Below are 142,506 nucleotides of genomic sequence, written 5' to 3'. Positions count from 1 at the left end.
AACTACAGGCATGTACTACCACACCCAGCTAATTTTTTCTATTTTTAGTTGCCTGGCTAATTTCTTTCTATTTTTAGTAGAGCTGGGGGTCTCGCTCTTGCTGAGGCTGGGCTTGAACTCCTGACCTCAAGCAATCCTCCTGCCTCAGCCTCCCTGAGTGCTAAGATTACAGGCATGAGCCACTGTGCTCAGCCCCCAGGCTGAACTTTTAAGTGGAAGCAGCAAGTGACATTCAGCTGAGACCCTTAGACACTGTATACATCCAACCCAAAGCTGAGAGAAGAGGCCTCAGGCCCAGCCCCTGGGGCGTGGGCAGCAATGCCTTCACAAGTTTCACACTGTGTGCCTAAGATTTCTTACAGAAGAGCAATTTGGAAACCTCTGAGCTGATTCCTCTTATTCTGGTTACCTTTATCACGCAGCCGTTGATTAGGCTGGCTCTTCTGTAGTCATAAGGACCTGGGACATTCCACTTTTAGTGACATTTATTTTTTCATTATAAACTAACAAAATTGCATTGTGGTTTATACAGCTGTCTTGTGAGTCTGGCAAGAGTGTCTGCCCCTATAAACAAATTCCATTTGTTCTAGATGTGTTGACAAAATCAGATTTTTGAGACACTAAGGCTGTGGGTTCATTCCTGGACCTTGGAAAAATCACCAAGATAACACTATGTGTTTAGGCCACTAGGAAAATAGTTGGCCAGTCTCCCCTTAGCTCTGGGATATTCTGCACTACTATCTAGAAGAAGGTGACTCTATCTGACTTTCTTTTTTTTTTTTCTTTTTTTCTTTTTTTAGAGATAGAGTCTCACTTTGTTGCCCAGGCTAGAGTGAGTGCCGTGGCATCAGCCTAGCTCACAGCAACCTCAATCTCCTGGGCTCAAGTGATCCTACTGCCTCAGCCTCCCGAGTAGCTGGGACTACAGGCATGTGCCACCATGCCCGGCTAATTTTTTGTATGTATATTTTTAGTTGATCAATTAATTTCTTTCTATTTTTAGTAGAAACGGGGTCTCACTCTTGCTCAGGCTGGTTTCGAACTCCTTAGCAATCTGCCTACCTCAGCCTCCCAGAGTGCTAGGATTACAGGTGTGAGCCACCACGCCTGGCCTCTATCTGACTTTCTATACCCAGATGAGCGTCAAAGAAAAGCCTCCTTGGACCATTAGCTCCTCCAGGCCTGAGGCTACAGATTCTACGTGACACCCAGTCCCCATGTGCTGTAGGAACCAAAGGAACCCCAAACAGTTAGTAAGATTCTTCCCCCTCTCATCTTTAAACCACTGCTGCCCTCCCTACTCAGCCTGTTTTTGAATAAAGATAAAAAACAACTACAAGTTACTGGAGTAAGGATAGACAAGCAGGTCAACAGAGCAGAAAGGAGAACGCAGAAATCAATCCTTACATTTATGGTCAATTGCTTTTCAACAAAGGCACCAAGGCAAACCAATGGAGAAGGGGCAGGCTTTTTGACAAACTGTGGTGTGACAACTGGATATCCACATGCAAAAAAGATTAGACTTTTACCTCATACCACACACAAAAATTAACTTAAAATGGATCATAGACTCAAATGTTGGAGCTAAAACAATAAAACTTTTGGAAAAAAATTGGAGGAAATCTATGAGTTAGGCAAAGATTTCTTAGATATAACACCTAAAGTGCAGTCCCTAAGAGGAAAAATTGACAAATTGGACTTCAGCAAAAGTTAAAAGTTTTATGCTTCAAAGGACACCATATTAAGAAGATGAAAAGATAAACAACAGACTGGGAGAAAACATTAACGAAACATATTTAATACAGAATTTGTACCCAGAATGTACAGCTCAATAAAGACAAACAACCCAATCAAAAAATGGGCAAAAGATCTTAGTGGACATTTCAGCAAATATACAAATGGTTAACAAGCACATGAAAAGATGCTCAACATTACTACTCACTAGGGAAATGCAAACGAAAGCCACAGTGATATACAATTTCACATCCATTATAATGGCATTAATAAAAAACACACATGATAACAAACGTTGGTGAGGACATAGAAAAATGAGAACCATTATACATTGCTGGCAGGAATGTAAATGAAGCCATTTTGGAAAAGTCTGAAAGTTTTCTAAAAAATAAAACATAAATTTACCATAGACCTAGTAATTCCATTCCTCAGTGTCTACCCAAGAGAGATTAAAACATGTCCACATAAAGATTTGTAAGCCGGGCGTGGTGGCTCACGCCTGTAATCCTAGCACTTTGGGAGGCTGAGGCGGGCGGATTGCTCAAGGTCAGGAGTTCAAAACCAGCCTGAGCGAGACCCCGTCTCTACCAAAAATAGAAATAAATTAATTGACCAACTAAAAATATATATACAAAAAATTAGCTGGGCATGGTGGCGCATGCCTGTAGTCCCAGCTACTCGGGAGGCTGAGGCAGTAGGATTGCTGAGCCCCGGAGTTTGAGGTTGCTGTGAGCCAGGCTGACGCCATGGCACTCACTCTAGCCTGGGTAACAAAGTGAGACTCTGTCTCAAAAAAAAAAAAAAAAAAAAAAAAAAGATTTGTATACTAACATTCTTAGCAACATTATTCATAATAGCCAAAAATTAGATCCGTCAATTGGTGAGCGGATAGACAAAAATGTGCTACGTCCATACAGTGGAATACTATTCCGTCATAAAAAGGAACAGGCTACGCACACAAGCTATGACATGGATGGACCTCAAAAGCATTATGCTAGGTGAAACGAGCTGGACACAAGAGGCCCAAGAGGCCACATACTGTATGATTCCAGTGATATGAAATGTCCACAAAAGACAAATCTATTATAGACACAGAAAGTAGACTAGTAGTTGCCCAGGGCAGGGTGTGCAAAGGAGTATTCATAGCAAATGGCCTAATGGATCTTACCGGCGTGACAAAAATGTTCTAAAACTGATTTATAGTGATGGCTGCACAACTTGTTTAATTTACTAAAAAGTGACTGAATTGTACACTTGAAATGGGTGGATTATATGACATGTAAAACATACCTCAATAAAACTATAAAAAAATAAACCACCACAACCACAAATGATATAAACAGCTGGATGTTACAGCACAGGAAAAGCGACAAGGAAAACCCACAGTGACCTCAGAAAGCAAATGAGAACAAGAACTGCCTTTCTGCATCAGTGAAGCTTGGGGAGAAGCCAACAGCTGCTGGGCAATTTCTGGGATGTTTCCAAGTAAGGCAGCCAGGGGACTGGAGGCAGAGGGTCACACAACCAAAAGGACAGTTCCAATAGCAGTTGCCTGTGCCTTTGAGGCTCACTTCATGCTACCTAACAACGCTCTGACTGCAGGAGGAATGGAAGAGGCTGGATCAGGCCAGAGGGCTGCATGCTCTGTCACCTGCCTGACAGGGGACCCACAAACGAATTGCTGGAGGGCACACTATTCCCCATGAGGGAATTCCCCTCCAGTCCAGAAAGGGACAGATAACACTTCCTGCTCCTCTCTCTATTCCTGCTGGGAAGCAGAAAGACTTATCTGAGTGGCAGACTGGCCAGCCTAGCCTCTTGCTCACTCACTATTTTCCTTCCCTGGAACTAGCATGCCTGCGAAAAGACCTCCTCACGGCCACCTCCTCCTCCAAGAGGTGAACTCACCTAAGCGGCTCTAGCTCTGCCCTTGGCTCTGCTCCTGCCCATGGGAAAGGCCTGCAATTCTCTGGGCGAACTCAATTCCTGCAGTAGGTCACGAGAAGCTCTATATGTATGTCATGCCATGGTTGCTAATTCATCTCTGCTTGCATTAAAGTAGATACTGCATTTTAATTCCCACCTTACTCTGAATCTACTTCTTAAGTGGCTGCTCAGATTAGGGGATGGGGGTATGTGAGTCACACGGTCCTAGAACCCCAACCCCCACCACATCAAATTCACTCACCACTGTCCTCTGTGACCTGCCACACCTGCAGATAACAACCTGGAAGGCCACTGGTCACCAGCAAGCTATTCAGGATAGATAAAAAATCTTAGTCCAGACATCTTGTCCCTTCCCCTCTCCAGCCCACTCAGCCTGAGACTCTACTCCCCATATCAGGAAATCTTACTGCAGGATCATCAAGACCAGCGCCCTCATTTAACAGATGACAAGCAGGCTCACTCTGCTTTAGGGACAGGCCACGTGTCACGATGATCACCTAGAGAGGGTACCAGTGTGGAGCCTGAACACACAGCTCTAACCCAGAAACTCTCAGCCTCACCCAACTGAGCTATCATCACTCAACTACCCACCATCAGCTCTCACAGACATTAAGAGCATCCTTCTATCCTCTAGCTGTTCCCTGGAGCAACTCCAGTGAACTGTTGGTTACATTAGTCAAAAGGGCTATGGGGGACTGTGAAGCCACAGCAATGGTTCCTTTGTATTCTAAGCCTGTGTGTGCGTATGCACGAGCATGCACTCACACCAGCCATGTGCTGAGAGGTGGGGATAAACACGCAGGATGCCCCTGGGCATTTCCAGCCATCCCACCCTGAATAGAAGGTCTGGGTCACAGAATCCACCATACCTTGTACCTGGTACGTGCTTCAGATCAAAGACAGACCTGTCTGTAAATCCTCCATGGCGCACTTTGAAATCTCTTTCTGGAAATAAGCCCTAAAATACAGGCGGGTGGCCAATCAGATAGAGCCTGCTCTTCATGGGAACATTTCACATGAACTCCAGGTAAGGAGTCAGATCTTGGCCTGGCAGGAGGCCATGGACATCCCTCAGCTGGTGACAGATTCTTTTCCCTGCAGGGCCTTGATATGCTGCTATTTGGAAATGGTGGTCTCAGCTGCCTACATATACAGCTTCCTTTTGTCTCCTGCACATCCCAAACCCTTCTAGCCTTTCACCATAGTACAAGCATTATACTCCAGGCCTTCTTAGAGGAGTCACAGAGGTTTAATAGCTTCATCCCAGAAAGCAGGTATCTACCAGCCAACGAACACACACCCATCTTCCTGTTTCAGAAGCCAAGTGACCTCTGCCGCAGTATATTTGCCAGCATTGATCTCTGTGCACATTTGCCTCCCCCCATCAGACTATAAGGGCAGGCCCTGCGTCTCTCTTTCTAATATCCAGGACATTACCTGGTAGATAATAGGAACTCCACAAATAAAGCTGACACATGTACTCAGCATTTATATTTCAAATTACCTGGTTTTCCTTCACAGAAAGCCTGAGAGGTAATATCAGATGAAGAATCTCATTTTTTTTCAGGTTTTCATAGCCAGCCACAAAGACTCCTGGAAAAAGAACCAGAAGTAGCTGTAACAAATTGTTAGAAAGATTGTAGACCATGGCTGGGCCTATAGACTCCAACCAAATCCCCCAAAGCAAGGATAAATTCCTTCCGCGTTGGTGTGCAGCCTTGTATCAGTGGATGGAAGAGCTTAGTAAGAAGAGAAATGTAAATGCACACAGCATCAAATTGCTACAAGTGACCAAGACCAGAGAAGAGTGGACTGGGTCCCTCTAGGCTGAGTCCCTGAAACCATGAGGAGTGCAATTCCCTCTCCCTTAGGGCCAGGCAGGGCATATCACCTTTGTCATCAATCCATTCAAGGACTCGAGTGGCTCCTGAGAGGTCAAATGCATAGAAATCCTGATACCTGCACGACAGGGACACAAAATATGTCACATGGCGCACAGCACTTTAGAGCTGTCGAAGAACACCCAGATGGCAGCGCATGTACGGTGGTTAGGGCCCAGGCTCACGAGTCAGGCCGACGTGGGACCGATTTTGTTTCCCATTTTCTTGGGTGTCTGGGACCAACCAGTCACGTAATCTCCCTGAGGTTTGGTGCTCACCTGTGGAGCTCCCAGGGTACCCAGATTTCCTAAGGTTGATGTGAGGAATCAATGAGAGAATCCTGTGCTCAGGCCTCAACTCAGAAGACAGCGCAAAATAACTGGCCACTTACGTTACCTTTCGCAAGCGCCGCTCTTACTAGCGCCTCACACAGCTTGCGCACGCAGGCGGGTGCCCTTCCCAGACGTGGGGCCGAGGCCCAGGCGGAGTCCTCCGCATCCGCCCAGCCCGCGGCCACCGCCGGCCCAGCCCACGCCAGGAGTCCCCGCGTGCCGTGGTCCGCACCCGCCCGCCCGCCCGCAGAGCGAGCTCCAGGCCCAGATCCCGACTCCCAACCCCGTACGACTTACAAGCGCAAGGATTCCACCAGCCAGTCCTCCTCCGCGGATTCCATGGCAACCGTCGCTTCCGGTTCTCCACTTCCGCCGTTGCGGGTCCCGGGAAGGCGCGGGCCTCTCGCGAGGGTGGGCGGGGCCTGATCCGGGGGCGGGGCCGAGGCCGATCTGGGGGCGGGGCCGAGCGGAGTCCGAGCGCCGCTGCACCCGCTCCGGGACGGGGTTCTGGGTTCTCTGCGAAAAAGCTCCGGGAAAAGTGACATAAAATCAGGGCTTCTTCGATGTTCGCTCCGAGCGGGGAGCCCGAGGGACCAAATAATGGTCTCCCGTTTTAAGACCAGGTGTTTGCAGCCCAGAGAAGGGCAGTCGGTGCCCTAAGTCCAGATACATCACAGGACCGCCCGGTAAAGTTCGAATTCAGATAAACAATAATTTTTTCAAATGAGTATGTCTATACAATGTTTAGGACATTTTATACGACGAATCTATTATCTGAAATAAGGATTTCAATGGGTGTCCTGTATTTTTATTTGCTAACTTGGGCAACCGTACTCCCGGCCAGAGAGGAGAGTGAGCGGAGGGCAGATCCCAACTCGGCTCTCCGCCCGGTGTGCGCTGGGCCCTCCCCGCAGTGCTTGGCGTGGGATGACGTGCGACGGTAGGTAGAGCCGGGGAGTGGAGTGTAGGCAACCCCATCTTTTTGGTGAGGACACACGGGAGACGCTCGCCTGGCCAGGAGGTGGCAGAGGCGAGAGTAGAACCCTGCGCCTGGCAGGGGACCCGGCATGGCATACAGCAGGCGCTGACTGCTTGCTGGGTGAGTGGATGAGTAGGAGTCCAGAGGCAAGGCCAGGCTGGTGCCATGGCGTGGAGCCTTCGAGGCTTTTTGGAGCTGGCCCCATCTCACCGAGCACCCTGCCTTACAGCCCTCTTTCCCTCCCATTCTTTCCAAACGTGGCTGCAAGAAGAGGACCAGACATTTTATGTGAAGAGCAGGGTTTTATTCACAACTCCAACAGGGAAGCAAGAAATACAGCAAGAACATAGTTTGCATCTGCCTCGGCGATATTCCTAGCAGCCCAAGCAGAAATCGCAGTAATGGAGTAACAGAGATTCGAGCTCGGGAATACATCAACATGAGGCCACCACCGGGGTCCCATTCAGCACCTTCCAGTGTTGTCATGTCTGCCCCAGTATAGGCATCACTCCTGCAGTATTTGCATCAGCAGCCTCTTGTACTGAAGGGGAACATACAAAAGAATTTACCTGGGGGGGGGGGGAGAAATGATAGGGGTGTCCTGCTGTTCCTAAGTGCTAGGCATCCACAGAGGGGGCAGGGGCAGGCTGTCAGCTGAGGCAGGCCCCCTAGGACCCTGAAGGGCTGGGAGGGGTCAGGGGCAGTAGTTTTCTCAGAATACAGCCCCAATCTCACTGAGTGGTCATGACAGTCAAAACAAGACCGTGGAAGTCAATTCAAGTACAGTGCCTGATGCTGGGCCAGGGTTGGTGTCCTCACTTCCCCAGCCCGGCTCTGCCCCAGACCTCATCTGAAGCTCCACCGCCAGGGCTAGGTATGGCTTCCTCTGACATTCTCTTAGTTGGCCTGCATGTTTCAGGCCTTCAAAACCTAGGTCCTGGCCCGGCGCGGTGACTCAGGCCTGTAATCCTAGCACTCTGGGAGGCTGAGGCAGGCAGGTTGCTCGAGGGCAGGAGTTTGAAACCAGCCTGAGCAAGAGCGAGACCCCGTCTCTACTATAAATAGAAAGAAATTAATTGGCCAACTAATATATATAGAAAAAATTAGCCGCACATGGTGGCGCATGCCTGTAGTCCCAGTTACTCAGGAGGCTGAGGCAGAAAGATTGCTTGAGTGCAGAAGTTTGAGGTTGCTGTGAGCTAGGCTGACACCATGGCACTCACTCTAGCCTGGGCAACAAAGTGAGACTTTTTTTTCTCAAAAAAAAAAAAAAGATAAAACACAAAAAAACCCCTAGGTCCTAGAGGTGACATCATCTCCCTTCAGACTCAGCCAGCCCAGCTCCTAGCCCTTACCTCTGAGGTCCCCAGGGACTGGTGGTTCAGTGCATCAGGAAGTCAGGGATGTTGGCTGGGTCTGGGGTTGGACCTTCTCTGGGGAATGCCCCTCCCTTCTTTCAAATGTCACACTGTATGCTAGGCACAGTGGGGTATACAAAGGTGAGTCAGCAACAGGTGCTGCCAGGGAGCTCACAGACTGCTAAGGGCTCTCATTTACTAAGGGCTTTTTATGCACCAGGCATCATGCTGAGTATGTGACATAAATGGTGTCATTTAATGGAAGATGGCCTATTATTATCTCCATTTTATGGATGAGGAAGATGAGGCTTAGAGAGGTTAAGTGACATTTCTAAGGTCACACAGCTACTCAAGTAGCTAGGTTATAAGCCCAGAACATTGCTGCCAGATCCCACATTCTACCACATCATACTGCCTTATGCACACAGCAACAAGTACCAGAGAGGGTGGTACGCAGTGGGGACAGCACTAGGAGCAGAGAATGGAGGAGCCACCACTAAACTAGGCTAGACATTAAAGCAAGCTTGGTTCCAGCTTTGGAGCCTTAAAATCCACAGGTCATTGGTTTCCAACCAAGAGTGGTTTTGGGCCCTCTCCCCCAGGGGTCATTTGGTGATGTCTGGAGACATTTATGGATGTCACACTTGGGTTGGGAGGAAGGAAGGTGCTACAGCCATCTAGTGGGTAGAGACCAGGGATGTTGCTAACATTCTACAATGCACAGAACAGCCCCCACAACAAAGAATTACCCAGCCCAGACTGTCAAGAGTGTTGAAATCGATAACCCTGCCCCTGGTTACTGAGGCAGATCAGAGTGGAAAGAGCGCTGTTCCAGGTGAGCAAGGTCCGGGCTCTGTCTTGGCTAACTGACTTCTCTTCCCCTCTATGGGCCGCAGGGTCCCAGTCTGGCCACACGCACACACGAGGCACAGCAAAGATGGACTAATGCAGCAGGGAACAGCCAGGGTGAGACCCTGGCTGTGTGTTCTGGAGGAGAAAGGTCCTGCTGCGAGAGGCTGGATGGTCCTCAGCTGAGACTTTAGACGGGGTGATAAGCTAGGGGGAACTTCTTTCCTTAATTCTTGCTCCGTGGTGTCTACTGGGAAGGTCAGCCTCTTTTCTAGAGTGTTCCTCCTTTGAGCCCTGGGTCATAGGGAGAGCCTGGAACCCTGGCTTTCTGGGGTTCCCATCCCCAAGGGTGGGCAGTCACACCCTAAACCCGATGTTGGGTGGTAACTCCTCCCATGCTGGATCCAGGGGTGGCCCTGGCTGAGCCCTCTGGGTTCTGGGGTAGGGGCCTGGCTCACCTGGGTGGGGGGTGCTAGGCCGCTGAGGCTCATGCGCAGAGCTTTCTTTAGCAGGAGGATCCTGAGCAGATCATGACTCAGCTGCAGTCTCTGGTCCCTCAGGGAAGTGTAGGGAGCTGTCCCCAATGGGGATGGGCTGGAGAGTTCCAGACTTTTCTTGCCCATGAAGTGACCTAAAAGGGAGATGCCGAGAGACAAAGAAGTCAGGGAACGAGGATCCTACTCCAGTGGTAAAGTCCCCCATCTCTCCCACATTTCAGTTCTCATGGCAGGTAGATATGAAAGCTTCATCCTCCTCTTCACAAGCAAGCCACAAAGACATCTAGGTGGTGGCAAAGCCTGCTATCTCCGCTTTTCCTGAACAAATGGAGGGGGTGGGGGAGATGGCACAGCAGGAAGGAGGGTGGGAAAGTCCGGGATCAGGGAGAAACGCTGCTAGTTGTGCTGCCTGCGCCGTGGAGGGGCGGGAAGGGGCAGGAAAAAGTGGAGAGGCGCCTGGAAGGCGGGGCTGCAGAGAAGACACACTAGAGGTTAGAAGATTGGGCAAAATCGGGGAAGGGAAGGGGCACCAGCTGGCAGTCAGTTGTAGGATCTAGCCCCAGGTGTGCCTTAAACTGGCTGAGTGATCTTAACCCAGTCACTGACCTGTCTGGGTCTCAAGTTCCCATCTATCAAATTAGGTGAGCCTCAGGGTCCCCACCCACCTGCTCAGACACTAGTGTCTGTGGCTGAGGAGGGGCAGAGGGTTGAGAAGGAAAATGGGGTCCGGGCAGGGTGAGGGGCGCTTGCCTGGGTCCGCGAAGCCTTACCGGTGGCCCAGAGGTTGCCCCGCGGGTGCACTCGGATCTTGCTGGCTCGGCTCCGGGACTCCGGGGGATCCCAGCTGAGCGAGGCGACGCCGGCAGCGAGCAGGACGACGAGCAGGAGACCGCCGAGCAGCTGGGCGCCCCCAGCCCGCCGGGTCATGGCTGTGCCCGCCGCCGCTCCTCCAGCGCGCTCCCGGGCTGCTCCCGCCTCGCCAGCCCGCCTGCCCCGCTTTTAAACCCGCGCCCCGGGGCGGAGCCTGCCCGCACGAGCCGAGCCCGCCCCGCCGCTCCGCCCCGCCCTGCGCGGGACCTCGCCGCCGGGTTCTCGGTCGGGACTCTCACCTCGGAGGCCCCGCACGCGCCCCTGCCCGCACGTGGGCACCGTCTCCGCCTCCGGCCAAGGACCCGGCACCCAACTAGCCGCTTCCCCTGCCCTCCCGCGCCGCTCCCGCCGGCTTTCGCCAACAAGCAGTTACTTCGCCCTTGAGCCTGTTTATGAGGGTAAAAGTCGGGGAGAGGCGCCCTCCCGCCGTGTCGCACGGGCATTTACAGTGCCCAGCCCGTGCCAGGCAGCAGGGGCGCTCCAGAAATGAACCCCCGCACACTCTGGGGAACCTGACTTCGCCTCGCTCTCTGCCTCACGGAGCAGCAGCACACGCCAGGTAATCTGGGCAGCAGGTGCTCGGGATGGGAATGTGGAATGAGGCAGGGTGGAACAAGGAGCCGCCTGGGGAGTGGGCACCCTGCTGGAAGGCCTGGCCTGGGGGCAGGGAACAGAGCTCTGTGTCAGGGCAGTGGCAAGAGCCCTGAACCAGGAGTCTACACACAAGCCCTGTGACTTGGTTGAACCTGACTTTCAACTAAAATAAACTAAAAAAAAAATTTTTTTTGAGACAAGAGTATGGTTCTGTTGCCCCAGTAGAGTTCAATGGCGCCATCGTAGCTCACTGCAACCTCACACTCCTGGGCTTGAGTGATCCTCCTGCCTCAGCCTCCCTAGTAGCCACCATGCCTGGCTAATTTCTAATTTTAGTAGAGACGGTGTCTCATTCTTGCTCAGGCTTGTCTCAAACTCCTGACCTCAAGCGATCTTCCCCCTCAGCCTCCCAGAGCGCTAGAATTCCAGGCGGAAGCCACTGCGCCTGGCCAATAATATGAAATTTTTAGCACAATTATTTTGTGGCAGGAAGTAGCAGTTCTATAGCACCTGCCCTCTTCACACCCAGCACTCTGTCCTCCCAAGGAGCTGTCCAGACTTGTCTTGGAAAGAACTTTTGGATCGGTGGCATCACTTAATGAGCAGAGGAAGACACTGTGCTCCAAAAGAATACATTTGTTTTTGCTTAAACGTTTGCTGAACATCAATGTCCGTAACACTACCAGACACAGGAGGGCAGAGATAACTCCCTGCTCCCATGGAGTTAGCCAGCTCACTGGAGAGAGCACACAGAGGAGTGAAAGATGGAGGAGCGGCGAGGTGCAGACCAAGCTCTGGACTCTGAGTCCCTCCCTGGACCACTGGACAGTGAGTGTGGCTGTGACAGAAGCTACTCCTGACTAGTTCACTAATGGTTCCTGCTACTTTTGCACATACCTATCTGCAAGGCCTGCTGGCTCTGTGGCCCACCATCCCAAAAGGGGAAGCTCATATGAGAAGCCGGCTCATGCCCAGCTGCCAGGAGCATGACACACAGGACAGGACACTCCATTTCTGGCCCTGGCTTTTTTCCCAACTTCCCTGCTTCTCATCCCCCGCCCTGGCATTTACACCTCTCTGCTTTCTTGTCACAGCTTAGCCATGGTGCACAGATATAGCTCTTATCACCTTCCCGCAATAATCATTCCTTTTCGACCCCCTCCCTCTCCTCTGCATCCATCACACCCCAATGCTATCTTCTCTGCTCCATGGATGTAGAAATTAGCGTGAACACACAGCTGGTATTGAGTGCTGCCTCACTTGAATGCTTGAAGGATCCTTTTTGGTAGGTTTCTCTCATTTTACAGGTAGAAAACAGGCTCACTTGCCCAGATAACTCACTAGCATCAGACTCCAGGTCTGTTCAGACCATTGCATCAGGCCCCCTAATCTATACAGGCAGACACGGCTCTGCCTAAATTCACTCCCATTTTACCATCCCAAATTTCACAACCAAGGTGGGTTCAGGTATCTCAGGAGAAAGGGGGAGTGGGCGCTGCATTCCGAGTTTCACCTGTTTTCCACAGGTGACCATAGGACCTTGGATTCTACCCTGATAGGTCAATTCATACTTAAGCCACGCTTCCTCTGACACAGCCTGGGTTCACAGCTCCAAACACAGCTCTGAGACTGGCCCCAAATGCCCTTGGGGCCACTGGATGTGTCAGCCTAGCACAGGGAAAAGGGGCTCCAAGCAGCCCGAGAGAGCCAGCACGCACAGCAGGAAGGGCGGCTGGCCCAAGGGAGTGCTGGGCTCTCAGCTTAGCATGAGGACCCTAACTGCCGACTGCCTGTTCCCTAAGTCCCTTCTGATGGGCAAGGGAAGCCCAAAGGCTGACAGGACAGGATACAAGAAAGCAGACAAGAACTGAAAGGAGAGATGTGGGGGAAAGCTCTTTCGAGCTCACTCTGGACCCTCCCAGGACTCTACAACATTCATGAATAACCACAGAAAATATAAGGAAGGTTCACAGAACAGTCCAAAAGGTGACAAAAGGATAAAAGATACACAGCAAATCCTATTATAACCAACACCAAGAAAACGTTGCAACTGTACCATGTTTTTTAATCCAAAATTGCTTGAATAAAGGACATATATATTAATGTCTTTGCTATATTTTCATCAAATTGGAATTGATTGTAATACCTTTTCACAACTGAATCTTTGTTGTTGTTTTCCAAATGTGCTTATAGGCATGATCCTTTGCCCCTCAACATTGTTTTGATGTAGTAAAGACTGCTATTATGCCCATTTTATAGATGAGTTAACTCAAGTGCAAAGCAAGTTAGTTGCAGAGAAACTAAACAAATGGAGAAAACCAGAGGGTTGTTAAAACACATGAAAGGTACACAGGACAACAGAGAAAGAAAAAAGAAATTAAAATTAGACATAAATGAGTCTAGTGAAAAGAAATGACAACAAACCTACAGCTGCTCACAGCAAGATGGTGTAAAATCTCTCTCCTGGCAAACCTTTCAGCATTGTCTCAACCTAGATGGGTGAGGGGGGAAAAGAGAAACATCCTGGAATATCTCAGGTCCTGCTCTTTAGTTTTAGAGAGGAGAAAGGGCTATAGAGTCAGGAAAACAGCAGAATCTCTAAGGGAGGAAGAAGGGAGAATCAGGGATACAATTTGGAGAAGTCAGAGGGAGCATATAGGGATTAGTTATAAAATCTGAACATAAACTTGATGAAGGAAATCTTTTGGAAACTGAAATTGCCAAAATACAAAATGTTTTCTTAAAGGCAATCTTCAAAAAAAGAGAAAATACTTACATCTAATGAGAACGTGATGGCGAGTCCAGAGGTGGCTGAGAAAGCTAAAGGCTGCTGCCCAGCTGACCGCGTGGTGGTCAGGGAAGCTGTGAAAGCCGTCAGCAGCCCAACACTCTTCATTATTTGCGTATAATATTCATGGATTTCAGGGGATGTTTCCAAAACTGAGATAAATACTCATTTAAACTCTAAAGAGGTTTAAATGCTTGGAAATTGGCCAGAGAATCTCACTATTTCTAGGAAATTTACTAATCTGGGCAAAGCCGGAGGAAAAACCTGGAGCCTGTAAAGAATTCCCAAGGGCTTTGCAATTATTGCAAATGAAAGAATCTCATTAGACTGGGCAGAAGGACTAGGTTATGACACCCAGTACAGTGACACGGCATAAGCAACAGACTTCAAGCTCGGCTTTGCCGGGCGGGCATGGACCAGAAGACCCTGGGAAAATCCTTTCACTTCTCCTGGTTTCTCTTTTGCATAGCGGAGGTCATTTTGAGGTTTATTAAATGAGAGAAAGTCAAAAGTTTGCTAAAACACTTAGCAGAGCACCCGGCACATCCTAAATACTCATTATTAGCTGCATGCTGGGAAGAGCAAAGTCTGCTTTATCTGAAGCTCATTACAGGAAGAGAAAAAGTTCCCTGGATAAACCGCCATGGTGTTGACACAGCAGTGCCTGGCCCTGGCAAAATACCTATTACATCGTGAGTTGTTTGATAAACTGAAATACCAGCACATCTACCTCAGCTCTTGACCAATTCCAGTAAAAGAATTCCATACAGTATTCTCTTTTGGGGAGCTTAAATAAGTTATCAGGCTTAGAGCTTGGATTCAAGCTTGATGCTAGCTGATTTACTTATTTGCCTGACATTGAGTCCTAGTATAAATCCTTCTAACTAGACTCCTTGAATTCAAGCTGGAAGACAGCATACCATCCTAAATAGGCCAATTAAAGTAACAATACCTGAGAAATTATTCCTAATTGAGAGTAGGTGGCATTTCAGAAACTCCTAAGATTGGCAGAACACAGATAACATGCAGTTTGAAAGCCATATTCAATATAATAATATAACTGTATATGAGAAAGGGGTAACTATTGTTTTTATAATACAAACATAAGAAAAAGTAGGCTGGGCACAAAACTTTGGGAGGCTGAGGCAGGAGGATCACTTGAGACCAGGAGTTCAAGGACCAGGCTGGGCAACATAGAGAGACCCTGTCTCTACAAAAAATACAAAAATTAGCTGGACATAGTGGCGTCCACCTGTAGTTCAAGCTGCTTGGGAGGCTGAGGCAGGAGGATTGCCTGAGCCCAGGAGTTTGAAGTTGTAGTGAGCTGTGATGACACTAGTGTACTCTAGCCAGGGTAACAGATTAAGACTCTGTTCCCTATTATCCCCTGCCAAAAAAAGGGCAAGATAAAATACTCGTTTTTTATTTTATTTTATTTTTTTGAGACAGGGTCTCGCTTTGTTGCCCAGGCTAGAGTGAGTGCCGTGACGTCAGCCTAGCTCACAGCAACCTCAAATTTACTGGGCTCAAGCAATCCTCCTGCCTCAGCCTCCCGAGTAGCTGGGACTACAGGCATGTGCTACCATGGGAAGCTAATTTTTTCTATATATATTAGTTGGCCAATTAATTTCTTTCTATTTATAGAAGAGACGGGGCCTCGCTCTTGCTCAGGCTGGAATCAAACTCCTGACCTCGAGCAATCTGCCCACCTCGGCCTCCCAGAGTGCTAGGATTACAGGCGTGAGCTGCAGCGCCCAGCCTAAGATAAAATACTCTTGACTGATGAGGATAAGAGGTTTGACATTATAGACTGGAGTGCGAGGACGTGTTTATCAGAATGAAGATGAGTTATGAAATTTTTATGTTTCCTAAAAGAAGACATGAGTTTTAAAAGATTAGGGAACCCTGTTCTACAGGAAAGTTAAAGATTCCTGGCTGATTATGATGGCTAGTGGGTCTTTTGTGAAATGGCTTTTTGCAGAAGTTACCAAACTGGATCTAGACTGAAGAACATTCTCTGAAATAGCTCTATGAAAATCATGAGGCTAATTAGTACAAGGATTATTGTACAATGTCATACAGTGAGGTCTGAGAAATTTCTTGGTCCTCAGATACCATTACAAGTTTGTTTTTTTAAATTCCATTTTATACCCATTCCATAAAACATAGAAATGACTATTTCCTCTTTGCATTAGCTGCTAAGGAGCTGAGACCCAATGCTATGCATCTCTTCCAGTAGACAACAGAATCTTTTGATATGTCTTATAGGTACTAACCTCACCTCTGATTTCATAGTTTTCTTCTCCCACATTTATTTCAACTCTGAATTCTTCAATTATTTTATCTTTTATCACACAGTGCTAGATGTATCTTTATGGAACAAGGCAGGGTATAAATAAATCCAAAATATGCAAAGCAGCACAAGAGGGGCTAGGGGACATTCAAGGGTGAATCAGAAGCTGACTTTGTTTTAATGCCTTCAAGGCACTAGCCCTCTGGTGGGGGACAGCAACACACAAAAGGCAATGTTAAAGAGTATGAGCAAAGAATACTGCAGTACTTAACAGGAAGCACTATGCACACTTGAAAGCTTAATCAAGAATAAGAACCATCCCTCTTTGGGGCTTCCTGTGCATCTATCATTGCACTTATGATCCTATGTGGAAAAATCAGTTTACACATGTTGCCCCTGTTAGGGCACTGAGCTCCTGGCATAGGGGGAGGGACCTGCCTTATACATCTTTATATCCCCAGGGCCTAACCCAAAATCTGGCACACAACAGATGCTCAATAAATGTCTGCTAAATAAATGAGAAAACTTTAAGCAGGTAGAGAAGTGACCAGACACTCCAGGCAGAGTGACCAGCATAACTGAAGACAGCATATCTACACAGTGGGGCCAATGTCTAGAGTACAATAATGTGCTGTCTGGCAAGGGTAAGGCTGGAAGGGTCCTGAGGGCCTACGGTGATACACGGAAGGCAATGCCTTTGTCATTCTTCTGTAAGCCCTGCACATTCTGGTTTATATAATACTTCTTGGTTACCCAGCACTCTTTCTACATCCAGACTCATCATGGTCGTCAGAGAAGGGTCATGTGTTGTTTTACTTCTAAAAGCCTACCTAGTATTACTTACAGTTCTAGCAAAGAAGGGTAGTGATAAAGATATACCTGGCCATAAAACAGCCTGAACAGGCTGTCCCAACTGAAAGAGCATCTTGAGGGAGGTAGACAAGCCATTTAACCAGCTAGAATCAGACAGATCATCTCTGAAGCTTAATAGTGGTAAATGTCATAGGGAGGATGCCCTCAGATGCTGAGACAGCCCCCACACCATGTTCTGAGGTCTGCTGGACTGGGTAAAACACTTATGCAAATACCAAGAAATGCAGGCAGGATGACAGAGACTTTATTCCAAGTCCTGGCTCATTGAGGCACAGTCTCACTTTGTTACCCAGGCTAGAGTGTCGTGGCATCAGCCTAGTTCACAGCAACCTCAAACTCCTGGGGCTCAAGCAATCCTCCTGCCTCAGCCTCCTGAGTAGCTGGGACTACAGGCATGTGCCACCATACCTGGCTAATTTTTCTATTTTTAGTAGAGACAGGGTGTCACTGTTGCTCAAGCTGTTCTGAAACTCCTGACCTCAAGTGATCCTCCCACCCTGGCCTCCCAGAATGTCAGGGTTACAGGCATGAGCCACTGCACCTGGTCCGGTTTAAATGGAACCATGGGCCGGGCGCAGTGGCTCACGCCTGTAATCCTAGCTCTCTGGGAGGCCGAGGCGGGCGGATTGCTCGAGGTCGGGAGTTCGAAACCAGCCTGAGCAAGAGCGAGACCCCGTCTCTACTATAAATAGAAAGAAACTAATTGGCCAACTAATATATATAGAAAAAATTAGCCGGGCATGGTGGCTCATGCCTGTAGTCCCAGGTACTTGGGAGGCTGAGACAGAAGGATCGCTTGAGCCCAGGAGTTTGAGGTTGCTGTGAGCTAGGCTGACGCCACGGCACTCACTCTAGCCTAGGCAACAAAGCGAGACTCTGTCATTCATACATACATACATACATACATACATACATAAATAAATAAATGGAACCATGGAGGGCTGGGCACAGAGCTCATGCCTATAATTCCAGCACTTTGGGAGGCCAAGGCAGGAGGATAGCTTGAGAGTTTGAGACCAGCCTGGGCAACACGGCATGACCTAAGTGCTACAAAAAATCAAAAACAAAACAAAAAACCAATAAGCTGGTCATGGTGGTCTCTGTCTCTAACAAAAATAAAAAATAAATAAATAACTGCAACTACGGAGAGAGAAAATTTTCAGATTCAAATTTGGCAAGACCAAGAAAATGCACTTACTAAATAACAGGAAAACATAAATCACTTTAATGATTCATGTGCTCTGCCCTAGAATAATAGCTCAGTAACAATGCTAACCTAAGTTACTGCCTCTGGTTCTAATGCACGATGATTGAACAATAATACATGCTGCTACTAGGGAAACAGAGTACAATGTCCGTAAAATGGGGCCCCTACACTATAAGAGTTTACAATCTGGAGACCTTGAGGCCGTATCCACAAACTTAAACAGTACAAGGCTGCAAATACTGAGTGACAGTAGAAGAACAACCACTTGTGAAGACGGTGAGACTCAGACAAGCAGAAACGAGAGCAGGAGATGATATAAGAGAAAACACCCAGGGGTATAGCACAAGGATGCTTAACATTAGCTGAATTCAAAGTTTGAACATCACACGTAGGAAACAGGTAGGGTGAACACAACATTTATGGTTCAAACAAGCATTTCTGAAAGCAAAAAGCACACGAACACTAATTAACAGGCAGTAATGATCTAAAATAGCCACAGACTGGCACGCTGAAGGGAGCCTGGTACACAAGCAACAGGGAGCCACTGAATGCACATTTCTGGATTCAGGTGATGGTGATGAGAATGGAATGACAGGGGTCAATGTAGGACTTAGTAACTAGAAATGGTAGGAAAATGAAAACTCTAGGTTCATACTCCTTCATAGAAACTGAAATTTAGAGGGGAAGTTTGCAGGAATCACTAATGAGCTAAAGTTTAAAGATGGGACAATGAAGTAGAAGTGTCCAGCTGAAACAGAGAAACATGGGACTAGAGCTGAGGACAGGCAACTGGAAATAATATGAAGACATTCATTAGTTGGAGTGATGAGAGTGGATGAATAATAGCCAAAAGAGAATCCCATTATCAAATTCTCATTTTTATTGATTCTCACGCTCCTTTTAATTCCCTTCACTCACAATGGTTGAGCCCTCCCAGCTTCCACTAGGGCTGCCAAATCTCAAAGGGCTTGTAATTCCATTCAGTTGCCAAATTAAACCTCTCTGGCATCTTATGTATTTGAAGATACATTTACTTTAAAAATATCCTGTTTTAAGTCTTACATTTAGCACTAAACTAGATAATATAAAAAACGGGGAACATAATACCCCTCCTCACAATAATCTTTGCATTGGGTTATTAAGTATGAAATGTCCGATTTCCTTAAGTACTAAGTTTGACAGTTGATATCTCTGACACTTCACTTTGATGCTTCTTGTTTTGGTTTTCTTTGTTTGTTTGTTTTGAGACAGAGTCTCACTCTGTTGCCTGGCCAAGTGCCATGGCATCAGCCTAGCTCACAGCAACCTCAGATCCTGGGCTCAAACAATCCTCCTGCCTCAGCCTCCCGAGTAGCGCCACCATGTCCGGCTAATTTTTTTATATATATTTTTTTAGTTGTCCAGCCAAAATTTCTTTCTATTTTTTTTTAGTAGAGATGGGTCTCACTTTTGCTCTGGCAGATCTCCTGAGCTCAAACGATCCACCCACTTCGGTCTCCCAGAGTGCTGGGATTACAGGCGTGAGCCACCACACCCAGCCCAACACTTCTTGTTTTATGTTTATTGTGAAGCCTTTCAAATGCACATTTTGGCTTGTGATTATCTTTCACATTTTTTAGAGCAATTTTTGTGAAACCATGGATAAGGAAAAAATTTGTGTTATTTTCAAATGAGTTCTGTCATGCAATCAATGCAGCACAGATAGCTCAAAATATCAATGAAGTGTTTGGGAAGGATGTGGCTGATGAACATACAGTATGTCAATGGTTGGAGGAGGTCCATTCTGGTGATTTTAATCTTGAAAATGAGCCACGTGGGTGACCTGAGACCAAGGTAGATAATGATGAGCTGAAAGCTGTAGTGGAAGTGAATCCATCTCAACTTCCGCGTGAATTAGCAGCAAGATTTGATGTTACTATTCCAACAATATTAGACCATTTGAAACAAATCGGCAAGGTAAAGAAGCTGGAAAGATGGGTACTGCATGAATTAAACGAGCATCAGAAGAGAAATCGTCTTGAAGCTTGCCTTTCTTTGCTGTCATGACATAAAGGCAAACCATTTCTTTTTTTTTTTTTGAGACAGAGTCTTGCTTTGTTGCCTAGGCTAGAGTGAGTGCCGTGGCATCAGCCTAGCTCACAGCAACCTCAAACTCCTGGGTTCAAGTGATCCTCCTGCCTCAGCCTACCAAGTAGCTGGGACTACAGGCACGCGCCACCATGCCTGGCTGATTTTTTCCATATATATTAGTTGGCCAATTAATTTCTTTCTATTTATAGTAGAGACGGGGTCTCACTCTTGCTCAGGCTGGTTTTGAACTCCTGACCTCAAGCAATCCGCCCGCCTCGGCCTCCCAGAGTGCTAGGATTACAGGCGTGAGCCACCGCGCCCGGCCAAGGCAAACCATTTCTGCACCATTCTTACGTGTGATGAAAATGGATTCTTTTCGACAATCGCAAGCATTCGGCACAATGGTTGGATAAAGATGAAGTGCCAAAACAGTCCAAAACCAAATAGTCATCAAAAAAAGTGAATGGTGTCTGTTTGGTGGTCCAGCACTGGTGTTATCCACTACAGTTTCATGAAACCTGGTCAATCAATTACAGCACATGACTACTGCAATCAATTGGATGCAATGATGAGGATGCTTGTGATTAAGTCAATAGATAATAGGCCAATCCTCCTGCAAGACAATGCTTGACCACATGTCATACAAACAATGCTATTCAAACTATGGCGGCTGGACTTGGAAACTCTCTTATCATCCACTGTATTCACCAGACCTTGCACCACTGACCACCACTTATTCCAGGCTTTGGACCACTTCTCGCAAGGAAAAATATTCAATTCTCAAGAAGCTGTAGAAAACACCTTTTGCCATTTCATTGCCACTCGCTCTCCAGGCTTCTTTGCTGCTGGCATAAACAAGCTACAGTTAAGATGGCAAAACGGTGTCAATAGTTTAGGCGCACACTTTGATTAATTATACTGCTTCTTTTTTTTTTTTTTTTTTTTTTTTTTTGAGACAGAGTCTCGCTTTGTTGCCCAGGCTAGAGTGAGTGCCGTGGCGTCAGCCTAGCTCACAGCAACCTCAAACTCCTGGGCTCGAGTGATCCTTCTGCCTCAGCCTCCCGGGTAGCTGGGACTACAGGCATGCGCCACCATGCCCGGCTAATTTTTTATATATATATCAGTTGGCCAATTAATTTCTTTCTATTTATAGTAGAGACGGGGTCTCGCTCTTGCTCAGGCTGGTTTCGAACTCCTGACCTTGAGCAATCCGCCCGCCTCGGCCTCCCAAGAGCTAGGATTACAGGCGTGAGCCACAGCGCCCGGCCTATACTGCTTCTTTAAACTACCCTTTTGACTTGAGATCGGACGTTTCATATTTAATGGCCTAATATTTTTTTCAGCTATTGGAGTGATTCAAATGTTTTTAAATGCTTTGACTACTTTCTCAGAGAAGTTTAGCTGTTGCTTTCAACTAGAGTGCCCAGCAAAGGGGGAAAAGTAATACTTTTATACAAATGGATATGAAAATATGCAAGTGAGTAAAGTATTAATGTTTTCCTCCTAACAGGTGTATAAGGAAGAGAAATCCAGATAGATAGAGATACAAATATTAATACAAGGATGTTTTACACTCAAGCAAGCTAGGATCAAAGAGAACCCTGGGATCTCAACCGCACTCAGCAAAGCACGCTGCTTTCCCCCAGAGCAGTCCTGGAAAGGTTGGTACAAAAACAGAGCCAGTCCACTGATTAGGCTGAGTTACCCCCATCCTCCACAGGTCATTATGGGAAAAAAATGAAGTAAATAGTAATTTTTCTGCCATTTCACATATGGGGCTGTTTTACAGCCTTTCTTGGCTCATAAGAAAACACAGGTGTGGTGGCCCACAACCTGTAATCCCGACATTTTGGGAGTCTGAGGCAGAAGAAATGCATGAGGCCAGGAGTTTGAGACCAGTCTGAGCAAAATAGTGAGACCCCAGACACCTTCACTACCAAAAAAAAAAAAAAAAAAAAAAAAATCAGCCAGGTGTGTCGGTGCATGTCTGTAGTCCCAGCTATTGAGGAGGCTGAAGCAAGAGGATTGCTTGAAGCCAGGAGTTTGCTGTGAGCTGTGATAAAGCCACTGCACTCTAGCCTGGGCAACAGAGTGAGACCTTGTCTAAAAAAACAAAAACAACAAAACAAAAAAAGAAAACATAAGTACTATATAAGCCCCACAGACAGGTTCAAAAAAGCTTTTGTTAGCAGTGACTTGTCAGGCAGGGTTCATACTCTTTAGAGACAGACCATTAAGAGCCTTTATCTTGGCCGGGCGTGGTGGCTCATGCCTGTAATCCTAGCACTCTGGGAGGTCCAGGCAGGTGGATGGTTTGAGCTCAGGAGTTCAAACCCAGCCTGAGCAAGAGCAAGACCTCATCTCTACTAAAAAAACTGAAATTAGCTGGACAACTAAAAAAAAAATAATAATAAAATAAATAAATAAATATAAATATATATATAAAAATTAGCCGGGCATGGTGGCGAATGCCTGTAGTCCTAGCTAATCAGGCAGCTGAGGCAGGAGGATCGTTTGAGCCCTGAAGTTTGAGGTTGCTGTGAGCTAGGCGGAGCCACGGCACTCTAGCCCAGGCAACAGAGTAAGACTCTGTCTCAAGAAAAAAAAGAGCCTTTATCTGAAGTACGAAGGCTAAAGCCTAGTTAGTGGATTTGGACAGCACTATTCTCTATTGGGGAGGGCTTCAGAAGGCATTGTCCCTATTCTCATTCCCTTAGCATTACAGCATAGACTGATTTCCAGCTTAGTTGAACAAATAGTAGAAACAGTTCATGTAGCCCAATATAGAAAACTTGCTTACTTTGAGATTTCACATTAATACAAGAAGAGAACAGGATAGCACTGAGAGTATTTTGTGCTCAAAACACACTGGCTTACCCCATACTCCCTATTTCCCTGACTGTCTCAATTTTACAGAGAAGAAAACACATAACTGGGCTTTGAATTCATTACGTTAAACTCTGCCTGCCTTAAGTCTGCATTAGAGAAAAGCAAAGCATGGCACTTTAGAAAACAGGTTTAGGCAAATTAGAGTTTAAATAAAGACAAGTAGAATGCCTGCCAGCACCTTCATCGTGCCTCTTCCAAATGCTCACACACACTGCCATCGTGTAGGAAGGGCTGACAATGTCTCAAGTGTAGAATGGGTTATGAGTTTCTACAGCTAAGTGAGATTTTCTGAGCCTCTCAGCAACACCAGCTGAGTTTATACACATTTGAGTCACGCCCTAGTGAAGAATCAATTTTATGACTAAGAGATTTCCTATGAATGTCAATGGCTACTTTTGCTTCACAAAACAAAACAAACAAAAAAACAGTTGTTAGTATTAAGGCAACATTCTTAGCTGAAGAACTGTTCACACTAAAGCCTTTATATCCCTGGTACTAAGAACCAGCCAAGAAAGGCAAATTTCAGAAGCTTTCCCGACAAACACAATTCAGGGATAAGGGGTTCAATGTGCAAAGTCTTTTATTTAAAATTTTGAAAAGTTAAGATTGATGACCACCTCAGTATATGCCATTCCCATTATAAGGAGGTATGACGGTTTCAAGCTCGTGCAGAGCTGCATTTTCATTTACAGAACTCTGTAGGCACTTTAGAAGTGAAGCTTGGCTTCAAAATACAAACACTGGGGGCTTTGGCTCAACCTTTTAATATAAAAAATTTACTGATGTACAAAAATGCGAAAGTGTGACAATGACAACTATGAAATTCTGTGATTGAAAGTCCCCTCGAGTGCACTCCATGGTGCACATGCACCCGCCCACACATATTCTGGCGTGGAAACAGAAACTAATGCAAACCAGAGCTACCAAGAAGTGCCAACGTGTGTGTTCTCCATTCCGCCAATCACAGACCAGTATCTACTCCAAACATTCAGTAACAAAAAGTACGGCGTCTTCCCAGGAACATCAAGGCAGACTTCTTACTCACGATGGACCAGTACAAATAAACCCAGCAAAAAGAGTACTGCATACTAGAAAATAAACACAGAATCACAGTCAGGGAAGCTTTGAAAAGTTCACAAGTCCTCAGAGATAATTAATAAACTGGCCTTTTTGACCATAATAAGTTACTAAACCATCTAATTATTCTTTAATCTTTTAACTATCATTGATTTAATAGCTTTCAAAATTAAGCAAAATATCACACTTTTTTTTTCTTTTTTTTTTTTCTTCTTGCAGTCGCTCTGGGGTATAAATATCACACTTTTAATGAAATATATAGTACAGGCTCTTACCTTAAATTTAGGATAGTCATTCATGAGGATTGTCACAATTCCAATATAAGGAACAAATCTAAAACAAACAAACAAAAAACTGATCACAAAAATTCCTAAGTATTACCATTCACTGAACATTATCAGTATCTTCCATAGAATACTAATTTTCATTTCACAAAGTTCATTTCTATATATTGCCCTATTTGATCCTTTCAACGGCCCATCTTATAGGGAAGTTAGGAATATCACCATTTTAGAGATGAGGAAACAGATGATCACGCCCAAGGTACATGGCTTCTGGGAGGCAGAACCAGCACCAGATCCAAGGTCTTAGATCTCTAGCTGTGACTGTAATACTACATGCCGATACAGTGCTAGGGGCTAGGTTTGTCACTGTAACCTTTAGGGAGTTGTCAATCTAGTTGGGGAGCCAAGGCAAATACAACCAGAACATTACAAGGTACTTCATGCTAAATGGCCAAAAAGTGAGTAGAAGAGGTCTATTATACTACTCTGGATTTCACCACCCTCTCATTTTTTAACTACCTGTAATCTGGGTTTAGCCCTCTTAATCCTGAAACTTTTTTAGAACAGTTTTAATCACCATATACAGCAAACCAGTTTCAGCCCTCATCTTCCTTTACATCTCTGCAGCATTTAACTTTGATGACCATAAGCTTGCTCTTGAAACCCCCCCAATCTTGGTTTATGTAACGTACCACAAATCTGTTTCTTCATCTATCTCTTTGGCTGCTACACCTTTTTTCCGCTAGCTTTCCTTCCTTTTGCCCCTAAAGTTTGTTCCCTCAAGTGAGGCAAAACCACCTTTTAAATAATCCTATAGCACCTGATGTACTTCCTTTGAGGTCTTTATCATAACTATCATAATTTTAATTGAATAATTAGTTGTAAAACTAGCTGTATAGTGTCCATCTCCCCTACCACACTGTAAGCTTTATAAGGGCAACAACGATGCCAATCTTGATCCCCCTGTAGCCTCAAGGCCAACGTGGTGCCTTGTACACAGCAGACATACAGTAAATACTGCCTGATTAAATGTTTGAATGTCCAGGCCTCTTCTTTTTGCCCTCTTTTGAGGAAATCTCATTTTCTCCCAGGGCTTCAATTTTTGCCTCTATGTTAAAAATGCCTCAACATCACAAGAATTCAGGGCAAAAAGAGAAAATTAACAGGCAGAGAAAGGTGGTTAGCAAGGACACAACTTCCTTCTTTCCCCGCCCTCTTCTACTGCTGGACTCCAGAGCGAACTGGGTGATGCTGTACTAAGCTAGAGCCTGTCGTAGAGAAGGGAGGTTGGGCTGAAGTGGAGGCTGACCTTTGCACACTTAAAAATATCCCAGATACTTTTATTCAAGGCACCCACAACCTTTGCACCACGCCAAAGGCAGCACAAACAGAAATCACCTCCCACGTAACACCTCCACCTGTCAAAGCCTTGGGCAAATGAAGAACAGATATTTTGTCTTTGGTACATTTCACTTCCTTTCAAGAACTCCCCTTACTTCCTGTCTCTTGTTCTTACCTCTTCCTGTCCCTCTCCCTTCTGGCAGCATTACCCCAACCTGTCTCTCCCACCCCATCTCCTAACTCCCATTCCATACGCTGGCATTTCTTAAAGCCTAGACCTTCTTTATTAGAATAACTTAGCTTGTTAAAAATGCAGATTCTATCACCCAAGATTACTGACTCAGGGAATCTCTGAAAGGTGGGGCCCAAGTGATGCTCCTACATACTAAAGCAGGGTTCTAGCGTAAGATGCATAGAATACGTGTTTGGTGGCAAATAATATCCCCTCTTAGGGCCTATGCTTTAGTCTCAACCCCTGGGGCCTCCAAGAGCTGAAAAGTAACAGTCATTAAACAATAGCATTGTTAAGCTCTAAGAAGAGTGGATAGAGGTTTTCTATATTTTTAATATACATATTTTTTTCTTTTTTAATGCAGTAACATTTCTTTTGTCTAATTTTTAATACTTTCATAAAAGCTATCACTTTCAGTGAAGGTAAATCAGCTATTTAAAAACATAAAGGTGAATGCCTCATAGTAAAATGCAGATTAAGAGTTAGAAAAGCATCTGTGATTTCTTTTAAAACAACAAGCTGCTAATTCTGATCTGATGATTAATAAGCAGCCGTTCTGACCTGTAGAGACTTTGTTACCTCCATGTAATATATCTATGCCCAAGGAATCACAACCTTTCGCTCCCAGCAACCACTCATAGTCTTATGAGTCATCCATGGAGCCACTGTTCTTAAGGTTAGCTTTTCCTTGCCCACTATGAGTGAAATGAAAGCAACTTGATCTTTAGGAGTAACATAAGCAAGACATAAGGTTGCCAGCATATGACGAGGCAGTCCAAAGTTGAACAAAAGATTTAATTATCTGTGCTACTGCATCCCTCCATGGACAGTGACAGCAAAGAGTTGATAATCAAGTGCATAATGCTGCTATCATCAGTCATCTTAAATTCAACTCAGTTGCACTTTTTCCCTTTTTTGCTCAGATAAATTCATATGCTAAAGCAGAGTTGCTAATAAGCAGAATGAGATTTAAAATAAATAAAATAAATACCACCCAGAAAACCAACTCCAATACCAACCTATACCAAGTTAATATCTAGAAGGTAAAATACATTCCCTGTGTATCTACCTAGAAGGTAAAATATATTCTCTATGGTTAAATAGATTTCCCTGAGAATTTGTGGGATCAAAGGTGCTGCTGAGGAAGTAGCCTCAGCGGAAAGAACTATCTGATAATGTTTTGTGAGAAAATGAACAGAGATCATTAAGCAAAAGGCCAAAAACAGTAAAGAAAAGATGGCACAAAAATTAAGAGACCGGCCGGGCGCGGTGGCTCAAGCCTGTAATCCTAGCACTCTGGGAGGCCGAGGCAGGCGGATTGCTCGAGGTCAGGAGTTCGAAACCAGCCTGAGCAAGAGCAAGACCCCGTCTCTACTATAAATAGAAAGAAATTAATTGGCCAACTAATATATATATATAAAAAATTAGCCGGGCGTGGTGGCGCATGCCTGTAGTCCCAGCTACTCGGGAGGCTGAGGCAGAAGGATTGCTTGAGCCCAGGAGTTTGAGGTTGCTGTGAGCTAGGCTGACGCCACAGCACTCACTCTAACCTGTGCAACAAAGCGAGACTCTGTCTCAAAAAAAAAAAAAAAAAAAAAAAATTAAGAGACCTTAGGACAATTATGTCAGATGTCAAAAAGAGTCTATATCCAGGAAGTTTGGACCCAGTATCCAATTTAAAAAGACAATATGTGGCCAGATGCAGTGGCACATGCCTGTAATCCCAGCACTTTGGGAGGCTAAGATGGTAGGATCACTTGAGGCCAGGAGCTCAGGACCAGCCTGGGCTACATAGCAGACCCTGTCTCCAACAAAAGATAGAAAAATTAGCCAGGTATTATGGTGCATGCCTGTAGTCCCAGCTACTTGAAGGCCAAGGTGGGAAGATCACTTGAGCCCAGAAGTTCAAGGCTTCAGTGAGCTACGATGATGCCACTGTACTTCAGCCTGGGTGACAGAGCAAGACCCTGTCTCAAAACAAAACAAAAACAAAAACATTTCAAAGTGTTATCTACAAAACCAATTTTAGTCAACAGAAAGCCCAATCACTCTACTCCTTTCTTATATTTTTATTCTTCCTTCTATTGTCAATATTTCTACTCCCTAATCTTCTGCAAGTCTTTTGTCCTTTTCTCCTGTTCTCTAATCTTCTTTGATGAACAAATGCTCTTCAGCTTTTCAACTTCTTGAATTTAGAAAAAAAATCACCCCTATTAAATCCTTAATTGGTTCAGTGTTAGTTTCATTTTCTAAAATTTGTTTTTATTACATGCTACAACATGAATAAATCTTAAAAACATTATGCCTAGGTGAAAGAAGCCAGACACAAAAGACCACATATTGTTATGATTCCGTTTATATGAAAAGTCCAGAAGAGGCAACTCCATACAGACAGAAAGTAGATTAGTGGTTGGCAGAGGCTACAGGAAGTAGGGGAAGGGGAATGACTGCTAATGAGTATAGAGTTTTATTTTTGGGGTGATAGAAGTCTTCTGGAATAAGAGGGATGGTTGTACAACCTTGTGAATGTACTAAAACCCACTGAATTGTACACTTTAATATTGAGAATTTTGTAATCTAAAATATATAAATTATATCTCCAGTAAAATTTTTAAAAATTATTTTAATTTAGAGCCTTAGGCCTCAGTGTAAAATTTTTTAGTGTGCAGCTGTTCAAAAAACCCCAAAACTGGCCAGGCGCGGTGGCTCACACCTGTAATCCTAGCACTCTGGGAGGCTGAGGTGGGAGGATTGCTTGAGCTCAGGAGCTTGAGACCAGCCTGAGCAAGAGTGAGACCCCGCCTCTACTAAAAATAGCAAGAAATTAGCCAAACAACTAAAAATAGAAAAAAAATTAGCCGGGCATAGTGGTGCATGCCTGTAGTCCCAGCTACCCGGAAGGCTGAGGCAGGAGAATCCCTTGAGTTCAGGAGTTTGAGGTTGCTGTGAGCTAGGCTGACACCACGGCACTCTAGCCCAGGCAAGAGAGCGAGATTCTCTCAGAAAATAAAAACCTAAAACAAAACATTTTTGAAAATGCATAAAGACATTTGTACCACATTCACAGATCTCCCTGCAGAAAAGCTCTGTTCTGAAAGTTTGGGTACAGCCCGACTTTGAAATATCAACTTAGTGTTTTATAAATACAATTTCCACAAAAGAAGGTGATATGTTTCATTATGTGTCAAGGTAAGTGGTGGTAAAGTCACTGCAAAGTGAATTTGTACAGTGAAGATTCTGTGCTCCTGCTGTTCATGTCACAGATGGTTTTTTATACTTCATGGAAAGTTACTTAATTCACAGAGTACTAGACTATTACATTTTTTTTTTATGAAAAGCCAGAAAAAGGTATATTATATATAGTTTGGGATTTTTCAAAACTTCTTCAGAAAGACAAGTTAGCTACTCTAACCTTTGATAGGATGATGCATCTTTTATGCAACCAAAGGGCCAGAGTGAGCAGACAGAGCTGTAATAAGCATTTAAGAATCAAAACCTAGGCAAAGGGACACTGTTATCCTGGTGGGAGTATAGATAAAACAGTATGGAAAAATTTGTCCAAAGTCTTAAAATATGAATATGTTTCACCCAGTTTCTAGGAATGTTTCTAGGAATTTACTGTGAAGAATGATTGAGCAGAAGCAGTGAGATATATGTAACGAGGATGTCTATCATAACATTGTTCACAATAAAAAAGCTGGAAACAGAGTATCTAATAATAGGAGCTGACTGAATAAAAGTATGGTCTATCCATATAGTGGAATAGCATACAGCTATGAAATGATGATATAAGATAAAATCTATTGATTTGTAAATATACTAGCAATTTTTTTGGGGGGTGGGGAAGGTTATAAAATAGTGTGAGCATTCTCCTTCCATACACAACATGTGTTTATATATGTATAAAGATGCATATATTATTAACATTCGCATCTTTATCTCTATACATAAAGGCTAAAACACATCACAAAGGTAACAGTAAATATTTATAGAGATGGAAAAGAAAGGGATCAGAAATGACTTTGCTTTTTTTTTTTTTTTTTGAGACAGAGTCTCGCTTTGTTGCCCAGGCTAGAGTGAGTGCCGTGGCGTCAGCCTAGCTCACAGCAACCTCAAACTCCTGGGCTCAAGTGATCCTCCTGCCTCAGCCTCCCTAGTAGCTGGGACTACAGGCATGCGCCACCATGCCCGGCTAATTTTCTATATATATTAGTTGGCCAATTAATTTCTTTCTATTTATAGTAGAGACGGGGTCTTGCTCTTGCTCAGGCTGGTTTCAAACTCCTGACCTCGAGCAATCCGCCCGCCTCAGCCTCCCAGAGTGCTAGGATTACAGGCGTGAGCCACCGTGCCCGGCTTGACTTTGCTTTTTGATGACTTATATTTTATGTTTCTGCATGAATCTGTATATTCACAATTAGAGGAAAAACAAAAAGACTCAAAGAGGTCGATGAGTCTGAATAATCATATTGGCAGCATCTTGGGAACCGAGGGATATATAGGGACCATACTTTCTCAGAAGCACTGATGCCCTAATTGGGATTATGAAGGTATTTTTAGCTCCATCATAGGAAACCAAGTTCCTCTGAAGTGGTGGCATACACAAAAAACAGCTCTGCAGGGGACAAACACAACGGTGCTTATTCATATCTGATCTCTTTGGTCCCAAACTAAGCAACTCTCCTGCTATTAACTTCCATTTATCGCCTCACACATCTTTCTCTATAGGATCAGTGTTTCTCAGGCCTGCTCACTGGTGAGATCACTCTCTAACCACAGTCTATCCTAGGTCAAAAGGAGCAGAGGTTCTGACAGTGGCAAGTGTGGCATCCAAATAGTGGGAACCAGCAACTACCCACTGCAGAAATCTTATGCCAGTAGTATCGGTGTGATGATTAAGAGGGTAGGCTACAGAGCCAGCCAGCCACTTATCATCAGTGTGATATTAGGTAAATAACTCCTCTGTGTTTCCTCATCTGTAGAATGGGAATATTAGGGTTGTTTTGAGGTTAAAATGCGGTAATATTTTTGAAGCGTTTAGAGTAAGTATCTGGTACACAGTAAGCCCTAATAAATGGGAGTTATTGTTAATACTATTAATAACATTAAGGTAGCAAAAATCCCATACTTCCTTAATACCAATAACTTACAATTCCTGTCCTCCACTCATCTGTTCTCCTGATAAAATCTGAAACAAACAGGCTTAATATAACTTTTAATGTCATTTGACCTCATCAATTTCAAGACCAGAAATAAAATTGTATGGAATATATTAACATGATAAAATTAATTTAGATGAACACTTTAAATTGCTGACTCAGTAAATTTGTTGTTGTTGAAGAGAGACAGAGTCTTACTCTGTCACCCAGGCTGGAGTGCAGTGGCATCATCATAGCTCACTGAAGCCTCAAATTCCTAGGCTCAGGTGATCCTTCTGCCTCAGCCTCTCAAATAGCTGGGACACTATAGCACAAACTACCATGCCCAGATAATTTTTAAAAATTTTTTTTGTAGAGATTGGGTCTCACTAAGTTGCCCAGGCTGGTCTCAAAACTAGCCTGAAATTATCTTTCCTCCCCAGCCTTCCAAAATGCTGGGATTAAATCCTGAGGCACTGTGCCCAGTATCAGTAAATTCTTTTTTTTTTCCATTTTTTTTTTTTGGAGACAGAGTCTTACTCTATTACCTGGGCTAGAGTGCCATGGCATCAGCCTAGCTTACAGCAACCTCAAACTCCTGAGCTCAAGGGATCCTCCTGCCTCAGTCTCCTGAATAGCTGGGACTACATGTGCGCAATACCACGTCCAGCTAATTTTTAAAATTTTTAGTAGAGATGGGTCTCACTCTTGCTCAGGCTGTCCTCAAACTCCTGAGCTCAAGCCATCCTCCCACCTTAGCCTCCCAGAGTGCGAGGATTACAGATTACAGGCATGAGCCGCTGCACCCGGCCTGTAAAATCTTGAGAAACGTAAGTTTTATGAAGCAGGAACCATACTACTCTGGATCCCCAGAGCCTAGCATAGCAGAGACATTAGAGCACATGGAAGGTGCTCTTAAGTGAACTGAATAAATGAATTTTTTAAACTGTCACATCCAATTCACCATCTCATCACCAATATTCTATTCTTTTATTGTATACTAGTTCCTCCCATCTGGAGTAGTATATCAAAAGATTTAGATGCATTTTAAGAAGCATAGCTTTCAAAGGACAGAATGATGAAACCAGAACCAAATCACTATATCTAATTGTATATGATGAGACAATATGATTAAGAAGCTGAAGATGTTCCCCTCTGTACTTACCCCCTGGCTCTCCCCACAACATCTTTTTTCTCTAGCCAATGTTGTCCTTGTTTATAGAGGCCTCGATCATCAACTGCATTATTATCTCCTTTGGTCAAAAACTTGATATGTCCATTTTGCCTTAAAAGAGTAAGGGAAACTCAAGTCATCAAACACCTTCATGACATTCGAAAGCAAAAAATTTGTTCTTGTTAACCAAAAATTCCTGTGGCACTATGATATCTTATCACCATTCCTAGTATCAAAATAATTCTTTCTTTAGCTAAAAGGATATTCACAGTTGTGTTGTTTATAAAATGGAAAGACTAAAAACCAATTAAAAGTCCAATAGTAAGGCATTGGAATACTATATAATATTAAGAATAATGTTGTAAAAGAATGTTTAATGACACTGGAAAAGTATATGATTTTCAGTAAGTGAAGAAAAGAGTACAAAATACAATGTACAGTATACTCTCATTTTTATGTTAAAACATATACAAACCAACAATTTTCTGGAACTACAAAAAGCAAAGGAACACAGTAACCTACCCCATTAGGTATAATTGGCAAAATACATATTATCAAAAACTACAGAATGAGCCAGTTCTCCAACCAACAAGTTGCAAGGAACAAAGAAACAGCTAAAATAACATAGATCAATGTATAAATAGTGGCTATCTATGGCTTTCTTTAGCTTACCTTTATCTTCTTTTTTTTTTTCTTCAACAAACATGTATTACTTTTATATTAGGGAAAAAAGTTAATGTTTTTTTTTGAGGGGGGAGGGGGGAAGAGGTGAAGAGAAATCAAAAAAGTTAATTTTAAAAGAAAAAGCACCTCAATTCTTCACACATGCCAGGGTTTATAGGAACAGTACCTTGATCAGAAAATTATTAGTTTAATTCTACTAAATAACAATAAGGTTTCTAATAATTTTAAAATTTAATTCGAAGCAAAGTATATTTTACAGCTTAAAATTCAAGTGAATGTGTATTAACCAATGTACTAGAAGAAGAAAATTGGCTTCACATTTCTATTGACTAGTATCCACTTAGATTCTAAGTCAGAAACTGGCTCACTAGACACTAAATTTGCAGAAGAAACTAAATTGGGAGGTGTCGCAAGCACCAAAAACAGTTAAGTGCAAATAGTCACATTAAAAATGAGATTCCAGTTACAAAAAATGCAAATATATACAGAGAAAAATAATCTGTAGCTGACAATTCAGTAAGTGAAAGAAAGTCAGGAAAATCCTGGAGGGTAAAAGAGGACAGGTACCAGGAGAGGCTAGCTGCAAGAGTGAAAATCAAGAGCATCAGGAAGAAAGAATCAATTCAACCATGAAAATAACATTAACCCCTCAGATGCATAAGAGTAAAATCAGATATGAGGAGACAAAAACCAGGAAATGGGAAACTACCCAGAAAAGGGAAGAGATACTACAGGAGATCTCAGTTATTCCCAAAGACTTGATTTATTGGCCAAACAATCACACCCAATTTCCCCTTTCTGGGATATAATCTGGAGAGACGCTGCAGCTTCTCTGAAAAAGCATAGATCACCTTCATCTACTAATGGTGGAACAAATATTTTCTGGTAGCAACCAGCTCTTATTAGACCAATTAAGACCTACTACAGCACTTCACAACTCATAGGCTCAAAATACTGATTGAAGGCACATTTATACGGGATCTTTCCCTTGCTAACACAGGGATCAAATATTTAATATTATCTACCTCTAAGGAGCTCAAAGCGTTTAGATTTTAATTCATTCATCATGATACTATGACATTAGGAAGGAGGAAATCACCACTTTATAGATGAGAAAAATAAGACCCAGAAAGCCAAATGGGTGCAGAATAAGTGCATCTATCTGCAAGGGAAAAAGCAAAGCTAAGGACTAAGTCAATTTAGTGGTGAAATTTCTCTTTCCAAACATTTGATCACTAGCCAGTGTTCAATGTCATATTAACTTACTTAATACATGTATTTTGATTGTTATTTGTCTCCATATTTAACAACAGTGTGCCATAATATACTGAAATAAAAAAAATTAAAAAACGAAAAAGAACAATGTTAATACTATTAAACCAAATGATAATTCCAATCAGGTATGTCAGTCTCACCAAAAAAAAAAAAAAGAAACTAGAAACTTCATAATATTAACTGGGTCTGTTATCTAAACAGCCCAGCAAGTTGAAAACATCTCAAGAGTCTAAAATAAATTACTAACCCCCCCAGATTACCAGTATCATACATCTTAAAATCTTCAGAATTCTCTTAAAAATTATTGTAAAAATGTAAGGAAGCTGGACATGGTGGTATGCACCTGTAGTCCCAGCAACCTGGGAGGTTGAAGCTGGAGGACTGTTTGAGCCCCGGAGTTTGAGGTTGCAGTGAGCTATGATCAGCCACAGCACTCCAGCCTAGGCAGTGGAGTGAGAGCTTGTCTTTAAAAAATAAAAATAAACTAAAAAAATTAAAAATAGGCTGGGTGCAGCGGCTCACGCCTGTAATCCTAGCACTCTGGGAGGCCAAAGTGAGAGGACTGCTTGAGCTCAGGAGTTGGAGACTAGCTTGAGCAACAGCACGAACATGTCTCTACTAAGAATAGAAAACCTACGGGCCAGGAGAGATGGCTCACGCCTGTAATCCCAGCACTCTGGGAGGCCAAAGTGGGAAGATTGCTCAAGGGCTCAAGGTCAGGAGTTCGAAGCCATCCTGAGCAAGAGTGAAACCCTGTCTCTACGAAAAATAGAAAGAAATTAATTGGCTAACTAAAAATATACAGAAAAAAAATTAGCCGGGCATAGGGGCGCGTGCTTGTAGTCCCAGCTATTGGGAGGCTGAGGCAGAAGGATCGCTTGAGCCCATAGTCCCAGCTATTGGGAGGCTGAGGCAGAAGGATCGCTTGAGCCCAGGAGTCTGAGGTTGCTATGAGCTAGGCTGACACCATGGCACTCTAGCCCAGGCAACAAAGTGAGACTCTGTCTCAAAAAAGAAACAAAGGAAAAATTAGCCAGGCGTGGTGGTGCTCATTGGTAGTCCCAGCTACTTGGGAGGCTGAGGCAGGAGGATCAAGCCCAAGCGTTTGAGGTTGCAGTGAGCTATGATAATGCCACTGTACTCTAGCCTGGGTGAAAGAGCAAGACTCTGTCTCAATAAATAAATATTAAAATAAAAAATTAAAAACTTGTAATTAATATATTATCTGTCAATGAATCTGACCTGAAATTGTTTTAAAATGAAGTCTAGGAACTCAATTTCAAAGGACAATACATAAAAATGGAGAGCTTCTGCTCTAGCTGAAGCAGGGCCTGGGCTTAATTTGATTAACTTTAATAAAGTCAAGGGAAAGTTGGTTCTGCTTTGTTCACGCCAGGCATTGCTGAGAATTAAGAAATACACTTTAAAAATCTGGAAAACCTCTACAATTCCGAAATAAATTTCTAAAAATTTAAAATTTATTCCTTCACAGTCAATAATAGAATGTCACTGTATTTTTTTTTTTTTTTTTTGGAGACAAGAGTCTCACTCTGCTGCCTGGGCTAGAGTGCTGTGGTTCACAGCAATCTCAAACTCCTGGGCTCAAGCAATTCTCTTGCCTCAGCCTCCCAAGTAGCTGGGACTACGGGTGCCAGCCACCACGCCAGGTTTTCTAGTTTTAGTAGAGACAGAGTCTCACTCTTGTTCAGGCTGGTCTCAAATTCCTAACCTCAAGTGATCCTCCCACTTCGGCCTCCTAGAGTGCTAGGATTACAGATGTGAGCCACTGCCCCAGCCATGCCATTTTAAATTACAATCTTTCAATATATATACTGAAGTCTGATGATTAAAAAAAACAAAAGAAAGAGAAAGAAAGCAGTGACATCTTTATTTCGTATCAATGAAGAAAGAACTCTTCTAAACTAGTATGTTTACAGGGATTTTCAAAAAGAAATAATTGACAGTTTCTTCTTCTTTAAGTGGAGAAAAAATATTACTTTATAGGATATAGGGTAGTAAAAAATATTTATTGCAGGCTGCTAAATATTCAAGAACCTAAAGCACCCCCACTGTTTCACTTCCCCTTCCCCTCAGCGTGTCCTGCATGATGCCTCCTTATTCTTTCAATTCTTTTTTTCCTTCCCTTCTGAAAGTTTTCCTTGACTAGAAATACCACAGATTTGGGAGGGAGGAATGAGAAATATGTAGTTGGATGGGCACCATAGACATAAAACTCAAAGAGATCTGTTAATTCTCAGAGATTCTTCCTAAACCTCTCTCTGTTACAGATAAGGAAATTGAGACCCAGAGAGGTCAAATTCTCCGCTTATTTTCATGGCCCACCTCCACCCCAAGGTGATTCTAAGGTTTTGGGTATGTCCTTTCCAATTCTAAAACGCAAGACGCTTAGATCAGAAGATTCTACTTAAAAAAATTAGCCAGGCATGGTGGCGCATGCCTATAGTCCCAGCTACCCAGAAGGCTGAGGCAGCAGGACTGATTGCTTGAGCCCAGGAGTTTGAGGTTGCTGTGAGCTAGGCTGACATCACGGCACTTACTCTAGCCTGGGCAACAAAGCAGACTCTGTCTCAAAAAAAGAAGATTCTGCTTAAAATCAATTCTTAGATCATGTTTTTTTTGAGTTACATACAGGATTACTGATTGCTTGGGAAGTAGAAGAGAACTAAGTAAAACCTCTGGAAAAAACTTTTAAGGAAATAAATGAATCAATAAATAACTATTTACAGTTGTCCAAACCTTCATATATTCACAAAAATGGACTGGAAGAAGGGCGGGGGTGGGGGGTGGGGGTGTGTTCCTCACTCTTTCATATTCTTTAAGCTATCAAAACTAAATACTGAAAACACTTAAACAAAAACATTTAAAAACAGAGAAGATACAGTTTACACATACTTTTCATGAATCTTCAAGACTCGGTGAACTATAGGAATCTCTCTTCCTTCTATCCTAAAAACAACAATTTCTCCCACTCGTATGGGATCTTCAACCCGATTTGTTAGGAAGAGAAGATCTCCTCTATGAAACGCAGGTTCCATGCTGCCACTGGGAGGGAAAGAAGAATATGATAGCAAAAAGAGAGTGCGAGATTAAATTTGCTTTCAAAATTAGATATTCCACAAAATTAAAAGTATCACCTTTGGAGTATAGCCAACACCTTAACAACTATAACAACATAAATGTATATTGTTCCCAAAATATGGTTTCCCCAGACTAAAGAGTTACACTAAAAGATTTTTTTAGTTATTAGTCTTCAGTAACTAGTGAAATTAACCATTTTAAGCATTACTATTCAAATGAGCTTAAATTTTGAAAAGAGCAGTGTTACTAATTCCTTAACCTTTTAAAATTTCAAATGACAAATCCGAATATAAAAGAATGAACTTTAAAAACACTGCCCTTATTCTCACTTCATCTGAAAACACTAACATATTCAAATATTCAAATGAGAACTGGATCATCTTCTGCCATTTATAAAGATACAGACCAAGATGACCTTATAGACTGAACCCATTAAGAAGGAAAAACAGCTCATCAAGTCAAATAGTCAGCTACAAAGATAACACTTGTGTTATCAATTTACTTATTTCATATTTATTTTTAAAAGAGAAACAAGAAAGAAAATCAAGGACTAGAGCAGAGATTTTGCCTAAGAATTTCAGAAACCAGGAAAGAATTCAATTCTATGGTAATAAATGAGAGAAACTTCTACAGAGTGTCATCTTACCTTTCACCTGTTCTATCCCACACCAAGTTCTAAAAAGGTCTTAAGATATTTACATTAAAATGAACCCCTTTTTTCTATGAAATAGTAGCCCATCAATATCTTTTCAGGAACTCAAGCTCCAGTTTTCAATAACAATAGCTTAAGAAGAAAACAGACCCAGCATGAAATAAAATTCAATACAGGAATAATGACAAAGTCCAAACATTTTTGTTTAAAGACTCTAGTCCCTCTCTGTAAAAAGGTATGTTATGGCAGTGGTTCCCAAACTTTGCTACACATTAGAATGACTTGGGGAACTTACAAGAAAATCCCAAGCCACCAGGCATGGTGTCTCATACCTATAATTCCATTTGGGGATTACAGGTATGGGAGACTGAGACAGGAAGATTGCTTGAGCCCAGGAGTTTGAGACCACCCTGGGCAACATAGCAAGACCCTACTTCTACCAAAAATGTTTTAAAAATTAGCTAGGCATGGTGGTGCACACTTGTAGTCCTAGCTACTCCGGAGGCTTGAAGCAGGAGAACCACTTGATGCCAGGAGTTTGACACCGTAGTGCACAATGTTCGCACCTGTGAATATCAACTGCACTACAGCCTGGGCAACACAGCAAGACCTCATTTTTTTTTTTAATTTTCTTTAAATAAATAAATACAACAAAAAACTCTGTAAACATGGACACAGGCAAATGATGAGAAAAAGTAGAGAAAAGGATGCACACACAAAATTACCTCAACTGTGAAAAAAATACATACATGAAAAAAGAAACCAAGATGTTAACAGTGATTATATCTTAGAGTTATGGGTGATGTGTTTTCATCTAGTTATTTTTGTGTTTTCGACATTTTGTATAATGAAAATATATTAACTTTCTTCTGATTATAAAAGCATTTCTCTAAAGGTCACTGCAACAGCCCAGGCAGGGAATGACGAGAGCTTGAAATAGAACAGCAGGGAGCACAACTATAAAGGGGTAGAAGAGACAGAGGAAAAATAACAAATCTGGTGGCCAATTGGATATGCCAGAAGGGAGAATCAAGAATGACTCCTGTATTTGTTAAAAGATACAAAATTACAGCTAGCTAGAAAAAATAAGTTCCAGTATTCTATAGCACTGTAGGATGACTACAGTTAATAATATATTATATAGTTTCTTTCTTTTTTTTTTTTTTTTTTTTGAGACAGAGTCTCGCTTTGTTGTCCAGGCTAGAGTGAGTGCCGTGGCGTCAGCCTAGCTCACAGCAACCTCAGACTCCTGGGCTTGAGTGATCCTTCTGCCTCAGCCTCCCAAGTAGCTACAACTACAGGCATGCGCCACCATGCCCGGCTAATTTTTTTATATATATATCAGTTGGCCAATTAATTTCTTTCTATTTATAGTAGAGACGGGGTCTCGCTCTTGCTCAGGCTGGTTTTGAACTCCTGACCTTGAGCAATCCGCCCGCCTCGGCCTCCCAAGAGCTAGGATTACAGGCGTGAGCCACAGCGCCCGGCCATATTATATAGTTTCTAATAGCTAGAATACAATATTCTTTGTGTTGAATGTTCCCAACATAAAGAAGAGATAAATGTTTGAGACGACAGATATGCTAATTACCCTGATGTGATCACTATACATTGTATCTAACAAAACATTACTAGGCACCACATAAATATGTATAATTACTATGTGTCAATTAAATTTTTTTCTTTTTTTTTTTTTGAGACAGAGTCTCACTCTGTTGCTCAGGCTACAGTGCCATGGTGGCAGCCTAGCTCACAACAACCTCAAACTCCTGGGCTCAAGCAATCCTCCTGCCTCAGCCTCCTGAGTAGCTGGTGCTACAGGCATGCGCCACCATGCCCAGCTAATTTTTTTCTATATATTTTTAGTTGACCAATTAATTTATTTCTATTTTTAGTAGAGACAGGGTCTCGCTCTTGCTCAGGCTAGTTTTGAACTCCTGACCTTGAGTGATCTTCCCACCTTTGGCCTTCCAGAGTGCTAGGATTACAGGTGTGAGCCACTGCGCCCAGCCTTAAAAATTTTTTAAAAGAATGATTCCTAGGTTTTAACACTGGCAATTGAGTAGATGGCAATGACAATCACATAAACAGGAGAGAGAGGTTTTGAAAAATCTATTTATTATATAGAGTTTTAAGCTTCTGGTCAATATCTAGATAGAGATATCTGGTATAAGGTGAAAACAAGAGTCTAGACTTTAGGAAAGAAAGCTGGACAAGAAATAAAAAGATTTAGGAATTCAGATATAGCTGGCAATTACAGAAACATAAAAGCATACAGTGAGAGAACTATCAAAGAAATAAACTGGAGGAAACTTTTTTTTTTTTTTTGAGACAGAGTCTTGCTTTGTTGCCCAGGCTAGAGTGAGTGCCATGGCGTCAGCCTAGCTCACAGCAACCTCAAACTCCTGGGCTCAAGTGATCCCTCCTGCCTCAGCCTCCCCAAGTAGCTGGGACTACAGGCATGCGCCACCATGCCCGGCTAATTTTTTCTATATATATTAGTTGGCCAATTAATTTCTTTGTATTTATAATAGAGACGGGGTCTCGCTCTTGCTCAGGCTGGTTTCGAACTCCTGACCTCGAGCAATCCGCCCGCCTCAGCCTCCCAGAGAGCTAGGATTACAGGCGTGAGCCACCACGCCCGGCTGGAGGAAACTTTTTAAACATTAAATAAATTACGAGACAGGAGGATTTGCTTGAGCTCAGGAGTTCAAGACCAGCCTGAGCAAGAGTGAGACCTTATCTCTACAAAAAATAGAAAAGTTAGCCAGCCATGGTGGCATGTGCCTGTAGTCCCAGCTACTAGGGAGGCTGAGGCAAGAGGATTGCTTGAGCCCAGGAGTTTGAGGTTATAGTGAGGTATGATGACATCACTGCACTCTAGACAGAGTGACAGATCAAATTCTGTCTCCAAAAAGAAATAAAAAATAGGACTTTCTCCAACCCTGGAGACTGACCCATTCCACTCTTTCTGGAATGTAATAAATAAATAATAAATAAATTATTAGTAAACTTCTTAACTATTATCAGACTATGCTTTTAATACATCAAACATGATAAATTTTATAAGATACAGAAAATGTTTTAATATTTTTTAAATGACCTCAGCTCCATAAAGGGAAAAAAAAATCAGATTTTTTGTCATTGTTGTTTGAGGTCTTTTCAGTGACAGGGTCTCACTCTATCACCCAGACTAGAGTGCAGTAGCACAATAATACCTTACTGTCAGCTCGAAATCATGGGCATTAGTGATCTTCCTGCTTCAGCTGAGACTACAGGCATGCCACCACAGCAGGCTCATTTTCTTTTATTTTTTGTAGAGGTGGAGTCTCGCTTTGTTGTCCAGACTGGCCTCAAACTCTTGGCCTCAAGCGATCCTCCCACTTCAGCCTCTTAGAGTATGAAGTTTACAGGCATGAAACACCATGCCTAGCCAAAAAATCAGTTTCAAATGTTTCTGAAATGTATAAAATAATTAATGTGAAATAAATAATATTAAAGTGTCTGTCTTTATCCCCAAGGTTTCATAGAAGTCCTAAAAGCAGATTCTCAGTTCGCCTAAACCCTGAGGCATATTCTAGGTAAAAATATATTCCTTGAAGGTACATAAAACCCTAGCCAGATAAAAGCTACCTGGCCACCCAATCACATAAATTACCTTTCTCTAATGAAAGCTCCTTCCAATTTTGACCAGATTCTCCTCTAATATGACCTAAACCTAAAATAATCCCAGAAGAATCTCCAGAAGACTCCCTAATCCCCCTCTCTGTACCTTTTCCCCAGAGTGCCAATTAGTGTGGCTTCTCCTGTTAGTGTTTGAAAACTTCACAAACTGAATTCAAAACTGGGAACTAAGGGCTACATAATTTTCGAACTGGAAAGGTTCTCTGACATCCTCTAGGTCTAGCCTTCATTGTACAGATGAGGAAACTATGGTTCAGTGAACATATGACTTACCAAAGGTTGTAGTTGGACGATGAAAGAACTTGAGATGCAAGTCTCTACACTCCCAGAGCAGTACTTTAAATGCTTTTCCAGCTAATAAAATCCATACATTTCTTTCTTTCTCTTCTTTTTTTTTTTTAAGAGACAGGGACAGGGTCTTGCTCTGTCACCTAAGCTGGAGGGCAGTGGCACAATCATAGCCCACCATAACCTTGAACTCCGGGGCTCAAGTAATCCTTCTGCATCAGCCTCCCGAGTAGCTGGGACTACAGGTATGCACCACCTTGCTCAGCTAATTTTTTATTTTTTGTAGAGACAGGATCTTGCTATGTTGACCAAGCTGGTCTCGAACTCTTAGCCTCAAGCAATCCTCTTGCCTTAACTTTCCAGTTTTGGGATTACAGGCATAAGCCACTGTGCCCAGTCCATACCCATACATTTCCTTGGATCTCTAAAATTACAGGTGCATTTGATTTCTTTTTTCTTTTCTTTCTTTCTTTTTTTTTTTTGAGACAGGGTCTTGCTCTGCCTCCCCAGGTAGAGTACAGTGGCGTTATCATAGCTCACTGCAACCTCAAACTCCTGGGATCAAGCAATCCTCCCACCTTAGTCTCCTGAGTAGCTGGGACTACAGGTGTGTGCCACCATGCATTTGATTATTAATAAAGATAGAATTAAGGTACAAATAAGAGTATCAGTAAAGTATTATATAAGCAAGCAACAAGTGCTTCCAAACACTGGTTGGAGCTGGAAGTATATCAGAATATGACAATTAAAGAGTCAAACTGGCATTACTAAAGAGTGATGTTAAGTGTTCTTATTATAAAAATAAGAGGGAGAAAGGAAATTTTTGAAGGTGATGAATATATTTACAGCACTGATTGTGGTGATGGTGTCAGGGGTATATACTTATCTCCAAACGCATCAAGTGTATACATTAAATATGTACAGCTTTCTGTATATGTCAATCATAATTCAATAAAGTGATTAAAAAAGAGTAATGTACTAATATTTAGACTCTAGATAATGTTAATAATTTGATTTATTTTATATTTGTACTCCATTATCTCCAAATAGGATTTGAGATGGCTTACAAAATTAACTCCAAAATAATACAGAACTATAATGATTTGATTAAATAACCAAGTGGTAATTCCCCAAAAATGAGTTATTAAATTCTTTTTTTTTTTTTTTTTTGAGACAGGGTCTCACTTTGTTGTCCAGGCCAGAGTAAGTGCAGTGGCATCAGCCTCGCTCACAGCAACCTCAAACTCCTGGGCTCAAGCAATCCTGCTGCCTCAGCCTCCCGAGTAGCTGGGACTACAGGCATGTGCCACCATGCCCGGCTGATTTTTTCTATATATATTAGTTGGCCAATTAATTTCTTTCTATTTATAGTAGAGATAGGGTCTCACTCTTGCTCAGGCTGGTTTCAAACTTCTGACCTGGAGTGATCTGCCCGCCTCAGCCTCCCAGAGTGCTAGGATTACAGGCGTTAGCCACCACACCCGGCCTAAATTCATTTTTAAAATCACTAAGAGTATGAGTACAAAGAGAAGGAAGCAGAGTGGGAAAAAAATTCAGTATATTTGTCACCTTAAGAGATAGTATTAATACCTTCAAAATTCCTGCAGTCTAGGTTAGAAGTGATATTTAAAGGTCAGGAAACATGCAAATAATTAGTGATGCTTCTGTACTGATACTGAGAACATGCAACCAAAAAATTCTTAATTTGCTGATATACTATAAAATCTAATGAACTAACAACTAATTAACAGGCCTGATGTATCAAAGTGAGCAGTATAAGAAAAATTTCAGGAAAATGAAGTACAATGAAACACTTTCTTAAGGGATGTGCCAAAAATAAAGCTCACATAGTAACCTTTTCATAAAAAGGCCATGGACCCTTTGGGGTTCTGAATGGAAGTGCAGAACCACAAGGTGAGAATTCCTCACATTTGAGAAGTAGTAACTAATTTTCTTCCAGGCCCTCTTCTGGGAAAGAGTAGTTTTAAGGAACTGATATACCAGTTATTCAATACCTCACTTTTTCTCTCAAGTAATGCCATGTAATTCTATGCCTTGAAAAGAAAAATTAATTGTTACCTGAGCACCACTACAATTGGACTTTCACTTCCAGTTATCACCATTAATCCCTTCCAGATCATTAGCGCTGAAGAGACAATCATTCCAAAATTTAGGACTTGATAATAGAGCTGTAGGAACAAAAGAGAAAGAGATCAGACCCACCATTATCCCCACTCAGGAAAGGAACTGAAAGTAGTATCAATTTAAAAGTTTCAAGTTACACTATTAGGGCAGCTAAATTTCTGAAATGTTCTTTAATATACTGTAATAATCACACCATCAGCATACTAGAACAGTCTTCATTACCTCACCCAAAGAACCCTGCCCTATTTTGTTTGGTAAGACACCAGTTACATTTATACTATAACGTATTACTTTCAGAACCTTTCATATCAGTTATTTCATTTGGGCTTCACAACCATTCTGCTTAAATTTAATCACACCTATGCTACCATGTTACCCAGAAAATAAGACCTACCTATAAAATAAGCCCTAGCAGGATTTCTAAGCATTTGCCCAATATAAGCCCTACCCCAAAAATAAGACCTAGTGACGGGCATGGCTACGCAGCGCATCTGAACAACCCATGCATTTCTTTGTGGAGCAGTAAAGAAGACGAGCAGCCCTTCTCATCTGCCCCATGGGAGCTCTATTGCTCCACATGAGAGATTGGGGCCAATGGTTCTAAATCTAAAGGAAATAAAGTCGAAAGAAATTCAGGATGGAATTCGGGGTTTGGAGAGTTATGATGATGTTCCAGAAGACAATGACTTAACTATATTTGAATAAATGTAGATTGTCGTACCGTACTTAAAAAAATAACACATCCCCTGAAAATCAGGCCTAGGGTGTCTTCTTGAGGAAAAATAAATATAAGACCCTGTCTTATTTTTGGGGAAACACGGTATTTATTAACTGACAGTAATATTAATATATCTCTACTCCTGAACTCCTCTAGTACTCAATATTCTTTCTTTCTCTTTTTCTGTCTCTCTCTTTTTTTTAAGAGACAGAATCTTGTACTGTCATCCAGGATGGAGTGAGGTGGTGCGATCACAGCTCACTGCAACCTTGAACTCTTGGGCTCAAGCAATCCTGCTCTGGCCTCCCAAAGTGCTGAGACTACAGCCGTGAGCTACTGCGTCTAGCCTCTAGTACTTAATTTCCTACAATAAGTATCCCTTGATAATCATGGGACAGTCAGTGACATTTAATTCTACTCTTTCACTTAACAGTTGAGGAAATCTAGTCTCAGAGAGAAGACATATCACCAAAGTCCTGTAGTTTACCAGTCATGTAGTCCAGACTTAACGGTCAGCCTTCTGTCTTACTAAATTTCTAATACCCTACAAATTCTAAAATTCCCTAACTGGAATAAGTAGATAGAACACCAGAAAGACACTTCATATAAGGGAAATAATGTGAACTAATTGTGTTACATCAAGGCTGTAAAATGGGTAAAAGTAGACAGGATGACTAGACACCAAGGCAAGTAGTTCAAGGAATGAAAAACGCTGATGCTAGAAAGATAGGGAGAAATCTGAAAAAGCATATTAAGGTCCAATTATAGAGAACCTTAAAGGCAGGACTGAAAATATGGGCCTGAAAAAACATTCAAAATATACTTTAAAGTGAAAAACCAAAAGTTTCAAAAATATGTGCAGTATAAGCTCATTTTTGTTATTTTAAAAAATATATATGTGGATATCCTACAAGACAACTGTCCTACTCTCTTCAAAAATTCAATGCCATGGGGCCGTGCGCGGTGGCTCACGCCTGTAATCTTAGCACTCTGGGAGGCTGAGGCGGATGGATTGCTCAAGGTCAGGAGTTCAAAACCAGCCTGAGCAAGAACGAGACCCCGTCTCTACTAAAAAATAGAAAGAAATTAATTGACCAACTAAAAATATATAGAATAAATTAGCCAGGCCGGGCGCAGGTACTTTCTTTCAGAAAAGTGTGGAAAAGTAAATACTCCCCAACTTATTCTATTTATTTAGTGAACCAATTTTGGGCCAGTTTTAAGTAGGCTCCACAACAGGTCTAAGCTTCTGTGAAAACTGTTCTATCACTTGGGCCACATGACTCAGAAGATCTTCAGGGTGACTGAAGTGTCTGGGACAGACAAGAATGGTATATGGAGCCTCTGGCAGTCCTTTACAGGTGAATGACAGAGGAGACCTTTTGGACTTAGGTGCAAAGCTATGTTGTCCTTTGAAGAATTATTCTCTTCTTGAATAACAGCTTCTAGCTTGCTACTAAGTTCCAGTAGAGACCAAACACTTGACCATGGGTCACCAAGTTAGCATGTAACCTGGACTCTACAGAACGAACAGAATACTGTCAGATCCACCAAGCCATCAAGTTAGGCATGCACAGCGGTAAGTATTTAATCATCAAGTATAAGTGCTATAATATTAGACTGGGCTCAAACATGTCCCAAAGACACAAATAAATACAAGCAAATGATTCAGATACCGATGGTTCCTAATGATGCTACACTGCTTCCTCTACCATCCTGCACGTACTACCTCAAGGGTAGTTCCCTATGACCAGCTAAGGAAGACTTTGGGCAAGAGTTTTAGATGGTTCCACCTAGCACCAACTGAAAGACAGCTCTGGCATCAAACTCAAGGCTAACCATGGATTGTGATGAAGGGAAATCCTCTCAATGGGTAGAACTTCAAGCAATACAGTTGTTCCTTCTACCTGGAAGGAGAGATGACCACAGGTGTGGACTGACACTAATTCAAGAATGACTAGCAGTTTGGCTGGGTGGTCAGGGACTTGGAAGGGACATCCAACTAGAAAGCTGGAGACAAGAAGTTCGAGGAAGAGGAATGTGGATGGAGCTCTCGAAATAGCTATACAGAATATGACGATAATTCCTATAAATGCTCATCAAAGCCATTATCTCAGCAGAGGATCTTAATGATCAAGTGGAAAAACTGACCTGTCCTATGGATGTTAGTCAGCCTCTTTCCTCAGCCACCTGTCTCATTAGGTTTAACGGTTACACTGAGTTAGAATTTAAGACCCCTACCTGGTCACTCTGGCCTCCTCATGCCAGAGAACCAAAATGCAGGGGGGTTGTTTACTGGCTAGGGTGACTGATCCTTACCATCACAGAGAAACAGGGTTGCTACTACACAATAAGGTAAACGAGTATAACTAGAATACACCGGATTCTCTGAGGCCCCTCTTAGAATTCCCACATAATAGTAAAAACTCCAACAATCCAATGCAGGTAGCACTGCTTATGATAGTACTCCTCCTGTAAAGAAGGTCTGGGTCACCTCACCAGGCAAGAAACCATGACCAATTTACCTTCTCACTGAAGGCAGGGAGAGAAAACAGCTATGACTGTGTGACCAATTAGAGAAACAAAGAATAGTTATAGAATACTATATTAGACAGAAATAAAACTTTGCTTTTATCTTTATTTGAAAGCTGAATATGATTACAACAGGTACGTACAGATGCCAAGTTGACAAAGAGTAGATTACAGCAGTTTTATACTTTGTCAACTTGGCAATGCTAGAACTAGGTTTCCCAAAAGCCCCTTTCCTGTATGGTTCTGCGTTAGAGTTGGCCCAAAAGAGAAATTTGCCCATGATGTGGAAAGTGAAAATGAGGTAACCACAATTAAGCTGAAGGTCACTGTGGTTAGAGGTGTTACAAGACAGACATTAAAAATCCAGCTTGTCCTTGCTCTCCTCTGCTCCACATGCGGCTCTCCTGGCTAACAGAGACTAGATATACATAGGTAACAGCCTTCCACAGACTTCTGCATCTGCTTCCTCTGTGGTCTCATTCTAGCAGCCAGATGGGGAGTCCTGCCCCAAGGCTTGGATTCATTCACCCATACCAGTACTTCAGAAGAGCTGGTTAGTGACATTTCTCTGGTTCTCTAACTCCCATTTATAGATTCTTATCCAGCCTTTCCCACAATTGTGTAAGGTTTTATTACTATAACATAAAATTCATAATAGTTCTCCTTCCCAGACTAAACCCTAACTGATAAATCATGTTTTTCAGACAAAGCTTTCTGTCCCTGCAGATATCTTCTGTGTTTGGATTCTATAATATATCTCACTTGCTTCCTTGAAGTCAGAAAAGATATAATGCTTTTGAAGAGTTATAATCACAATTCCTACTTAAGTGGAGCTCATCTTGTCACAGGCTTGTGCCATCTCCTTGTAGAAATGAATAATCATGCTTGTCTTTATGTCCATGGAGAGAATGTTATGAAAAAAAACTAAAAGATGTGAAGTATCAAGGAATAGTAGCAAGAAAATGACTTCAGTCCTTACCATGGTGCTGTATTCTGGGTTTTGCTCAGTTACATAGGATAGAGAATGATTTCTGGATGCCCCAGAGGAATATATCTGGATGTTAAGTGCAGTCTATAACAAAATTTTATTTGTGATTTCTTTGTGTATGTAATGGAGTCTGATGTTAGTATTTCTAACGCAGAAATTTGGCAATGTTATTAATAAATGTTGACACCCTGTCAGTGATAAAGATTTTCCTAATCATAAACAAGACCAGATTAGTTTTCTATAATCAGAAAAAGTAATGGATTCATCCCCTGTGCTTCTCCAATTTGCTGTACTTTTATTCATATTAGGCCTATGTCTAAGAAAAATCTCTTAAGGGCCAGGTGCAATGACTCATGCCTGTAATCCTAGCACTTTGGGAGGTCAAGGTGGAAGGATCACTTGAGGCCAGGAGTTCCAGACCAGCCTGAGCAAGAAAGTGAGACTCCATCTCTACCAAAAAAAAAAAAAAAAAAATTAGCCAGGCATGGTGGCACAAGCTTATAGTACTAGCTGCTTAGAAGCCTAATGTAGGAGGATGACTTGAGCCCAGGAGTTCAAGACCAGCCTGAACAATAGCGAGACCCCATTACTACAAAAAATAGAAAAATTAGCCAGGTATGGTGGCACACACCTGTAGTTCCAGCTATGTGGGAGTCTAAGGCAGGAGGATTGCTTAAGCCCAGGAGTTTGAGGTTGAAGTGAACAGAGCCAGACCCTATCTCCAAATATGTTTTTTAAATTAGTACAATTTTAAATTATAATTAAAGGCCGGGCGTGGTGGCTCACACCTGTAATCCTAGCACTCCGGGAGGCTGAGGCAGGAGGATTGCTTGAGCTCAGGAATTTGAGTCCAGGAGTTTGAGGTTGCTGTGAGCTAGACTGACACCACAGCACGCTAACCTGGGCAACAGAGTGAGACTCTGTCTCAAAAAAAAAAAAAAAAAAAAAAAAATTATTATTAAAAACAAAGGCAGGCCGGGCGCGGTGGCTCACGCCTGTAATCCTAGCTCTCTGGGAGGCCGAGGCGGGCGGATTGCTCGAGGTCAGGAGTTCGAAACCAGCCTGAGCAAGAGTGAGACCCCGTCTCTACTATAAATAGAAAGAAATTAATTGGCCAAATAATATATATAGAAAAAATTAGCCGGGCATGGTGGCGCATGCCTGTAGTCCCAGCCACTTGGGAGGCTGAGGCAGAAGGATCGCTTGAGCCCAGGAGTTTGAGGTTGCTGTGAGCTAGGCTGATGCCATGGCACTCATTCTAGCCTGGGCAACAAAGCGAGACTCTGTCTCAAAAAAAAAAAAAAACAAAAAAAAAACAAAGGCAATGAATTCATCAGTTCCTAATTATTTTACTACAGTTTACCACTATGTATGTTCTTATGGTTATTTTTATATTTTATCTATAAGGTGGAAATTAGAGTTGTGTGCTACTACATGTGTCTTCCTAATTCTATATTCAGTAATGACATGTTGACAGCATGAAATCAGCCACTCTGGAAGCATTTACGTCACAGAAATAGTCATACTCGGGGGGCGGGTATATACATACATAGTGAGTGAGATGTGCACCATCTGGGGGATGGTCATGATGGAGACTCAGACTTTTGGGGGGAGGGGGGGAAATGGGCATTTATTGAAACCTTAAAATCTGTACCCCCATAATATGCCAAAATAAAAAAAATAATTAAAAAAAAAAAAAAAAAAAGAAATAGTCATACTCTACAAATCAGGGCCTCATGGATTAAGAAAAGCCTCCCCCAAAAAAGGTGATCTGATACTCCTGTAAAGAAGCCATGCTCCAAACAAAGATAATACATGACAGCTAAACAAAATAATACATGACAGCTAAAAGGACCTTAGAGATCAGGGTGGTATAGCACTAGACATCGGCAAGAAATCACCTAACATTCTAAGGCAGTACCCAAAGACTCAGAAAGAATACAAGGGGGCACTGTTAAAAAAATCAATTAAGGCCAGGTGTGGTGGCTCACGCCTGTAATCCTAAGCACTCTGGGAGGCTGAGGCGGGCAGATCGCCCAAGGTCAGGAGTTCAAGACCAGCCTGAGCAAGAGCAAGACCCCGTCTCTACTATAAATGGCCAACTAATATATATAGAAAAAATTAGCCAGGCATGGTGGCACATGCCTGTAGTCCCAGCTACTCGGGAGGCTGAGGCAGCAGGATTGCTTGAGCCCAGGAGTTTGAGGTTGCTGTGAGCTAGGCTGACACCAGGGCACTCACTCTAGCCTGGGCAACAAAGTGAGAGAGACTCTGTCTCAAAAAAGAAAAACATCAATTAATTAAAATAAGATACTGCTACACACCTATCAGAATGGCCATAATCCAGAATACCTACCGACCACACAACATGTTGGCCAGGATGTGGAGCAACAGAAACTCTCGTTGGCTGCTGGTGAGAATTCCAACCCTATAGCCATCTTGAAGGACAGTTTGGCAGCTTCCTACAAAACTAAACATACTCCAACAATCACACTTCTTGGTATTTATCCAGAGGAACTGAAAACTTATGTCCACACAAAAACCTGAACCGATATTTACAGCAGCTTTATTCACAACTGCCAAAACTTGGAAGCAACCAAGATGTCCTTCAGTAGATGAACGGATAAACTTTGCCATGTCTTATTCAGAGATAACAAAAAATGAGCTATCAAGCCATGAAATGACATGGAGGAACCTTAAATACTAAGAAGCCAACCTGAAAAGGCTATATACTGTATGTTTCTAACTACATAACATTCTGGAAAACGAAAACTATGAAGACAGTATACAGATCAGTGGTTGCCAGGGGAGAAAGGGTAAGGAGAGGCAAAGCACAGAAGATTTTTAGGGCAGTAAAAATACTCTCTGTATATTGCTATAATGGCAATACATGTCATTATACATTTGTCCAAGCCCATAAAATATACAACAGCAAGAGTGAATCCTAATGTACACTATGGACTTAACACAATTACGATGTGTCAATTAAGGTTCATCAATTGTAACAAATGTACCACTCTGATGGTAACTGGGGAGGTTGTGCATGTATGGGGGCAGGGGATACACTGGAAACCTCTGTACCTTCTTTTCGGTTTTGCTGTGAACTTAAAATTGCTCTAAAAAAATTAAATGGGCCGGGAGCACTGGCTCATGCTGGTAACCCTAGCACTCTGGGAGGCCAAGGTGGGCGGATTGCTCAAGGTCAGGAGTTCGAAACCAGCCTGAGCAACAGCGAGACCCTGTCTCTACTACAAATAGAAAGAAATTAATTGGCCAACTAATATGTATAGAAAAAATTAGCCAGGCATGGTGGCGCATGCCTATAGTCCCAGCTACTGGGGAGGCTGAGGCAGGAGGATCACTTGAGTCCAGGAGTTTGAGGTTGCTGTGAGTGAGGGTGATGCCACAGCACTCACTTTAGCCTGGGCAACAAAGCAAGACTCTGTATCAAAAAAAAAATAATAATAATAATTAAATGGAGAAAAAATAATTGACTAAAACCTAAAGAATGCTACTGTATGATTCCATTTATGTAAAATGCAAATTCCTCTATACTGACATAAACCACATTAGTGGTTGCTGGGGCTAGGGGAGGGATAAACTACAAAGGGGCACAAGGGACCTTGTGAGTGATAGGTATGCTCTGTATCTTGATTGTGAAAAACTTATTAAATGGATAGAATTTATTTACTAAAGTATTCCTCTATGGACCTGATTAAAAAACATATTAAATCTCAAACAGGGCCGGGCACGGTGGTTCACGCCTACAATCCTAGCACTCTGGGAGGCCGAGGCGGGAGGACTGCTCGAGGTCAGGAGTTCAAAACCAGCCTGAGCAAGAGTGAGACCCTGTCTCTACTATAAATAGAAAGAAAATAATTGGTCAACTAATATATATATATAGAGAGAGAGAGAGAGAGAAAAAAAATTAGCTGGGAACGGTGGCGCATGCCTGTAGTCCCAGCTACTTGGGAGGCTGAGGCAGAAGGATTACTTGAGCCCAGTAGTTTGAGGTTGCTGTGAGCTAGGCTGACGTCACAGCACTTACTGTAGCCTGGGCAACAAAGTGAGACTCTGTCTCAAAAAAAAAAAAAAAAAATCTCAAACAGATTGGGCATGATGGCTCATGCCTGTAATCACATCAGTTTGGAAGGCCAAAGTGGGAGGATCACTTGAGGCCACGAGTTTGAGAACAGCCTGGGCAACACAGTAAGACCCCAACTCTACAAAAAAAAATTTAAAAATTAGCCAGATATAGGGGCATGCACCTGTAGTCCTTGCTACTCAAAAGGCTGAGGCAGGAGGATCACTTAAGCCCAGGAGTTCAAGCTAACAGTAAGCCACTGCACCACAGCCTGGGCAGCAGAGCAAGGCAGCAGAGCAAGACTTTGTCTCTTATAAAAAAAAAATTCAAAGTAATCAGACATTTCATACATGTGTAACATGTAATTAGGCATAAATAGAAAAGTTACGCAAGTGATAGCAATGTTTAGAGGAATAAAAACAAAAGTCTGGGTTTCCTCTTTCATTTGATTGGCTCCCAATATCTACAAGCACTGTCAATTTTTCTTCCTAGATATTATGTACAGGCAAAGACCTCATTTCATATCTCTCCTTCACCCCATCCCCATGGTATACGATCCCTCCCATCCATTCCTAACAATCTCTGGAAAGTCGGGAGGTTGGAGGAGGGGGAAGAGATAGCTTATTTTACCATATAAATTTCCACTAACCCTGAATGTCCTGTATGCAATGAATTCTGAACCACAATGATTCCATATTAGGGAAACAGAAGGGCAGGGCAGCTTCTTCATTCTATCTTTATGTTTGTGTTCTCTCTGCCTATAATTTTGTTAATAGTATTTATAACACTGTTCTGTAATAATTGACATTTCTCTTGGTTTCTCTTTTAGATGGCAAACTCTTTTGTGGGCAGGAAGTGTACCTTGTACATCTCCATAGCCTCACTGCCTATCTAGCAGATCTAGAAGTGTTTAGTGAATGTTCTTCCTTCCTCTTCCTCTTGAATTGTCAAAATTCTAACCAACCCACAGAGATGATGCTAGTAAGAAGGACTTTCAAGATCCAGCTTAAATGTCAATTTCTCCTTGAAGCTGTTATTAATGCCCTGATTAGACTCTCCCACAATTTTCCTACCACCGCTAGAACCTGTCATATTTTTTTTTACCCAACTGTTCAGGCTTTGGAACTGAGATCAGATCCTGCCATTGACCTCTGATCTCAGGCAAATTACTAAATCTCTGTAAAAATAACATCAACAATAACACAACTAATACTGACCATGTGCCAGACATTGTTCTAAGAGTGTTATAATAATTCATTTAATCTTCACAGCAACCCTATGTTTGCACAACACTGTGAATGCAATTAATGTCACTGAGTGTACACTTAAAAATGGTTAAAATGGTGTATTTTATATGTATTTTGCCCCAATAAAAATAAAGGTGGACACAGAGAAATTAAGTAATTTACTCAAAGTCTCACAGCTAGTAAGTAGCAAAGCTACCTCAGAAGTCCAGCTTCAGAGTCCATATTCTTAACTTCTGTACTGTATTGATTCTCACAAAGTCTCATTTTCTTCATATATATAATGGGAATGACATAACCTACCTCACAGGTGTATAAAGTGCTTCACACATAGCAACAGTGCAAAAAAGTTATTGTTTTGCCTTAGTCCTTTCCTACACATTTATGTTCCTTGAAAGCTGAGTCAACCTTGTCTATCTTTGTACTTCTCTCACTGTACCTAGCATAGGGTACAATAAAGAGCAGACCTGAAATAAATATTTTATTCAGAGAAATGTCTGTAGCACCTAGAAATCCAAGCATGAATGAAAAAGGCAACACTATACAAGCAAGAATTTTGAAGTGTTATTATAAAGACATAAACTAACATTTTTGTGCAAGTTGAAAAGAAGGATCAATTCTGACTAAGAGAACATGTCTAAGTGGAGGTGACACTGAGCTAGCCAAGGCCTGAAGTAGAGTAGGGGAGGTTGTATAACCACTTCCCTAAATGGCAATTATAAATAGTTCAAAATACAAGTCCAATGGGAAAAAAAAACTTTAATAGGGACATTAATATAATCATAACAGTAAAATACTGTAAAAAAAATCCGATGGAAGTAAAACTAGGCTCTATAGACACACTTGGTGCAGAAAACAAAAAGGAGTCCCCTTTTCTAACGACTAAATAATTACAACAGTATTCTCAGCACCATTTGGCATACAATTTAGAAAGTCAAGGCAGTGTAAGGTTTAATGACAAAAATCAGGAGACCTAAACTTCAAAGATCCCTTTGCCACTGACACTGGATAGTAAAACCATAGATTCTGAGGGCTTCACCTTAATGCTAAGTGGACTCAAGGGCCAGTAGTGTAACTGTTCCAACTCTTGAGCTCAGGGTGGTCCAAGTTAAACTTGGTACAGCCCGACACGGCCCGCCTGTACTAGAAGGGTCGCAGGGACTGAAAGCAGCAAAAAGGCTTTTGTGGGGGCATACAATCGCCTTCCCAAACGCCCCAGAAGCCAAAGTAGCGGTGAACTGCTAAACCACCTCTCTCTGGAATCCATCCGAAGTCGCTCCGATTGGACAATCCACGAGTCGGCCGACTTACAATGTCTAAAACAATAAGCAACCTCAACTCCCACCTACAAAGATCCCGAGGGTTTCCATTTACTCCCCTGCCTCGTTGGGAGAAATGGAACGTGAAAACACCGCGTCCCGCTCTGCCCCAGGTAGGCCGCGAATCAGGTGAGGGCTAAACACAGGGGGGCAGACAAAGCGGTCTCCGGCCACCGACTCCAAAGAAAGGGAACGATCCGGGCTCAGGCCCTCACACCAGGGCCCAGAGGTCCGCCGCAGTCGCGGCGTCGAAGGGACAAGGGAGCCAGGTGAAACAGAGGACGGCCAAGCTCACCTGTCGCTTGTTCATCCGCCGCACATCGTCCAAAAAGTCTAGAGACAGCATGGCGGGGACGAAGAGCAGGACACGGGTAGGCGACAGGGATCAATGTGAACCAGCGGGCGGAACGGCAGGCGCACGGGCCGGGCTCACACTGGACGGGACGCCGCAGTGCCTGCACTTCCGCTTCCGGGGCGGGAGGCGGCGCGGCCCTTCCCCTTGCTGTGGAGAGCAGACAAAGGGAACCGCAACCCTTCTAGTGCAGCCTCCCGACCCGGCCTTGCCATAGGAGGGCTCTCCCGCTCAAGCATTCGCCTGCCGAAAACCCTCTGGATCCCACTCCGGCGCCGAGCCCAGTGGCCTTGGCGTAGGCGGTGACCCAAGGTTAGAGATGAGGCAGCCCGGCCACCTTCGAAAGGCGGGTCCTCGTGCACACCTGACCAATCGGGAGCGGTCTTTCCGGTCTGGGGGCAGAAGCGGTTCCTGAATGGCCCGCGCGGTCCTGCGTCCCGGCCCGGGCCTAGGTGTGGCAGTTGACGTGGCGTCTGGCCGAGCATTCTCAGGTGGAGCTTGTCTTTCCCGCGCTGCGGGAAGCTGACGATTGAGGAGCTTTCAGTAAGTGCTTTTCGCGTAAGGGTGGACAACGTGAGAAACTTTCAAAGCACTGTCTGAATAAGCTCCCAGGAGTTTACAGTACGACTGGAGAGAAAACAGCCCGGTGCAATTAGGAAGCAATCAAAAGATGCAACGGTGTGATGAGACCACCAGTGGTGCGGATCCTCAGAAAGTTCCTTCCTCCCTAACCTAGACTTTGCTGACAGGATTTTGGCCTTGTCTCCTTAATCTCTACCTCCTGGTTTTCTTAACCCGGGCACCTTGATGTGACCTTCTTTTCGGTATCTTCTGTCTCCTCTCTCTATATGAACATCTTTTGCTTTGGCTGGTTGAAGCGCCTAATACCCACTTCAGCCAACAAGGACTAAAGCTGGATCTCTTGCTATTATTTCTTTTTCATAAATATTCGTACTCTCCGATTAGAGGAAGCTGAATGAAGTATATACTGGAATTCTTTGTACTATCCTCGCATCTCTGTCACCCAGGCTAGAGTGCAGTGGCGTGGGTGGTCGTAGATCAGCTCACTGTAACCTCGAACTCCTAGCCTCAAGCGATCCTCCTACCTCTGCCTCAGAAGAAAGTGCTGGGATTAAAGGCATGAGCCAACACGCCTCGCTGCAATTATTTAAGTCGAAAGTTATTTCAAAGTACAAAGTTAAAAAATACATTGGAGGATGGCTGTAATTAAAAAAAAAAGTCATAATAATAAGTTTGGGGCTGGGCGCGGTTGTTCACACCTGTAATCCCAGTACTTTGGGAGACTGGAGGATCACTTGAGGCCAGGAGTTTGAGACCAGCCCGAGTCACATAGGGAGACCCGGTCTCTACAAAAAAATTTTTTAACTTAACCAGTCGTGGTGTTACTCGCCTATAGTTTTAGGTACTTGGGAGGTTGAGGCAGGAGGACCCTATCCCTGTCTCTAAAAAAATCACAAATTAATAATAAGAATAATAATAAGCATGGGAGGAAATGGCACCCCATATACTGCTGTTGGGGAAATTGGCACCCCATATACTGCTGTTGGGAATGTAAAATGATACAGCCACTTTGGAACACAGCTGCAATTGCTCAAAAGGTTAAATACAGAGTTACTATATTAACCAGCAGTTCTAGGCATATACCGAAGAGAACTGAAAATATTTCTCCACACAAAAACTTGTACACGAACATTCATAGCAGTATTATTCATAATAGCCAAAAAATAGGAATAACTCAAATGTTCATCAACTAATGAAGGGACAAACAAAATGTGATATATTAGAATAATGTACTAATAATTCCATTGGTACAATGGACTATTATTTGAGCAATACAAAGATACTACAACATGGACGAACCTTGAAATAGTATGCTTAGTGAAAGAAGCCAGTCACAAAAGACCAAGTATTGGCAGGGCGAAGTGGCTCACACCTGTAATCTTAGCACTCTGGGAGGCCGAGGCAGGTGGATTGCTCTAGATCAAGAGTTCAAAACCAGCCTGAGCAAGAGTGAGACTCCGTGTAAGAAATTCAGCCAGTAGAGTCTTTACTAAACAAAAATTTAATTTAAAAATAGAAATAGGCCGGGCGCTGTGGCTCACGCCTGTAATCCTAGCTCTTGGGAGGCCGAGGCGGGCGGATTGCTCAAGGTCAGGAGTTCAAAACCAGCCTGAGCAAGAGTGAGACCCCGTCTCTACTATAAACAGAAAGAAATTAATTGGCCAACTGATATATATATAAAAAAAAAATTAGCCGGGCATAGTGGCGCATGCCTGTAGTCCCAGCTACTCGGGAGGCTGAGGCAGAAGGATCACTCGAGCCCAGGAGTTTGAGGTTGCTGTGAGCTAGGCTGACGCCACGGCACTCACTCTAGCCTGGGAAACAAAGCGAGACTCTGTCTCAAAAAAAAAAAAAAAAAAAAAATAGAAATAAATTAATTGGCCAACTAAAAATACATAGAAAAAATTAGCCGGGCATGGTGGCACATGCCTGTAGTCCCAGCTACTTAGGAGGCTGAGACAGAAGGATTGCTTGAGCCCAGGAGTTTGAGGTTGCTGTGAGCTAGGCTGATGCCACGGCACTCTAGCTTGGGCAACAAAGCGAGACTCTGTCTCAAAAAAAAAAAAAAAAAAAGGATCAGAAACTCAAACTAGTTAGTTGAAAGTTAATTAAATTAGGCCGTGTGTGGTGGGTCACACCTGTAATCTTAGCACTCTGGGAGGCTGAGGCGGGCAGATCACTCCAGGTCAGGAGTTTGAAACCAGCCTGAGCAAGAGCGAGACCCCGTCTCTACTATAAATAGAAAGAAATTAATTGGCCAACTAATATATATATAGGAAAAAATAGCCGGGCATGGTGGCGCATGCCTGTAGTCCCAGCTACTCGGGAGGCTGAGGCAGGAGGATCGCTTGAGCCCAGGAGTTTGAGGTTGCTGTGAGCTAGGCTGACACCACGGCACTCACTGTAGCCTGGGCAACAAAGTGAGACTCTGTCTCAAAAAAAAAAAAAAATGGATTAGGAACTCAAACTAGTCAGTTGAAAGTTAATTAAATTAGATGTGTAATACTTTTAAACTCAGAAAAAAAAATTGTAAGTAAAACATTGACCAGGAATCCAGGGCAAATAAACACACAGGCTGAATCTGTGCCGGGGCTGGGCAATTCCTACGTGTGAGGTTTTCTGATGAGCAGCTGAAAAAGAAAAGCACTAGTAAAAAATACAATGAGACTGTAAGAAGCAAGTTTTATTAAACCAATGATTTATTTGCCCCAGTTCCCAGTACACTATGTTATGAAACTTGCTCAAATAGTGGCATAAAGCCAATGAAGCTTTAGTGCCATTAAAGAAAAAAAAAAAAAAAGCTCAGTGGCCAATTTGGTAATCAAAACAATTTTTTCTAGGGAGGAAAAAAAGCACAAAATAATTCTTCTCAATATAACATTGATGGGCCGGGCGCGGTGGCTCACGCCTGTAATCCTAGCTCTCTGGGAGGCCGAGGCGGGCGGATTGCTCGAGGTCAGGAGTTCAAAACCAGCCTGAGCGAGACCCCGTCTCTACTATAAATAGAAAGAAATTAATTGGCCAACTAATATATATAGAAAAAATTAGCCGGGCATGGTGACGCATGCCTGTAATCCCAGCTACTTGGGAGGCTGAGGCAGAAGAATTGCTTGAGCCCAGGAGTTTGAGGTTGCTGTGAGCTAGGCAGACACCACGGCACTCACTCTAGCCTGGGCAACAAAGCAAGACTCTGTCTCAAAAAAAAAAAAAAATAACATTGATGGAATTTTTCCCTAACAATAAGACAAGTGATCAAGGCTATAAAGGTGTCCTTTTAAATTTCACTTCTCATACCCAATACTTGTTAGGTCACTTTCTTGCTAAGACGCTTTTAAAGCCAATGACAATGTTCATGATAAATATGCTCATAAGAAAGCTAAATAGCCAGGCGTGGTAGCTCACGCCTGTAATCCTAGCACTCTGGAAGGCCGAGGCGGGATGATAGCTCAAGGTCAGGAGTTCGAGACCAGCCGGAGCAAGAGTGAGACCCTGTCTCCACTAAAAATAGAAAGAAATTAATTGGCCAACTAAGAATATATAGAAAAAATTAGCCGGGCATGGTGGCACATGCCTGGAGTCCCAGCTCTTCAGGAGGCTGAGGCAGAAGGATTGCTTGAGCCCAGGAGTTTAAGGTTGCTGTGAGCTAGGCTGATGCCACGGCACTCACTGTAGCCTGGGCAACAAAGTGAGACTCTGTCTCAAAAAAAAAAAGTCACAGTCTTTTGTAACCTAATCTTGGAAGTAACATATCATCATTTCTTCCATATTATTTTTGTTAGAAGTGAATCCAGTACAGATTCAAAAAAGGAATTACGTTCCATCTTTTGAGGGAGAAGTATCAAAGAATTTGTGGACATATATTTTAACCACCTCAGCTGGAGCCCAGCTTCATGGGGAAAAGAGAGTATTTTTTTTTGTTAGACAGAGTCTCACTCTGTTGCCCAGGCTAGAGTGCCATGGCATCAGCCTAGCTCACAGCAACCTCAAACCCCTGGGCTCAAGAGATCCTCATGTCTCAGCCTCCCGAGTAGATAGGACTACAGGTATGCACCACCATGCCCGGCTAATTGTTGCTTCTCTATATATTTTTAGTTGTCCAATTAATTTCTTTCTATTTTTAGTAGTGACGGGGTCTTGCTCTAACTCTGGACCTTGAGTGATCCGCTCGCCTTGGCCTCCCAGAGTGCTAGGATTACAGGCGTGAGCCACCGCGCCCGGCCTGGCCCACTCCTTACATGGTAAAATCCTGCACTCTCACTCAGCACAATTCCTCTTAGTGATCTTGTCTGTTCTCATGGCTTCCACTATCTGTGCATTTAACTCTCAGATATCCACAGCCCTGATCTCCTTCGGGTGCCAACCTTTTTATCAACTGCCTCTGGACATTCCACTTGGATGCCCAGCAGACACCTCAAACTCACCATGTCCCACATGTCACATCTCCCCAGACGCACCACTGGCCATAAAAGACCTGTTCTTCCTCTCATGTGCCATATCTCTGTGAATGGTACTAACCAATCACAAAAGCAAGAAATCTGATTGTCGTCCTTGATTCTTTCCTCTCCCACAGCTCCCAAATCCAATCAGTCACCACAGACATTATTCTACTTTCTTTCTTTCTTTTTTTTTTTTTTTTTGAGACAGAGTCTCACTCTATTGCCCGGGCTAGAGTGCTGTGGCATCAACCTAGCTCACAGCAACCTCAAACTTCTGGCCTCAAGCGATCCTCCTGCCTCAGCCTTCCGAGTAGCTGGGACTACAGGCATGTGCTACCATGCCCGGCTAATTTTTTGTATATGTAATTTTAGTTGGCCAATTAATTTCTTTCTATTTTTAGTAGAGACGGGGTCTCGCTCTTGCTGAGGCTGGTCTCGAACTCTGGACCTTGAGCGATCCTCCTGCCTCGGCCTCCCAGAGTGCTAGAATTACAGGCATGAGCCACCACGCCCAGCCTGTTATTCTACTTTCTTAATGTCTCTCTTGTTTGACTGACCACATTCTCCATCCCCACTGCCTTAGTTCCTGCTACTGCCTCTTGCTCTGACAACTGCAATGAACTCTCAACTGGCCTGTCGGCCTGCAGTCTTGCTCCCCATGTGTTGCCTCACTCCGATCTGGCTCTACACTGCAGCCAGAGTAATTTACCCAAACTATAAATTTGATTATGTTCTTTCCTTACATAAAATCTTCCAGCAGATCTTCCTGAAAAGCTCTCCATCCCCCCCCACAACACCTATTACTCTTCCTTCCTTTGAAATTCAGCTCACCAATCACCCACCATTGGGAAGCCTTCCCTGCACTTATCCTATCAGCACACTCACCATCTAATTACGTGTCTATTGCTCTCACCACATTCTGAGTTCCTGGGGCCAAGGGCCTTGTTACTTATCTCTTTTACTCCCAATATTTTACCTGAAATAAACACTCGAAAAAATTGTTGAGGCCTGGCGTGGTTCACGTCTATAATCCTAAAACTCTGGGAGGCCAAGGTGGGAGGATCTCTTGAGCACAGGAGTTTGAGACCAGCCTGAAATAGATCAAGACCCCATCTCTACTAAAAATAGAAAAATTAGCCAGATGTTGTGGTGTGCCTGTAGTCCCAGCTACTCGGGAGACTGAGGCAGAAGGATGGCTTGAGATCAGGAGTTCAAGATGAACCTGGCCAATAGAGAGGGCTTGTCTTTAGAAAACATTAAAAAATAACCCAGGCATGGTGATGTGCACCTATAGTCCCTGCTCCTTGGGAGGCTGAGGCAGGAGGATTGCCTGAGCCCAGGAGTTTGAGGTGGCAGTGAGCTATGATGACACCACCCAGGGTGACAGAGTGAGACGCTGTCTCAAAAACAAAAAAAAATTGTTGAGTGAATGAATGGAATCCTTAAAGCACTGAGGCCCAGGCTTGCCAGAGACAAGGCTCTAAGGATAGGATTATTCTCACTCAGATCAACAGGGATGGTGGCCCATAGTGTGCACTCAAGGCTAAAAGAGGATTTATCAAAGTAAAAATTAGAAAATAGAACCCTAGTCCTGCAGTAGCTTTCAGTATATTTGCAGCAGAAATGAGATATCTTTATGAGAGAGAACAACTTAAGGTACAAGTGCTAGCCTATGCATGCTACAGAAACATAGAGAGGAGAAAGATTATTTTAGGCGTGGCCTTAGTCAAAGGAGACTGCTGAGGGAAGTGGGGCCACAGCTGGGTAAGTTTTGAACAATAGAAGAGGAAGCATAGTGTCAAGCACAGATTAGAAAGGGGGTAGTTGTGGGGAGATGGTGAACACCCAGGGGGCCCTCTTAGGAGTTTACAGTCTTGAGAAGACAGATCGAGTAAGAAATAATTGGGAAGAAAAGAATGCATTAGGAAGGAACAGGACTGGTAGAGATTAAGATAATCTAGGAGCATCTGTAAATGCATAGTGAGGTTTCCTGCAGTGCTGGGGTGGAAATAGAGTCTCCTTGAAAAATAATTCAGATATTTAGAACAGGTGATACCAGACTAGATAAAGATGTAAAGCCTAAGGAATTAGATTTTCCAAATGTGGGACTCTGACGTGCTATTTTCTCTGCTAACTACGATGCCAATCTTCCCCACACATTAAGTCTTTTGGGCCCTACCAATCACGATGGCATGTCTGGTATTTTCCTTCACAGATAGCCTGCTGGCCCCCCCTGCAGGAAGCACCTTGGTATGAGGTTAATTCAGACCCACTTGGCTTTGAATCACTTGTCAAACGCTCCCTACCTGCAAGATCTTGGGCCAATCATCTAAAACTGTTTTTTTTTTTTTTGAGACAGAGTCTCGCTTTGTTGCCCAGGCTAGAGTGAGTGCCGTGGCGTCAGCCTAGCTCACAGCAACCTCAAACTCCTGGGCTCAAGCGATCCTGCTGCCTCAGCCTCCCGAGTAGCTGGGACTACAGGCACGCGCCACCATGCCCGGCTAATTTTATATATATATATATTAGTTGGCCAATTAATTTCTTTCTATTTTTATAGTAGAGACAGGGTCTCGCTCAGGCTGGTTTTGAACTCCTGACCTTGAGCAATCCGCCCGCCTCGGCCTCCCAGAGTGCTAGGATTACAAGCGTGAGCCACCATGCCCGGCCTAAAATTGTTTTTATCCTCAGCTTTCTGATGTGTAAAGTGGGAATAAAATAATTTATGAAAAAAATAAAGGATTTGCATCATTTAAGATGAAACAAAATAGTACATGTAAATAAAAGTTGTTGGTACAAAGGATAATAAGTGGCAAGTGAACAATGAATGTTAATAAGTATTAAAAAGGCCGGCGTAGTGGCTCACGCCTGTAATCCTAGCACTCTGGGAGGCAAGGTGGGCTGATCACTTGAGCTCAGGAGTTCAACATCAGCCTAAACAAGAGCCAGACTAAAAAATTTTTTTTTACTTACAATAGAAAAATTAGGTGGGTGTCATGGTGCATGCCTGTAATCCCACCTACTTGGGAGGCTCAGGCAGGAGGATCACTTGAGCCCAGTAGTTCAAGGCTACAGTCAGCTACAATGACACCATTGCATTTTATCCAAGGTGACAGAGTGAGACTGCCTCAAAAAACAAAAAGAAAAAGAAAAAAGAAAATTGAACCCCCCATCTCTCTCCCCTCTTCATATTATTAAAAAACAACAAGTATTAAAAACAAGAGGTAGGTTCAAATAGATGTCCAAATACTGAGGGCTAGGAAGGTCTGTCATTATAATCAAGTCCTGGTTAACTATCTCTCTACAAATCAAAGGTACCTACTAGCAGAAGCAAAGTTGACTCCATTTAAAAACTCTATTTAAAATAACTATAATCGCACCGGTTTTTCCTTGACCTTCTCAATGAAGGAAATGGTGGTGAAAGGAGAAGTTCCCTCCCATGACCCTGCCAAAAAAGGAAGTGGCCCAAGCATATCATAGCAGTGTGGTGCGTAAGCCACCCTGGAGACCTGGCTCTTCCTCAGTGCCCTCTCCTGATAGGATCTATCTGGGTTGCTGGCAGGACCCATCTAACCCACCTCCCCAAGGTCAGGTTAGGGGGCTGCAGAGATGGAAGACCAAGATTTTAAAAGATGTAGCAGCTCCATATAGCATGAAGTGTCAGGAAGAAATCTCCTCCCCAAAATCAAAGGCACCTTCTGTGCGGAGAGATTACTGGAGTCACTCAAGTGTCCCTGGAAGATTTTTGGAGAGCTCTCTTTTTAAAGTCCCAGACAGCTGCAGGGGCAGCTGGGAGGAGGAAGCACCAGCCTTCTTGGTATGTGTGGATGTGCGATGGGGGTTGGGGGCAACACACAGATTTCCTGCTTAGCCGTACTGCTTTGGCTAAAAGCAGCCCCTTTGCCAAGGGACCTTGATGTTTGTTTTATAAGTTCTTAGTGAGGAGACAGCCCTGTTGTGATTGTGGAGACCCTGTGGGTAGAGGGCCAAGTGTGGGGACAACTTTTGCCTGTCACCTCTAACTCACATCTCCTTCCTCTCTGGTGAATTGCCTTTTGAGCTTTCTTTCAGATCACCTAGTTAATGACAGGGGACTGGTTCCTGCTACTTCTCTTGATAGCTGTGATCCTATGGAATCCGCTGAGGCAGCGAATCACCGCAGAAATGTGGCTTGTGTAAATCTGGATATGAACACGATGTTCTCTGAATGCAACCACAATTAACGATATGATCATTAGCAATCATTTATATATGCACTCAAGTAAGAAAAATTATTTACCTAAAGGCTACTTACTATGAGCCTATCTTCAAGGTGTTCAGGCTGAATTTGCCTGATTTGGCCACTGCCTCCTTCTTCAGTTTGATTTCTGATGTTCCTTGCCTTCTCTTTACCCTGTGATCCAGACATACCCAACCCCCTATAACACCTCTGGAGCTAAACTGCTCTAACCCTTACAACTGTGTGACTCTAGACAAGTTACTTTAACCTCCCTATGCCTCAGTTTCTTTATCTGTAAACAGAGATTTTAGTGGCAAGGGCTTTCTTTAATGAGGATTAAGTGAGCTAATGAATAAAAAGCACTAGAATAGTGTCTGACATTTAGTAAATAAAGATCATTATTGGCCGGGCGTGGTGGCTAACGCCTGTAATCCTAGCACTCTGGGAGGCCGAGGCAGGCGGATTGCTCGAGATCAGGAGTTCGAAACCAGCCTGAGCGAGACCCTGCCTCTACTAAGAATAGAAAGAAATTGACCAACTAAAAAAAAATATATATAAAAAATTAGCCGGGCATGGTGGCGCATGCCTGTAGTCCCAGCTACTCGGGAGGCTGAGGCAGGAGGATCGCTTTAACCCAGGAGATTGAGGTTGCTGTGAGATAGGCTGACGCCACGGCACTCACTCTAGCCTGGGCAACAAAGTGAGACTCTGTCTCAAAAAAAAAAAAAAAATATATATATATATTATTATCTCACTGGCCTGACAAACTCTTGCTTATTCTTCTAGACCCTGTTTACATGTCATATCCTATGTGAAGCCTGCCCAGACCTCCCCTAGGGAGAGTTATCACCCTTTCATTGGTTCCACACCTGTTTTTTATTTTGTTGTTGTTTCTTGTGTTTTTTGTTTTTGAGACACAGTCTCACTGTGTTGCAAGGGCCAGAGTGTGTGGTATCAGCCTAGCTCACAGCAACCTCAAACTCCTGGGTGCAAGCCATCCTCCTGCCTCAGCCTCCCGAGTAGCTGGGACTACAGGCATGTGCCATCATGCTCGGCTAACTTTTCTATTTTTGGTAGAAATGAGGGTCTCACTCTTGCTCAGGCAGGTCTCAGACTCCTAAAGCAATCCTCCTGCCTTGGCCTCCCAGAGTGCTAGGATTACAGACATGAGCCACTGAGCTTGGCCTCACACGTGTATTTTATATGCACTTTTATATGTCCCTTATTACATGGAACTTCTGTCATGTTCAATTTTCTGAATCCAAGGCCTGCCAGGATCTGAAAGAATAATAATTGCTATATCAGAGATTCTTGCTTTCTAAAGAAAAGCTCATTCACACATCTGAGTCTGTAACTGGTGAACTTGAACTGAACTGGCGAAGGAATACTTTTGGGGTGGAGTACTTCCTGTGCTGGGCCTGCCTATTCCAGATTTGTCAACATCCTGCCTCCCAACTCCCACCGTGAACTGGGTTGCGCAGAGAATAACGCACAATAGCAGCCTCAACTCTCACTCAGGAGGCCCCAGTGCACTGAACTTCTTTCAGTTCCCTAAAAGGCTCTGGGCCCTCCCCGAAGCTGCTCTTTCTGACAGTCCCCAGCCTCCCTTTTCCCGCTGCCACTCTGTCCTTTACTGAACTGCAGCCTCCAGCTTAGACATCGTCCCTCTGCTCCCAGCCCCCAAAGCCTTCTCTTATCTCCCAAAATGGATTAAGTTATTCTCCCAGGTAGCCATTCAGTCCCTCATACTTCCCCTATCACAATACTTATCACATTTTGTTATAATCATTTGTCTAGCTTTTCTGCTAAATGGTAGGCTCTACAAGGCAGGCAGTATGTCTGTAAAGTTAGCCCCAGGCCCAGTCCCTGAATGGCCTATAATTGATGCTTAGTAACTGTCTTTAAGAGAAAAGTGAACAAACAAATGAATAGAAGGAATGAATGTTCGGTAGCAGGCACTTGCATCGAATTCCCCTGCCTTTTTATCTTCCCAAAACATTCGGAGCACCATGGGGCTTTAAAAGCAGACAAACAGGCTGGCCATGGTGGCTCCCACCTGTAATTCCAGTGCTTTGGGAGGCTGAGGTGGGAGGACCGCTTGAGCCCAGGAGTTCCAGGCCGCCGTGAACTATGATCGCATCACTGGACTCCAGCCTGGGCGACAAAGTGAGACCATGTCTCCAAAAAAATAAATAAATAAAATAAAACATAAACGAACAACAAAAACAAACAAAAAGAGCCATCTCTCAGGGATAGAAAGAAAACGGACTGGGAGAGCTGTACATAAAACATTACATTTTTAATTAGAGACACAGAATGTCAGAGTTTTCTCTCACGTCCTTCAAAATACAGCCAATTCAATGTTTTGAAAGAAAGAAAGAAAGAAAGAAAGAAAGCTGGAGTGTGGGAGCTCACACCTGTAATCCCTAGCACTTCGGGAGGCCAAGGCAGAAGGATTGCTTAAGACCAGGATTTCGAGACCAGCCTGAGCAATATCAAGACCTTCTGTCTACAAAAAACAGAAAAGTTAGCCAGGTTTAGTGGCACATGTCTGTAGTCCCAGCTACTCGGGAGGCTGAGGCAGGAGGGTTGCTTAAGACCAGGAGTTGGAGGTTGCTGTGAGCTATGATGACACTACTGCACTCTAGCCTGGGTGACAGAGCAAGACCCCTGTCAAGAAAGAAAGAAAGAAAGAAAGAAAGAAAGAGAGAGAGAGAGAGAGAGAGAGAGAGAGAGAGAGAGAGAGAGAGAGAGAGAGAAAGAAAGAAAGAAAGAAAAGAAAAGAAAAGAAAAGAAAAGAAAAGAAAAGAAAAGAAGAAAAGAAAAGACAAAATAGGTCTGTGCTGTCCAACACAAAAGCCAGTAGCACTGGCTCCTAAGCGCTCGAAAAGGGGCTAGTCTGAACCGGGATGTGCTACAAGTAATAAATACATCCTAGACATTGGAGACTCAGTATGAAAAAAAAAATAGAAACTAACAACTATATGGATTACAAGTAGATGTGATAATACTTTTGACATATTGAGCTAAAGTTATTATTAAAATTAATCTCACCTATTTCTTTTTATGTTTTTACATGTGGCTACTAGATAATTTAAAATTGTGTATGTGGCTCAGATCATATTTCTATACAAAGTGTGCTGTGATGAGCAGGATTTTCCTGAGAAATGGGTGGGCTGGGCAGGTAGGGGTTAATTTGCAAGCTGGGTCAGGTGGCTACCTCCTTTTTGTTCAGATCTGCTTTTTCAGTCCATTCCTGTTCCAGAAGATGCCCCTGAACCTGGTATTTTCTCAACTACTTTTGGTGTAACCTCTGGAGCTGGGGCATTGGCATGGCAACAACCACTGCCCCACCAACCCCCGCCCCCATGTCCTGGACTCTGGGTCCTGTTTGCCCAGGTTGCTCACCACAGACCTGTTTTCGTGCCTCTGGCTCTAGCCTGTGACCTGACCGTGATACCGCACATTTCCCTTTGCCCTATGGTTTGGTTTTGGTTTGGTCCACATTTATTGCATATGGGAGTTTGGCAAAAGTAAACGAGGTCTGTTAGACAGATATTTTGAAGTCACTCATCAGAAAATATTGATAGATGAGAAATACATCACAAACTCCTTATAATTGCAATAAACGACTTGGCAACGTGTGCAAACTGTATTCCCCTTGATTATCTTGAATTAAGGGAGGATTATTTCTTCCATGAAGCAACCATTTATTTAGGTAGAGGGCTGGGTGAATCAACTGGCCACCCAATTGTCCTGAATCCTTAGCTGTAACTTTCTTGATCTTTCCTTATACATTCTCCAATTTCAGAAAGGTAGTCGGTTCTTTGGTTTGTATTTCCTTCTATATAAAGTTAGGCTTTTTGAATCATCACAACTTTATTTGTTTATGTATTTATTTATCTTTTGGAGACAGAGTCTTGCTCTGGCTAGAGTGCAGTGGCATCATTGTACCTCACACCAATCTCAAACTCCTCGGCTTACAAGATCCTCCTGCCTCAGCCTCCCACAAGTAGCTGGAACTACAGGTGTGAGCCATGACGCCCGGCTAATTTTTCTATTTTTAGTAAAGATGGGTCTCACTCTTGCTTAGGCTGGTCTCAAACTCCTGGCCTCAAGCGATCCTCCCACCTCAGCCTCCCAAAGTGCTAGGATTACAGGAGTGAGCCAGTGCACTTGGCCTCAATCATGCCAACTTTAAAAGTCCATATGCTTATATATGTGAGTGAGGAGAATAATTCTAAATAATAAATAAACACAAATCATAAGTATGTGTGTCTCTTCCAACTCTTCCTTCCTCAGTGCCAACAGACTCCCTTCTCCCCGGCGGTGCCAACCTGTCTGCTTGCCTTTGGTATCAGACAGGCAAACACTGGTGCTTTCAAGCCATGTGACCCAGGTTCAAATCTCAGCTTTGTCATTTACTAGCAGTTTGATCCTGGGCAAATGACCTAGCTTTTTGAGCCTCATTTTCCTCCTCTGTAAATTCAGGATAACATTGTCTTATGGAAAACACCTGGCTCAGAGAAGCTGTTTACTACCATATTATGCTGGCATCATACCCCAGCCGACTTTTTCAAGCCCTATTCCTTCCTCTCCTGCCAGCATCTACCACTGCTGCCTTTGCCTTAAAAAAAAAACCAAAAAGGCCAGGCGAGGTGGCTCATGGCTGTAATCCTAGCTCTCTGGGAGGCCGAGGCGGGCGGATTGCTTGAGGTCAGGAGTTCAAAACCAGCCTGAGCAAGAGGGAGACCCTGTCTCTACTACAAATAGAAAGAAATTAATTGGCCAACTAATATATATAGAAAAAATTAGCCGGGCATGGTGGCGCATGCCTGTAGTCCCAGCTACTTGGAAGGCTGAGGCAGAAGGATCACTTGAGCCCAGGAGTTTGAGGTTGCTGTGAGCTAGGCTGACACCATGGCACTCACTCTAGCCTAGGCAACAAAGCGAGACTCTGTCTCAAAAAAACAAAAAACCCTCACCTGACTCTGTTATTCTCTCTGGTTAATATCTTACTTTCCCCTTTCATTTCAGAGTTAGTGTTCTTGGATTGCAAGAACAATCCAAGCATTTTACTGCCTCCCTATTCTTTCTCTCCTTCCTTCTCTGCCATGGGGCATCCGTTCTGACACTATAGGGACCCTCAAGATATTACTTCAGTAAAGACCAACCAGTTGGCAAACCCAGCAATCCCTGATCCGTCTCCATTCTTCCTGACTTCACCACGGTGACATTCTGCATTCACCACTCTCCCTGCCCCCCCCTACCCCCCCCCTTTTTAATGCTTTTTTCCTCCTGTAAGCTCCTGTGACCACCAGAAGAAGTTACCCAGCCAGGCAGATTCAGTTCACTGGCCACGAATAATTCCTGGCACTCTCACCTTCCTCTCTCCCCTCTGAAATGGTGTGTCACAACTTTTCCTCTCTCCTCACCCTTCCCCCATTGGGGACATTCCTTCTCACTTGCCTGTGGTTACTTCAGAGTCAGCGGCACCTGCACCCGCACTCGACTCCGCCCCTGCAGCTCACACGCGGAAGTGTCCTCCTGGCCACAGCCGGGCCTCCCACCTTTGCTCTGGATCTCGCCCCTCCTGCCCCTTGGGGATCTTTAGGGGAGAGCACAGATCATCATGGCGGTCTTCAGCCCTCCTGCTCCGCTACACACCCCTCTTCAGATGTAAAAACTCTTGTCCTCACTCCCCCACTAGTCGCTGCTTTCTCCCTCCTCCCTCATCTCAGCCATCAAGCCCTCTGCTCTCTTCTGCTCCTTGCTCTTGCAAGCCGCTCTGATGTCTGCCTTCAGGCTCTGCTGCGGGCGCCAGTGCATGACCTGAGTTCTGAGTGCTTGACTGGGATGTAGGATTCATTTAATCCTCACAGCAGCCCTCGGGGATAAAGACAGTGTTCTCCCAATAAAATGCCTATGGAGTGCAGATGGATTCAGCAAATTAACCAAGGTCACCTGGCAGGCATTTGAAGCCAGAGAGCTGGGCCCTTGACCGCTCTGCCACCCTGCACCCCTCGCCCCATGTGGGATGGTGTCTGTCCCCAGCACTCAGCGCAGAGCCTTGCACGTGCACACTAGGTGCTCAGCAGACGTGTCTGAACCAATAGACACCTGCTGCGGGGTCTTATCCTCTTGCTGGCAGAATAACTCACCAATCCAAGGCTTCCTGAAAAGTGCGTCGGTTTAGGTTCATGTCTATTTTTCTGAAAGAGACCACAGTTTCCATGAGTTTTTTCACAGGGGTCTCTGTCCAAAAAAGGTTAACAACTTCTTGATTCATTCATTTTTCTGTCGACAGTTTCGTTCCCCACCCCCATCTCCCCCTTACATCCTGCACAGTGCCATCAGGTGACTAGATTGTCAAAGCCTTGTTTTTAATTCTGTCACTGATAAAAACATAAGAATAATTAACTTCCCTTTACCCAGAAAGTCCTGAATGCCTCCCCACTCCGAGATAAAAATCAAACACTTTTGGCCCAACAGCCAAGACTTCCAGTAATCAAGCCCCAGCACACTTTACCAGGACTATCTCTTTTCTCCTGCTTGAATCCTGTGCCTCGGGCAAGCTAAAGTCCTCTTGTAGTTTCAAAACTTCTGTTCTAACTCACTTTTCAGCATTCATTCAACAGTAGTGTATTATGTTCCCCTATCCGAGCGAGGTACTGCCCCAGGGCTGGGAATACAAACGTGAGTACATCACAGTCCTTACCCTTGAGAAGCTGTCTTGTCTCCGGGCACCTGCACCCTGATTCTGCAGGTCCCTAACGCTACAGACCCCGCTTCCAGGCACGCCACCCGGATCCTTGGAGGTCCTGCCCGCCCCCTGCCCGCCTCTCCAAGCCCTTACCCTGCCAGTCATAGCTTCCCCAGGAACCCCGAGACAGCTGCGAGGCACCCGCCGCCAGTCCGTCAACTCTGTGTGCCGCGCGTCCCTCGGTTACCCCGAGGCAACGTGTCCTGTCCGAGCGCCCCAGTCCTGCAGGCCTGCGCGAGTGTCCTTGCACGCAGCGACCCCCAAACATGGGCGCAGCTGAGCGCCGGCTCGCGGCTCCTGCTCCCTCGCGCTCTGCAGCCTCCGAGCGGGCCCCACTTGCACATGGGATCTAAGCGCAGAGGACATCGGAGGACAAGAGAAACTATCGACCTAATTTGAAAGAGAGATGTGAAAACAAAAATCCAAAACTATGGAGTGACAAACTGTTTGTGGCAGTTATTCCCGGTTGGAGATGGGATGGAGCTGACAGTAAAGTCGACTAAGTTAAACATGCCTGTGCCCTTCGCATGTTTCTTTTATGACATGCGTGCATGTGTTATTTTTGTAACCAGGAGAAAAAAATTATATCTTGTAGAGATTATGATTAATTACATGCTAAACACCTGGGTTCCAAGGAGAAACTCCATAACTATCAAAAACTTAGAAAAATTAATGGAGAAGGGATAATCAACCAATAGAAAAATGGGGAAAAGCTACAGATATATCCCAGAAGAGTAAACATTTATGATCAATAAATATATGAAGACATGCTAACTTCGTTAATCATTAGAGAAGCACAGTACACAATGAGATTCCATTTGATGCCTATTTGAGTGGCAAAAACTAAGAAACCTGAGGATACCAGGCATTGGAGACCATGTGGGTCAACAGGCTCTCATGTACAATGCTGTTGGAACTATAAATTGGTAAAAGCGACAACCACCACCACCACTTTGGTAAACAGTTTGGAATTATCTTGTGAAGTTGAACATTCACATAATGCTTGACTCAGCAATTCTACTTCTATATAAATACAAAAGAGAAATTCTTGCACTTGGGCACCAGTGGGTTTTATGTGGATATTCTTAGTAGCTCTTTTTGCAATAACAGAAACCTGCAACAACCCAAATGTTCATCATCAGGAAATTGGTTGTATGAGTTTGGGTTCTTGAAAAGCAGAGATGGAGACAAGGACTTGGGTGCAGGTTGTAGATTTGGGAAGTAATGATGTGTATGGAGTACAGCAGGTTTGGAGGAGAGGAAAGAGGGAGGCCGGGTAGGAGAGAAGCCATTGGGGGTATGAGTCTACAGAGATCTCTGAAAAGTGTACAAAATGCCTCCCAGAATTGCTCATCTGAAGGATGGGATGCTGGGGAGTTTATTCATCGGGTCACATCTTCCATAGGTTGAGGGCTGCATTAATTCTCTTTGCTTCCAGGCTGTGCTGATGGTGACAGGGCTGAGTAGGCTCTTGAGGCTTCTGGGAAGGCCCTGAAGCAGAAATTGGAGAGGCCCAAGGCCTAGCACTTGCAGTCAGAATCGTCAGAGAGTGGAAGCTCCCATGAACCTGGCCACCACAGGTGGGCCTGTGGGGACCTGAAATCACAGGTGGGCCATAGGGAAGAACACAGGCCACCAAGAGCCTCTGTTGCATGAGAAAAATTAATGTTAGCACAGTCACACATTGGAACAGTCTACAGCAGCCACCATAAATAAACTCAGCCACATTCAATAAGCCTGAGATGAATTTTAGCAATATAACATGAAAAGTGAAAAAGAAATCCAAGGATATTACGTAGGAAATGATAGCCTTTTTTCTTCTTTTTTTTTGAAACAGAGTCTCACTTTGTTTTCCAGGCTAGAGTGAGTGCCGTGGCGTCAGCCTAGCTCACAGCAACCTCAAACTCCTGGGCTCAAGCAAACCTCCTGCCTCAGCCTCCCGAGTAGCTGGGACTACAGGCATGCGCCACCATGCCCGGCTAATTTTTTCTATATATATATTTGTTGGACAATTAATTTCTTTCTATTTATAGTAGAGACAGGGTCTCACTCTTGCTCAGGCAGGTTTTGAACTCCTGACCTTGAGCGATCCACCCACCTCGGCCTCCCAGAGTGCTAGGATTATAGGCGTGAGCCACTGTACCTGGCCATGATAGCCTTTTAATAAAGAAAATGACAACTAAAATTAGCAATAAATGTTTTCAGAATATGTATGCATGTTCATATATACATGTATGTAAATACAAACAAATATATCAATTTTTGAAAGTTAAAAAACACCTCCTTCCATGTACTTAAATTCCAAGAAAAAAAAGGACAACGGAATATTAAAGAAATCCTGAAAATCAATGAGAAAGGGACAAGTGGCTAATAGAAAAATGGGCACACTCACGCCTGTAATCCTAGCACTCTGGGAGGCTGAGGCAGGTGGATTGCTCAAGGTCAGGAGTTAAAAAACCAGCCTGAGCGAGACCCTGTCTCTACTAAAAATAGAAAGAAATTAATTGACCAACTAAAAATATACATACAAAAAATTAGCCGGGCATGGTGCCACATGCCTATAGTCCCAGCTACTCGGGAGGCTGAGGCAGTAGGATCACTTGAGCCCAGGAGTTTGAGGTTGCTGTGAGCTAGGCTGATGCCACGGCACTCACTGTAGCCTGGGCAACAAAGTGAGACTCTGTCTCAAAAAATAAAAAAATAAAAAAAAATAAAGAAAAATGGGCACAAAGATATGAAAAGATATTTCACAAAAGAGGAAATATATATAGCTAATATACAGAACACATTCAACCTCAACTTTTTATTTATTTATTTATTTTTGAGACAGAGTCTCACTCTGTTGTCCAGAGTAGAGTGCAGTGGCATCATCATAGCTCCCTGCAACCTCAATCTCCTGGGCTCAAGTGATCTTCCTGAGCAGCTGGGAGTACAGGTGTGCTCCATGACTAATTTTTCTATTTTTAGTAGAGACGGGGTCTTGCTCTTGCTCAGGCTGGTCTTGAACTTCTGACCTCAAGCGATCTTCCCACCTTGGCCTCCCAGAGTGCTAGGATTATAGGTATAATCCACCATGCCCAGTCTCAACTTCTTTTAAAAGTATGAAAATTTTTAAAATCAACTTTTGTTGTGTTCAAATAAAAGCAGGAAGGCTGGGTGTGGTGGCTTATGCCTGTAATCCCAGCACTTTAGGACACCAAGGTGGGAGGATCTCTTGAGGCCAGGGGTTCGAGACCAGCCTGAGAAAAAAAGAGACCCTGAGACCCCACCTCTACAAAAAATTGAAAAAAATAAATTAGTCCTGGGTGGCAGGGTACATCTGTAGTTCCAGCTAAGTAGACGGTTGCCAAATTTGGGAGGGAGCAGAGGGTGTGGGAGGGCATTCCAAGTGGAAAGAGTAGCCTGGGCAAAGGGACAGAAATGACAGCGTGGCACTGTCATCGAACTGCAGACAATTAGTATTGGTAAAAAGGACAATGAGAGAGGTAGAGGCCAACAATGGATCCAGAAGATAAAAAAGGGACCATGATAAGCAGGTTAGATATTATTCCCTATTACAAGCAACCAAAAGCATTGGTGAGTTTTCACATGATTCATTTCAGGAAGAGTCTCACAGCAGAGTAGGACAGAAGTGGTTGGAGGATGCCGGGGGCCGGAAGATCAATTAGCATATCATAATCATAGTCCAGGTGAGAGATAATGAAGGCCTAATTCACTCAGGAGCTCTGGTGTGTGTGGCCATGTGCCACCTAAATTAAGAGGTTTGCAAAGGTAGGATGGGCAGAATTTTATTTCACTGCTTTCCATAGCACTCATAACCACCTGACATATTTACTTATCTACTGTCTATCTCCCCTCACCAGGATATAAACTCCATGACAGCAAGGAGGTTAATTTTGTTCCCTTTAAGTCCCTAGGGCCTAACAGTTCCTGGCACATGAGAGGTACCAAGTAATTATTTGTTCAGTGTGTGAAGTTTAGCTATGAAGGAGAAATACAGGCTAATAGCCAATAAGGGAAGAATTTTTAATGCTCCAGTCTAATTTAACTCATACATATCTTTTGTTCATCTCTTCCTGGCCAGGCATGGTGGCTCATCCCTGTAACCCCAGCACTCCGGGAGGCCGAGGCAGGATGATCTCTTGAGTCCAGGAGTTCGAGACCAGTCTGAGCAACATAGCTAGACCCTCCCCCTATCTCTATGAAAAATTAGCCGGGCATCGTGATGTGCACCTGCAGTCCCAGCTCCTTGGGAGGCTGAGGCAGGAGGATCACTTGAGGCCAGGAGTTCGAGGTTGCTGTGAGCTATAATGACAACATTGCACTCTAGCCTAGGCAACAGAGTGAGACTCTTGTCTCATTTAAAAAAAAAAAAAAAGAATCACTTCCCTAACTCGGATTCCAGCTCAATATTTAACCAAACGATAAAATGGTCCTGGTTCTGGCCCTCATCCATCACTTGGCCTAAGTTAATCATTCGTGCCCCTTTGTCTTACCTGCTCTCTTGCTACCTCTGCTTTTTTTTTTTTTTTTTAAATCTCTAGAAACCTTGGTTTTCCAGGTTCCCTTAAGGTCCTTGGCCCTCTGCTTAGACCGTTTTTCCATTGTCAGATGATCACACACCTGCTAGATATTCTGCCTTTGCCCTCCCTGATCCACTCTCTGCCTTTCTCCACTCCGTTCTTTACCTCCAGAGGCTGACCTTGAAGGACAGCACCACCTGGGCTCACTTGCCCCTAGGCTTCCTGTTGGGTTCAGCCGGTGGGAGGGAGGTACTGCGGGAGGTCAGAGAGAGGAGAGAACAAAGAGAGGTAGGGCTGTGTCCCTCTGAGCTCCCGCCAGCGTCCTTCTTCTACTAGCTACGCAAGCACTGGTGACTACTGCGTCACAATTGCATATTTTTAAGAATACACAATCGCATATTTTTAAGAAAATTAAGATGTGAGGCCGGGCGTGGTGACTCACGCCTGTAATCCTAGCACTTTGGGAGCCTGAGGCGGGCGGATTGCTCAAGGTCAGGAGTTCGAAACCAGCCTGAGCGAGACCCCGTCTCTACCAAAAATAGAAATAAGTTAATTGACCAACTAAAAATATATATACAAAAAATTAGCTGGGCATGGTGGCGCATGCCTGTAGTCCCAGCTACTCGGGAGGCTGAGGCAGTAGGATTGCTGAGCCCCGGAGATTGAGGTTGCTGTGAGCTAGGCTGACGCCACAGCACTCACTCTAGCCTGGACAACAAAGTGAGACTCTGTCTAAAAAAAAAAAAAAAGATGTGATTCACAAAATTCATCCTTTTAAAGCATACAATTCAGTGGTTCTTAGCATACCCCAGCAAATTTATCGGCCAATGGCTGATAATGGCCTCCCAGCAGATGCTAGACCCCGGGTGCTTCCCTGTCCCTCGTCGGTTTCCCTCAACCCTGCCCACATCTTTGTACACAGTCCCTTCATTAACTCTCTTCGCTTACACATTGAGAGCCGTCCATCTATTTCCTCCCGATCTTGGCTGGCATAAAAGCAAACATACACAATTGCGTATTTTTAAGAAAATTAAGATGTGATTCACAAAATTCATCCTTGTAAAGCATACAATTCAGTGGTTCTTAGCATACCCCCCAGCAAATGTATCTTTTTTTTTTTCATTTAATATGTAGTAGAATGTTTTCCATGTTACTCCCTTGGCTATGTACCCAAAGTTAGGTAATACAATGTTGCACATCACCAGTTACTTAATCCTTCATTTGTTTCCAAATTTTCACTATCTCAAATAATACCATAGTAAATATTGTGCATGTGCCCCATCTCTTTGGGGGAGGATTATTTCTCAAGGAGAAGTTTCTAGGAGTGGTACTGATGAGTCAAAGGAGAGTCACATCCGTATTAAGGCTCTGCAGCAGGGGTCCTCAAATTTTTTAAACACGGGGCCAGTTCACTGTCCCTCAGACCGTTGAGAGGGCCGGACTATAGTTTTTAAAAAAACTATGAACAAATTCCTATGCACACTGCACATATCTTATTTTGAAGTAAAAAAACAAACGGGCAAAAACACCTGCATATGGCCCACAGGCCATAGTTTGAGGACGTCTGCTCTACAGAGTACTGTCAAATTGGCTTTTTAAAAGGATTATACCAATGTACATGGCCACAGCTTTCTCTGAATGTACCAATTTCATCATCTCATTAGCACTGGGAAGTACACGAGGTAAGTATATTTTGCAAATGTAGTAGGTAGTCTTACAATTTGAACTTCTTTTTTAAAATTTTTAATTATTATGGATACATAATAATTAAAAGCTTATCTTTCATTTGAACGTCTTTGATAGCTATACCAATCCTAAGCCATTTAAAGCTGTTTTTAACTAAATGAGACTGTAGGAACTGTGATTCTGAGGAGATGGGATAGAAAGGAGATAAAGAGATTTGTTTTGCAACATTCTTCCTTCTTCACCCAGCCCCTTCCCTTGCTTACATGTCAGTTTTCCCTCTTCAGTGAGCTATGCTTCTTCAGGGCTTACCACAGTGTCCTGAATATCAAGAGACATTTAAAAAAGCAGAGTCCACTTGCTCAAGGCTTCTTGGGTGTGGCTCCAGGTTAAAAAAAATAGGAGAAGAAAAATAAATGAAAAGAGTAAAAAATGGATAAATGATGAAGAAAGAATGTTAAGATTTATGTACATGGAGTTGGTCATAATAGTCTGTAAGCATTAACTGCTGTCCTTCTAATGGACTCTCTGGAGTGAAAGCTTTCCATTCCCTCCAAATAAACATGTCACTCCTGCCCATGGCCTGCTGAATGCTCAGGACTAGGGAGTAACTTCGGAAATACCTACACACTCCTTCCTACCAGGTGAGTTAGGTACCTAACAAGAGTCTGTTGTGTTTGGCCTTAAACCTTTTCATGGCAGCTGTATTCCAGAGTGTAATTAATTTCATTAAAATTACATTAACTGATGAAACGTAAGCATGAAAAGAAAGAGCTGTTTCTATGATGTGTCAGTTGAATACTTTGGAAATATTACCTAAAGACCAGTCAAAATTACTATTAAACCAGATGTCAGTGAGACAACTACAAAGTGTTTTTTTTTTTAAATAAGGAGCCTCTACTTATATTGCTTTGTAAGAAGTTTTAAGTCCTCAGTTAACTTTAAAGAAACAAATTGCTTGCTTGATACTTTATTATACTGAAAAAAAAATTAGAAAGCATAGAAAATGCACCATAGATACGATCAATGCAAGAAAAACAGCTTGAGGGCTACGAGTGATGGCTCGAGCTTGTAGTCCTAGCACTCTGGGAGGCTGAGGCAAGAGGATCCCTCAAGCAAAGATCAGGAGTTTGAGACCAGCCTGAGCAAGAGTGAGACCCTGTCTCTACTAAAAATAGAAATTAGCCGGGGTTGTATTGCACACCTGTAGTCCAAGCTACTCTGGAGGCTGAGGCAGCAGGATCGCTTGAGCCCAGGAGTTTGAGGTTGCTGTGAGCTAAGCTGATGCCTCAGCACTCTAGTCAGGGCAACATAGCGGAAACTCTGACTAAAAAAAAAAAAAAAAAAAAAAAATACAGCTTGAGGCCAGGTGTGGTGGCTAACACCTGTAATCCCAGCACTTTGGGAGATTGAGGGTTGCTTGAGTCCAGCCTGGACAATATAACAATCCCATCTCCACAAAAAGGAAAAATCATCTGGGTGTGGTGATGCACACCTGTAGTCCCAGCGATCCCCGATCCTGAGGCGGGAGGATTGCTTGCACCATGACTGAGCCACCACTATATTCCTGCCTGGGCAACAGGGAGGGAGGGAGCCCTTGTCTCTAAAACACTTTAAAAAAAAAAGGAAGGAAAGACAGCTTTTTGAGAGCTTGGAGTTTGAGAAGAATAATAAAAAAAGGTTTTGCCCTACACCTAAAGATTGGCAAGTGGGTGTTCCTTATAATTTTTACATTAAAATGAAATATTAGCATATGCATTTGCCTTTTTTGTTGTTGTAATTCACTGCTTAAATATACTTTTCTGATTAAACAACCAACTATGGAGCCAGATCCAATTTGTTTGGGCAGTGGAGATGGGGAGTGGGTATAGGTCCTTACTCTTTAATCCTTTTGTTTCCACAGAAGGGCAGGTAGGGGAGAATTTGTCCTGATTCTTCCAGGAGTGATTTACTAAATTGTTGAATTTGGACCTGCCTGCCCTAAGAGACAGACAGAGTGCAATCTTCTCTAATTAGCCATGGTTAAAATTGTTAAGCTTTTGCAAGGAGGAGGTTTGGGGGATATAATTTTAATTCAGGGAGAAAATATCAAAAAGCTTATTGACCACTACCTAAGCCACATTTTTTTTTTTTTTTTTTTTTTGAGACAGAGTCTCACTCTCTTGCCTGGGCTAGAGTGCTGTGGTGTCAGTCTAGCTCAGAGCAACCTCAAACTCCTGGGCTCAAGCAATCCTCCTGCCTCAGCCTCCTGTGTAGCTGGGAATACAGGCATGTGCCACCATACCCAGCTAATTTTTTTCTATTTTTAGTTGTTTGGCTAATTTCTTTATATTTTTAGTAGAGACGGGGTCTCACTCTTGCTCAGGCTTATCTTGGACTCCTGAGCTCAAGTGATCCTCCCACCTTGGCCTCCCAGAGTGCTAAGATAACAGGCGTAAGCCACCTCGCCTGGCCACTAAGCCGCATTTAAAAAAAATATTATTTAATTTTTAATTTTTTTAGAGACAGGGTCTGCTATGTTGCCCAGGCTCGAGTGCAGTGGCTATTCACGGGCACAATCGGTGCACCACACTGCAGCCTCGACCTCACAGCTTTAAAGGCTCATTCCCACCTCGGCTTCCCAAGCAGCTAGGACTATAGGCACCACCACACCCAGCTAAGCCACATTCTTCAGTTCAGCTTTATTGGTAAAAAGGTCAATATTTTCATTTTTCTATTGGTTCCAAACTTATAAGGAAGGGATGATACTGCCCTGATAATACTCCAACAGTGTTGGATAAGACGGTTTCTATGTATTATCACAATTAAGATAACTGTCACAATTAAGATAACCACCACAATCAAGATACATTATTTTTCAGTTCATTTTAGTTCATGATTCTATCCATTTAAATTAAAAGTTGTCTCTGGTTTGCAGGCAGTAGTCTGCCTTGCTTGAAGTTCAATGTGTATCTCAAGCTGGACAAAGGAGAAGACATTTACAGCCCCTGTGAAATATTGATATTAGGAAATATATATTGAGAAGGGAAGAGGAATCCAAACATGGCTCCTGCCAACCTTTCCATCCCCTCCCACAGCATCCTGGGAGAGTCTTATTTGTCCGTTGATTTCTGGAACATATAAACACGGCAAGCGGCCGGGCGCGGTGGCTCATGCCTGTAATCCTAGCACTCTGGGAGGCCGAGGCGGGCGGATTGCTCGAGGTCAGGAGTTCAAAACCAGCCTGAGCAAGAGCGAGACCCCGTCTCTGCTATAAATAGAAAGAAATTAATTGGCCAACTAAAAATATATAGAAAAAATTAGTTGGGCATGGTGGCACATGCCTGTAGTCCCAGCTACTCAGGAGGCTGAGGCAGGAGGATTGTTTGAGCCCAGGAGTTGGAGGTTGCTGTGAGCTAGGCTGACGCCATGGCACTCTAGCCCAGGCAAGAGAGTGAGACTCTGTCTCAAAACAAACAAACAAACAAAAAACAACAAAAAAAATAAAAAATAAAAAAATAAACATGGCAAGCATAAGGCCACAGGCTATATGGCTATTCATAGTGAGAACTGCAAACATAGCCTCTTTCCAACATCCTTTAAGCTATGTTGTGACCCAGCAGTGGGTCACAGAATCAACATAGTAGGGCCTGATAAGCACTTAAAAAGAAATATTCATAAGAATAATACTTACAGAATCAGTATGCATTGCATACAGGAAGGATAATATTTCATGAAACTATTGTCTTAGAGGTGGGTGTGTGTAGGTATGTGTATGTTCTGGGTTGAGATATAAAATATATTCCCTATGGAGGATCACAGTCAAAAAAGTTTTCAAAACACTGGTTTAAGGTACATATTTATTCTTCCTTTCATTTTCAGTCTCTGGTAATTTGATTTCTCTGAAACTCTGCTGTCTAGTCAATCAAAATTGTAGTATTAATAACCAGAGAAGGCCCAAATCCCACTCTGTAAACATCTGTAATGCAAAGACTGTTCGCCCTACCTCATTTCTCTGAATCAATCAAATGTCCAAATATTAGAACTGAAGGGCTGAGACCTATAACCTCATTGAGTAAGAGGTTACATGAAGGCCGGGTATGGTGGCTCACACCTGTCATCCTAGGACTCTGGGATGACCTCTGGGAGGCCAAGGTAGGAGGATCGCTTGAGCTCAGGAGTTTGAGACTAGCCCAAGCAAGAGTGAGATCCTGTCTCTACCAAAAACAGAAGAAAATTGGCTGGGCATGGTGGTAAATGCCTGTAGTTCTCGCTGCTCAGGAGGCTGAGGCAGGAGGATCACTTGAGCCCAGGAGTTTGAGGTTGCTGTAAGCTAGGCTGATGCCATGACACTATAGTCCAGGCAACAGAGGGAGACTCTGTCTCCAAAACAAAACAAAAACAAAGACAAAAAACAAAGAGGTTACATGAAGATTTACTTCAAAATTTATCACCTTGTCAGGGCGTGGCACTATAGCCTGGGCAACAGAGAAAGACTCTGTCTCAAAAACAAAACAAAAACATAAACAAAACACCAAAGAGGTTACATGAAGATTTACTTCAAAATTTACCACCTTGTCAGGGCATGGTGGCTCATGCCTAGGAAAAAAAAAGTATTTATAACAAAATTTATGACCTGCACAATTCAAACACCAGTGGTTCTTTCTGACCTGCAAAGTATATTGGGTTCAGCTGGGCATTCAAGACCATGGTTGGGATTTTCTGTTTGCTTGCTTTCTGAGATAGAATCTCACTCTGTCGCCCCAGGTAGGAGGCAGTGGTGTCATCACAGCTCACAGCAACCTCAGACTCCTGGGCTCAGGTGATCCTCCTGCCTCAGCCTCCTGAGTAGCTGAGACTACAGGCATGTGCCACCATGCCCAGCTAATTTTTTCTGTTTTTAGTTGCCCAGATAATTTTTTTTTCTTTCTACTTTTAGTAGAGAATGGGGTCTTGGCTCTTGCTCAGGCTGGTCTCAAATTCCTGAGCTCAATATCCTCCCGACTCAGCCTCTCAGAGTGCTAGGATGACAGGCGTGAGCCACCTCTCGGGGACTCCAATATCTTTTTCTTTTGAATTCTCTAAATATCTTTTTAAAGACATTTTTCTTAAAATATTTTAAGCCTACTTGGGAGGCTGAGGCAGGAGGATTGCTTGAGCCCAGGAGTTGGAGGTTGCTGTGAGCTAGGCTGACGCCACAGCACTCTAGCCTGGGCAACAGAGTGAGACTCTGTCTCAAAACAAACAAACAAACAAACAAAAACAACATATATATTTATTTTAAGCCTAGGTGGGGTTAAATCCTAGCAATTTGGGAGGCCTAGGTGGGAGGATCGTTTGAGGTCAGGAGTTTGAGACCAACTTGTACAAAAGTGAGACCCCGTTTCTACCACAAATAGAAAAATTAGCTGGGCATGGTGGCATGTGCCTGTTGTCTCAGTGACTCGGGAGGCTGAGGCAGGAGGATCACTTGAGCCCAGGAGTTTGAGGTTTGTGGTGAGCTGTGATGATGCCACTGCACTCTACCCAGGCTGAGAGAGTGAGACTCAAACAAACAAACAAAAAACCCAAAGAAACAAAACATTTAAAAATCCACTTAAAAATACTATTTTCTCTGCTTCCAAGACGAATATAAATGAACTGCAAAAATAAAAAGATACAGAAGTCACAGAAGAAAATAAAAGCCCCATTTAAAAATCCATGCATATACATATTTTTGTGTATTTATACATTACGACTTATATCATTTTATAATGTGCTTTTTAATTAAAAATACAACCCACATTGTTACATATATTTGTTCACCATAATTTTTAATGGCTACAAATGGACTCTAATTTATTTAACAATCATATAACATTGGCCATTTTGCTTATTTGCATGTAGGGTGCAGTATTTTTGAGGAGTATAAATGGGGTGCTACCCAGGTATGATGACAAATTTCCTGAAAGAGAACATTTTGTGGTGACAAGAAATTGGGGCCAGATTTCATTAGGAGAAAATAAGTTCCCCACGAATCTCTGGAGATACTGGCAGGTATACCAGGTTTCCCACATTAAGTGGTATAGGGGTTTGAGCCAATTGTACTTAAATTTTAAAGGACCCCAGCTGGCCTACAGATGACCTTAGGGATCAACCAGCAGCTGATCCATGGAAACATGCAGGCTTCCCTACCTCCAAATATTTCTATATGCACCCTTTACATTCTGTAGGACGAGGTGCACCTCTTCTCTGACTTATTTCTCTCCCCTTTCCTCTCTTCCCCTCACCTCTTCCTTTTCTGGGATCTTGCACCATCAATTATCCTATCTCTTATCTCTCACTCTCCGCTCTCCCTCCACCACCTCTCTCTTTTACTATCCCTTGAGCTACAGGCCTACTTTTCTCTTCCTCTCAGCGCCAAACTTCTGGAAAGACTCCTCACCCTTTACTGCCTTCATTGCTTCATCACTCACAAACTCCTTACCCAAGCTGTCAACTCAGCTCAGTGCCTGGCGCACGGCAGGCCCGGGCTCAATGTTCCAGCCCTCTTGCAAACTGGCATCTCTTTGCTGGTTCTCCCGCAGGCATTTCGCCATGGCTAGCAGCGAGTGCCCGCCGCCGGTCGGCAGAGCCGCATCTCCGCGCTCCCGCACCCTGATCCTGCAGGTCCCTAACGCTACAGACCCCGCTTCCAGGCACGCCGCCCGGATCCTTGGAAGGTCCCGCCCGCCCCCTGCCCGCCTCTCCGAGTCCTTACCCTGCCAGTCATAGCTTCCCCAGGAACCCCGAGACAGCTGCGAGGCACCCGCCGCCAGTCCGTCAACTCCGCGTGCCGCGCGTCCCTCGGTTACCCCGAGGCAACGTGTCCTGCCCGAGCGCCCCAGTCCTGCAGGCCTGCGTGAGTGTCCTCGCACGCAGCGACGGCCAAACATGCGGGGCGCAGCTGAGCGCCGGCTCGCGGCTCCTGCTCCCTCGCGCTCTGCAGCCTCCGAGCGGGCCAGGCGCGCCCGACCTACGCGCAGAGGCCGCGGCCCGGGTCGCGGGGCGCTCGCCGCTGGGGCGCGACAGCCGCGCGGGCAGGTCCCGTCCCTCTAGCGGGCGGCCTCGGCCCTACTCAAGGCCCCGCCCGGAGGCGCGTCTGAGGACCAGGGGCCAGGTCGCGAGCGGCGGCCGTTGGCCCGACCGCGCGGGGAGCGGGGCGGCCCGGCGGCGGCGGGGTCGGGCAGGGGCGGCCGGCGTCGGGGTCCCGCACTGCGCGGCGCCCGCCCCGCCCCGCCCTAGCCGTCGCCGCTCGTCGCCGTCGCCGCCGGGCCTGCGCCGCGCGGCCCGCCTCGGGCGGGAGGCCCAGGCCGGGGCAGCCCCTCCGCCGTACCGCCCTGGGCCGGTGCCCAGGTCCGAGCCGCCTTCCGCCTGCTCCCCGCCCCCCGCCCGCGGCCCCAGCCAGGTCCCGCCGCCAGGCCGGCTCCCGCCCCCGCTCCGCCCCCGGAGCCGCAGCCCCGCCCGCCACCGCCGTCGCCATGTTGTGGCTCCCGCAGCCGGCGCTGGGGACGCGCGCGGACGGGCCCGGGGCCTGCAGCCGCCGCCGCCGCCAGGTAAGCGCCCCGCGCGGGCCGGGCCGGGCGGGGCCTGCGGGCCGGGGCCGCTGCCGGGGCGGCCCGGGCGGGCCCGGGAGGAGCGCGCCGGGACCGAGCCCGCGCCCGCGCCCGCGCCGCGGCCGGGCCCTGCAGCCTGGCGGACTCTGTCCGCCGCCAGAGGCGGCAGCCACTTCCCCCGACCGCCGCCTGGCGGGCCCCGGCCGCCACCCCACCCCGCCCCCGTCGCCCGGCCGCCGGCCCCTTCCGCCGCCGCGACCCGCCGCTCCCGGGCCGGCCTGGCACGCCGCTGTCCTCCCCGCGCGGGGCGGGACGGGCGGCCGTCCTCGGCGACAGCCGGCGGGCCCCCGCCCGGGCGCGGATAACGGTGCCACTTTCCCCTGCTGGGACGGCCTGTCAGCCCGACTGTCCCCGCCGCCTGAAGAGCTGGCGCCGTCATGGGGCAGACACTTAGGGAACGACCTTCTTTGGCGCCCCTCAGTCCCCACCCCCCACGCCCAAGTTCTGACCCTGGGAAGGTTTCTCCTGGATCATACAGGTATTCCTGCTCCAGAGTTGGGGTCCTCACGGGGTGACCAGGCCTGTTGATCAGGGTGGAAATTGTCTCCCCGCAGGGGCTCTTCCTGCCAACCAGGGGGTAAAAGGCTCAGTGTGACCCGAAGGAGGACAGGGGAGCGTCTGCTGGACAGATGGCCTCCTGGCCTTGGATCAGCGTCTGTGAGGGGGAGGGGTCCATTTGACCTTAGGTATGCCTGCTCCTGGGAAACGCAGGATTATCGGGGCTGTTTAGGGATTTTTTTTTTTAACCTATTTTTCAGTAGGATAGAGGTGGCGTTAAAAGTCCTGGATTGGGATAAAGCCACAGACCCACCCAAGAAAGCGTGTTTGGCATCCAAAACTAGCATAGAATAGGACTGGCAGTAGGAGAAGGGGACTTGTGGGATAAGATGGTATTTGGCCTAGGGTTTGCCCGTTTGCATTCAGCCATGTAGGGCCTGTAGTGTGCTTCTGCCGGGAGTACAGCCTGACTGAGCACAGAGGATGTAGACAGACGCCTGACCTGGTAGGTGCTTGGTGGGATTTCAGGGGTCTGTTTCCTCAACCTCACAGGCCCAATTACACAGTGAAAGAGGAGGGAGCATGATAGTAGTGCATCTATTTTCCAAGTTTTCCACTGGTTATGGCTTTGATTCGTTCAGTAAATTTTTATTGAGCACTTATTATGTGCCGGGCCCAGAGCTAGGTGTTGGGAGTACAGTGGTGAACCAGAAACACACTGTATGTTAGTTGGTGGAGCTCTTAGCCTGTTGGGAAAGTCTAATAGTAAATAATCATGAACATTTATTCAACAACAAATATTTGTCAACAAATATGTGTCAGGCATTGTGCTAGATGCAGCTAACAAAGCGAGCACAAATAGCTGCCCTTGTGGGCGGGGAGAAGACAGTACATAAATAATAAAAATATAGCCTGTTAAGAAGTGCTAAGTGCTAAGGAGCAAAATCACAGGAGAATCTGAGGTGTCTGGGGCGGGGGTGGAGTTTACATTAGGGTAGCCTGGGAAGTTGTGCTAAGAAGGTGTCTTTCGAATAAAACTTTAAAAGAAGTGGTAAACTAATAATTCACAACGGTAGTGAATATAAGGAAAGGAAGATGAAGAGAGCGGTAAGAAATTAATTTGAGTTGGGGGCCCAGGGACCCAGGTCAGAGACCCGAAGGAGGTGAGAGTTAACCGTGTGTGGAGCAGACTTTAGCAAGTTGGAGGAAGTGAAAGAGGCCTGTGGCGCTGGAGGGGGAAAGGGAGAGAGAGGGGAGATTAGTTTGTGGACATGTGGGCCAAGTCACCAGGGCCCTAGGGGCAGAATGCCTGCCCTCCTTAGTTTGGATTGTATCTCCAGTGTAATTAGGAACCTTTGAAAGGTTTAAGGGAATGACATGATGACATTTACATTTTAAAAGGTCTCTGGCCCCTGTGCAAGGAATGGGCTTTGAGATAAGCAGTTAAGGCAATGCTTTCTCTGTTGAGCGGCCTAACTACCTGATCTGTTTGGAAAAGCCTCTAGCAGTCTGGGGGAGATCCTTTGCCTCTGTGAGTCTGCTTCATTCAACTTCTAGGAAGAGAGGGGAAAATGAATTAGCACTTATGGAATACCTGCCAGGTGGGAGAACCCATTTTAAAGACTTTTGTATACATTCTTATATTTAACTTAATCCTCAGTACACCCTAAGAGGAAGAGGTTATCATACCCATTTTACAAGGAAACAAGCCCAGAAGGGGTAGATGACTTATCCAAAGCCACATTTGTTATATAGCCTGGATTCAAACCCAGGTCTGCCTGATTCCAGAGCCCACTGGCTCTGGAGCCAGACCACTGAAGTTTGCATTTTACTTCTGCCACTTGCTAACCAATTGCTCTTGAGTTACTTAACCTCTCTTGTGCATCAGTTTCCTCATCTTAAATGCAGATAAAGTACCTACCTCATAGAGTTGTTGTGCAGATCAAATTAAGCCATGTAAATAGTTTAGCACTTAGTTAAATGTTAGTTGCTATTATTTAAATGTTTGAAATTTCCATGTTGCCTCTTGGCGATATTGTGGTCATTTATGTGTGTATGTATGAATGCAAGCAGGCAGAGTCTTGCTCTGTCACCCTGGCTAGTGTACAGTAGTGTCTTCATAGCTTGCTGCAACCTCAAACTCCTGGGCTGAAACAATCCTCCTGCCTCAGCTTCCCAAGTAGCTGGGACTACAGGTGTGTGCCACTGTGCCTTGATAATTTTTTCTATTTTTAGTAGAGATGGGGTCTCACTTTTGTTCAAGCTGGTCTCCTGGCCTCAAGTGATCTTCCTAGAGTGTTAGAATTACAGGCATGAGCCACCATGCCTGGCCAAAATTTATATTTAATTCTTGAATTTTGTGTGACTCTCTTTTTTTTGCCATCCTATTTTTTGTTTGTTTGTTTTTGTTTTTGAGATAGGGTTTCACTCTGTCACCTAGGCTAGAGTGCAGAGCCGTCATCATAGTTGACTGCAGCCTCAAACTCCTGGACAGAAGTGATCCTCTTGCCTCAGCCTCCCAAGGAGCTGGGACTGCAGGTGTGCTCTATCACGCCTGGCTAATTTTTCTATTTTTAGTAGAGACAGGGTCTTGCTCTTGCTTAGGCTGGTCTCAAACTCGTGACCTCAAGCAATCCTCCCACCTCAGCCTCCGAGAGTGCTAGGATTACAGGCATGAGCCAACCATACCTCCTATTTTCTCTTAATAACTTAATGTCATGTTCCATATGATCAGTCATTCAACATAGATCTCCCGTGTCACACTTGATACCCGTATCACACTTGACACTGTGCTAGAACCTGCAGGATATATAGTGAGTTCCTTCCTCCCAGGAGCTCAGCGTATCCTGGGGAGATCAGATATTTTAAAGAATGAGCTACAGTGTGCTTAAATTCTCTAACTCATTTGTGGTTAAAGAGCTGTTGGGAGCAGTAAGAACTAAATGCCTGGGTAGGTAGGGAAGGCTTCAGGGAAGCGGCAACTTTTGAACCTTCCTTTTAGAGGAAGAATAGGAGTTTTACAGGCAAATAAGATTAGGCAAAGGACTGTAGAGAGAGTCATAAATGTGAAAGCATGGAGCCAGGAGAGGCCCCATTTTCTGGGAATGAGGCTGGAAAGCTCAATTGGGACTATGAAAGGCAGATCAAGAAGTTTGGATTTTATTCTGTAAGCCATGGGAGAGCTACCAGAGAGTATTAGATACGTCAAGTAAGTACCTCCCACAATGGGTATGAGAGAGTGGAGATAGATGTCGTCCTGGGCAACTTTTTGGGACAGTGGGGGGGGGGGCATGGCATAGGAATCACTGTGCTTTGGAATCTTGTTTCTCAGCTTTGTAGACTGGAAATTCAGTTTTGTAGAGCACTCAGAGCTGGTTGGGTCCAGAGACTGACTCACTAATCAAACTTGGAAGAGACTGATGAATAAACTTAGCATATTAACTGGCCATGAGAAATGAAACTGCACAATGACAGATGTTTCTGTTTTCTGGCCATTGCTCCCCCATTTCTGGCCAGGACTGGGACCTACTAACAAACACTTGCTCCTCAATTCCTGTTTGTTTCTCTCAGGTTCCTTGGAAATGAACCCTTCTGTTAACATAATCTTTCCTCAAGCACTATTCAGTGTAGTCAACAATGATTAGTAATTGATAGAGTGGATGATTCTGTATCATTTGTGTAGGATCCTGTGTTCGCGAAACTCAAGGAAGAAGAAGAACTTAGAAATGAAATATCAGAAAAAAGTGTTCCATAGAATTAGGTTAGTGGAGAAGGTATGCAGATTCTAAGTGGTGTGGGTAATTTTGTGGCTAAGCAGTGGTTGTGGGCAGATGCATTGGAAGTTGTTCTGGGTGGGAGCAGAGGTCTGTGAACTCTTGGAGAGTAGAGGGAGTTTTTGATTGCACTTGAATGAGAGACTGGTTTAGAATCTTCGTCTTCCTACACATTGGAGGCAGAAAAGAAATTTTGAATTCCTGCCTTCAACTCTGCCTGATCATGGTGAGCTTTCTCCGTGGACCGGAATCTTGATGAGGTTTGAACTTTGTCTTACCCTTCTTTCTGCTTCTGCAATACTGGGAAGAGTGCTGGACCCTCTAGAGTTTCCAACCTGTACTTTTCTATGGTGAAAAATAAAATATAGATAGACTAACCTAGATTGTAGATTATTTTCCTTTTAAAACTCTAAAAATAATATAAGAAATACATATTTATGTAGAAAATTTAGTAAATACAGATAAGTGTACAAAGGAAATAAAACTGACTGATAAATCCTGCAACCCAGAGCAACTGTTAACATTTTAATATCTTGGTATTTATATTAGATCTTTATCACTATCCCTATCTTATATGTAAGTTTATCTGAACCTTTTCTTACAACGATAGAAACATCTTGACTAGGAGAAAGTTCTGAAAGTCCACGTCTGTGAGGCAGAGCAATTGCATGTAACCCAAGTCCACGTCTGTCTCCATCTGTGGGCATCTGGTCCAGCACCCTCCCCTTCACTTGCTCTAGAGGTATAGGGTGTGATATCCATTAGCTAATTACTTTTGAGAAATGTTTTCAGAGGAGCAGAGCACTACTTTAGCCAACCATTTGCTTTAATTTGACAGCAGGGAAGTGTGTGTGTGTGTGTGTGTGTGTGTGTGTGTGTTGAAATGACACATCTGAACCTTTTTATGGCTCAAAAAAAGTTAATGAATACCTTTTGAGTTTGGTGTCACCACAGAGTCATTCCTCAAAGCTGTCAGCACTTATGGGCTGTCGTCTGCTCACTGTGTGACATTGGTTAAGTCCCTTACCGTCTCCATTTCAGTTCTGAGGGTGTGTACCAAGGTTGCCCCTTCCTCTCATTAACACACGCCAGGGGATGAAAAGGATGATGGCGTCCGTGTGTGTGACTGGTTGTGGAAAGACTGCCGCGATGCTGGGTGAAGAAAAGGAGTGTGTCTGCTGAACAGATGAGCTTCTGGTCTCGAATCAGTATGTGTGTGGGGTAGAGGGTTTGTGTGACTTCAGCTTTTTGTTTTTGAGAGCTCCAGGATTATTAAGACCCCCTTAGAGATTTTGAAACTTTTCTTTAAAAAGTTTAAAAAATTTTATGTTTATTTTTAACAAACTTTTTTTTTTTTTTTTTTTTTTTTTGAGATAGGGTCTTGCTATGTTGCCTTGAACTCCTGAGCTCAAGTAATCTTCCTGCCTTAGCCTTTGGAGTATCTGGGACTACAGGTGTGTGCCATGTCACCTGCCTGAAACTTTTTTAAGTTGTGTAGAGGTCGCATTAAGCGTCCTCCATAAAAATCAACAGGCTCGGGGGCCAGGAGAGGTGGCTCCTGCCTGTAATCCTAGCACTCTAGGAGGCCGAGGCGGGCGGATCATTTGAGCTCAGGAGTTCAAGACCAGCCTGAGCAAGAGCGAGACCCGTCTCTACTAAAAAAAAAAAATAAAAGAAATTAATTGACCAACTAAAAATATATATAAAAAATTAGCCTGGCATGGTGGCACATGCCTGTAGTCCCAGCTACTCGGTAGGCTGAGGCAGGAGGATTGCTTGAGCCCATGAGTTTGAGGTTGCTGTGAGCTAGGCTGATGCCACGGCACTCACTCTAGCCTGGGCAACAAAGTGAGACTCTGTCTCAAAAAAAAAAATATCAACATGCTCATGCTGAGAATGCAAGACCTGTCTATGCCCCACGTCTGACTGAGAATAGACTTGCTTCCTCTCTGGAGGACGGAGTTCACCATAAGATCTCCTTACCTCTGAGTGGTAAGATTGGGGTGACTTTTACTTTATTATTTTTCTAAATTTAAATTAAATTAAATTAATTTTTTTGGAGATAGAGTCTCGTTCTGTTGCCCCAGCTAGAGTGCTGTGGCGTCAGCCAAGCTCACAGCAACCTCAAACTCCTGAGCTCAAAGGATCCTCCCGCCTTGGCCTCCCAGAGTGCTAGAATTATAGGCGTGAACCACCACGCCTAAAATAAAATTTTATTTTATTTTACTTTATTTATTTTTTTTTTAATTATTTTTTTTATTTTGGTATATTATGGGGGTACAGATTTTAAGGTTTCAATAAATGCCCATTTCCCCCCCTCCCCCCAATATTTTACTTTATTTTATGATAGAGTCTTGTTCTGTTGCTCAGGCTGGAGGTCAGTGGCCTGCTCATAGCTCACCAAAACCTCCAACTCCTTGGCTCAAGCAATCCGTCTTCCTCAGCCTCCAAAGTGGCTGGGACCATAGGCACACACCACCACCACCACACCCAGCTAATTTTTATTTTTTTACATTTTTTTTTTTTGTAGAGATAGGGGTCTTCTCTCGCCTCATCCTCCCAAAGTGCTGGGATTACAGGTGTGAACCATTGTGCCCAGCCAACTTTATTCTTTATATTTTCTTGCTTTCACTTGAATTTTACACAGGCTTATATATCATCTTTACAAAAACAAATAACTTTTAAATCTACTTTCATTTTAGAGACAAACACAGAATGCCCTAAAGCAAAAACTCAGACTGCCTATAACTGTGACCTTATAGAAGAGGTATAATGTTGGAGTTGGCCATACTCCCTTGATCAGCAAGCCAATAACCCAAACCTAAAGAATCAAAATGAGACACTTCCACCGTGTGACACTCCCCTAATCACAGACGCCTAATTAAACAGCTTCAGGGGAAAATGCCTTTTTGTTAGATATGGTTTGAACAGGTGAGTTAGGCTAGCACCTCTGATTGGTGTAGTCTCTGAATTTGGAGATCCAGGGCTTGCACCCATCTGGGAGGAGGTAACAGGAGAGTGTGATTGGCTTCTAGCTTCATTTGTTGGGTGTTTTGTTTAGAAGCGCTTCTAAAGCCATCACTCCTTTTCTGGCCCTGGGTATCTTTCCCTGGAATAGGGGCTCAGTAGTCTCCCACACATCAACATGGGGGATGCCAGAGGCTTGGTGTGACAACCTGGGGATCAAGGGACTGTGAAGAGAGGGCATTACCATGTGTAAGCCTCATGTGCATTCCTGGGATTTTCTCCCCTTTGGGGGGCTCAGCCCATCCTGAGGGTAAGGTGGGGGCTGTGCCTTCCGCATTTCTAGTCATGGGTTGTAGGAACATGTTACCCACATTTCCCTTGGCGGGCTGGAGCCAAACGTGAGCCACTGCAGTGGGCTCTGGCAACGCTTTTATTCCCCTGGTTTGCCGCAGTTTGCAGCGTTCTACTCTTTTCTGCCAAGTCAGTTCCTGAAGCTGAAGGTGTTGCTTTAATGAGCCAAAGGATAGAGCGAGACCGGGGAGGGATTTTGGAGATCGGTGTCCACTGTCACTGCCAACCATCCCAGGGCTGCTCCAGGGCCTGAAGACACATCTGAGGTAGAGCTTTGGCATTTTCAAAGGAAGGGGGAGTCTGGGGGTGGGCACCGAGCAGCTATGAAGTTTCTTCTGGGCTTGGCCCAGCCAGGGCTCTGGTCTGTGTGGTGAAGGTCTGCTCTCTGCCTTTGCCTCGTTACACAGACTCTCTACCCTGAGTGGAACTGGCTGAGGTCGTAAAAACCACTTTACCATCTAATACTTCATTAGAGCTATAAATCTTCAGGCCCTTAAAAATCTTAGATGTCTGATTAATACTACCATTCTTTTTCTTCTTCACTCAGACCAGTAACACTACCATTGTTTTTAATTAGAATGTTTTCTTTATTTAAAATCTTGTGGAGCCTTTTTGCAACTGGACCATCATTGATTACAGTTGCTTATGAAAGGCCTACCCTGGGTGGTCTGTGGAGCCTAAAGGAATCGTGGGAGATGAACTTTGCCCTCAAGGAGTTCCCCCTCTGAAAGCAATTAGAGAACAATTTGCTTCAGACCAGAAGTGTCTTAAGGGGGCTTTTCTTGCTGAGGGTGATGGTTACTCTCAAACAGGTCACCCTCTGAGATGGCTGGAGTCTCCTCTGGGGAATGTTCTCTAGTACCCCAGAGAAAATGGATTGACTGGCCATTTGGGAGGAGAGAGGTTGTGGCAATGATGTAATCTTGTCCTACATTACTTCGCTTGTCTCCCCTGGACACTGCTTCCCCAAGTGCTGTACCTGAGTGAAGGTAGCCCCCATCCACAGAATATAAACCCCAGTGCCTGTCATTCTGTCTTCACAGCTCCGTGCCTCTGAGGCCAAGGCCTTTGCATTTCCATCTTACAGTCCCCTTTTTAAATATTTACACCCCCTGGGGGAGGTCATACTCTTAGCTAGTTCATCACCAAACAGTAGCTTTAATTACCAGGAATTAATTAAGTCAACTGAGAGAAAGACTGGGACCCAGACAGGCACTTGGGGGCAAGAGTGTCTGAAGGGACACACTCCTGCAGGGCAGGAGAGAAGTGAGGGCAGCAGAGGAAACTTTCATGCCTATCAGTTGCTACAGGTGAGTGCTGCTGACTCTGGGCCACCCTTCTGTCTTGCTGGTTGGGGCGTGGGGTTCAGTGTGAGCCAGCCCTGGTATAGGGGCTTTGAGGCAGAGTTGAAATTTCAGCTGAGTCTTTAAGGCTGGGGACATTTTTTCCCTCATTTATTTATTTATGTATTTATTTATTTATTTTTTTGAGAGAGAGTCACTTTGTTGCCCAGGCTACAGTGAGTGCCGTGGCGTCAGCCTAGCTCACAGCAACCTCAAACTCCTGGGTTCAAGCGAGCCTCCTGCCTCAGCCTCCCAAGTAGCTCGGACTATAGGCATGCGCCACTATGCCCGGCTAATTTTTTCTATATATATTAGTTGGCCAATTAATTTTCTTTTTTTTAAAGCCTAAATTAAAATGATATTTATTATGGATTTGGTAATCAGTATATAATTATATATTTAAATTTTACTTTATAAACATAAGATCACAGCCAAAGAGGTTAACCATAATTTCAAATTTTAGCACCAGCTACTTTTGCTATTTTATCACAATTGAAAATATTCACTCTTACTATTTTATTTCAGTGACCTATAAATTTGTTTGGACAATAATAATAAAGTGCCTTTTCTCTTTTTCAGGATAATAAAAAAATTAAATGACATTGAAAATAGTACTAGAGATATTTCACTTTTCCATTATGTCCTCTGTACTGAAGATCTATAGGAATTTTTCTAATTCATTTTCAAGTCTTCCCACAACTTCTCTGTTCAAAGAAATACCATCTTTGGAATAACCTGTGTGACTACTTCACAAATCAAAAACTGATTCATGAGACCTTATTACCCATTATCACTATTTTTAACAAGTATCTTAAATATATTCTGTATCAGTTTCTTGATAATGTCAATAATTTAGACACATTTCAAATATAACACATTTAATTGTATCAATTGCCCATTAACCCGCTAAAATCATTTAATGATGATTATATCAGCCATTTCCACTGATTGGCAGGAGGCTCTTCCACTAACGGCTCCCATGGTTTCCACTGCATCATTTTTCTTGCCAGACTTAGTTCACTTTCAGCCTGAAGAATCACCTCTTCTATTTGGCCACCCTGAAGTTAATCTTCTAATTTTTTAACATCTGGTTCCGCTTTAACCATAGCCAGCTTCTTATTTGTAATCTGTTCTGTATACTTTCTATATGCTTCATTTTTTGGGATTTGCTCAAGAACATCAAAAATCTTTGTATACAATATTCTTAGATTCTCGTGTGGAATGTCACATACAGCTAATCCCACAAGGTCAGTAGTCTTCTTCAGCACACCCACCATGACAGCCAATTTTCTTTCTATTTATAGTAGAGACAGGTCTCGCTCTTGCTCAGGCTGGTTTTGAACTCCTGACCTTGAGCAATCCGCCCGCCTCAGCCTCCCAGAGTGCTAGGATTAAAGGCATGAGCCACCACCCCCAGCCTGTTTTTTCCCTCATTTAAAAAATAATATACACTTAGTTTAGAAAATTTGGGAACATTCAAGAGAAAAACCAATCCCTCATAATTCTTCCTAACGATAGACAGCTGAGATATATAGGCAGTGGAGAGTGATCCTTTTTTTTTTTTTTTTTTTTTTTATGGACGAGGTCCTGGGGCCCCAAGAGAGGGGGCCCCAGAAGTCACCCGAGAGTGATCCTTTTAAAACGCGAGCACATCCATTTCTCTGCCCCGAGTCCACCTGTCGTCTTCCATCATCATCTCCCACCCCCATCTCCTATGCCTGTCTTAGGGCCTTTCTACTTTTTCCTCTGCCTACAACCTTTTCTCCCCCCTATTCACATGGCTTGCTCTCTCACTTCAGAATGGAGAATGTCTTCACTCTAATTTCTGACTTCAGATGAGGAGCCCTGGTTGAGAAAGGCGGTGTGACTACCTGACGTATGATGAATCTGTTTGTGTGTCTCCTCCAAGTGGATTGTTAGCTCTGCGTGAGCAGGGACTTGGTCTGTCCTGCTCACTGTGGTAGCCACAGGCTCAGCACGTAGCAGGTGCTCAATATCATTGACTGACTGGAAGTGCATGGAAGCGCGCGTGCGTGTGTGGTCAGTGCGGTGGGATAGGGCAGGATAGCTAGCAGCTGGAGGGGCAGAGGAATGTGGACGGTGTGGGGAGGAGGAGGAAGAGGAGGATGCTCGCAGTAGGAATGTCGGTTGGAGACGTCCACTCTATTGCAGTCTCTACAGTCTCTTCTCTTACCCACATTGTTGAGGGGGAAACAGTGATTTGGTACCATGAGGTAAGTGAAGGGCAGCTGCTTCGGTAGACCTGGGCTAGGCCTAGATTATAGAGGTTTTCCAAGACCCAGCCCGAGGGTTGGGCATGATGGAGTAGGCATCATATAGGAAACTTTTAGGTTTTCCAGCAGAGTGAGTGACCTGATGAAAATGGTGTTTGGGAAGGATCAGTCTCGGACATGCAGGGTGCCGGCGTGGGAACAGACCAGATGGGGTGAGGAAAGGGTTAACAAGGCTGGGGTCGGCAGACATGAAATGGAGATGACAGCAGGAAGACTGGGTGGCGACATGCTCCCCAGCTGCCATGTGGCTGCCTAAAGGCTTCCCCTGCTCCCAACATGGCAGCGTTTAAAGTATTGTCAGTGATTTCAAGTGCATTTTGGAAGGAGGTGGGGTTATAAGTGTGAATGAGGAAAGAAGAGTCCTTAAGTTGTTTATCAGGTTCATTCGTCTGCAGGGGGTGATACCCTGAGCTGGCCCAGTCTCGTGGGGGCGGTAATCTGGGACGGGAGCCTATCTTCTTTCTGGCCGGCTGAAAACTGTTTCCCATCTGAGTTTAGCGGTCCGTGTTCTCTGGCTTTCTTCCGAACCTGCACATATACCGGCATGGCACCTGAAAGCCATGTGTTCAGTCACCTTTAGACTTCATTTTCTATCTCCATAGTTTTATCTGTTTCTCAGAGCTGTTTTCAGCTCACAAACCCACTTGGGTTGGATTAATTGATTAGAAATACGTATTTCTAAATGGTTTTTGTTTCATCAGGCTTCTGGCCTGTTTTTAAAAAGGTTTTTGCCAAGATGAGATCAGTGGAGAAGAGATTTTGGTATAATCAGCTTCTTTATGATCTTTTAGTACAGTCATGTTTTGAAACTGATGTTTCTGATGTATTCATTAATTTCTAGAATAAATATTTGAGGGCCTGCTGTGTGCCAGGCCCTATTCTAGGCACCAAGAAATATAGCAGGGAAAAAAAAATAAGATCTTACCCTCATGGAGCTCGTGTTCTAGTGTGTGTGGGTTTAGAGGCAATAAACAAGTGAAATATAAAGTACGAGAGATGGTGAAAAGTGTCATGGAGAATAATAAAGCAGGGATGGCAGATGGGGGCTTTGGTGGGGAGGCAGGTTTTCTATTTTACATCAGAGAAATCTCATTGATTCAAAGACATTTGAGCAGAGATCTGAAGGAGGTGACAGTGAGCGTCCAGGTATCTGAGGGAAGAGCAATCAGGATGCAGAGAAAAGCAAGTGCAAAAGCCCTTGAGGCCAGAAAGTGCTTAAAGTGTTTAAAGACCTGCAAGGAAGTCAGTGTGGGGGGGAGGGGTGGGGGCGGAATCCTGTGGTGGCCCAGCCTCTAGTGATTCTGACTTAATTGGTCTGAGCTGGGGTCAGGCATGGGGGGGGGGCGGGACTGCTCCCCAGGTGTTCCTAATGGGCATGGGGGGGTCAGGCATGGGAGGAGGAGGAAGAGGAGGAGGAAGAGGAGGAGACTGCTTCCCAGGTGTTCCTAATGGGCATGAGGGGGTGGTCAGGCATGGGGACTGTTCCCCAGGTGTACCTAATGGGCATGGGGGGGGTCAGGCATGGGGGGGGTCAGGCATGGGGGGGAGGAGGAGGAGACTGCTCCCCAGGTGTTCCTAATGGGCATGAGGGGGTGGTCAGGCATGGGGACTGTTCCCCAGGTGTACCTAATGGGCATGGGGGGGGGTCAGGCATGGGGGGGGGTCAGGCATGGGGGGGGTCAGGCATGGGGGGGTCAGGCATGGGGGGGAGGAGGAGGAGGAGACTGCTTCCCAGGTGTTCCTAATGGGCATGAGGGGGTGGTCAGGCATGGGGACTGTTCCCCAGGTGTACCTAATGGGCATGGGGGGGGGTCAGGCATGGGGGGGGGTCAGGCATGGGGGGGGGAGGAGGAGGAGGAGGAGGAGGAGGAGACTGCTCCCCAGGTGTTCCTAATGGGCATGAGGGGGTGGTCAGGCATGGGGACTGTTCCCCAGGTGTACCTAATGGGCATCTGGGGCTGAGAGTCACTGATCTAAGGGTTAAATAAGCCTTGTCGTGTGTATTTGATGGGGAGATTTGGACGGGTAACTGTGAGTAGGAGACTACAGCTACTCTGATGGGAAGGCCAAAGTAAGGCCCTGTGACCTTTTCAGTTTATGTACCTTTTCTCATTTGATAACCTCACCTCTCTGGGCCTTAGTTTCCTTGCTTATAGAATGAGTGGCTTAAATTTAATGGTCTCCTAGAATCTCTTTGGCTCTGACAGTCCTTAACGTTAGAAAAGTGGTCTAGGACAATGTTTTCTAACGCTGATCTTGTAACACCTAAGGTGTGTCATTATTATGGCAAAGGCTATGGTGAATGTCTCAGTACCACACTGAAGGAAAATTTGTGCCATGTCCAGTGACACCTTGGTGAGATGACGGTGTTGGGAATTCTGAAATGTGAGAGCTGACCTTCCAGTTCAGAGTTCAGAGTCCAAGGGCAGCATGGTGCTTGGAGGCAGGAGGGAGCCTGAGTGCCAGTCTTAGCTCACTGATTGGTGAGTTCCTTACGAAGTGGGAATGCTGTGTTATAAACAGTAAAGTTCCTATCCATCCCAGTGTGAGTATGAGATTAGGATGACCTGGAGAAGCAGTCAGCCTGGCTCAGTGAAGCCTGATGCTCAGGTCTGTGAGCCCCTCTCTGCAGCCAGATGGTGTCCTGCAGGTGCGAGGCTGTCTGGACACAGACAGACCCCGGTGGCTGGAGGAACCAGGTTTACCTGGCGCAGATAACCAGGTGCACTCGTGGGAACACTGAGAACTTACTATGCGACGTCAGACTTTAGACAACAACTGGCCCCCCTGGTCTCTGACTTTTGTCCTCAGTTGGACAGCACAATGTCTGCTTATTAGTTTGTTTTGAAATGTGAAGGTCCAAATAAAAAAAGAGAAAAACTCAAGGGAAAAAAGGTTTTCTCTATTTCTCTTCTAAATTTTTACATTAATATTGTCTGTATTTCTATTTAGAATCCAAACTAAATACCAGTCTGTCAAAATTAGGACCAAATGAAGTTAAGCGAGAGAATGCAGGATTAGAGTGAGAATGAGCCTAATTAGAAATTCCGGGGATGAGACCTTTTGTTCTGTCATTTGTGGGTACCGGTACTTGATGGCCACTGTGGTGTCCCGGCTTGCCTGCCCGCTGGCCCTGTGCCCACTCCCCGGCCCCAGGCGTCCTCAGCCTCAGGGGCGTCCTGGGGCTGTGCGGAGAGGCGCAGGAGGCCTCACTCCCGCGGGCTGTCCTCTCTGCAGGCTTCTGCCCAGCAGTCTGCTGGACACTCAGAGAACTTCCGAGGGAACGCTTGCTGGCCACTGAGGTTGGTGGCATGATACTTACAAATACATGTATTTGCCATGTGAAAGGTAGTGTTGTAAGAACTTTACAAATATCCGGTTATTAAGTATGAAATGTCCGATTCCCTTAAGTACTAAGTTGGACAGTTGATATCTCTTGACACTTCACTTTGACACTTCTTGTTTTGTGTTTATTGTGAAGGTGCATCCTCAGTCTTTCAAATGCACTTTTTGGCTTGTGATTATCTTTCACATTTTCTAGAGCAATTTTTGTGAAACCGTGGATAAGTGAAAAAATTTGTGTTATTTTCAAATATAAGTTCCATCGTGGAACCAGTGCAGCACAAGCAGCTCGAAATATCAATGGTTTGGGAAGGATGCAGCTGATGAACACACAGTACATCGATCGACATCAATAGTTTGATAAGTTTTGTTCGAGCGATTTTTTTTTTTCTTTTCCTCGAGACAGAGTCTCACTCTGTTGCCCAGGCTACAGTACCATGGATGGCATCAGCCTAGCTCACAGCATTCTCAAACTTGTGGGCTCAAGTGATCCTCCTGCCTCAGCCTTCTGAGTAGCTGGGACTAGAGACATGCACCACCATGCCTGGCTAATTGTTTCTGTTTCTTTAGTAGAGACAGGGTCTCACTCTTGCACTGGCTGATCTCGAACTCCTGAGCTCAAGCGATCCTCCCGCCTCAGCATCCCAGAGTGCTGCGATTACAGGGGTGAGCCACCAAGCCTGGCCTGTTCTGGTGATTTTAATCTTGAAAATGAGTCATGCGGGTGACCTGAGACCAAGGTGGATAACCATGAGCTGAAAGCTGTAGTGGAAGCGAATCTATCTCAACCTACGCATGAATTAGCAGTAAGGTTTGACATTCCTATTCCAACAATATTAGACCATTTGAAACAAATCATTAAGTACAGAAGCTGGATAGATGGGTTCTGCATGAATTAAACGAGCATCAGAAGAGAAATCGTCTCAAAGCTTGCCTTTCTTTGTTGTCGCGACATAAAGATCAACCGTTTCTACATCGTATTTTTACGTGTGATGAAAGATGGATTCTTTTTGACAATCTCAAGTGTTCGGTACAATGGTTGGATAAAGATGCAGTGCCGAAACACAGTCCAAAACCGAATATTCATCAAAAAAGGCTAATGGTGTCTGTTTGGTCCAGCGCTGGTATGATCCACTACAGCTTCATGAAACCTGGTCAGTTTATTATAGTGGATGTCTGCTGCAACCAGTTGGATGAAATGATGAGGATGCTTGTGATTAAGCAGCTGAGATTGGTCAGCAGATACAGGCCAATCCTCTTGCAAGACAATGCTCGACCACATGTCGTACAAACAACTACAGAGGCTGGACTTGGAAACTCTGTCATCCATGCTATTCACCAGACCGTGCTCCAGCTGACCACCACTTCTTCCAGGCTTTGGACCACTTCGCACAAGGAAAAATATTCAGTTCTCAAGAAGCTGTGGAAAATGCCTTTTGCGGTTTCATCGCCACTGGCTCTCCAGGCTTGTTCACTGCTGGCATAAACAAGCTGCCGTTAAGATGGCAGAACTGTGTCAGTAGTTTGGGTGCACACTTTGGCTAATTATACTGCTTCTTGTTTGAGACATAATAAACTACCCTTTTGATTGGAAATTGGATGTTTCCTATTTAATGACCTAATATTAACTCATTTGATTCCTATAATAGCCCATTTTACATACGGGGAAACAGACACAGAGGTGAAGAATCTTGCCCCAGGTCACACAGCCAGTCATGGTAGAACTGGGATTTCTACCAGTCTGTGCTCTGAACCACCAGCCTGGGATAGGGGAGGGGGAGCAGGTCTGAGGCTGGGAAAAGTGTCTTTGATGACATTTGTGACCTGCTTTGAATTTATGTTTGAGGATTTTTTTTCAGGGCCTTACCTTTACTTGGATTACTATTATTTTTTTTTTTTTTTTTTTGAGACAGAGTCTCACTTTGTTGTCCAGGTTAGAGTGAGTGCCATGGCGTCAGCCTAGCTCACAGCAACCTCAATCTCCTGGGCTCAAGCAATCCTCCTGCCTCAGCCTCCCAAGTAGCTGTGACTACAGGCATGCACCACCATGCCTGGCTTATTTTTTCTGTATATATTAGTTGGCCAATTAATTTCTTTCTATTTATAGTAGAGACGGTCTCGCTCTTGCTCAGGCTGGTCTCGAACTCCTGACCTCGAGCAATCCGCCCGCCTCGGCCTCCCAGAGTGACTATTATTAGTTTTTAAAGCTATCTTTCCTTACCTTAACATTTACTGTCAGACCCATTAAAAAAATATTTTTCTTCTTTCCTCAGGTGGTGTTTGGACACTAGACCAGACCATGTGCCTAGGTAGAAGTTTTTCCTTTCTCCGCAGCTCCACTCCCCCGGCAACGCTCGCCACACCCTTGTTTTGAGAACCTCACTAAGGTATGATGTCTGGGCTGACCTGAGCTGGCCTTGAAGAGCTAAGGAACATATGAGACTTTTTCTGTCCCTTGGTGGGTTGTTTTTTTGTGCGTGTGGTAAAAGCATATAACAAAGTCTGCCGTTTTTACGTGTACAGTTCAGTGGCATTAAGTACATTCACAGTTGTGCCGCCATCACCACTGTCCTCCTCAGAACCTTACATCATCCTGTACTGACACTCTGTGTCCATGAAATAATAACCCTTCTCTGTCTCCTCCAGCTCCTGGCAGCATCTGTTCTACTGCCTGTCTCTGTGCATGTGCCTACTGCAGGGACTTGATATGCGTAAAATCATACAATATTTGCCCTTTTGTAACTGGCTTATTTCACTTGGGATAGCACCTTCAAGGTTCATCAGTCTTGCAGCATATGTCAGAGTTTCCTTTCTTTTTGAGACTGAATAATATTCCATTGTGTGTGCATACCACATTTTGTTTATACTTTTTTTCTACTGAATACTTGGGTTGCTTCCACCTTTGGGTATTGGGAATAATGCTAAACTTGGGTGTGCAGCTATCTTAAGACCCTGCTTTTTGAAAAAAAAAAATTTAAGTTTAAAAAATTTTTTAAATTAAAATTTTTTTTTTCTTTTTTTTTTTTTTTTGAGACAGAGTCTTGCTCTGTCTCCCTGGGTAGTGTGCATTGACATCATCGTAACTCACTGCAAACTCTGGGCTCAAGCCATCCTCCTGCCTCAACCTCCTGAGTAGCTGGGACTACAGGCACGCGCCACCACACCGGCTAATTTTTCTATTTTTAGTAGAGACGGGGTCTCACTCTTGCTCAGGCTGGTCTTGAACTCCTGAGCTCAAGCGGTCCTCCTGCCTTGGCCTCCCAGAGTTCTAGCATTACAGTGGTGTGGGCCACTGTGTACAGCTGAGACCCTGTTTTTAATTCTTGTGAGTATATACCCAGAAGTAGAATTCTGGATCATATGGTAATTCTATGTTTAATTTTTTAGGAAATACCATATTGTTTTTGGTAGCGGCTGTATTATTTTACATTCCCACTAGTGATGCACAAGGATTCCAGTTTCTCCACTTCCTCATCAATACTTGTTATTTTCTGTTTTGTTTTGTTATTTATTATTAATAATAGCCATCATAATGAGTGTGACCTCAGTGATTATCTGGTTGGACCACTAGTCCCTATTTATTCAAATGTTAAAATGTAGAAAAAATATGATAAACCTCCATGTACCCATCACCCAGATCCAGATCAACAGTTATCACTTCATGGCCAATCTCATTTCATTTATATACCCATCCCTGCTTTCTTCCTCCTGCCTGTGTTATTTTGAGGCCTACCCCAGACATCACATCATTTATCTATGAGCACTCCAGTATGTGTCTTAAAAAGATAAGACTCTTAATATTCCATTAGTCTGATGGTAGAAAGGCACACAGGGCTGTTCCTCTGGATACGTCATTCCCTGTCATCCCCTTGGATCGCCAGGGGCATACAGTGGGCACACAGAACCCTGCATGTCGGATCTGTTGCCAAGCTGGGTTGTGGGTGAAAAGCTGCCTTGGCTGGGGCCCTGCTTTCCTGCAGAAGGCTTATCGCCCTGAAGTCCGAGCAGTCGTGAAAAAGCCCACCCGTAGGGCTCCATGTCGCATGGCTGTGGTCCCAGCTTCTTGGGAGGGGCTGAGGCAGGGCAGGGGGATCACTTGAGGCTAGGGGGTGAGGCAGCCTCGGCAACATAGTAAGACCCTGTCTCTGATAAAAAGAAAAAAAAAAAGGAGCCATTCAGATCTGGGTTAAGAGAAGGAGGAGAAAAGAAAGGGGAAGAGGGGAATAAGAGAACAAGCGAGGGAGAGGGAGGGATGGGGGGAGAGAGAGAAAGCATACTGTGGAGGAAGGAATGGGAGAGGATGAGGAAGAGTAGAGTGTGCAGGCGCGTGTGTGAGAGAATGGGAATGAGAGAAGAGAGCACCTGGGAGAGAAACTCTTTACTGGCCCCTGCGGTGATCTAGAGCCACCAGAGACCCGGGACTGGCAGCGTGCTGCTTGTGTGCCCCAAGCCTTGCCCTTCCGGGATCTCTGGACTGCAAGCCGTCTGCGTCTGCGGTAGGCGGGACTGGCGCGCCAAACGTGGGTACCAGGACAGGGAAAGAGTGAGCCTGTGGAATGGCCACTTTCTCTTTTCTGCATCCTTTCCCGGGGGTGGGGGTGGGGGGATTGGTTTCCAGTGGGTCTGAGCCTGCTGGCTTCTTGTTTGCGTGTGGATGTCCCCACTACCAAGAGATGATACTTTTCCAGAGTTGAGTGGGAGGGACTGCCCAGGTTGGTGTGTGAATAAGAGGAGTCCTGTCCCGCTTTTTTTCAAATCTCTGTGTCTTGTTCCCTTCTAACAAAGTGTGGCGCCCAGTAAGTGCCAAGGTGACGAGGGCCCAGGCCACACAGGATCAGTTTTTGTCTGAGTTCTCAGCTCGGTGTGAACTTGCTGCCTGTGTCTGGCTTCCACCTGTCGCAGTCAGCTTCATAGTCCTGCGTGATCCCTACTCCTTCCAGTCTCGTTTTCTGTCTTTTCATCTTTTGAAAAATATAACAGCTCTATTGATACACAAGTTATATGCCCTATAAGTTGCCCATTTAAAATATGTAATTCAGCGGTTTTTAGTCTGTTTACAGAGTTGTATCCCCCTTTTCTGAAGGCCCAGGACCACCCTGCCCTCCTCTTCCTGCGGGTCTCAGAGCCAGCCTTCCTTCTCCACCGCCCTCAAGGCAGATCACGTTGTCATGGCGACACCAGCCAGCAGGCATTCCCTGCTGGGATGATGTTTAATTTAATCAGCCCCTACAGGGCCCCGGGGTTACTTGGGGTAGACCCCTTCCCACTGGGGTGAGCTTCCATCAACACTGAAGGTCTCTCTGTTTATAAAAAGTTTAAAAAAGCAAAACACCCCAAAATTGCGTATTTGCCAAATTTTTGACTGATACTAAACCTGATTGGGAATCTGCGAATATCTTGAGCACTCTAGTTCTCGACAGATGAGCTTGTCAAATTGGTCCCTTTATAATGGTGGATTATCCTGCAGTGAACACACGGGAGCTTACACACAGACAGTGCAGCGATGACCGGGTGTACATGTGAGATGGTGATGAGTGCTGGGAAGAAAAATAAAGTGAGGGGTAGAGATTGATGGTGGGGGTGGGGGTCATCTCTCACGTAGAATGGTCTCGAGGCTCCTGACAAAGTGACGTTGGAGTTGAGACCCGAAGGAAGTGAGCAAGTAAGCCCGCAGGGATCTAGAGGAAGAACATGTCAAGCAGAGGGAATAGGAAATGCAAAGGCTCTGGGGCTGGAGCATGCCCGACATGCTTAAGGCAGCGCAGCGCGCCTGGACACACGCGGTGAGAGACCGAGAGGGGGAGAGAGACAGAGAGAGGCGTAGGAGACGGAGGGCAGTTAGATCGTCTGGTGCGCAGGCTGTGGGAAGGACTGCATTTCACTCTGGGTGACACTGGCTGGCATTGAAGGGTTTAGAAAAGAGGATAGATGTGATCTGATATGTGTTTTATTTTTTTATTTTTATTTTTTGAGATGGGGTCTCACTATGTTGTCCAGGCTGGAGTGTGGTGGCTATTAACAGGCACAATCATGGTATGCTGCTGTCTTAAACTTTTCAGCTCAAGCAATCTTCCCACCTGAGCCTCTCAAGTAGCTTGGACTACAGGCGCACACCACGAGGCCTGGCTAATCTTTAAACTCTTTTTGTAGAAATGAGGTCTGGCTAAGTTGTCCAAGCTGTTCTCAAACTGCTGGCTTCAAGTGATCCTCCTGCCTCAGCCTCCCAGAATGTTGGGGATCATAGGTGCCAGCTGCTGTGCCCGGCCTACGTGTGTCTTAAAAGTAGTACTTCGGCGACTGTTTGAGGATGACTAGGGGAGGCAAGGGTGGAAGCAGGAGACCAGTGAGCAGGCTTTTGTGGGAATCTCGGAGAGACATGAGATGGAGGTAGTGAGAAGTGGGTGGGCTTGGGTATGTTTCGAAGGTAGTGTTGACAGGATTTGCTGGTGGGTGGGATGAAAGGTATGAAGGAAAGAGGTTTTGGCCTAAGCAGCTGGGAGGGTGGAGGTGTCATTTACTGAAGTGGGGAAGTCAAGAGTTCTTGTAGGTGGAAATCAAGAGTTACGTTTTGGACACAGTAGGTGTTGGATGCCCATTAGACATCCAAGTAGAGATCCAGATGTAGAAATGCCAGTGAATAATTCAGTGAGTGCCTTTTGAGGGGCTTATAGAATAGCAGGAGATACATCAGTAGGTACAAGTTTAAAAAAAAAAAAAAGAATAGCAGGAGAGAGAACGTTTTACTGAAATAACTGTATTAAAGGTAGGAAACCGTGTTGTGAGGAAGAATAAATAAAGCAAAGGGGGGGAGCACAAGGGAGGGCGAGGTGAGTCTGTAGGATTCTGTGCCCTTGATGAGTCTTCAGTGGCGCTCACAGATGTTTTCAGTGGCTTGTGCGTGGGTGCTCAAGAGTAGGGCCTTCAGCTCTGTGTCCTCAAGTGCCAGCCATAAGTCTTGGCATTTGGTCACTGTTTGAGGGGTGACTTCCCCTCTCTGAGCCTCAGTTCTCCATGTATAAAATGAAGCAGTCGGACTAGACCAGTGTACTGGAGTGAACCAGGAAGCTTAAAAAAATAAGCAGGGACCCGTCCTAGATGTATTGAGTCAGAATTTCCTGGAGCCCGGGTATCTGCATTCTAAAGTCACTCCCCGTGTCACTGTTTTGCAGTCAGTCCAGCAGCAGTTGCAGACAGGCATTTGGAAACGCCTGGGCGAGATATTTCGGAGGTCCCCTTCAGCTCTAACATCCTGCGAGTCTAGCATCCTTGTTAGAATGCTTGTGGGATAATTCTCTTCTTGGGACGTGGGATCTTTGGTTGGGGTGGGAGAGGCACGGTGGGAGGGAAGAGAGGCTGCCTCTGGGTGAAGGCCACCTTGGCAGGGCAAGCAGGGGCAGGTATGCAGGTGCCCCAGCCAGGGAGCTGGAGAGGCACTGAGGAGTGGTTCTGGGAGTGGTGGGAGCAGTGACAGCTCATCTGCCACTGGGAGCCAGGTGTGTCCATTTCCTCCTTGGAAATGGACAGAAGGAAGGATATGACCCCAACCTTGAAGAGTCTCACAGGCTACTGGGAAGGACTGACAAGAAAACTCGTGATTCCAGCCCACTGTGGGAAGTGCTGCCTTCAAGGAGAGGGGTGTCCCAGGTGTCAGGAGAAAGTGGAGGAGGAGGGCAGAGGACCACTGGTGTCCCAGCACTCTGGAGGAGGGGACCCTACAGCTGGAGCTTGGGGATGAGCAGTGGTCAGGCAGATGTGTGTTTGGGGTGGGGCTGGGGTATCAGCCGTTCTTCTCTAGTCAGGGGCAAGAGCTCAAGCCCTGGCACGGAGGCACGAGCAAGTCGTGGTTAGAATGAAAGATGTCCTGGGAAGTGGCTGGAGAGGTGGGCGGGGACCGGGTCAGGAATGATCCTCCCCGCGAGGCTGAAGGATTTGAGGTCTGTCCTGGAGGTGATGGGGATTTTGAACAGGGACCTCTGTGACCAGATGGGTTTCACAGCAGCCATTCTGGCAGCGTGTGTTGGAGGGATAAACTAGATAGAGAAAGAGAGTGAAGAAAGACTTTGTTGTGCCTGGTCCACTGGACGGCGGGGGTGGTGCAGCTGTTTCGTACATACTGCTGACAGTCTTTTTGGGCCATTTTTTGCTACTTGTTTGAATACCAGGTGCCTCATGAAATGAAACTTTGGCCATTGGCTCTGAACATCTGTGACTTGGGGTCACTCAGACCTATAAGTAGGCCTTAGATGTGTGTTGAGGTCAGTGATATGTATATTATAGGGAGTCTGTCCACTTTAGGAGTTAATTTTTATTTAGAAATCCATTAGTTCTAGATTAATTTGCCCAGCTGTTGCAGCTGGGCAAATTAGTCTGTTCAAGGACTCAGAGATCCTTAAAGTTAGTTTAGTTTTACATAGTCAACCGAGGCCTTCACGTGGGTAACTACTGATAGCGCAGGAGGGGAAGCCAGTTCCTCGTGCTTCACTATTTCTTACTCTTTCAGCTTTACCATTCCTGGCCTGGGCCTTCATTCTGGGTCCAGGAGCGTGGGGCTCTTCTGTTTCTTTTGATCCGTCTGAAGTTTCACTGAGCTCCCTTCTTTCCCTACCACCCGTGGAAGCAATGTCTTTCTCTGATCAATGTTCCTGCTGGAGTCTGGCCGAAGCCCCCGCAGGTCTTGAGAGCAGCAAATCACTCTTGAGCTTGCTCGCTCATTCTGTCTTTCCTCTTGCCCAGCTTCCATTCCTGGTACAAAAGAGGTGTCCCTACCTGGCAATCAATGCAACAGTTCTTTCTTTCATTCATTTTTATTTTTGAGACAGAGTATTGCTCTGTTGCCCTGGGTAGAGTACAGTGGCATCATCGTAGATCACTGCAGCCTCAGGCTTCTGGGCTAAAGCGATCCTCCTGCCTCAGCCTCCCAAGTAGTTGGGACTACAGGCGCAAGCCACCAAGCCTGGCTAATTTTTCTATTTTTAGTAGAGATGGGGTCTCACTCTTGCTCAGGCTGGTCTCAAACTCCTGAGCTCAAGCAATCCTCCCACCTCAGCCTCCCAGAGTGCTAGGATGACAGGTGTGAGCCACTGCACCTGCCTCAACATTTTCTTCTGATCTCAGCTTCTGCTAAGTAATACCACCTCCTTCCTCTCCCTGCCCCATCTCTTCCCCCTCTCCCCTCCCCTCCCTTCCCCTTCCCTCTGTTTCTCCTCCTTTCCCTTTGTCTCTGTCCCTTCTCTTTCTCTCTCTCTTTTAACGAGAGAGTCTTGCTCTGTCGCCCAGGCTGGAGTGCAGTGGTGTGATTATGGCTCACTGTAACCTCAGATTCCTGGGCTCAAGTGATCCTCCTGCCTCAGCCTTCCAAGTAGTTGGGACTACAGGTGCAAGCCACCAAGGCTGGCTAATTTTTTTTATTTTTTGTAGAGACAGGGTCTTGCTGTGTTGCCCAGGCTGGCCTTGAGCTCCTGGCCTCAAGCAATCCTCTTGCCTTAGCCTTCCAAAGAACTGGGATTATAGGCATGAGCCACCACAACTGACCTGTCCTTCCAACTCTCTCCCTCTTTTCTCTCTCTCTCTCCCCCTGTCCTTGGCATCCAAGAGTTTTTGTTCTGTTGTTTCTTAGGATGCTTCTTTTTCTAAAATAGACAGCTGAGGGTACCTTTCATTTATGCACTTAAAAATTCTTAAGCATTATAAACAATAATTGAACACAGATAGATGATATCAATATGTAAGACATGGTCAGTCATGTAGGGGAGCAGGTCAAGAGCCCCCACCCGTTGTAAAATATCCTTCTATCCAGTTCTCATCCCACAAACAATGGCAAATCCAAGAAAACTTCATTGTGTTGTCTCATAGTCCAGTGTTCTGCAATGTGTTGTTTGCCTCCTTATTAAATAGAATATACTGAATAGAGATCAGATTTTTCTAAGTGCTTTTGGAGCACCTCTGCCTCTTTGATGTCCTCTTATTGCACTTTTATTAATCTGCTGTTACTAAACTTAACATTGCTGAGAAAAACAGATGACCAAATTTAAAGTTATTTGAAATTTGAAGGCTTTGTGCTTAAGGAAAAAAGCTCATGAGTTCAGTGACAAGTTCTTGTTCTTAGTTCCTCAGAGGCTTTTTTTTTTCACTTTTAGATTTGAATGTGTGGATGTTGCTACATTTATGTATATCTTTTGCCTTTCATAACTTCAGTATATATTTTGACTAATGGATAAAGTCATCTCTTACTTGTCTGAATCTTTGATTCCAAACTTCAGGATACTGCCTTCTCTCCAGTGTTTGGAGGTTTGATGAACAAACTTTTAGTTGTGCTTCTCCCTTTCCCTTCAGTCTTCATCGCTCCAGAAGAACAGAGTTCTAATTTTTAGGGTCTCGTTAGAAAGCCCCTCCAGATACTGTATAACTTTAATCCCCTTTCCCAGCTCGGGCGCGTCTTTCTTAAGGCGTGGGGGCCCAGACGGCACAGCGCGCGTAGCTGCGGACGCGGTGGCTTTGAGTAGGGCAGGCTCGCGAGCTCTGGCGTGCTGGTGGTGTGCTTTCTGACAAGGCCCAGAGTTTTCCGGGCCTTTTGTGATGAAACATGCGATGTGGTGTCCTGAGGGAATAGTCTAAGCCGATGCCGAGGCTTCTTTATCGAACGGCTTAGCTTATAACCTGTTAGTCTAATACTGTAATTGGTACTGCTTTTCCCTAAATGTTCCTTCACATTTGCCTTCACTGGTGGTCATTTGCCGTAATCTTGCCTATTTGTACAGCCTTATGAGAACTTGTCTTTTAACTTTACATTTTGATTTACAACAGCTTTAAGACCCTTTGCAAATGGGAAGGTTTCACCTTACTGCTTTGACAGATATTTATTGAGCACCTAATGGGGATGCAGTGATGAATGAGACCAATACACCGCTCCGTTCATGACGCTTACAGCCCAACGTTCTTGTGCTAGGTTGTCAGCTCCCAAACCGTTTTGAATATGAGACCTCTTTTTAAAAATAAAGTTTTCATGAGTCCTCATTCAGTAGGCTGATCATTGAGAACACGTGTGTGGATGTGAAGTGTGGTTACCTTATGGATTAGAAATCGCCATTCTAGGCCGGGCGCGGTGGCTCACGCCTGTAATCCTAACACTCTGGGAGGCCGAGGCGAGAGGATCGCTCAAGGTCAGGAGTTCAAAACCAGCCTGAGCAAGAGTGAGACCCTGTCTCTACTATAGATAGAAAGAAATTAATTGGCCAGCTAAAAATATATATAGAAAAAATTATCCGGGCATGGTGGCACGTGCCTGGCAGTCCCAGCTACTCAGGAGGCTGAGGCAAGAGGATCGCTTGAGCCCAGGAGTTTGAGGTTGCTGTGAGCTAAGCTGATGCCACGGCACTCTAGTCCTGGCAACAGAGTGAGTTCTGTCTCAAAAAAAAAAAAAAAAAAAGAAATCTCCGTTCTAGATCACTTATGAAAACATTAAGCTCCAGTCCAGAACCGGTCAGTGGGTTAAAAAACTTCACTGTTCATAGTTCCCTGTACATGGCAATCACATAAAGACATATACAGACCACGTACATTAACCCAGGTCTATGAAATTCAATTTTTTGTTGTTGTTGTTTTTTGGTAGAATTTTGACATTTAAAGTTTGTAGAAATTCTTCCTACTGGTTCTGCCATAATTATGTATAATCATATTGTTTTTACACTCTCAAAGAGTTCTCATAGACTAATTAGGCCTGTGAGGCCTTTCCAAGATCAAGGTGCTCCTTCTCGCCATCCAGTTGAAACGTTTACTTAAGTGTTTCATAAAATGAGCTGGGCAAACTAGTAGACCCTGTAACAGCGGGATGTTATATTCAGCTTTTTTTTTTTTTTTTTTTTTTTTAAATAAGCTTCCAGTTCTTTCCTGAAGTAAAACTTATTTTGAGAGGGGCCGAGTGTCAGTCTGCCAGTCTTGGAGTTGTTCTTTACCCGCAAGTGGGCTGTACACACTGCTGCGGAGTTCCACTGTCTCACCTTCGAGTGAAACCTGCTCTCAGCCAGGGCCACAGAGAGCCCGGGGTCTGCCTTTGCTGTCGCCTGGGCCACTCCAGATCCCTCAGTGAGCCCACCAGGCCTGGATCTGCCTGGCTCCTTCAGACGCTTCAGGGCGAGTCTCTGCCAGATGGTCCCTGGCTGGGCCCTGGCTCCTCGCTGGTGTTCGTGGGCGTGGCTCTGGCCCCAGCGGCTGCCACCGACAAGGTAGACAGCTGCCTGTACCTTGCTCTTCCCAGCTTTGCCTTGCTGCGTGCAACAAGTTGCAGACACTGGTGTATGCCAGAGCTTTTCATTTCAACTATACCTTTTGTTTTAATTAGGTTACCCCATTGATTTTCTAGCCAGCCTCCTTCTGCTGAGTCATGCCAGATGTGCCTTAAGAATTTTATATTAATGATTTTCAGAGTCCTGTGTAAGGATCTCCTCAGATTTCTTTGGCCTGCCTAGTTTCCTCTTTTTATTTTTGTATGTTAAAAGTATAATTTAATAAAATTACTTAAGTACTACAAATTGAAGTAGTTTGAATAAATAATTTGAAAATGAAGATAAGCAAAAGAAAGAAAATAATTTCATTACCTGTTGAGATACTTTTAACATTTTGGAGTATTCTTTTAACCTTTTTCATAAAAAGTATGTATTTAAAAGATTAGCCAAGACTGTGGTGCCCATCTGATTGTGCCACTGCAATTCAGCCTGGATGACTGAGCAAGACCTCGTCTCTAAAAATATATATATATATATTTAATTTTAATATATAATAATTTGATTTATTTAATATATATTTTAATTTTAATATATACATGTTTAATTTTACTTTAAAGATTGTACTATATTTCAGTATTCTTTTTTTCTCACTTTTTATCAGAACAACTTCTCATAGCCTTAATTTTGATATGTAATCTGTAATATGATTTCTAATGATACCTCATTTAATTGTATTAATATACCATAATTTATTGAACTAATTTCCTGTTGTTGGATCTTTAGGTTGTGTCTCCTTTTTCTATTATAAATATTCTGTAGTGGTTATCTTTGTCACATCATCTCTATTTCTGTAGGATAAATTTCTGGAAGTGCAATTATTGGGCCTTTTTTTTTTTCCCTGAAACAGAGGCTCACTCTGTTGCCCAGGCTAGAGTGCCGTGGCATAAGCCTAGCTCACAGCAACCTCAAACTCCTGGACTCAAGCAATCCTTCTGCCTCAGCCTCCTGAGTAGCTGAGACTACAGGCATGCGTCACCATGCCCAGCTATTTTTTTCTATATATTTTTAGTTGTCCAATTAATTTCTTTCTATTTTTAGTAGAGATGGGGTCTCATTCTTGCTCAGGCTGGTTTGGAACTCCTGACCTTGAGTACTAGGATTACAGGCATGAGCCACCATGCCCGGCCTATTGGGCTTTTTTAATGCATTGCTAAATTGCTCTTTAGATAGGTTGTATCAGTTTATACTACCTTTAGAATGCTTATTTTGCAACATCTCTGCCAACACTAGGATTATTACTTTTTGAAAACCTTGGTCAATTTGATAAGCCAAAAATGGTTTCTCATTATTTTAATTTGTATTTCTCTAATTTCTTGTGAGTTTGCAACTGTTTTTATATATTAATTGCCCATTCGTGTTTCTTCTTTTAATTGCCTGCTCATCACCTTAGCTCAAGCTCATTTTTCTTTTTTTTTTTTTTTTTACCCCCTCAAGCTCATTTTTCTAATGGATTGCTTATCTTTTACTCATTGCTTTATAAGAGCTTTTTTTTTTTTTTTAGACAGAGTCTCACTTTGTTGTCCAGGCTAGAGTGAGTGCTGTGGCATCAGCCTAGCTCACAGCAACCTCAAACTCCTGGGCTCAAGCAATCCTTCTGCCTCAGTCTCCCGAGTAGCTGGGACTACAGGCATGCGCTACCATGCCTGGCTAATTTTTTTTCTATATATATTAGTTGGCCAATTAATTTCTTTCTATTTATAGTAGAGACGGGTCTCGCTCTTGCTCAGGCTGGTTTTGAACTCCTGACCTTGAGCAATCCTCCCGCCTCGGCCTCCCTAGAGTGCTAGGATTACAGGCGTGAGCCACCGCGCCCGACCTGTAAGAACTTTTAATATATTGAGATATTAATGATAGTAACTATATGTTACAAACATACCTTTTGGTTTGTTGTTTGCCTTTTAACTTTGTGCTGGCAGGTTTTCAATGAATAGAACTTTTTATTGGTTGCCTTTTACTGTTTATTCTTTTGCTTTTATAACTACATTTTGATTAATTTTTATCTTCTATTTATAAAAAATGCAATACCCACTTTAGAGCAAGGTTCAAAGAAATACACACAGATATGCTGAGAGTCCTTTATTCACTATTACCAATTCTGCTGTTTTCAGTTTTTCTTACCAGGTCTAAATAGAAAACACGATGTGATATTTGGCTTTTAAAGTCTTCAACTTTGGCATTTAAAATCTTCATAAAGGCTTTTCCCTGCTGCTGATATTGAACTACCACAGCATTTATTTTTTAGCTCTGATTTTCTAGCAAAAGGTATTTACTTCATCCCTGACCATTCTCAGCCAATCCCTGAGATTGCTCTGTGAGGAGAACTTTACTTTCTTTTGATGTAATCTCTGCTTCAAACCCCTGCAACTCTGGGCTAGTCAGCAGCAGGCTCAGCTAATCCTTGCACACACCGCCACCTGTGCCCCTCCTCTCCTGCTCTTTAAAAGGAATAATCTATTCTGCCCTTCTCCCCCAATCTTTTCTTCCCTAGACATTTAAAACAAAGCAAGAACAAGAAAGAAAGAAAGAAAGAAAGCTTGTAAAGCTAATATGTGGATATTTCCTTATAGTTATGCTCCCCCTGCAGAGTGGTTCGCCTGGTACTGGGATGCCCGGCATTTTCAGCGATATCCAGTGTACGCCCCTTGTCCATGGGCTCCAGCATCTTCTGCTCTAGGAGACTATCATTTGTTCTGTCCAGAGACTTTATGTCTCATTCCAGTGGGATATTCTGCCAACCCATATTTAGATAATTGGTATTTCACTTTATTATTACCTACCATAATGAGGTATCTTCCCAGTGGGAGGAGTGTAGTTTTCATTTCCGGTGAGAACTCTTATGCAGGCAGATGTGTTTCACAAGGAGCTGGGAGAGGGGCAGGGAGCTAAACGTGCAAACCTACTGATCCCCTGGGGTGGTAAGAGGTACCCCTCTGCTGGGGCACCTGCTCCCCTTGTGGTTCTAAGTGATTTTGTCTTTATTTTCTCCTTTAAAAATCACAAAAGTCATGTATTAGCCCCCCAAAAAAGTTTTGAAAAAATAACCTAGCAATAATTACACTACTCTGCATAATTCTTTTCCTTTTAATCTTGGCTGAAATGCATACTTAGTTTTACGTTGTTATAATGACAACATTTTTTTTAGTCTTTTTAAGTTTAGCATTATAAGTAATTTTTTATGTTGCTATGTAGATTTCATAATTAGAATTTATAATGACTGCTTAATAATAATAGTCTATCTAGTATTCAGCCATTCACTGGTCTTGGACATTTAGATTCTTTTTTATGTGTATCTCTTTTATGCTGTTTTGATGATGCTATATAGGATACAGTTTTGCATATAGCTTTTAGGAAGTTTTGTTCTTAGGATAAATTTCTGGGGATGGAGTTCCTGGACCCAGAGTTTGCCACTCACTGGTTCTATGCAGCTACCACACTGCTGTCTAAAAGAGTTGTGTCCGTCTGCATCCAGAAGGGTTTTCAGCACAAACATGGTGTAAGAAATATATAAGCCAGTAAGACCCTGGGATGCTGAAGCAGATGCAGGATGTAAAGACTGGGCAAGGAAGATGGTGAGGTTTTTCTTCCTCCTCTGGCAGGTTTGAACTAGCCAGTTTCATGTTTCATGTTAAGTGTGAGTGTGATAATTTCCTACTGGAAGGCCTCTTTCTAGGGCCTTAGGCTTCCCCTGCACAATAGTTCTATAGCTCTGCTTCCCTAGATCATGAAGGAAACAGGTGCATCAAGTTAAAACAGAATTGTTACTCTCTTCTTTGTGTGTATAAAGTTAAAATAGAATTTAGGCTTCCCCCAAACTGTCAGTTGGCCAATTTGATAACTGTGTGGTGCCTTGCAAGTCACCCTGTTCCTTGGGTTTAATGGTCCATTCACCAACCAATAACAATTTTAGGGTGAAAATCAAGGAATCAAGTGTGTCTGCTGAGTAGAGGAAAAAAATACCTAGAGGACAATATAATTTTCTGGAGTTTATTCATGAGACAGCACAAATCCTAGCAATAGCAAGTCATTTTGGATTTGATTGAATTCATGTAGCAAAAACCCCTGAAAGTTATATAAAGTTAGTAATTACTAAGAGTAAATTATGAGAGCAAGTTATAGCCAAGTCTCATGTACGAATCAAGTGTTTTCTAAAGGAAGTGCTGGACCATGTTTTTTTTTTTTTTAATTACTAAGTGATTGGCTTTTTGCGCATGTACATGATCATGGAGTACCGATGTTCCCTGAGAAGTCGAGAGAGTGTAGTAGGAGTGTACCCTTTTTTTTGGCTAAATAGCCGGTAAGGAATTTCCAGGTATTGAGGTTTAAGACCTGCCAGGCAGGCTTGTCACTACATATAAAATTCTGTTTTCATCTCTCTCCCTACTGTTCCAGTGTTTTAGAAACCTATTGGGGTTGGCCGTGCGCGGTGGCTCACGCCTATAATCCTAGCACTCTGGGAGCCCGAGGCGGGTGGATTGCTTAAGGTCAGGAGTTCAAAACCAGCCTGAGCAAGAGTGAGACCCTGTCTCTACTATAAATAGAAATTAATTGGCCAACTACTATATATATATAGAAAAAATTAGCCGGGCATGGTGGAGCATGCCTGTAGTCCCAGCTACTCGGGAGGCTGAGGCAGCAGGATTGCTTGAGCCCAGGAGATTGAGGTTGCTGTGAGCTAGGCTGACGCCACAGCACTCACTCTAGCCTGGGCAACAAAGTGAGACTCTGTCTCAAAAAAAAAAAAAAAAAGAAAAAAAAAAAAGAAAGAAACAGAAAAAGAAAAAGAAACCTACTGGGGTAAAACTCAGGTGTGTGATTTCCTATCATAGTACTCGGGGTTCTGTGTGGGCGTGCTGACTCTGTGTGTGTGTGTGTGATGAACCATGAAGATGATGCAACACGGAGTCCCGTGGGACCCTGGTGGTCACTGATTCTGTTCTCTGTTTCTGTTATAGCCCTTGCCAGCATCCAGCCATGGGGGATATGAAAACCCCAGATTTTGATGATCTTCTGGCTGCTTTTGACATCCCAGACCCCACCAGCCTTGACGCCAAGGAGGCCATCCAGACGCCCAGTGAGGAGAATGAGAGTCCCCTCAAACCACCAGGCCTGTGTATGGACGAAAGTGTGTCTTTGTCTCACTCAGGATCAGCCCCAGACGTGCCGGCCGTGAGCGTCATTGTTAAGAATACCAGCCGCCAGGAGTCGTTTGAAGCGGAGAAAGACCACATCGCTCCCACCCTGCTGCACAATGGATTCCGGGGCTCAGACATGCCTCCAGATCCCCACAACTGTGGGAAGTTTGATTCGACTTTCATGAATGGAGACAGTGCCAGGAGTTTCCCTGGCAAGCTGGAGCCTCCAAAGTCAGAGCCATTACCCACCTTCAACCAGTTCAGTCCGATCTCCAGCCCCGAGTCCGAGGATCCCATCAAAGATAACGGGTTTGGGATGAAGTCCAAGCACTCTGACAGTTATTTCCCACCCACTCCTGGGTGCGGGGCAGTGGGGGGCCCAGTCCTGGAGGCTCTGGCTAAGTTTCCAGTCCCGGAGCTGCACATGTTTGATCATTTTTGTAAGAAAGAGCCCAAGCCAGAACCCCTGCCCTTGAGGAGCCAGCAGGAGCACGAGCAAGGTGGGCAGAAGGCAGTGGAGTCTCACAAAGAGCTGGATGCCAGTCGGTTCTTTGGGGAAGCTTTGGAGTTCAACAGCCACCCTAGCAACAGTATTGGGGAGCCCAAGGGGCTCACCCGGGAGCTTGGTACCTGCTCATCAGTCCCTCCGAGGCAGCGTCTTAAGCCAGCTCATTCCAAGCTGTCCTCTTGTGTGGCAGCCTTGGTGGCCCTGCAGGCCAAAAGAGTGGCCAGTGTCACTAAGGAAGATCAGGCTGGCCACACAAAGGATGCCTCAGGGCCCACTAAAGAGGGTTCTAAAGGCAGCCCCAAAATGCCCAAGTCACCAAAGAGTCCCCGGAGCCCTCTGGAGGCCACCAGAAAAAGTATGAAGCCATCAGACAGCCCTCGGAGCATCTGCAGTGACAGCAGCAGCAAAGGCTCCCCTTCTGTGGCTGCCGGCTCCCCACCAGCGATTCCCAAAGTCAGAATCAAAACCATTAAGACATCATCAGGGGAAATCAAACGGACTGTCACAAGGATCCTACCAGACCCTGATGATCCAAGTAAGTCTCCTATTGGGTCACCTCTAGGGAGCACTGTTGCTGAAGCCCCAAGCGAGGCGCCCGGGGACGAAGTGCCTGTGGAGGAGCACCTTCCCGAGGCAGGCGCACATTCAGGGAGCCCCTCGGGGGACAGGAAAGGAGATGACTCCGTGACAAAGGCCAGTGACTCTTCGTCTCCCTCCTGCAGCGTGGGGCCCCGGGTCCCAAAGGGGGCTGCCCCGGGCTCGCAGACGGGCAAGAAGCAGCAGAGCACAGCGCAGCAGGCGTCCGCCCTGGCCCCTGCCAGCCTTCTTCCCAAAGCGGTGCACCTGGCCAACCTGAACCTCGTCCCCCACAGCGTGGCCGCGTCGGTGACAGCCAAGTCCTCAGCGCAGAGACGGAACCAGCCGCAGCTCACGCAAATGTCGGTGCCCTTGGTCCACCAGGTGAAGAAGGCCGCCCCACTGATTGTAGAGGTCTTCAACAAGGTCCTCCACAGCTCCAACCCCGTGCCCCTCTATGCGCCAAATCTCAGCCCGCCTGCGGACAGCAGGATCCACGTGCCGGCCAGTGGGTACTGCTGCCTGGAGTGTGGGGACGCGTTTGCCTTAGAGAAGAGCCTGAGCCAGCACTACGGCCGGCGGAGCGTCCACATCGAGGTGCTGTGCACGCTGTGCTCCAAGACGCTGCTCTTCTTCAACAAGTGTAGCCTGCTGCGGCACGCCCGCGACCACAAGAGCAAGGGGCTGGTCATGCAGTGTTCCCAGCTGCTGGTGAAGCCCATCTCTGCGGACCAAATGTTCGTGTCGGCCCCTGTGAACTCCACGGCACCAGCAACCCCGGCCCCCTCGTCCTCCCCCAAACACGGCCTCGCTTCCGACAGTGCCAGTCCCCCTCCTCCAGCCTTGCCGCTCTACCCCGACCCGGTGAGGCTCATCCGGTACTCAGTCAAGTGTCTTGAATGTCACAAACAGATGCGGGACTACATGGTCCTGGCCGCACACTTCCAGAGGACGACAGAGGAAACCGAGGGGCTGGTAAGCAGACCCTCACCGTGACGGGTGTCGGGCCCCGGCTCACGTACGTTCCATGACTGGAACTGGATGTGGAGAAAAGCGCTCATTGCTGCAGGGGCAGTGGTAGCATCTTAGGAGTCTTAGAAGAGGCTGTCTGATTGGTGGGTAGTGACCTGCCTGCACATATAGTGCTTGGTGTTTATTGGGAAAGGGGCCCACGATAAGAGACACCCTGGAGATTAAGCAAGTGTATTTACGGACACGCCCCGTCTTCCCCTGGGCCCCCACTCCAGCGGGCTGTGAGGCCGCTGTCCGGCCGAGAGAGCTCATTGCCGGGCAGTGTCCTGGGCTCTGGCAGGCATCAGCACCGGCTTAGCAAGTGCCAAGCAGAACTTGGGCAGAGGTAGGGGAGTCACTGCCCCTGCACCTCAGTCTGTTCTAAGACGCACGTCTTCACTAAGTTGGTGTTCTGCCCAACAGCGGACACGGCTGATTTTGCAGAGTCCCTCTGGAGACACTGCAGCCGGGCAGGGGCAGGGCCGAGGTGGGGGGAGGGAGAGCGGGAGACACGTGGGCCCTGCGGCTGTTGGGGCCTCCTCCATTAAACCCTGTTCTCTCACCACTCCAGAAAAGCAGCTGTGTTCATCCGCTTGTTCCGATTTTTGGTTACGCTTGATGAGATCTGGCTTTTTTTTTTTTTTTTTTTTTGTAAAAGGGCATTCTGTGCTGAGAATACCCTCTGGTACCCTCTGTGTTGGCGGCTGTCTGTGTTATATATCAGTAGGTTCTGTGAAGAAGGGAGCCTCCAGACATGCCTCCAGGTGGTTCTCTTCATGACGCAGCCAAACCTGCCCCTCTCCATGCCTCCCCAAGCCAGGGTTGCAGAGGCCTGGGAGGAAAGCAGAACAGCTATTTTTACTTCAGCACAGCCAGGCCTGTGCACGTGTTAGTAGCTAATGAGCTTTGCACGTGTTTTCTGAGTGCCTGTGTGCGGGGGGCCGTGTGCCGGGTAGAGGATGCCAGTGGGAGGGAGTCCTGCCTTCAGCCAGGGGCTCACAGTGGCTTAGCCAGGGCCAGGGTCACCACCCAAACAGCTATCATATACAGTCTGCGATTGGAGCTAAAACAGGGTTCCAAACCTAGTTGCACAGAGTGCCCAGAGGGACTGATTGCCGGTGACTCCATGCATAAGGAAGGTTGCAGTGTGGAGGTGATATTTAGGTTGGGCCTCCGAGGATGAGTTTGGAGGGGGAAGAGGGGCAAGGGCGGTTCAGGGTCGGGAACAAAGGTTTGAGGAGCAAGGAGTTGGTGGGTGGGAGGCCGGGCTTGGGAGTGTCGGGGTAGGGGCTGGCAGCCGAGTTTGGTAGGCCGAGGGCCTTCTGAGGAGGACCTGGCCAGGCGGTGCTGTAGAATCAGTTTTCGGCCTCCCATCTCCCCTTCCTGTTTCAGTTTGCATTTTCCTTCTGATGAGTCAGACGGAGCGTGGTTACCCTGGGCCCCTTCCCCAGAGGCTTTGGTGTTCTTGCACAGCGTGGTTGGGTTGGGCCAGCACTTTCTCTGAGTCATATGATGAGGGCCCTTGGCAGTGGGGGTCTGATGTCCAGGCCTGTGGTTTTTTCACACTGCTCCTTACACATCTGCTAACATCCGAGTAGGCAGAGGTATGCATGTAGGGTCCCAGGCTGGCAACCCTTTCATCCTACATCTTTCTTTGTTGTTCTCCCCTAGTGTGGGAGTCAGAGAAGAGCCCCCCTGGCAGGAAGGACAGAAGCCCCCGGGGTGGCTGTTAGGCTTCTCTCAGCCCAGCTCAACCCCCCCCCCCAAAACGCTCATGCAACTAAACGTGGCCTCTGAGTCTCAGGGGGAGGGTATGTCTTTGGCTCTGGGATCAAAAACTAGTGTTGGCGGCTGGGGCTTGGGTTTCCACGTGGCAGTATGTAGGCTTCAGGCCACATGTCCAGGGCAGCAGGTGGATGCATGGATTAGGCTCCACCAGAGCAGGGACTGCGGGCACAGCTTGTGTCCGGGGCTTCTATCTTCTTCCTGAGAGTCTGCCCCTGCAAGGCATGTGCCGCTCCCAGCAGCGGCCGAGGGACCCTGTTCATCTCTCCTCCTTACATTTCCCAACAAGGTGGGGGCAGAATATCAGAAAAGAGGGACTCTTTTTATTGTTCTTAAGTGTTTATTTAACTATATTGTCATTATCACACCTAAGAAAATTAGTAACAGTTGCTTTATATTACCTAATACAAGTTCATATTCAGATTTTTCCAGTTATGTTAAAAAAAAGTACATTTTTTTTACATTTTGGCTTATTTTGAATTGGGATCTACAACATGGGCCACACATTACATGTGTTTATGTCTCTTAAATGGCTCAATCTGGAATAGTATCTCTTTCTGCTCCACCCAACCAGACACCCCGCTTTTTCTCATGCCATTGACTTGCTGAAGAAACTGGGTCATGTGTCTTGAGAATTTTCCAGGACAATTCTGGGTTTGACTGATTGCTTCCTGAGTTTTCCAGGACATTTCGAGTTTCACTGATGAGTTCTTTTTTTTTTTTTTTTGAGACAGAGTCTCACTTTGTTGTCCAGGCTAGAGTGAGTGCCGTGGCGTCAGCCTAGCTCACAGCAACCTCAAACTCCTGGGCTTGAGTGATCCTTCTGCCTCAGCCTCCCGATTAGCTGGGACTACAGGCATGCGCCACCATGCCCGGCTAATTTTTTATATATATATCAGTTGGCCAATTAATTTCTTTCTATTTATAGTAGAGACGGGGTCTCGCTCTTGCTCAGGCTGGTTTTGAACTCCTGACCTTGAGCAATCCGCCCGCCTCGGCCTCCCAAGAGCTAGGATTACAGGCGTGAGCCACAGCGCCCGGCCCACTGATGAGTTCTTTATGCAAGTAATTTTTTCCTCTATACTGCGTATTTTTTCTGTAGACTAGAAGTTAGCAATAAAGAATTGACTAGATTTGGGTTCAGTCTCGACAGAGGTGGGGGTGCTGTGTTCTTCCTGTTCCGTGACTTCAGGAGGCACAAGCGCCTGACTGTCTCACTGTTAATGATGCTTGATCACCAATGTAAGTGGGATATTCTGATCCCTTCACTGTAAAGTTCTCCACTTTTTACCTACTGATTTTAGTACGCATCAATAATTTTTGGTTGGCTGGGCACAGTGGCTCGAGCCTGTTATCCTAGCACCCAGGGTGGCCGAGGCAAGAGAATTGCTTAAGTTCAAGAGTTTGAGACCAGCCTGAGCAAGAATGAGACTCTGTCTCTACTGAAAATAGAAAGAAATGACCTGGACAACTAAAAACATATAGAAAAAATTAGCCAGGGCCAGGCGCGGTGGCTCACACCTGTAATCCTAGCACTCTGGGAGGCCGAGGCGGGCGGATTGCTTGAGGTCGGGAGTTCGAAACCAGTTTGAGCAAGAGCGAGACCCCGTCTCTACTATAAATAGAAAGAAATTAATTGGCCAACTAATATATATATAGAAAAATATTAGCCAGGCATGGTGGAGCATGCCTGTAGTCCCAGTTACTCGGGAGGCTGAGGCAGGAGGATCGCTTGAGCCCAGAAGTTTGAGGTTGCTGTGAGCTAGGCTGATGCCATGGCACTCACTCTAGCCTGGGCAACAAAGCGAGACTCTGTCTCAAAAAAAAAAAAAAAAAAAAAAAATTAGCCAGGCATGGTGGCGTATGCCTGTAGTCCCAGCTACACAAGAGGCTGAGGCAAAAGGATTGAGTTTGAGGTTGCTGTGAGCTAGGCTGACGCCACGGCACTCACTGTAGCCTGGGCAACAGAGTGAGACTGTGTCTCAAAAAAAAAAAAATTTTTTTTTTTTTTTGCTTGAATCTAATTTTATTAAGCATTCCAAAGAGTTTTTCTAATTTTATTATTTCTTTCTCATTTATTAGTTGGAATTCTGCTTCCTTCAAGGGCTTTTTGGTTACTCTGAAATGTAGTTTATGCTGGAAAATGGAGTAATTTGTTTCCTTTATTTGTTTTTATAGAGACAGGGTCTTACTCTGTTACCCAGGCTGGAGTGCAGTGGCCCGACTGTCACCTCGATTTCCTGGGCCCAAGTGATCTCCCTGCCTCAATCTCCCAAGTAGTGGGACTACAGGCACACACCATCACGCTCAGCTATTTTTTTTTTTTTTTTAATAGAAATGGGGTCTCATTATGTTGCCCAGGGTTGTGTCAAATTCCTGGCCTTAAACCATCCTCCTGCTTTGGTCTCCCAAAGTGCTGGGATTATAGGTGTAAGCTATTGCTCCTGGCCAGTTTCCTTTAAATAACAGTTTCAGAGTAGTGAGTTGATGTCCTAACAATCTCAAATGGTGTTCCAAGAGTCCCTCTTCTATTTTTTTTTAAATTGTGGTAAAATACACATAACATAAAGTTTCCCATCTTAACTATTTTTACATGTACAATTCAGTAGCATTAATGTTAAGTGTATTCACATTAATGTGCAGCCAATCTCTAGAACCCTTCATCTTTCAACACCGAAACTCTTTATCCATTAAATGATAACTCCCCATTTCTCCCCTCCCCCATCCCTGGCAACCACCGTTATATATTCTGTCTCTGAGTTTGACTCCTCCAGGTACCTCATGTAAGTGGAATCATATGGTATTTGCCTTTTTGTAATTGCCTTATTTCACTTGGCATATCCTCAGAGTTCATCCATGTTGTAGCATGTGTCAGAACGTCCTTCCTTTTTGAGACTGAATACTATTTATTCCATTGTGTGTGCATACCACATTTTGTTTATTCATGTATATATATATATATATATATTTTTTTTTTTTTTTTTGAGACAAAATCTCACTCTTTTGCCCGGGCTAGAGTGCTGTGGTGTCAGCCTGGCTCACTGTAACCTCAAACTCCTGGGCTTAAGCGATCCTTTTGCCTCAGCCTCCCGAGTAGCTGGGACTACAGGCATGTGCCACCATGTCTGGCTAATTTTTTCTATATATTTCTAGTTGGCCAATTAATTTCTTTCTATTTATAATAGATACGGGGTCTCACTCTGGCTCAGGCTTGTCTTGAATTCCTGACCTTGATCGATCCGCCCGCCTCAGCCTTCCAGAGTGCTAGGATTACAGGCGTGAGCCACCGTGCCTGACCTATTCATTCATATGTTGATGGACACTTGAATTGTTTCCATGTTTTAGCTGTTATGAATAATGTTGCTATGAACATAGGTGTACAGATATCTCTCTGAGATCTTGCTTTCAGTTCTTTTGGATACCCAGAAGTGGTATTGCTACAACATGTAGTATTTGTATGTATAATTTTTTGAGGTACCACCATAGTTTTCCACACAGCTGCTCAATTTTACATTCCCACCAACAGTGCACAAGAGTTCCAGTTTCTCAATGTCCTCATCAACACTTGTTATTTTGGGGGTTTTTTGATAGTAGCCATCCTAATGGGTATGAAGGGACCTCCTCTATTGTTTTTAGTTTTAGTGAGTTCATTCATAATTCAGTATATTCAGTATATTTATTAATATGTATTCAGTTATTTTTCATGCTCAATTTATCCCATCTTTGGTCAGTGGGAGCCCCTTCAGGCTGGCTCCTGTGTCCTTTTGCCATCAACTCATTAATCTTGAGAATCTTCCTTGTTTTCAGTCTAAACAAGATGACCTGGGGACCTTTCTTTGTTAAACCCAGAATCAGTTATTTTTCTAATAAACCAGGTTTCTTTTAGTGAGGAATGGTGTTGAGAGGCCACAGTCGGGGCACTAGATTTGCTCCTTGCTGCTGGGTTTGTCTTTGGTTTTAGGCCTTATCAGTGGCCAGAGCTAGGAAATATATACTTTAAAAACTTTTTTAATTTTTATTTATTTATTTATTTTTTTGTAGAGATGGGGTCTTGCTATGTTGTTCACCTTGTTCTCGAACTCCTGGGCTCAAGTGATCCTTCTGCCTCAGCCTACCAAAGTGCTGGGATTACAGGCATGAGCCACCATGCCCAGCCATAGTAAATACATACTTTTAAAAGGAAAGAAAAACCATGAGTTTATACAAATTCAAATTTAAGATGATAGAGTTTTTACATAATTGATTTAATACTAAAAATCTTGATTCCTAAGATCTTCCTATTTTCTCTATATATATTTATAACTTTTTATAGCTGGCACTCCGTATCTATGGGTTCTGTTTGCCTGGATTTAACTAGCTGTGAATCAAAAATATTTGGGAAAAAATTTTTGTCTATACAGAACATGTACAGATTTTTTTTCTCATTATTTGTTTAACAATATAGTATAACTGCTAATATTTACATAGCATTTACATTGTATTAAGTATTGTAAGTAATCTAGAGATGATTTAAGTATACAGGAGGATGTGTGCCGGTTATATGCAAAGACTATGGGACTTCATATCAGGGACTTGAGCACCAGATTGTGGTATCCTTGGGGATCCTGGAACCAATCCCCTACGGATACTGAAGGATGACTATATTTATACACACACACACACACACACACAAATTTACGAAATATGAAAACCAATATGTCTAACATTAGGACAACTGCATAGAGGTTAGGTGCGTTTGCAGTTCTTTTTGCCCTTAGAATATATCAACGTAAGGTTGTGTAAGTCAAAATACTGTGTTTTGAGGTCACCAGGAATAATTTTTTTCTCTGTGTGATTATATCGTCAGGGTGATATATATTTAGCTTATTTGCTTCTGTTTTTCAATTTTTAGGGAATCTTTATTTTCTGTTGTTCTTTTTGACTTATATAAAACATTTATGTGATTCCAAAGTTAAAACTATGACAAGGTACATTCAGAGAAGTCTTGCTTCCATCTCTGGCCCTGTCCCAAACCCCCCCTTCCCCATAGGTAACCATTTTTGTTCATTTTTTATTTATTAGCAAATGTGTGTGTGTGTGTGTGTGTGTGTGTGTCATATTCCCCTCCTCTTACACAAAAGGTAGCATACTGTATATGCTGTTCTGTACCTAGAGTAGATGCTTAAAAACAAAACCGTTTTATTATGGAGAGTATCTTAAACATATATGAAAGTGGAAAGAATGGTATAATGAACCCTCCTTTAACATTTACCAACACATGGCCCATCTTGTTTCGTTTCTTTTCCTACCCAGTGCTCTCCCAGTGAATGGATCGCTTTTAAATCCTAGCATCATCATATCTGTAAATACTTTTAGTATGTATCTCTAAAAGATAAAGGGTTTTTTTAGAGAAATATAAATATAATATCTCTTCTAAAAATCAATAATAATTTTTAGTATCAAATCTTAATATCAAGTGTCAAATGTCCTAATATTTTTTAATGTCCTAATATTCTCATTTATTAAGTTAGTGTTTAAATATCTCTTGATTATCTCATTTCTCTTTACACTTGGCTTGTTTGAATCAGGATCCGTATAAGTGCGGTACATCGTAACTGGTTAAAAATCTGTCTTAAATCTCTTTTCATCTCTAAGTTTCCTTTCCCTCTCTGTCCATTCTCCCCCCTTGCAATTTGTTGAAAAAACTGGATTGTTTGTCCTGGAGAGGGCCTGTATTCAGGACTTTGCTGATTAAAGCAGGGATCTTTTCTCGTCCTCCCTAATAATTTCTCCGTGTAAGCAACTCCTCTGACCCAAGGTCAGCGGCCCACTCGGTGAGCCGGAGAGGTGTCCCCCTTTTACCAGAAGCTCAGGAGGACCTCTGCAGGACGCAGGCTCAGCCTGTTGCTTTCCCGCTCTGGATTATCTCTGCTCTGCCCATGAGAGTTTCAGCAAGTCTGGCTTATACTTCCCTTGGCTTCTACTGGGGCTGGGAACAAAGGAGCTGCTACCCCATCCTCCCTTGTCTGTGGGTGTGTTTGGTTAGCTGTGGCTCAGAGAACCCCCTTCCCCAAGAGTGGGCACACCGGCCTGGGTGATGGAAACTGGCAAGGCCATTCAGTTAGGTCAGTCTGCATTGAGGGCTTCTGAGTACCAGCCAGGGTGGGCTCAGGTCTCTTTGGAAGTCACTGAACCATCTGACTAGAGGTGCTAAGCCGGTATCCACCAAGCCGTTGTGGGAGGTGGTTGGCAAGAACTGCCTCTGCTGAGCTGGTGGGTCTGGCAGTGCAGTGAGGGCTTAGAATTCAACAAGTGCCTTAGGCCTCCACAAAGGAAAAGCTAGTCCTCAGCTAAGCCAGAGGAAAGAAACATTCATTGTCCTTGAGGTAGAACTAATCTCTGAGAAAACAGGGTCAGGTCTGTCTCTGATTAATAAGGTGGTCGGCAAAGCTTGCTCGGGTGTCAGTATCAACAGTTTTAATGAGGTCTGGGAGCGTGGAAAATATCCTAGGAGAGTTGGAAGAAAGAGTGGTTGGGGAAGGGGGCTGTTGTGACCCATGTCCTATCCTAGGAAGCCAAGCCCCGAGAGGAGAGCCACAGGCCTGCGGCACCTGCGTGATCTGCTTTCTTGGTGTTCTTTCCTAGACTTGCCAGGTATGCCAGATGCTGCTGCCCAACCAGTGCAGTTTCTGTGCCCACCAGCGGATTCATGCACACAAGTCCCCCTACTGCTGCCCGGAGTGTGGGGTCCTCTGTCGCTCTGCCTACTTCCAGACCCATGTAAAGGAGAATTGCCTGCACTATGCCCGCAAGGTGGGCTACAGGTGGGTGCTGCCTGGCTCACTGTCCTGGTATTGCCCAATGGCTGGTCCTTTTCTTAGAACTAGTTTCAGATAGTTTGGGTCTTAAGAGGCAGGTCTGGGTTCCAGCCTAACAGGACAAGAGCATTGGTTGGTGTATGGATAGATATTTTTATTTTGTATAGGACAGGAAGAGCAAGAGGGAGAAGAATAAAGAGTATTTAAAACTTGAACAAAAATAGCTTTGAAGGGGGAAGGTTTTGGTGAGTTTGGAATATATATAACTTTCACTTTTCAAAAGTATATCAATTTAATTTGCTTACAAAGTATGTTTGGCATATTAACTTTAAATTACTGTTTCAATAATAACTTTATTAATTATAGTACTTTGAAGTTTTCTCAGTTTTTAACAAATGGGGCTGCAAGATGCCAAACTCAAAGGGGTCTAGTGTCTTCATTTTTGTTAGTTTTTGTCAGTTTGTGGGAAATAGGCAAAACCTGAGAATGGAAAAAATGATCAGCCTCATAGTAAAACCAAGAAAACTCTTATTTTAAATAGAATCTCCTCTATTCTTTCAAACATGTAAACAAGAAGTCATTTTCAGGAAAAAGATCAAAGAGGGAGAGAGAACTCCCTTTAGAGCTCATTGATCTGTAACTTTTACACTGATCCAGTTAGGTCTCCTTTACTGATTTGCTGCAATTGGGATTTCCTACTTTATGAATTTCACTTTTTTTTTTTTTTTTTTTTTTTTTTTGAGACAGAGTCTCACTTTGTTGCCCAGGCTAGAGTGAGTGCCATGGCGTCAGCCTAGCTCACAGCAACCTCAAACTCCGGGGCTCAGCGATCCTACTGCCTCAGCCTCCCGAGTAGCTGGGACTACAGGCATGCGCCACCATGCCCGGCTAATTTTTTGTATATATATTTTTAGTTGGTCAATTAATTTATTTCTATTTTTGGTAGAGGCGGGGTCTCACTCTTGCTCAGGCTGGTTTCGAACTCCTGACCTTGAGCAATCCGCCCGCCTCGGCCTCCCAAAGTGCTAGGATTACAGGCGTGAGCCACCACGCCCGGCTGAATTTCACTTTTGAAAATTAGTTTTGACCAAATTTAGTAAAGTTTTCTCTTTTTGGCATTTACAAAATGTTTCATTTAGTTCATTTGACGTTTGTGTGTGTACTTATTACTGTCTTCAGCATTGTGTTAGACACTCAGGACACAAAGGTGACACAGCCTTTGGTGACAGGGCCCCTTGCCCTAAGGGGCCTTCAGTCTGGTAGGTTATAAACATATGAGCATAAGTAATTACAACTCAGAGTGGTCAGCCTCATAAGAGAATGGTAAATGGCCAGTCACAGTGGCTCACGCCTGTAATCCTAGCTATCAACTTTTGTTGTGTTCAAATAAAAGCAGGAAGGCTGGGTGTGGTGGCTCATGCCTGTAATCCAAGGTGGGAGGATCACTCAAGGTCAGGAGTTCGAGACCAGCCTGAGCAAGAGTGAGATCTCCATCTCTACTAAAAATAGAAAGAAATTAATTGACCAACTAATATATATAGAAAAAATTAGCCGGGCATGGTGGTGCATGCCGGTAGTCCCAGCTACTCGGGAGGCTGAGGCAGGAGGATGGCTTGAGCCCAGGAGTTTGAGGTTGCTGTGAGCTAGGCTTACACTGTGGCACTCTAGCCCAGGCAACAGAGTGAGACTCTGTCTCAAAAAAATAAAAAAGAGTGGTCAGGAGAGCTTCATCGAAGACACATCAGGAGGTTTTCAGGCAGGAGAAGAGAGAGAGTACATCTGGCAAGCGTCCGGGCAGGGGTGTCAGCACACACGAAAGGGGTACAGGAATGACGAGTATGGAGGTGTGTCAGGATCACCTGGGAGAGTGGGGAGAAATGAGACGAGAGTTGGCAGAGGTCAGGTCATGCAGGACGTTGGACTCCTTGGCAGCAGACAGTTAGACGTTATCTAATGGACGGTGAGGCTACAGAAAGATTTGCAGCAGGGGAGTCACCCAGCCAGTGTGTGTTGTAGAAAGACCATTCTGGGAGGCTGACGCATCGAGGGGAGAGACTGGAGACTGCTTGCGAGGCATGCGTGGTGGCCGGATGAGAGGCTGTGGGCTTCAGCTGAGGCAAGACCCCGGGAATGGAGAGCAGGTAGATTTGAGAAAGGTTTAAGAAGTAGAAGCAACAAGATTTGGTAAAAGCTTGTATATGGGAGTAAGGAATAGGGAGGGTTTCGTGCTGGGTCCCAGGATTCTGTCTTGGTGTGAACGTTTCCAGTGTAGACTGATTTCTTCTGCATGTCGTGGAGGATGGAGAATCTAAAGTAGGAGAGAAGTGAGACTCTCCAGGGACAGGACTGGGCAGAGCCTTACCACAGCGTTGCAGAGGAGCATTGCTTGCGGCCTCCCAGCCGCATCTGAAACAAGACACCTAGTGTGTGTGTACAGTGTCTTGTAACATTTAAAAATATTCTGACTTTGACTTAAGCGTATGTTGCTTGTTCTAAGATCAAATCCAGGCCAGGCAAGGTGGCTCACACCTGTAATCCCAGTACTTTGGGAGGTTGAGGTGGGAGGATCACTGGAGACCAGGAGTTCAAGTTTTGAATCTTGAATCCAAGAACTTTTCAATTGCATGGGTGGATTAATACCATTTTTTATTTGTAATTAAATATTTTATTTTGTTTTATTCTATGAGAGTAAAAAGAAATTTAATGTGTCCAGTTCAGTTTATCAAATCTTTTTATAAGGAATACCAGGCAAAAATGTATTGTGATTCAGCTAGAGGAATTACTAAAGATGGTGACATTAGAATATTCAGTGATCTGTGTTTGAAGTCAGAAGACATACACACCAATACTGTGTTCATTACAGTTAAGATCCTCAATTATTAGTGCCTTTTTGTAGTTTTCTTGTGATATAATTTGCATGCTATACAATTCAATAGTTTTTAGGATATTTAGAGTTCTACAATCACTACAAACAATTCTAAAACATTTTTACCATCTGAAAAGAAACTCCATACCCATCAATTCTCCCATCTCCTCCTCCTACACCACCTCCCGGGCAACCACTAATTTACTCTCTGTCTTATATGTACATACCTCTTCCGGATATTTCATGTAAATGGAATTATACAATATGTGGTCTTAGCACAATGTTTTTAAGGTTCATCAATGTATATATCGACATTTCCTTATTATTTTTTTAAAATTTGGGACAGAGTCTATCTCTGTCTCCCAGGCTGGAGTGTAGTGGTACAATCATAGGTTACTGTAGCCTTGAACTCCTGGGCTCAAGTGATCCTCCTGCCTCAACCTCCCAAGTGGCTGGGACTACTGGTGCATGCTGCTGTGCCCTGCTAATTTTTGTAATTTTTTGTAGAGAATGGGTCTCACTATGTTGCCCAGGCTGGTCTTGAACTCCTGGCCTCAAGTGATCCTCCTGTCTTGGCCTCCCAAAGTGCTTAAATCATAGGCCTGGTGCACTATGCCCAACCAGTATTTCCTTTTTATGGCTGAATGATACTCCATAAGGTGGATATACCAGGTTTTGTTTATCTGTTCATTAGTTGAACATAGATGGACATTTGGGTGGCTTCCACCTTTTGGCTATCATGAATAATGCTGCTAATGAACATTCATGTACAAGTTATTATGTGAACATGTTTTTAGTTTTTCGAGTATCTAGGAGTGGAATAGCTGGGTGGAATAGTAACTCTATGTTTAACTTTGAGGAACTGTCAGACTGTTTTCCAAAGTGACTGCACCATTTTTACATTCCCACCATGTATGAAGCTTTTTATTTCCCTGTATCCTTTCCAACATTTGTTATCGTCTGACTTTTTGATTGTAACCATCCTCGTGGATATGAAGTGGTGTCTTATTTCCCTGATGGTTAATGGTTCTTATTGGCCATTTGTATATCTTCTTTGGAGAAGTGTTTATTTGGATCCTTTGCCCATTTTTCAATTGGTTTATTTATTGTCATCTTACTGAGTTTTAAGAGCTCGTTATATGTTCTGAATACAGGTTCCCCATCAGGTACATGATTTGCTTATTAGCTGGGCGTGGTGGCATGCGCCTGTAGAACTAACTATCCTGGAGGCTGGGGCAGGAGGATGGCTTGAGCCCAGGATTTTGAGGCTGCAGTGAGCTACGTATGATGAGGCCACTGCACTCTAGCCTGGGTGACAGAGCAAGACCCCATCTCTATAAAAAAACAAAAAACAAAAAACACCCAAAACCTGGAAAACAAATATGTGATTTGTAAATATTTTCTCCCATTCTGTGGATGTTAATGTTTTTTAGTAAATTCTCAGAAAATACCCATGTTCCATTTTATTGAGCTCTACTACAGTTTTACAATGTAATTTTATGTTTTGTATTATTTTTGCTTTTTCTTGAAGATAGTATAAAAAGCCCATACGTTTTAATGTATATATTATTAATATGTATTTTATGTAGAATGTATATATACATTTTATATATGTATTTTAGACTTTTATTACTTTCCTGCTCTTTGGTAATTTGGAGACTGGCCAGTGATGTCACAGGAAGCAAGTTTAGACTGTTTTAATAATATTTTCTTATTTGCGATTATTAGCAAAGTTAAATATTTTACACTCTTTATTATGTTTTCTAAAATGTTACATATTTTACATCATATAATTTTATAATTGTCTATTTTCTCTTTTTTCATATAACTTTATAATTGTCTATTTTCTCTTTTTTCTATTAAAAAATGTGGTCAAGGGTTGTGTCATGTGGTTGAAGTTCTGTTCTGCACACTTCCCCACCCATTCATAAACCCTGCTGGGTGCAATCCTTCACTGAGGCTATTTTGCATGTGTTCTTTTACCCCTTTATGTTTTACCCTGATTTTCCATGAGGTTTCTCAAAGAATGTCTGCCAGATACATAGAATGGATTTTCAGTGGCATTTGAGAACAGCATATTGTTTCTGCAGAAGTTTGGTCAAATGGCATAAATAGAGCCAGTTTAAGACATTCTCTATGCATATCAGGTATACTTGGCCACTTGGAATGAATTTGGAAATATGTGGGTTTTTTTCCTCCTCATAAAACTTTGGCCTGGGTGTGGTGGCACATGCCTGTAGTCCCAGTTACTTGGGAGGCTGAGGCGGGAGGACCACTTGAGCTCAGGAGTTTGAAGCTTTAGTGAGCTGTGATCATGCCAGTGTACTCCAGCCTGGGCGACAGAGTGAGACCTGTCTCTCAAAAAAATAAAATACTTTATAATATAGAAGTACTTCTGTGTGCTTGAAGTTGGTGTTACTATTTTTATTTAGCAGAGAGAAAATAAAATTCAGTAATAAAATTCAGTAATTCAGTAAATGGCTTGTATAGCAACTCCAGTTTAAAGCATGTACAAATTTAGTAATAAATGCTCTTTGGAGTTAATTGCAAACTGCTTTCTGGTTCTGTGGGCTGCTCCTTGTTGCTAATTAAGTGCAAAGGTGATTCTCTCCCCTTCTCACCAACACACAGACAAGGATTGGTGAAGATTCTGTGATGGTTTATGTGGATTGTGAAAATGGGCTAATGTAGTAAAATGAAGGGTAACATTCGGGAGACAAAGAATTCTTAAATGAAGCCTTGTCCTTTGTTTTAGTAAAGTAACAGCCTCTCTTCTAGTCAGGTTATAGGGGCAGGCAATATTGCAACTAAAGGAAGAGGAGGAACAGCAGGGAGCAGGAAAGGTGTTTTCTCCCTGGAGACACCGTGGCTCTGTTATAGGCGGGAGGAAACTGAACACACAGAGAGGGACCAGGAAACTTAATGGATGCAGGTTGGCAGGAAGGAAGGTCATGTCTTTCTCTGATACTCAAAAATGAAAAGGCAGTATTTATAGAGAGAGATTTTGAAGTTGAAACAAGAGTTCCATATAGCCTTAACTTTAGAAAAATAAATTAATACAGTTTTCTCATTTATTCATACATTATAAAAATATATAAACACACACACACAAAAAAAACCTCAACAGAAAAACAACCCTCAGAAAATAAAAATTAGTGGGGAGAAAAAGAAACAAAAAGTTATCCTTAGTCCCACCAAAGAGACATCACGGCACTTAGAGCTGCGGGGTCCAGGACGGTACTAGCTTTGTGTGGCTGTTGAGCACTTGAAATGTGGCCAGTGGGACGAAGGAACTAAAATTTTAACTTAATTTTATTAATTTAAGTGGCCACATGAACAGGGGAGCTATAGAGCGTTTCCACCACCACGGCAAGTTCCACTGGACAACGCTGCTCCTGAGTATTTCTTCTTGGGCTTTAAGGGTTGCTTGTCTTAATGTAGCTGTTGCGGTGAGCGTAGCATTTCCGGACTCTGTGTCTTGTTGGGTTGTTGGGTGGCCGCCCTTGAGCATTCAACACCAGCCTGCAGGGAGGCAGCTGCCTCCCGAAATTCTTCCTGGACTTTGGCAGTTGTGCCACTCTTAAATTGATACTATGTATGCCATTATCGAGCCATTCTTCTCCTCCTCTGCATCCACCAGCTTCTCTTAGGTGGGTCCGGGATTTTGGTTTGCAGCAGAATGTCCTGTGGCCAGTGTGAGGAGGGTTAGAGTTTCTTCCTCCTTCTCTGCGAGGCACGGGCCCTGTGTGGCTGCAGGTGCCCGAAGGCAGCAAGGACGCTTCCAGGATGTGCGTGTGGAGGGTGGGAGCCCGAGTGATTGAAGAGGAGGAGAATCCCTGGGTGGCTCTGCTCCTGCCCCCCATGGCTCCTCTCCTAGCACCGCCTGTGGGCCTGGCCTGCCTTCTACCTCACCCACGCCACCCCGACTCTGTTGTCCAGGTGTATCCACTGTGGTGTCGTCCACCTGACCTTGGCCTTGCTGAAAAGCCACATCCAGGAGCGACACTGCCAGGTTTTCCACAAATGTGCATTCTGTCCCATGGCCTTCAAGACTGCCAGCAACGCCGCGGACCACAGTGCCAGCTACCACCCGACCCAGCCCCACAGACCCTCCCAGTGAGTGCGGGTCCAGGCCCAGCAGGCCCCGTGGGGCAGTGTGGCCTGGCTGCCTGAGGGGGTGGTGTAGGGATGGGCCGGGAAGCCTGGAGTCTCCTAAGCACACCCTGTGCATCGGCTCGGGGCGGTGCTTTCCCGAACCTGGCTGGTTCAGAGAGAGCAGAGCTAGGACGGAGGGGCTCTGTGGTTCTTCCAGCAGGCCACGGCCCCCCATACCCTGGGGTTTGTCTCGTCAGGCTCATTTATAAGTGCTCCTGTGAAATGATCTTCAACAAGAAGAGGCACATCCAGCAGCATTTTTACCAGAATGTCAGCGAGACGCAGGTGGGAGTCTTCAAGTGCCCCGAGTGCCCACTCTTGTTCGTGCAGAAGCCGGAGTTGATGGAGCACGTCAAGGTGGGGTTCCTTGGGGGTGAAGGCAGGGGAGGGGGGCACGTGCCTCAGGCCGGGGCCTGACTCTGTGCAGCTTTCCCCTTGCCGGTCAGTAATCGCTCTCCTCATCCCCAGAGCACCCACGGCGTCCCCCGGAACGTGGATGAGCTGTCAAGCCTCCAGTCTTCAGCCGACACGTCCTCAAGCCGCCCTGGCTCTCGAATTCCCGCTGAGCCCCCAGCCACTACTGTGGCTGCGCGGAGCAGCTCCCTGCCGTCCGGCCGCTGGGGCAGGTCCGACTCGCACCGCAGGGCCGACGCCAGGCCCCGGCTGAGAAACACGGGCTGGACCTGCCAGGAGTGCCAGGAGTGGGTTCCTGACCGGGAAAGCTATGTGTCCCACATGAAGAAGAGCCACGGCCGGGTAAGTGCAGCCACAAGGTCACCGTACAGTGCCAGATTCTCTGGACTTCTGTGGAGTCAGACGCCCCCTCGTGTGGCTGGCATTTCAGGGTTCCTGGTGCTCTGGGCAGGGTGCGTTGGTGCCACGGGTCTTGGGGCCTTTGGGGGCGTCCTGCGTTCTGCCCACAGCATCTGAGAAGACAGTTGCAGCCGGAGCTGTGTCACAGTTCTGCTGCTGCTGCATGTGTCGCCACCTCCTCCCTTAGGCACTGAAGCGGTACCCGTGTCGGCAGTGCGAGCAGTCCTTCCACACCCCCAACAGCCTGCGCAAACACATCCGCAACAACCACGACACAGTGAAGAAGGTCTACACCTGCGGGTGAGTCTCCGGGGATGGCAGTGACCGAGGCGTGAGAGTCACAAGACTCTGGCCACGGTGTCACCGGGGCTTTTCTCTGCTGTGAGGTCAGGGATCTAGGCAAGAGACTAGTGAGTCCCTAACTGCAGGGCTAAGTTGGAAATCGTGGGCAGGCCGGGAACTGGTTTCCAGAACCTGGTAGTTCCTGAGCCCTGCCCCGTCGTGTGCCAGGCGGCCGTGAGCGGCCCTGAGGCTGACGGACATGCTGGCAGTGGGAGCGGAGGCTTCTCCAGCTCCTCTAGCCAGGGCCGTCAGCACCGTCTGCCTGTGCCCGGGGCGGGCCCCGGCCCTCTCGCACTGACCACTGGCCCGGCACTCGGGCCCCGGGTGGTGACATCAGGGAGTGCAGCATGAGGTTGTGGCTGAGGGCCAGGTGTCGAGGGTACACATGTTCTATTCTGACTCGCCGCTGCCTGCCACCGTGTCTGGCCTGCCGGCTGGGTCTCTCCAAACAGCGCCAGCTCCAGCCGGCCTGAAGACACGGCTGTCTGCCCGCTGCAGACCCCCCACCTCTGTGTGAAGAGTGCCGAGGGAGCCTGCGGCCGGGTCTCACGTGAGCCCTGCACTGTGCCTCTGCAGGTACTGCACCGAGGACAGCCCCAGCTTTCCTCGGCCCTCCCTCCTGGAGAGCCACATCAGCCTTATGCACGGCATCAGAAACCCCGATTTGAGCCAGTCGTCCAAAGTCAGGTCTCCGAGCGGACATTCCCCTCAGGTGAGTGTGGCCCGTTTGCAGTCCTGGCCGTGCAGCAGCCAGAGTGGCAGCCTCCCTCGGTGCGGGTTGCTCTCTAGCCTGTGTGACCCACCTGGGTCCTGGACACAGGCAGAGGACGGGCGGAGACCCGTAAGGCAGCCTGCCAGCCTTTCGTTACTGTGTTCCCTGTCACCGTGGCCCCGCTTAGGTGTGCGCTGCTGTCTGCGGACGCCGGAGCACTTGGACACACACCCCCCTGTCCTGCCTCACAGCAGTCCCGTGAGCGTGAGGTGCTTGGCCAACTCCCCTCCCCACCTCCCGCTAGTGTGGGAAGAGCCAGGCCTGGGACCTGCCGTCACGGCCCTTGCCCCATGACCTCCGCCCTGTTCCCGGCCCTATCCCCATTTCTGGCGAACTTCGCGGACAGCCGGTTCCTCCAACTCACTGGGGCTCTTCCTGTGCCGGGGTTGCGGGATGCTCCACGGGCGGGTCTGGTGTGCCTGGGAAGCTCCGAGAGCTTCCTGGAGTTCCGGGGCATTCCTGAAACTTTCTTGGCTATTCAGACAGTGGCACCGGTTCGCAAAGGCCCTTCCACGCATAGTAGGTAGGGTATCAATTGGTGTTTTGGCAACATTTATCCACTAGTAAAATGCACATCCTCCCCTCTCCCCAAAATGTATGTACCCTTGACCTAGAATTCTGCTTCCAGGATTTGTTCGTTAGAGATCTTTGGCCTTGGGTATAAAGAAGTCTGTCCAAGTAAGTTGCTGCCGTGCTGTGCGCAGCAACAAAGACGGGACGCAGTTAGATGTCCGCTGGTGGGCACTGCGCATCCCCAGGATGGTCGGTGCGCTGCTGGTAGAGGAGTGAGGCCTCTGTGTGCCCCGTGGAGACACGCTCTCATATATGTTCAGTAACAAAAGCAGGGTGAAGAGAAGCATGGCACGCTACCATGTTGTGAAAGACAACAGTTTCATGTTTGTATGCGCATAGGCTCTCTATTGGAGGAGTCATGAAACCCAGGTGATATGGTGCTTTTTGGAGATCAGGCCTGTGGAGTGGGGTAGGAGGGATTTAATCTTCTTTATGTCTTTGGGATGTTTTGCCATGTGCACATACATTACAAAACACACCGAACTGAACATACCAAACCTGAACCCGTGTTCCGGGCTGGCGTGACCGTGGCCTGGACGGTGCCTGCTTTCAGCCCCTGGGCTCATGGTTGTGTCTGGGGGCTCGTAGCCAGGGCTCGGCCGGGACTCTGCTCACACTGTCTCTCCTTGCAGGTGAACCATCTGAAAAGACCCCTCGGTGGAGTGGGGGACGCCCCCGGCACCAGCAATGGCGCCCCCGTCTCTTCCGCCAAAAGGCACAAGTCCCTTTTCCAGTGTGCAAAGTGTAGTTTTGCCACAGACTCGGGGCTCGAGTTCCAGAGCCACATACCTCAGCACCATGTGGACAGTTCCACAGCCCAGTGTCTCCTCTGTGGCTTGTGCTACACCTCTGCCAGCTCCCTTAGCCGCCACCTCTTCATCGTCCACAAGGTGAGAGACCAGGAGGAGGAGGAGGACGTGGAGGAGGAGGAAGAGGAGGAGGAGGAGGGGGCAGCAGCAGAGGTGGCGGCGGAGGCTGCAGAGCCAGAGGCGGGCTCTGGGGAGGAGGCGTCCGTGGAGACCAGAGAGAACGGACTGGAAGACGGTGCCGGTGAGCCCTTGGTGACCGACTCAGAGGCAAGGAGATCGCTGGGCCCGGGCCCTGAGGAGGATGGTGCCCAGGATGCTCAGAGTCAGCCACAGGCCTCTCAGGACCAGGACAGCCACGCACTGTCCCCTCAGGTGTGACCAGGGGCTTTGCAGTGTGTCGGGTCGGGGTGCTGCCGTGGCGTCCTCCACCTGCTGTGCGGACCGCGGGAATAGAAGGCTCTGCCCCGGCGCGAGCCCGGCCGGCCGTGCCCTGGAGCAGTGTCCACCGAGCTGCTGGTGCTGGGATCCCCAGCCCTGGGAAACGTGGGGTCGCCAGGACCTCACAGCTCTGAATTTGCTTCTGTTATTTATGGCTTTGTGCTGCTGCTTGGTACTCCACCTCTGGTCCGTGTCCTCCCAACCCCAGCGCTGTCCGTGCAGCCCTCAGCCCTCAGCGGCTGTGCTCTTCTGGGAAGCTCCACTTGCTGCCTGCAGCCGGGGGATGCCTCAGAGCTCTGTGTTCCCGCGGGCGCCAGCCCTCCTTCCGCCTTCCGAGCCCCAGAAGGCGGGAGCGAGGGGTGCCGACGGGGTCCCTCTGGGAGAGCTCCGCCCAGCCTGCTTGGTGAGGGCCCTTGGTCACCGTGCCCTTCCTTCTTGTCTTCTCTGATTCTTTTCCCCTAAATCGTCCTGAGAACTACTTGTCATGGCCCATGGCGTCTCTGTGGGCGGGAGGAATGTGTGCAGCACACCGTGGGAGCCGGGAGAGCAGGGTGCAGCGAGGGCAGGCGGCTCTGCGGGCCAGACCCTCAGAGGGGCTGCGGAGGTCTTTGTTCTGCTGCCCTGCCCTCCCTGATAGGTGGGGTTTGGGGCGCATAGACGTTGGGATATTTGTACTCTTGCTCCTGTGCCATTAGAGGGGCTGCTGCCCCACGCAGGCCAGCCCCTCCTCCTCTTGGCTACACTCATGTTGCTCAGACTATATTTCAAATAAAAAACCTTCTTATCATGCAGGTAGGCTCTTGTATTCCTCTTCAGGTGAGCCTGGCCCCTCCCTGCTCCACTCAAGGGTCTTCTCGGCCTCCGTCTGCTCCGTCTCTGAGGGGGAGCAGTGCTGCTCTGTTTAGGACCAGCCCTGGGCCTCCCGGTTCTCTAGAGACCTTCTGCAAGGGCCAGGGAGGGGCTCAGTATCTGTTTAAAGTCGCCTCCAAGGTCTCCCCTGGGCTAGTGGCATTGGCTTTAGAGCCTGTGGAAATTTTCTGGGCACCTCTGTCTTTCCTACAAATGGATTCTCGACCTGAGAGAACCCCCTACTGGTGATGGGGGGAAGGAGTGGAAAGGAGGAACTCTGTAATTTTCTGGAAATATTCAAGAGACCTTGGCATTGCCACTGCCGTGGGGAACTCGGGGGTGGCAGAATCGGGACTAGACTTGGGAGCCCGGCTGGCTGTCGCTGATGGCAGAGTTGTTGCCTGCCTGAGCCCAAGGAGCAGGCTGGTGCCCTGATCTCCAGCCCAGGTGTCCTGGGGCTGGGCCCGGCAGGAGCTAGAGCAGCAAAGGGAAGTGGGTGCTGGCTGGATTCTTAGAAATGATCTTTCAACGGAGGCATTAAATATCAATTATAAATTATTAAGTCAGATAAATACGCCTGACCTTTTCACAATTGAAAAAAAAACATTTTCTTTATCAAATGCCAAGTTTTTAGTGGAAATGCTAATGGCAGTGGGAAAGGTTAGTTCTTGCCTCAGTTTCGGAGAGGCTCTGGCTGTCTGCACCCTTTTAATGATGGCTGTTCCTGGCAAGGCCACCCCCTCCCTGCTCCCCAGCTGGCAGTGAGGGCAAGCCGGGCCTGTTTCCAGCTGCCCGCAACTTAGCTGTTGTCCCTTCCCTAACTGCAATTGCAGTGAGCCGGCCCTGCGCCCCGGTCCCTTCACAAGGCCAGGTTCTAGAGGAGTTTTGATGGGAGGGTTTGAAACGGACGGCCGAGTCCCTTCTTGCTCAGGAGTAGCGGTAGCTGGAGCACAGGCGGAGACGATGGAGCTGCAGGTCTGACCCCCGTTCTGATCCACATCTTCCGGGAAGCAGCATGGGGGGAGTGCTGAGCCGCTCACTGGGAAACCAGGGTCCCGGCCTTGGTTCTGCCCTTACTCAGATTTCGTAACCCCCTAACCTCACCGGCTCCCCTTCAACATAGGGTTAGTAATTCCCACCCGCCGTGCTTGGCAGGCTTTTGTGAGATCATGAATGTGAAGTCATCTCTAGTTTGTAAAACACCAAGTGAATGTGGGGGGTTCTTTTTTGACCTTGGGGCACGGCGGGCAGAGCACACTGCGTCAGCGTCGGTGCTGGTTATCAGCTACGAATTGGCCCAGGACGCCCGTCTGTCATTTAGCAATAGTGATGACAGCAGCATTTAAAGCCCTGCTCATGTGCCCAGCCTCTTTCTGGTGACTCTCTCATTTGATCCCCACAAAGATCTCAGTTATCCTCTATTGCACAGAGAAGGAAACTGAGGCTCTGAGAGGTCAGACGATGTGCTGGGCCACCTGCAGTGGTGGGGCCGAGCCAAGCCTCTCACCCACAGCGCTGCCTTAGTGACCGAGGCTGTTTCAACTGGCTGCCAGCTTATCAGCGGTTTGCAGCCATCCAGGGGTTTGCTTTCCTACTGCCCCACGCGGTCAGGGTGCCCTACCAAATGCCAGGTTCTCTCTGGAGTCCATATGCCTTGTCACCCCGAGGAGGATCCTGTGCATCACGCCTGTGACGTTCCGAAACACACGCAGTGTCTCCACCACCTTGGGTTCTCATTGGGATTTGCCTTGCCATTTGAAGACCATCACTGTTTGAGGATCGTCCAGGAGAGGTTGCCTAACCCTTGCAGGGAACACATGGTTCCCTCAGAGCTCGGTATCCTCTGATCTTTCCTTTTTCAGGATTTTTTTTAACGGCTGCGCTATCATTTGTCATCAGAAAATGCTTGCTGTGACAGGCACTTATCTGCACATCCCTGCTGCAGTGAATGCTCTACTGACCAAGCTAAGCAGATAAGGTCCCCACCCACCCTTCTAGAAACGACGATTTAATACGCTCTGAGGCTTGACAAATGACTAGTGTTTATTTTCCAACTGCTTTATCTCTGTAAAATGGTATGCAGAGCTACTATAAGCTAATTTTAGAAAGAACTTTCCCCTTAACTTACGTAAACAGTCTGGTTTCAAAAAAACTTAATAACTATAGCCCAGCAAGTTCAGTACTTTGCCTTCCCCAAGGCTGAGGAACCTCTGCCCCATTCACCACTGTATATTCAGTACCAGGCAGTTTCTTTTACTTTTGTTTGTTTTGAAAAATTAATACATATACATGGTAAGTCATTCCACAGTACAAAAGGGTATACAACAAATATTACAGTAATCTTTCGAATGGAGGTCAGCCTCCAGGCCCCTCTCTGGAGTTAATCACTGTTATCTATATCTTGTGTATCCTTTCAGAGCAATTCTATGCATTTACAAGTTTATAAATATGTATATTTATATATCTATTTTTAATACAAACGGTAGCATTCTATACACAGTGTTCCGAAGCTTGCTTTTTTTCACCTATTTTGGAGATTGCTCCAAATTCATTTTCTGGGTCACAGTAATTCTTTAAAAGCTCCTAGCACAGTTCCTAGCACACAGTGATGGTTCAAAAAGTATATGGATGAGTGAATGAATGTCTGCACGAATGAACGAATGAATCCGATTCACCTGGTAACTACAAGGTTCTGTCAGGGTCTGATCTGATCAAGACAGGATCCTCTAGATTCTAGAATGTGTCCCCTTTTCCAAGAAGTTCAGGATGCTGCTCACCTTCTCCACCGACAGACGCCACAGAGCCATAGGAACTGGGCACAGGGAGCACTGGGCCCTGGAGGAAAACACAGAGACTAAAACCCGGGTCCCCAGTATGAGGGTTTTTTTTTTTTTTTTTTTGGTTCCTACTTAAAATACATTTTTCTTATTGGAAAATGATGTAAC

The 142,506-nt window shown here is 45.1% G+C and overlaps 4 protein-coding genes, 1 long non-coding RNA gene and 1 pseudogene across 6 annotated transcripts in view; 1 reads left to right on the top strand and 5 right to left on the bottom strand.

Moving 5' to 3' along the window:
* Positions 1–6,258, bottom strand: part of WDR73 (WD repeat domain 73) — a 10,986-nt gene extending 4,728 nt beyond the window's left edge. The window contains exons 1-5 of the mRNA XM_012763262.2: positions 6,191–6,258; positions 5,573–5,640; positions 5,186–5,274; positions 4,551–4,639; positions 3,923–3,987 (exon numbers count right to left, since the gene is read on the bottom strand). Coding sequence (XP_012618716.2) covers positions 3,923–3,987; positions 4,551–4,639; positions 5,186–5,274; positions 5,573–5,640; positions 6,191–6,234 — 355 coding nt within the window. The 5' untranslated portion in view covers positions 6,235–6,258. The remainder of the gene's footprint in view (positions 1–3,922; positions 3,988–4,550; positions 4,640–5,185; positions 5,275–5,572; positions 5,641–6,190) is intronic.
* An 896-nt stretch (positions 6,259–7,154) lies between these two features.
* NMB (neuromedin B) lies at positions 7,155–10,587 on the bottom strand. The gene is made up of 3 exons (XM_012763261.3): positions 10,347–10,587; positions 9,538–9,710; positions 7,155–7,413 (listed from the first exon to the last, which is right to left on the bottom strand). Exons 1-3 carry the CDS (start codon positions 10,501–10,503, stop codon positions 7,378–7,380), a joined length of 366 nt encoding a protein of 121 aa, XP_012618715.2. The 5' UTR covers positions 10,504–10,587; the 3' UTR covers positions 7,155–7,377.
* Positions 10,588–23,722: 13,135 nt separating this feature from the next.
* On the bottom strand, positions 23,723–55,782 carry SEC11A (SEC11 homolog A, signal peptidase complex subunit). Its single transcript, XM_012763258.3, has 6 exons — positions 55,414–55,782; positions 44,168–44,277; positions 37,279–37,428; positions 32,398–32,517; positions 24,513–24,570; positions 23,723–24,248 (listed from the first exon to the last, which is right to left on the bottom strand). Exons 1-6 carry the CDS (start codon positions 55,462–55,464, stop codon positions 24,198–24,200), a joined length of 540 nt encoding a protein of 179 aa, XP_012618712.1. The 5' UTR covers positions 55,465–55,782; the 3' UTR covers positions 23,723–24,197.
* Positions 55,783–70,122: 14,340 nt separating this feature from the next.
* LOC142871893 (uncharacterized) lies at positions 70,123–73,392 on the bottom strand. Its single transcript, XR_012920070.1, has 2 exons — positions 70,866–73,392; positions 70,123–70,312 (listed from the first exon to the last, which is right to left on the bottom strand). It is a non-coding gene; the product is annotated as an uncharacterized LOC142871893 (long non-coding RNA).
* An 11,683-nt stretch (positions 73,393–85,075) lies between these two features.
* On the top strand, positions 85,076–142,054 carry ZNF592 (zinc finger protein 592). 2 transcript variants are annotated; one of them, XM_012763255.3, is made up of 10 exons: positions 85,076–85,226; positions 102,128–102,241; positions 117,088–119,326; positions 127,772–127,950; positions 134,750–134,926; positions 135,163–135,322; positions 135,434–135,721; positions 135,966–136,078; positions 136,697–136,832; positions 138,098–142,054. In XM_012763255.3, the coding sequence occupies exons 3-10, from the start codon at positions 117,107–117,109 to the stop codon at positions 138,650–138,652; spliced, it is 3,828 nt and encodes a 1,275-aa protein (XP_012618709.2). In that variant the 5' UTR covers positions 85,076–85,226; positions 102,128–102,241; positions 117,088–117,106; the 3' UTR covers positions 138,653–142,054. The 2 variants fall into 2 exon arrangements, with proteins under 2 accessions (XP_012618709.2, XP_075860839.1); XM_076004724.1 differs by lacking the exon at positions 85,076–85,226 and having other exon boundaries at positions 102,070–102,241.
* On the bottom strand, positions 95,145–95,495 carry LOC105870586 (NADH dehydrogenase [ubiquinone] 1 alpha subcomplex subunit 5 pseudogene; annotated as a pseudogene).
* Positions 142,055–142,506: the final 452 nt, after the last annotated feature.

Source organism: Microcebus murinus, chromosome 7, assembly GCF_040939455.1.
Source record: "Microcebus murinus isolate Inina chromosome 7, M.murinus_Inina_mat1.0, whole genome shotgun sequence".
Lineage (NCBI taxonomy): Eukaryota > Metazoa > Chordata > Mammalia > Primates > Cheirogaleidae > Microcebus > Microcebus murinus.
Note: the sequence above shows the minus strand (reverse complement) of the source record. Positions and strands in the feature narration are given on the sequence as shown.

What these genes read in the sequence shown, in the direction of transcription:
- NMB (XM_012763261.3), bottom strand. Translation starts at nt 10,503, where the DNA reads ATGACCCGGCGGGCTGGGGGCGCCCAGCTGCTCGGCGGTCTCCTGCTC. An exon ending in GGGCAACCTCTGGGCCACCG is followed by an intron (nt 9,711 to 10,346) that starts GTAAGGCTTCGC and finishes TCTCCCTTTTAG; the next exon opens with GTCACTTCATGGGCAAGAAA. An exon ending in GCCTAGCACCCCCCACCCAG is followed by an intron (nt 7,414 to 9,537) that starts GTGAGCCAGGCC and finishes GTTCCCCTTCAG; the next exon opens with TACAAGAGGCTGCTGATGCA.
- SEC11A (XM_012763258.3), bottom strand. Translation starts at nt 55,464, where the DNA reads ATGCTGTCTCTAGACTTTTTGGACGATGTGCGGCGGATGAACAAGCGA. An exon ending in GGCGGATGAACAAGCGACAG is followed by an intron (nt 44,278 to 55,413) that starts GTGAGCTTGGCC and finishes TTGTTCCTACAG; the next exon opens with CTCTATTATCAAGTCCTAAA. An exon ending in CCAATTGTAGTGGTGCTCAG is followed by an intron (nt 37,429 to 44,167) that starts GTAACAATTAAT and finishes TTTCCCTCCCAG; the next exon opens with TGGCAGCATGGAACCTGCGT.
- ZNF592 (XM_012763255.3), top strand. Translation starts at nt 117,107, where the DNA reads ATGGGGGATATGAAAACCCCAGATTTTGATGATCTTCTGGCTGCTTTT. An exon ending in AGTTGATGGAGCACGTCAAG is followed by an intron (nt 135,323 to 135,433) that starts GTGGGGTTCCTT and finishes CCTCATCCCCAG; the next exon opens with AGCACCCACGGCGTCCCCCG. An exon ending in AAGAAGGTCTACACCTGCGG is followed by an intron (nt 136,079 to 136,696) that starts GTGAGTCTCCGG and finishes GTGCCTCTGCAG; the next exon opens with GTACTGCACCGAGGACAGCC.